Source organism: Panthera uncia (assembly GCF_023721935.1).
Source record: "Panthera uncia isolate 11264 chromosome C1 unlocalized genomic scaffold, Puncia_PCG_1.0 HiC_scaffold_3, whole genome shotgun sequence".
Classification (NCBI taxonomy): Eukaryota; Metazoa; Chordata; class Mammalia; order Carnivora; family Felidae; genus Panthera; species Panthera uncia.
Genome location: NW_026057584.1, coordinates 98,456,050 through 98,600,228, shown reverse-complemented (window position 1 = coordinate 98,600,228; position 144,179 = coordinate 98,456,050). Strand labels below are relative to the sequence as shown.

General features: G+C 36.7%; 1 long non-coding RNA gene across 2 annotated transcripts; it reads left to right on the top strand.

The window, feature by feature from the left end:
• The first annotated feature begins 54,979 nt into the window (after positions 1 to 54,979).
• On the top strand, positions 54,980 to 114,723 carry LOC125911675 (uncharacterized). Of its 2 annotated transcripts, none has more exons than XR_007454408.1 (3): positions 54,980 to 55,106; positions 91,030 to 91,128; positions 114,461 to 114,723. It is a non-coding gene; the product is annotated as an uncharacterized LOC125911675 (long non-coding RNA). The 2 variants fall into 2 exon arrangements; XR_007454409.1 differs by lacking the exon at positions 114,461 to 114,723 and adding an exon at positions 94,573 to 95,544.
• The last annotated feature ends 29,456 nt before the right edge of the window (positions 114,724 to 144,179 follow it).

Genomic DNA, 144,179 nt, shown 5'->3' with positions numbered 1-144,179 from the left:
CCAACTTTGGCTCAGGTCATGATCTCGCGGTCTGTGAGTTCGAGCCCCGCGTCGGGCTCTGTGCTGACAGCTCAGAGCCTGGAGCCTGTTTCAGATTCTGTGTCTCCCTCTCTCTGACCCTCCCCCATTCATGCTCTGTCTCTCTCTGCCTCAAAAATAAACAAACGTTAAAAAATTTTTTTTTTGAATAATTGATCCAAAAAATGAATTACTGAATCATTCCTGAATATATAAATGTACACATACACATTTAGTATAATTTTTTCACTTAAGAAAATATGTTAACACAAATTATTCCATTATATTATGAGAAAATTGGTAGAGACAATACTGAATATACAGTTATAGATACTAGGTTTGAAGTTTCACTTCCCCTTCATCAAGCCTTGAAAATGCCTACAAACTTCACTATTTCCAGGTTGTATTCTAAGGATATTCACTTAATTTTATGTTAGAGAGAAAATGTCCAACTTAAATTGTCTTCATTTGAGTCATGTTTAAAATAGATCCAATATTTCTGAATTCTGTTATATGTTTCTAAATATTCACTTAATCCTCAACAATACTCTAACACTGTTATTATCAAGTCTAGAATAATTTTGAAGGTTACATAAACTCTCTTAGAGCACCTACCGCACTAAAATAGGAATGACATATTTTTTCTGAATAGAATTAAGATAAAATTCAAGTGAAACCATTTATTTGAATTTCCTCTTTTCCATAGACAAATGTAAGAACTAAGGCACAGGTAAATTATTTAACTTGCCAGATTTCGCACAGCTACTTATCTGACTTCCAGTTTAATGTCATCCTTTTTTTATTAATTTTTTTAAGTTTATATATTTATTTTGAGAGAGAGAGAGAGAGAGAGACAGAGAGAGAGACGGGGGTGGGGGGGGGGAGAGAATATGAATCTGATGTTGCAGAGACCGATGCAGGGCTTGAACTCACAGACCAAGAGATAATGAGCTGAGCCAAAGTCCAATGCTTAACCAACTGGGCCACTCAAGCACCCAGTTTAATGTCCTTCTTATTCAGCTACAAAATTATATGAATGAACTATAATGCGTAATACGGCAAAAGTGAAAACGAGTGTCCCTTTATTTTTCCTTTATGTGTTTTCATTGTAACACCATCTGTCTGAGAAATGCTTAGGTGGCATTTCCAATATCTGTTCCCAAAATGCCTCCTTCCTTTTGCCTTCATTTTCTTAATTGTTCATCTATACCTCTCTGACCTAAATTTCAAGAACAATAAGCCTGAAAAAGTTATTCCCATTTTCTCTATATCACTCCAACATCAAATTAAATAGAAAGTCGGTTGGAAAAAATATACCATGAAACCTACACACATTCCTTACACAGGATACCAGTTTCAACTCTTCTCTTCTGGCATCCAGGGTAATTTATTTCAAGACAACTGTCCTGATGTCTTGGTCTCCATTCTTTGTCTCTCTCTCTCTCTCTATTTCTCTTTCCATCTCTCTCTTTTTAAATTGAAAATACTCTGAGACCTTTTATTAACTGAGCTAAAATAAGTCCCCTTAGAGACCTGTTTTGCAGCTTTATAAAAGTTTGCACTTTCCCCTGAAGTGTCACAAATGTTATCAGTGGTAGCTGTGAAAAGCATATAGTGCTGTTATGTCCTGTAAAAATTATGTTCCCCAAACAATTTCCTTGCTGCAAACAAATCTCAGCAAGCGCTGTGGTTGTTGAACATGGAAATTGGAAAGCAGCTTCCCAAACCGTAACACCCATTTCTGTTCTTCCCTGTGCCAGGGAAACTCACTGCAGAGAATTAAATAAAAGAGGGAGAAGTGGGGGAAAAGAACCACCATGCATCTCCCAGTTTCTGGTTTCTGGTGACCTAATCCATCCAAGTCACATAAACAGCTGGTGGGATCTATCATGAATAACAATGATATATGTATTCTTTTCATGAAATGTACGACGGACTAGGTGTTCCTTTGGTGTCCAAGATCAGGTATTATTCCTGTTATACCAAATACCTACTTAACTCTATGGCAGATAGTGGGCTAAACCAAATGGATATTTTAATATCAAAAAGATGATATGAGTTAATTTTACAGATTTTGTTTAAGGTAATTTTAAGGATGCTATTTCTTTTTCAGTTTATTTTTTTATTTATTTTCAGAGCGAGACATAGAGAACAAGTGGGGCAGGGGCAGAGAAAGAGGGAGGCAGAGTCCCAAGCAGACTCTCTGGTGCCCATGCAAAGCCTGATGCAGGGCTGGAACTCATGAACCGTGACATCATGCCACGAGGCAAAGTCAAGAGTCGGGCACTTAACTGACTGAGCCACCCAGGTGCTCCTAAGTGTGCTCACTTCTTATTGTTACGTTCTTATCGTTCTTATTGTTATGTTTTGTTATATGCTCATTTCTTATATTATGTTCTTATTGTTATGTTGTAGTGAAAGCAGCAACAACATCTATTTCAACATCTTAGACAAACAATAGACCATATTATAAAGTTGTATGGACATTGAACCAGACCTAGAGGTGTAGAGATCCAGAGATTATTAGAAACTGAAACCAAAAGAGCTATAGCTTCGTGTCCTTTCCCTGGGTTCGGCAGCTTGTCATTTCCACTCTTCTCCTGATGTCTCTTTTACATTCTTTCCCTAGACATCTTTGGTCTTTCTTCTTGAGACACATGGTAGAAGATACCAAAAGTTCAAATATACCTCAGCTCAAACTATGAACTCAGACTCTGTAGGATCTCTAAATCCCAACTACTAATAATTGAGACAAATTACCTTGCAAAAACCAAACGGTCCGATCAACCTGTCGCTGGGAAATCAAGGCATGGGAGCCCCAGCATGGCTGCCAGGGCTTATTCCAAAGGAGTGTGATATTGATCCAACACGTGTACCATGAAGATATGCCCCTGACATCATGCAAATGTTATGAGTTTAAAGTAAAAATTAATGAAACGACTTGCATTGACACATCTCTAAGAGCTGCCACTTCCTGTGCATCTCACTTTTCTTTAAGGGCCGCTTATGTACTAGAAATGTTGATTCCACCACTCCCTGAGCTTCTTGATACTTGAGCCGTTCAAGTTGAAAGTGAGACACCTTTCCTAGTAAGCAAGATTCATTCACGTTTCCTAGGCCATCTCTGCCAAAGGCCCAGGGAAACACATACATCAGCCTTGTTACTTTGCCCCATTAAGCACTTTAAAGCCTGTTGGTCTTTGGCTTTTAATCTCAAGTAATTATCACTTGGGAGTGCTGGGTACCTTAGGACACCAGTATTAATTAGTCATTTAGAGGGCAATTCCCTGCAGCTAATGAAAAATGAGAAGGGAGCCAACTGAGGAATAGAAATATTTAAGGCAGTGCCTTTATTTTCACATATCACAGTTGTGAAAGACCAAGTGACAGATTTTTGGTCTTCTTTGAAATACCTAGCATTTGATTTACTCAAATTGAAATTGAACAGCCAATCAACTCAATAATGAGTGGATGTGTTAATATCAAAGCCTAGAAAATGAGCAAGGATTGAAAAATTCCATTTATATCTACACTATTCTTAACAATATTCTTAAAACTGGTAAGTGGTCAATCTGATAGCTGACATCAAGAAATATCATCATTGGAGACAATGTGGCCAACAAGTTGTATTGGGTATAGGAATAAGCAGGTAAATAAAAATCCAATTTTTCTGAGCTGTCAGGCTAGCCGAGTTCTGTTGCAGTAACGATAAACTCCCTATAGCTCAAAGCCTTAACACGGAAGATTTTTATTTCTTGTTCAGTGGCAGTCATTCAAGTGGTTCTTCTCCAAAGGGTAATGCATTGGCCCAGTGAGCTTGTATTTTATCATGAACTCATCTGAATTGCACAGCTCTAAGATTACGATGGAAGGGGAAGAGTTTTGCATGTATAATTTGTAAGGCCAGGAGTAGGAGTGGTTTACAGTTACCTCCTTCTGCCTATAACTGATCAGAACCCAGTCATATGCCCTATGACCTAAGTGCAGGGAAGGAGTCTCGCACACCCAGGAAGAGGGAAACAGTGTCATCTTGGCCTCACCAATCAATTGAAGAGACACAAATAATATTTTTCAGGAAGCTAGGCAGGGTATTAATTTTTAACATTTACACACGGGTTCTTAAGCTGGTAGATTTTGGAATTTAATATCCACTTTTGAAAAAGAAAAGAAGCATATATTAGAAAGATAGCTGGAATGTCAGCTCCACGAGATCAAGATTCATATCTCTCTTATTCATCACAGAAACCCTAGTATTTAAAATACTGTCTGGTACATGATGCCTAACAAATATTTCATAAGTGGATGAAGATATAAGATAGACACCAGGTTCCTCTTATATGGTATTTTGTTATTTGATTCTTATAGTTGACTTTCAGTATTTTGGAGGAATGCGATTTTATAAAGCTAATTTTTTAACTTTTTTTCATTCACTGCAAAAAAATAAATACAATTTTGCTCATTGAATACCTACTTTACTAAGAAAGAAATAATTAATACACACACCCTCACACACTGAGTGTTTTATATATGCTATTACACTGTTCTGGGTAGTGAACAATACAGACAGAGAATTTTCTGTCATGGGGAGTATACTGTAATGTCAACACAGATAAATAAAATAAATTGTAAATATGCTAGTAAATGTATTTTTTTAAATTTTTTTAAATGTTTATTTATTTTTGACCGAGAGAGACAGAGCATGAGTGGGGAGGGGCAGAGAGAGAGGGAGACACAGAATCTGAAGCAGGCTCCAGGCTCTGAGCTGTCAGCACAGGGCCTGACACAGGGCTCAAACTCACAGACTGTGAGATCATGACCTGAGCTGAAGTCGGACGCCCAACCGACTGAGCCACCCAGGCTCCCCAAATGTATTTTGTTTTAAATGTGTTAGCGGATGTATTGTATGGTCATCCTACAAAATCTGGAGGAATCTCTCCTCAAAGTGTGGTTGAGATGTTGAGACTGGTGTTGTCACACATATATGAAAAAAGGGTATGAAAAGGTCTGTCACATGACTGAGGTCTCTGTGGGGAGGTGAGCACAGCAGGACTCTCAAGCAGGTCTGCAATGGCTAGAGAGAGTAAGGAAAGGATCCTAGTCCGGGCTTTTACTAGGGTTAGTGGACCAGGCTAGGTGAGAGTTTCCATTATGCGGGCAGGGACTTGCAGGGTTTGAATTTCCTGCCACTGTCAACAAAGAGGACCTAGGCTTTTAGATCAGCTTGGCTAGATGGGGGGGTTGGGGGGGAGGTAGAAGGGAAAAATGGAGGTGGTGAGGTTTTCAAGCTGTCAGCAGTCAAGCCTCCAAAGATGAGGTCAGACTTCTCATTACATTTGTGCTATATTGTGGCATGTACTAAGGAGAAAAATGTAGGAAGGCAGGGTACTCAGTCGTTTTGACAAGGCTGCCATTTAGATAGACTAGAGAAGTTCTCACTAGTTTCTTGTAAGTGCCAGTTCCTAGCTTCCTGCCCACCACAGCCCTGCGTTCTCCACATGAAGCCATCAGAAATTACTGAAGTGGTTTTTCAGGGACCAATTAAATGTTGTTGTGGACTGTAAAGTAATTGGGAATGATTGTAGAGCTCTTTCACTGCAACTATGGAATTCACTTTTTCAAGACACCGGATTTCTTAAGAAGTGCAATTTTTTTAAGCTTATTTATTTATTTTGAAAAAAAAAAAAAAGAGTCAACATGGGTGTGGGAGGAGCAGAGGGAGAGAGAGAATCCCAAGGAGGCTCTGTGCTGTCAGCGCAGAGCCCGATGTGGGGTTTGATCTCATGAACTGTGAGATCATGACCGAGCCTAAATCAATATTTTCAGATGCTTAGCCGACTGAGCCACCCAGGTGCCCCAAGAAATCCTATTTTTGAGAACCTTCTAGAGTTTTCTAAAAGAAACAGTCTTGATGGCTTTCCCTAAGTTGACCTACAGTTGTTTCTGACTAGGCACTGAAGTTACCCATATCCCCAGAATACTGACTTGCTCCAAGGTTAATTCCTATCTCCTTCTGCATATCTTCTCAAAGAAATACACCTTTTCATAGTTCTGTGAGTACCCAACACAAGCATATAGAGCAGAGCTCAGCTATCAGTCTGCAGGGATGGGCTGCATATGTAAACTGAGGACCAACAATCTTCCTAGGTATTATGATTCTACTAAATTAGTTCGTAATCATTAATCAGCAAACTAATAAAAAAAAGAAACACATAGTTCACATTGTATGTCAACTGTATTCATTTTCCATTATTGCTGCAATAAATTGTCACACATTTTAAAGCTAAAAAACCCATAAATTTATTATATTATAGTTCTGGAGGTCAGATGTTCCAAGTGGGCTGGCAAGATTGTACTGCCTTTTGAAAACTTTAGGAGAGCATCCATATCCTTACTCCCTTGCCATTACAGGGACGAAGACTTTGATTCCTCACTAGTTGTCAGCTAAGGAATACTCTCAGTTTCTAGAGCCTGCCCACATTCCTTGGTTGATGGCCCCTTTCCTCCACCATGAAGCCAGCAAAGGTGAATTGAATCCCTCTTGACCTTGGGTCTCTCCTGCCTTTCCTTCATTGTCACATCTCTCTGACCACAGCAGGGAAAGGGTCTCTGTTTTTAAGAGCTTTTGTGGTCATACTGGGCCCATTTGGAAAAGATTATCCATGATAATCTTCCCATCTCAAGTCTATAAATTAATCACATCTTAAGAGTCCCCTTTGCTTTGGGAGGCATGGGTGGCTCAGTCAGTTAAGCCTCTGACTCTTGATTTTAGCTCAGGTCATGATCTCACAGGTTTGAGAGTTTAAGCCCCACATCAGGCTCTGCACTGATAGTGCTTGGGATTCTCTCTCTCTCCCTTTTTCTTTGACCCTCCCCTGCTCACTCTCTATCCCTCTCTCTCTCTAAATAAACAAACATTGGAAAAAAAAAAAAACTAAGGGGCGCCTGGGTGGCTTGGTCGGTTAAGCGTCCGACTTCGGCTCAGGTCATGATCTCACGGTCCGTGAGTTCGAGCCCCACGTCGGGCTGTGTGCTGACAGCTCAGAGCCTGGAGCCTGTTTCAGATTCTGTGTCTCCCTCTCTCTCTGCTCCTCCCCTGTTCATGCTCTGTCTCTCTCTGTCTCAAAAATAAATAAACGTTAAAAAAAATTAAAAAAAAAAACTAAACAAAAAAAATGTCACCTTTGCTATGCAAGGTATTCACAGATTTGGGGGATTAGTGTGTGTGACGATTTTGTGGAGCATCATCCTGTCCTACCACCTCAGCCCAAGTCCAGCCCAACTGTACAGATGCTGTAAAGCCTTCCTCCACAATAACTTATCAGGCACTTTGCCATTTATTATTATTGTTATTTGGAACATTCATAATTAACTTTTGAAACAAAAATGATGATTTCCAGAAGCTATACTAGGAAAGAAACTGAGATGGAATCTGTGGTGATATATTTGATAACATACCAGATTTCTGGATGGAAACTGATTAAATAATCATGATTTACCAAATGTGCTATATTTAGATAATTCAAAATCGTATCTGTAAGTAAAGTTTTTTTTTTTTTTGCATATGCAGAAGTTGAGCTTAAGAAGTGAGTGAGCCCTTTCCATCATGACATCTTTGACTTTAAAACTGTTTTTCACAGGTGAGGCGCTTATAAGGATAGTAGTCTTCACTTACATTTATATTATTATTTATGCTTCAAAACCTGGACACATATATTCTCTCCCTCTATAAAAAGGAGATGTATGTTAGGCAAGAACAATTATCTTCTTAAAGCATGTCAAAGATTCTAAATAATTCTCTGAGAATGCAGAATGACTTAATGACTGAGTGAACCTCACAGCAGTAAGAGCTAAACTTACACAGTGCTTCACCGCACACCAGGCCCTGCGTTAATGGTTTTAACTATATAAGCTGATTTTAATTCAAAGCAGGTGTCATTTTATTTATCCACTCTATCTGTGAAAGACCTGAGGCAGACAGATATTAAATAACTTTCCTCAGACAGTGCTGCTAGGAGGAAGCACAGCTAGAATTTGAACTCTGGCAGTATGATCTCTTCACTGGTTTGCTGTATGCCTATTCCTAGTCAGATTTTTATTCCAGAGAGCTTCTGGCAACACCCTTGCATGATTTCTTTTATCCTCCTGTAGACACGTAACAAGGAAAATGTATGTATCACTCAACCAATAGCCTTCAGCTTCTCTCCAGATTGCTGTTGTATGGGGGCAGGGGGAACTTGTGAGACTCTATCTTATCACACTGGTTACATCTCTTACCTTTCTCCTAGCACTTAACATCTTCATTTGAGTTTCTCAGAATGGAGATGTGAAGTACCTGTAAGAACAATATACATGGGACTCTGTAACCACTGTGGATTGACTGACAACAAATCTTTAAGGGCCATATGGTGGTAAAATCCTTCCAAGTATACACAAACTGTAAAAACAGATTTAGGAGTATATTCCTCCATCAATATGCCAGCCTTGACATGAATAACTGCCATTAGCATTGAAAAGAATTTCCAGGTTAAATCTCCCAGGAGAAAAGATCCAAACCCTGTCATCTATCTCACAGACATACTAAATTATTTCTTATGGAGCATGTGGAATTGCCCAAATCAAACACCCAAATGGAGGCAGTAGAGTTTTAGTGGTGATGTTTCTTAAGGGGGGCGGAAGCTCGTCATAACCATTTAACAAATTAATGGTCCAATATAACCAGAATCTATTCCTTCCCTATAAACTAGGATAGTGTCAATTATTCCCTCAGTTGCATGCAAAGTAGCTGGAGGACATCCGAGTACAAAATCCGGATCATCGTGGTGATGTTTTAAGACTTATCAGATGCCACAAGTGGGAAGCCTCTTATTTTGTAGAGTATGTGGTTTTATTGTTCATAACTTTCCCAAATAAAGAATGGTAAACCTGGCATTAGTCCTTGTCTCTGCTATTTCTCTTGTAGTCTGCTTGACATGAATAAGATCCCGTTACAGCCAGACAGGCTGCTGACACATTTGCAGTACAGATGCAGTCCCCATGAAAATAGGGTGGCTTTCAGAATTCTTTTCATGAATTTGATGTTTTCCATGAAAGGGCAGTTGCTAAAAATATGGAAGCTTTGTAAAAAATAAATCCATAAAATTGACAGAATGCAATTCAAGCAGGATTGGTGAATATGAGAGAAAATTATTTGTCTCTGAGATCCCTGTTACCTTCTAATCTGATTATATAGTTTTAATTTTTTCTTATTTCCTTTTTTTTTCTATTCATTGTGATGTTGGTAATTATATCCTCCCAACTGTGTGACTTGGGCTTGCCCCATGATCTCTGCATTTGACAGAGGTCTTGCATCTGCGTACAAGAATGATATTTCATGATTCATGTATTCACTGTGATTAGGAACCAGGCTCCCCTCCCATTCACATCTCCAGCATGAATTCAATTTCTAAATATTTTTATAAAGCTAAAAGTACAACTCGTATTTCACTGACTTTGTTAATTAGAAATATATCAAGATTTCACCCAAAGAATCAATTTGTAGAGGCTTCAGTGATGGGCAGTTACTGTTGGCTTCATGGTATAAGGGTCAGCACCTCCTCATTCTGCTTACTGGACATTAGGGTAACAAGACAACTGCCTCAGTGCTAAGTGTCATTTTCCCAGCTAAGGCAAGAAGACGGGGAGATGGTAGGCTAATAGTCAAGAAAGCAAAGTGTTGGGGATCCAAGGTGTCTCAGTCAGTTAAGCGTCCAACTCTTGATTTCAGCTCAAGTCATGATCTCACGGTTCATGAGTTTGGGCCCCGCATCAGGCTTTGCGCTGACAGTGCAGAGCCTGCTTGGGATGATCTCTCTCTTTCTCTCTATGCCCTTCCTCTTTCTCTCTCTCTCAAAAATAAATAAATAAATAAACATAAAAGAAAGAAAGCAAAGTGTTACCCACTTGAATCTTACAGATGACTTAAACTTTTCTTATAGGCCCAAACCAGGTGTCCTGACTACGCAGAGCTGTAAGATAGAGTAAGAGACACAATTTTAGATTTCAGACCTCTCTAGGTAAAGGCGACAGGGGAAAAATATGCTGGAAATGGCTTTTGGGAAGCCAATCATGGTAGCTTTGTTTCTTTCAATGCTTAAGAACCCATTTAATTATGATGAGAATTTTGATGAAATAACTTCAAATTTCACTATCCATACTTTCCTTAGAGCCTTTGAGCAGATCTCATTTCCTTCTTCCAACTTCCTGAATTATTAATCTTAATTTTGTTAGCATGACTTTGTATAAAGATATACTACTTTTGTGACTGACCTCTCCACTCTGACACAGCTTGACACACATCTACACGTGGAGGATAGATTAGATTAGAGAGATTCTAGATCTCTTTCCCTTTGCAATCAGCTTTTTAAAAATGTCTTTGGAACTTTGTTCAATTCTCTATAGCACCTGAAATTGTCAATGAGCTGGGAAATACCAGTTTAAGAATTCACGTGTATCTCTTTATTATAAATTAATTATTTCTTCAACCAAGATATCTCCAGGTTTGTTTTACTTCCTTATCCACTAAATAAGGGAATTCAGTATTCTCAGCTGTCTTACCTGATTTATCACGAACAGGGTATTTTCTCCACTTATCTGATTAACTTCTAATTTTATTGTGGTATAGTGAGTTCCATAGCTTGGTGGTCATAACAATGCTTCTTTCTTCCCCTTCTACCCCCCTGCCCCACAAAGGGAAAAAGCTGTCCGTGTCCTGACGCTTGGAACCTAAATATGTTGTCTTACATGGCAAAAGGGACTTTGCAGATGTGATTAAGGACTTTGGGATGAGGAAATGATTGCGGATTATCTCCGTGAGCTCAACCTAATGATGTGCACTCTTAAAAGCAGATAAAGTTTCTCAGCTGTAGTTGGAGATATGAGGACTAAGAGGATTCACGAGATTGCAATATTGCTGGCCGTGAAGACGGTGGCAGAAGGGGGCCATGAGTCAAGGAGTGTCAGTTGCATCTAGAAGCTGGAAAAGACAAGGAAATAGCTTGTACCCTAGAGGCGCCAGAAGAGAATGCTGCCCTGCTGACACTTCGATTTTTACCTTGGTGGAACCCATATTGGACATCTGACTAATTTTGTTGTTTTAAAACTTTAAGTTTGTGAAAATATGTTATAGCAGCAATAGAAAACTTATTTGTACCTGAAAAAGGAGTCTTGCTATAATGCATACCTACATATATGCAGAAATGGCTTGGGAATGGGGCATTGGGCAGAGCCTGGAAGAATTTTGGGAAGCATGATAGATTCCCTTGAACAGATTACTAACAGCAATGTGGATGTTAAAGGTTTTGGCAGTGAGGGCTCAGAGGAAGTGGGAAGCATGGTGGAACATAAGTCGTCTTAGAGAATTCCCAAATTCCTGGGAACAGACTCTTAATAGAACTACAGGCCTTTACAATCGTGCTGTTGACAGCTCAGACGGAAATGAGGGAACTATTACTGGAAAGTGAAGGAAAGAAATCCTTGTTAGAGAGTGGCAATGAGCCTAGTGCAATTGTGTCCTGCAGTTCGGTGGAAAGCAGAACTTGTAAATGATGAGGCTGGACATTAGCTGAGGTGGTTTCCAAGTAAAATGTTAGAGATGTGGTTTGATTTCCTCTCACTGATTATAGTGAGCTAAAAGAGGAGAGACGTAAATTAGGGAAGAACTGTTAAAGAAAGAGGAACTAGGATTTGATGATTTTGGAAATGGCAAGAGCTGCTAAAATGAAGACATATCCCATCAGAAAAGCACATTCTCAAGAAAATACTGCAGTGTGGTTACACAACCGTTTGCTAACATCTCAGAAAGATGAGAAGACCAGACTATTCCATCACACAGACTCTGGGGAGAGGTTATGGCTGTGCCTCTCAGATCTGACCAGTCATATCACAGAGCATCTCAGAAACATAAAGGCATGTTCCTTCAGCCATCTCAGTAAAAACCAAACACAGAGAAAGGATTTTCTAGGAAAGATCTGGAGATAAGCTTCTTGTTAATGGAGTGAATCCCCATGAGCACACACAGGAAACCCACATGGTTCGTGAAAATTTTATATAGCAGGACCTCTGCCAGCTTGGACTGAAAGGGGCAGAAAGAGTACAAAATAAAAGACCCCCAAAAATTCTTGGCAGGAAACAGACTGATAAAACTATGCACTGCAAACACACATATGCTATATTCCCTGAGAAAGGAAGGATGATGCTGAGGGCAGAGCTGCTGTGAGGCCAGAGGGTAGAGTCATGAGCCAGACAGGATTACTTCCACACACTGAAAGCAAAAGGAGTTCATCTGGCTGGATTTCCAAATCACTTGATACAGGAGATTTCTTTTTCCCTTTCATATTCTTCATTCTGATGCCAAATTGTCTATGACTGTTTTCCTACATGCCTGTTTCACTATTATATTTTGGAAGCCAATGACTTGTTTCCTAAGTTTTGCATGTCCACAGATGGAGAGAAATTGTGTCCTAGAATGAATTGTGTCCCACAATGAAGAAATTGTGTCCCAGTATCTCATCTACACTTAATTTAGATGATATTTGGGACTTCTGATCTGATATAAATGACAATTTGGATTTAGAGTTGAAGACTTTTGGAGACCTTGGGATAGGGTGAAAGTCTTTTGTGTGTGAGACAGATGTAAACTTTAGAGGTCAGGAGGCAGACTGTAGTTGGTCAGAATAACCTCTCCCCCAAAGATGTTCATGCCCTAATCACTGGAACCAGTTTCCTTACGTGGTAAGGAGTATTCAACCTGTGCAGGACATAATCCCAAATTACTCAGTATACAAAGAACCATGACAATTTTAACTTTCATCAGAAAAGATAATAAACACCATTGCCAACACCAAGATGACTCAGGGATTGGAATTATCTAATAAAGTCTTTAAGACAGTTATTGTAAAAATGCTCTATGAATCATGCATATCCTTGAAAAAGAAGTGTTAAAATAGAAAGTCTCAGAAAAAAGAATATAAAAAGAAATAAATGAAACTGTAGAAATTGTAATTATGTAATATGAACAAGAGGGGGAAAAATACAGGGCACCTGAGTGACTCGGTTGAGCATCTGACTCTTGATTTCAGCTCAGGTCATGATCCCAGGGTTGTGGGACTGAGCCCTGTCAGGCTTCATGCTGAGCATACAGTCTGCTTAAGATTTTCTTTTCCTCTCTCTGTCCCTCCCTCTTTCACTCTATTTCTCTCTCTCTCTCTGTCTCTTGAGAGGAAAAACATATTAAAAACAAAAAATTAAAAAAAAACACAAATGAATACACTGAGGAATGTGTAGGAATGCAGTAAGATTTCCCACAAAAATGTTTAACATTTGTGCTATCAGAATTCCAGAAAGAAGACAAAGAGAGTAGGGCTGAAGAACACATTTGAAGAAATGATGACTGAAAACTTCCCACATTTTTCACAAGACATAAACCTACAAATTCAAGAACCTAACCCAGAAAGACACATTTGAAAAAACCAGTGAGAACAAAAGACAAAGTATCTCAAAAGCAGCCTGAGAAAATGATGCATGCCTGTAGAGAAACAAGTAGGCAAATAACTATGGAATTTTCATGACTAATCACTGGGTTCAGAAGGAAATGGCAAAATATGTTTTAAAGTGCTAAAAGAAACTTGGAGTCCATGTCTAATAATCATATTCTTTAGGAATAAAGGTAAAATAAAGACACTTAATTAAAGGGAGATTAACAGAATTGGTTGATTACTGAGGGAAAAACAAAAGAAACTTAGAACATTGGGAATAAAGAAAGAGAAAACCAATTTGTAAATATCTGGGTAAATACCACTCTATTCTTTTCTTAATGTTATTTAAAATGCGTTTGGCAGGGGGCACCTGGGTGGCTCAGTCGGTTAAGCACCTAAGCATCAGAATTCGGCTCAGGTCATAATCTCACAGTTTGTGAGTTCGAGCCCCTGTTGGGCTCTGTGCTGACAGCTCGAAGCCTGGAGCCTGCTTTGGATTCTGTGTCTCCCTCTCTCTCTGCCCCTCCCCTGCTCATGCTCTGTCTCTCTCTGTCTCAAAAAAACAAAAACAAAAAACAAAAAACAACAACAACAACAAAAAACATTTAAAAAAATTTTAAAAAATAAAAAATAAAAAATAAAATACGTTTGGCAGTTTAAAATACATTTGGGAGTATAACCTTGTCAGATGAGGTTTTCACCAGGTTTAGGTATAACATATAAGACAACTACTATTAGCATAAGGGGGGGGTGAAGCAAGGAGACCTCTGTGATGGCAGTAACTCTACATTCCAAAAGACATCACAAATCACTGATTCTGAATAGACAGGAAAAAGTTATGTATGGATAAATATTTTACCTAGTTACAAACATAAATAATCACATTTAATGTAAACAGTCTAGGGGAGCCTCGGTGGCTCAGTCGGTTAAGTGCCAGATCTTGGTCTCTGCTCAGGTCATGATCTCACAGTTCATGAGTTTGAGCCCCACATGGGGCCTCTGTGTTGACAGCGTGGAGCCTGCTTGGGATTCTCTTTCTCTACCTCTCTCTCTCTGCCCCTCCCCCACTCATGCTCGCTCTCTCTTTCTCTCTCTCTCTTAACATAAATAATAAATACAACTTAAAAATGTATATAGTTTAAACTTACTAATTAAAAGAGATTTTCAGATTGCATACAAAAACGTGATCCAACTATATGACGTATACAAGAAATTCACTTCAAAAATGTTATATGTAAGACAAAAATAAGAGTATAGAAAAAGATATGTGAGACAAAGATGAAACAAAAGAAGTTGGAGTGGCTATATTAAAACCAAACACAACAAATTACCAGGGAAAATAGATGTTACCTATTGATTAAAGTGATGGTTCACCAAGAAAACTTAAAAACTCAAGATTTGTATGTACCTTAGAGCAGAGCTTCAAACTGCATGAACCAACAACTAACAGAACTGATAGGAGATAGAAAAATCAACGATCATGGTGGATATTGTTCAGTGTTCCTTTCTCAGTGATACTTAGAACTAGTAGACAGACAATCAGCAGGAACATAGGAGAACTAAAGAATGCCACAAACCAACTAGATCTAATTGATATTCATAGGCACTTCACCCAAACACACTTGGAAGTGCTGACCACGATTGATTACACCCTGTGCCATAAATCAAACCTTAACAAATCAGAAGATTTGAAATCATATCAAGTATGTTTTCATACTATATGGAATTAAACTAGCAACTTATAAGAAAAGGATACGAGGACAATTTTTCAATACTGGGGAACTGAACAATACACATCTAAGTAATCTATGGGTCGAAGAGGAAGTCTTGGTACAATTTAGACAATGTTTTGAACTGGATGAAATTGAAAAATTTGGGGATTCAGCTAAAACAGTGCTTAGAGGGAAATTTATAGCTTTTGATGCTTATATTAGCAGAGAAGGAGATTTTACAGGATTCATCTAAGCTTCCATCTAAAGAAACCAGAAAGGGAAAAGGAATACAAACCCAGATTAAGCAAGGAAAGGAAATAAGGATAAGAGCAGAAATCAACACAATTGAGAGCAGAAAAACACTAGAGAAAAGTCCCAACAAAAACCATGATCTTTGAAAAGCTGAAAGAGTTGGTAACACCCTAGAAAACTAATAAAATAAGAAGAAACTGCCAATATTAGGAATGACAGGAAGGGTCATCAAGGCCAACCTCACAGGAATTGACAGGATGTTAAGAGGATACCATAAACAACCCTACACACCCACACTTAAATGTTACAACTCAGAAGAAGCATCACAGCCCTGGTGCAGATTCTTGTCAAATAAGTCAGTGGTTTTCTTTCTGGGCATTTTGACTCTAGAGAAACCTGAGTGCTACCACTTTCTAGTATATAATGGGCATAGCCCAAATCTCTCCTTTCTAAATCTGATCACGTAACCCCTCTGTTCCATATTCTTGAATTCTTTTCAGTCATTTATTAGAAAAAAAAATCTTAACATAAAAACATCTATCATGATTATTATCCCTTCTAAATGGTCAGCATCTTTCTGTTTTGACTCCTTCCTTGTTTGGACAAGCTACAGTTATTTGCTTGTACATTAATACACAATTATTTCTCACGTATGCCTACAATGCCCTTCAAGATTTGAACTGCAAACTGGAAATCCAATTCACTTTATCTCTGAAGACTTACCTTATTCCTCCAAGTTAATGTATGTGTTCTTTCCCATGTGCACCTATTGCATTTTGTTTATGCTTTCATTACTGCATATATCTTATGTTTTTGCCATTATTTGCAGGTCTGCCTTCCACTAGGATATTAAAATTTAAAAGGGGGAGTTGTGTCTCTTGAGATCTGTACCTTCACTGCCTCCCACACTGCAGCCATTCACATGCTTCAGGCGAACAGGCATATAAATGAGGAGATAGTCAAAACCTAACATACTTTTGGAAGAGCCCAAGAGCTGGTGGTCAGTTTTCAAAATGGAAAATTAGTAAGAGTTAAATATATGGATCTCTCACTCCTTAACTTTGCCAAAGTGATTGCTTGAATTTCATTTCAGAAAAAAACATTATTTGTGTAAGGTTGATCTGCTGCATTTGACCCCTAAGCTATCAACCTGACACAGAATATCATCTCCTACCACAGGTGTAATAAAATGTAGCTTCACTTGTAAAAGTATTTTGACATTATCTCCCACACATGCAATTAAGTCTTCTCCCTTCCCATTTGCTATGCCTGAGTGCACACAACATATGCTCACATGGCATTATTTTTATGGAACAGTAGATACAAAATATCATTATAACATTATTAAGCATGAAATGTCATTAAAGACAATCAGATGAAGGTAACAAAGGATTAATACCATGCAATATTGCATTTTCATTATTTCAGAGGTTGCAGCTCTCCCAGTGAGGCTGCTGTGATTCATAATTTGCTTCCAACAACCTGTTTTAACAGTAACTTGCTCCACTGGTAACATCTTCCAAAAGAGACCCTCCCTGTTGACATTTGGCAGGTCTCTAGTCCTGCATCTTGTGCCATTTTTGTTCTATATCCTTATGCTCAGTGATGAACACGTTAGGTACTGGCAGCCACCTCCTTACGCTGTAAATGGGTTTATGTCACAATTGGTTTTAAAGAGGAGACATAACTTTTTGAATTAGGGGCTTTGGTCTGTTCCATTAGGTAATGCAATGTGACAAAGTGACTCATCTGGATGACAGACTATCCATTTTGAAGAAGGGAAAATCAGAAGTGACATTACATTCTGGTATTCATTTTTTCCTTTGCTTACTCACCTAGAAATTAAACTAGTTAAATTAGCTCAAATGATGGGAATGTGTCTTCTCTGTAAATGCATCTCTTTTGAAATAGAAAAAACAATAGGTGTCTTGGGCAGACTTTCATTTCTCCAAAGGGCAGTGGAGTCATTCCCTTTGTGTGATTTTCCTACAGAGAACCAGCTCTTCTCTGCAGGAACGTGCCTCTCTCTGTTAAAAGGTCGGCCTGCCTTGAATCAGGTCATTCTGGGAGACCCCAGACATGCCTTCACTGACCTATCTCCATGCAGAGGGAACCACGTTAGTCAGCCTGCTGTCCCCAGGGCTTTCAGCAGAGTGACAGCTCGTGGAGAGAGGTCACAGAGAGTAAAGGTGGCTGCTTGCTCACAGGCTGAGGAGATTGCTGCTCAAGTTGAGGCACACTGCAAGGAAAGTATCCGTGGGTTTCAGAATTGCAAATGTATCAGGCTTACAAAGGAATAGGTGGAGTCCAGGGTCGGGAGTAAAGAATGTCTTCAGGGAATGGAAAAGGCACCCAGAGGTCATCTTATCCAGGTAGGTCCACACTGCTGTCACTGTCAACATGCAAGGGCCTGACATTCCTGATGAGGGCAGATAGTGAGGAAGCAAGGTACCACTTCCGTGAGTCAATCACCCAGGCTTCTCTGGTCAGCCACATCTGTGGCCATCTGGACGCTGTTCAAGAGCTTCAGTTCATTATTCCGCTTTTTCAGTAGCCTTCCAAGTCGGGCCAGAATTTACACAAGACTACAAATTGCTTATTGGCTAATGTTTCTACATTTGACTCACATATGAAAACGTGGCTTTTTAATCATTACTTATCATGTTTCATCTGTGCTCTGCTGACAGGTTCCATTCTTATTCCTGTCCAGCCAGGCATGGAGTTGAGAAAACAAAGGTTCTCTATGATTATCTTTCGGCCTTATTTAGATTCTTCTTTCTCCAGACTGCCACAGCACAGCTCTTCTCCTCACAGATGCCCAGAGCCCTTCCAGAGGGACACTGGGTCCAGTTTTCCTACAGAGCTACACACACAGGCTTTAACCAGTGGCTCAATCCAGCACACATGATTTTCCCCACACCTTTCCCTGAGGAAGACAGAAGCCCATTCCTTTCCTGTTTGCGTCTCTTACAAAGTCAGCATCAATGGAAGTGGTATCAAGTCACTTGGCTGTATTTTTCAAGTTAAAGGGAGTGTTTCTGAGAACTTTCCTGAAGGGGGAACCTACATAAGTTCCTTGAATTTAATTGCAGCAAAAGCCAAAACTAAAGCAATAGTGTGAAACAACATTGTCTTATAAAATTAGAAAAAAAAGAGAGAAATATGTAATACGGGTGAAGACATTACAAAATGGGTACTTACTCCTAGGGAAAATATTAACTTTTATTTAAAAAAACTAATTTGGAAAAGCCTGTTAAAAGCGAAAACCTATATGCCCTTGACCTGCATTAAAAAAGAAAACAACTAAATAATAGAAAATCAAACATAGGTCTTTAAAAGTATATGTGAACAAAAATGAACTATTGGGACCCCATCAAGATCAAAAGCTTCTGCACAGTGAAGAAAACATGAGAAAAACAAAAAGGCAACAAACAGAATGGGAGAAGATATTTGCAAATGACATATCACATAAAGGGTTAGTATCCAAAATCCATAAAGAACTTATCAAACTCAACACCCAAAAAATAAATAATCCAGTGAAGAAATGGGCAAAAAACATGAATAGACACTTTTCCAAAGAAGACATCTAGATGGATAACAGACACATTAAAAAAATGCTCAACATCACTCATCATCAAGGAAATATAAATTAAAACCACAATGAGATACCACCTCACACCAGTCAGAATGACTAACATTAACAACTCAGGCAACAACAGATGTTGGCGAGGATGCAGAGAAAGGGGATCTCTTTTGCATTGCCGGTGGGAATGCAAACTGGCACAGCCACTCTGGAAAATGGTGTGGAGGTTCCTCAAAAAATTAAAAATAGAAGTACCTTATGACCCAGCAATTGCACTACTAGGTATATATCCAAGGAATAAAGGTGTGCTGTTTTGAAGGGGCACATGCACCCCAATGTTTATAGCAGTGCTGTCAACAATAGCCGAAGTATGGAAACAGCCCAAATGTCCATCGACAGATGAATGGATAAAGAAGATGTGGCATATATATACAATGGAGTATTACTTGGCAATCAAAAAGAATGAAATCTTGCCATTTGCGACAATGTGAATGGAACTAGAAGGTATTATGATAAGAGAAATAAGTCAGTCAGAGTAAGACAAATATCATATGATTTCACTCATATGGAGAACTTAAAATCCAAAACACATGAATACAAGGGAAGGCAAGCAAAAATAATATAAAAACAGGGAGGGGGACAAAACATAAGAGACAAATACAGAGAACAAATTGAGTATTGCTGGAGGGATGGGCTAAATGGGTAAGGGGCATTAAGGAGGACACTTGGGATGAACCCTGGGTGTTACACATAGGAGATAAATCACTGGAATCTACTCATGAAAACACTATTGCACTGTATGCTAACTAACTTGGATGTACATTAAAAATAAACACATACATAAATAAATAAATGTGAACAAATTTTCACTGTAGCCTGATTTATATTGGCAAAGCACTGGAGTAAACCTGAATATCTATTTATAGTAAAAGAGTAAAATAAGTTGTATTAAATCCAAATCCTAAAATATTAAAAAGTACGTGATAAAGCATCATTGGAAAATCTGATAACCTGGAGGGATTTCCATAGGTGATGCTAATTTAGAAAAGCAAGTCACAATACAATGTGTATAAAACTTTCCCAATTAAAACAAAACAAAACAAAACAAAACAAAACAAAACAAAACAAAATACCCTTCTCTGTGTGTATACATATTATATATCAGGCTGTATGCTTTTCATTTTAGGAGATAGACAAGTGATGGATGGAATAAGTCATACTTTCTGCATTATTTCACTGGTTTTACTGATCATGTGCAACTTAAAATTTAAACATGTATTTAACTTCTTTAAAAAATGGAGGAGTTTGGGCAAGATAGTCAAGATTCTTAATACCTCACATTGTATCCTCATGATAGTAGCTGATTTCCTAAGGTTCCATCTCATACGGACAGATATTTGCTATTATCCTTTGACTAGAGAAGAGAAACTTAGATAAGTGTTATTTTACTGAACAAATTTATTCAAGTTACTGGGACTTACAAACTAAAAACAAAAGAAACTCATGATGAAGGGTGTCTTGCAGTGAAAAGAGCATGAATTTGGGGTGGAAGCTGGGACCCTGGTTCATTGTAAGTGATGAAGGTTAAGGAGAAGGGTACATAAAGAGAACGTATGAGATGAATATGGGTTAACAATGAACACACGGCTTCATTTACCATCTGGCATCATCATGACTCTTAGACCAAAAGTAATTGTTATTCTTATGTGCCATTATCTTGTATATTATTTTGCTACCAGGTAATATACGTAAGAACATTAAGTAATTTAACAAATGCAACTAATATTTACTGAGTGCCTACTACATGCCAGTCACCACTATAAGTGCTGGGATGCATTAGTGAACAAATCTGACAAAATTATATCCCTGCAAATTTCACATTAGCTTCAATTCAAATAGTCTCATCCTGCCAGATTATATAATCTACATCCTACATTTAGTAAGAAAAGTCAATTTCCAGAGCTAAAAAGGAACTCCGAGCGTATCAAAATTATTATTTTTTTCAATTTATAAATAAAAGACATAGAGTTCTGGGTCTCAATCTTTATTGTACACATAACAGTGCTAGGGACTGTTATGAAAATGCCAATGGCTGAATCCCACCATAAGAAATCTGGAGTAAGACCACACACCCACATTTTATAGAGCCTCTCTGACAACTCTGTGACAAGGTATTTCAGTGTCACAATTTCATAAACGGTAGACTAGAAAGTAGCTGGAATGGTGATAGGTCATCGCTAGACTCCCTTACCCTTACCCTTCTGTACAGGGTGGCAGACGGGGAAGGTATATTTAAAATTATTCCTATGTCCACACATAGCTTACTTGCCCAAAGATGAGTACCTGCTCAACGGGGATCAGTCTAGTTGCCATCCTTCTGATTAATTTATTGATCTTCATGGAGGCATCTGACACATTCCAATAAAGAAGCTGACCTGGGCACAGAGTATTTTGTCCAAATTCTAGCCCCTTGTTTCAGCTCTTCCACGAACCCAGCTTTTTGTTTGTTTGTTTTAGGCCCCAAAGACATACAGTATTATTTTATTAAACTCACTTTTATGCCAAGTTACTTCAGTTGATTTTCTGTCTCTTGATCCAAGAGTCCTGATTAATAACCAAACAAAAGCCTCGGGCCTTGCCTAACAACTCCCAATAATACATAGCAAACATAGCAGTGACTCCAAATTCAGCATCCTTTCCCCTTTAGAGCCCTCACCCACATGTCTTAATTTGATGCCAAATAACCACCAACTCTGTGGGTCTTTGTATCTGTTCTCCACTAATCCATCCTCTTTAGTCAATATGGTTCATTAGTTATAAAGAACCAAAGTAAATTCTATCGCAGTTCCTGTGAGGATAGCCATCTAGTTCCCACTTAAAATCAGCACAAATTTGTTAGCAACACAGAAGATGAGGTTGTTCTCTAATTATGCTGGGGGTGAAGGTAAGGACTGCCAGGGTCACTGGTGTGAATAGCTGGAAGAGTGTTAGTATTTCAGTTTGGACTCTCAAATCCAAATGATGATTAAATCTTGGAGAAGAGATTTGCTATCGCTCCTCAGGGAATGCCTTTATATTGGGAGTGAGTGGTTATTCTGCTTGTTGCAAGAGGTTTAAATTTCTTTGTGTGGCTTTCTTTCTCTACGGGAGAGAAGAGGCAAGATAAATGTCCATCTCACTAAAGAAAAGTAATCTGTATGGTGCCACATGTCTGCTTTGAGTGTCTTCAAAGCTGACCTGCTAGCTTGTCTAATTTACCATCCCTGGGGAGAAAGTTTATAGGAAGAAACAAAACTAGCCTATTCTTAGATTCTCCAAGAGCAGGTCCCTTACAGTAGTTTAGCAGGAGGTTTGTTGGGGTATTTTTTAAGCATTTATTTTTTTGGGGAAAAGAATAGCAATAGAATACAGATACAAAATACAAAACTTCAATTGATGGTCAATTATCCCAGGCAAGTTTGCACCCTTTTCTAAGAATGAGAAAAAATAACATGAAAGTGTGACACCTTGGGATATTTTTTATGGCAAAGCTATTTAATGGAAAAGCCACCATGGGGTGTTTTTAAAGTATCAAACAACTTAGGTTCAGAGAAACACACCTCAGTATCATAATGTCTGACAGAAAGAACACCTAGTTAGGAATCAGGAATCCTGGAATTGATCCTGGTGTGTGTGTGTGTGTGTGTGTGTGTGTGTGTGTGTTTATACTTTTGAAATAGGGACAAGAATAATATCTACTAGCTAAACTGAAGATCAAATAGATGATACACAAAATGTGCCCTGTAAATTACAGAAGGGCTGAATATGAGATTATCTTTCTACTGGGATATCATTTACATCGAGTAAAATTTACTCCTTCAGTGTGCATTCTTTTAGTGTTGCCACAATCATTCTTTAATGTAGCTAACACCACAATCAAGATCTACAATGATTCCATCATCCCCATAGTTTTGCCTTGAGTCTGTCTTCTTTCACTTCGCAGAACATCACTGAGATCACCCACACTGTTGGATGAGTCATTGATTCCCTTTTATTGCAGGATAGCATTCCCTTGTATGGATTTATGACAGTCTGTCCATTTACCAGGTGACGAACATTGGGATCTTTTTCTTTTTGGTGATTATGAATAAATCTGCTATAAACAGAAGCATACAAGTGAATATAATTTTTAACTTCTCTTAAGTGATTCTGAGTCATATATGTGTATATTTTACTTTCTGTGCACTCTTTTCCAAAGTAACTATATAATGTTTGATTTCAATCACCAAAGTACAAGAGTCCTAGTTGCTCTATGTGCTCACTAGCACTTAGTGTTGTTGGGTTTGTTTGCTGTTTTGCTTTGTTTTTGGCCATGATAATAGGTGTGTGGTGATGGCTCATTGTGATTTTAATTTATATTTCCCTAATAACAAAGGAAGTGAAGCATATGCTCAGGGCTTATTGGCCATCTACACGTATTTTTTGGGTGAATCTCTGGCCCATATATCATGAACTATCTTTTTTTGTATTGTTTCATTTTAATGTTCACAGTATTTCAATAGCGGGACGTACCATTCTTGTATAACAAATGACAAAACTGATTCTCAGTGTGGTTTAAAACATGTACTAAGATGCACAGATAGCAGGTGTCTGGATCTGGAGTGGAAGAAGAGGTGCATCTGATTACAAAACTCATAGTCAGATTCTAGTTCCACAGAAGCCAGTGAGCTCTTCTAATATTTAAAAGTCTATCAATTTCCAGTTGGCCTTAGGGACATTATGTGTATTGAGAATTATCAGTGGAAATATTTTAAAATATAAAGTCAATTTGCTACTTTTTTCAATTACCCTTCAGAACTAACCCAGTTTTCTGCACTAATCCTATTTATTAACAATGTGCAAAACAAGTTCACTGTTTTCAATTAGGAAACAAATCTGCTGCAGAAACTGCATGTGATTCACAGTGGAATTTTAGATAAATATAATCTTAGGTTACCTACCTCTTTGGCTTATTCATGGCTCTACCCTCTTCAGCTAGTCTGGTGAATCAAAATTACAATTTGTTTCCTGATTATTATTCTATAAGAATAAAATAAGATTTTCTTATGACAAATATTGATGTTTGTACAGACATTCAGTCTATAGGGAAGAGGGCCTGAGCCTCAATCATCTTGTGCAGAAAATGAAGGTTATAAAAACTGCTATACCACTGCTGTGATTAACGGTGGTGTATCTAATGTGTTTAGTACACTTAGTAAATGGTATTCACTTTATAATAATATTACCAACTATGTGCCAGAGATTTTGTTAAATGAACCAAATAATTCCAGCTACTTTATGAAATATTGTTATCTCAATTTTACATGTGAAAAACTGACATTTTGAGATATTAAATAATTATACAAAATTGCCTATATGGTAAATAAAGAAGATGGGATTCATATACACCAGGGCTATTTGATTCTAAAGTCATACTCTTGACCCTGTACTCAACTTATTGTTTTAATGTAAAATATTTGGAATACTCTTAATAACCTAATGTTTAACATTCCACTAATACCAATAAAATGTGTTTTTTAATGTTCAATGTTTATAGATATTACATAAAGCTATTATCATTGGAATCAGAAATAAACAGCTATTAGCTATAACTGTAAATAGGAAACTAAAAAAAAATGGTGTTTCAGTCAGAATTTGATCAGGGAAGTAGAACCATTATGACTACCATAGAATAAGGACCTATGATAAGAACTAGGCATATCACAATTGAGAACACGTTTGGGAAGTAAATGCCACAAGGGGAGTTGGAGGACCAGAGAAAGGTCCCTAGCCAGCTCTGCTAAACATTGGAGAAAGTGGAAAAGTCAGGGCTTTCAGGGAAGTCTGGTAAGGTAGGCATAGCCAGCTGCTAGGGTGTGACCGTGGTTGGGTACTGATGGGGAGGTCTGCCAAAGGCCATTGCCCCTACTTCTGGTGTTGTGCTTGGGATGACTGCTGGTCAACGGAGCCAGAAGTCAGGAAGAAGAGTTGGGCAGGAAGTGGTGCGAGCCAGGGCAAGGTGGAACTCTCCAGCACCTCTGCCGTCTCTCATTCAACTTAACCTGATGAGAGTAATGCCTGCCACTTCATTTCTACCTTCCAAAACTCAAGCAAATGTCTCTTTGGTCATCTCTAATCCAAAAGCGGGTACTGAAGAAATTAGAACCATCTTAGTAAAGTCATCATTTGAAAAAAATAAAGCACCAATTGCCTACATTTATATTGCTTTTGAACTGTGTAAAATACACTGACTCCCCAAATTCTTATAAAGAAAGTCAAGTTTGTTTTAAGATTTTTCTCCCATCTTTAAAGGTTACTCCTCTAGCCACTATGCATGTCGTTGGTGTCTAGAAGGAGCATTTACTGGCCCTGCTATTGGGAGTGCTTATTCCCAGAATGCACCACTACTTATCAAAAACACAGCATGCTGGATATCAAAGGGGAGACAACTAGGTAGGGAAAGGGATGGAGAACTTCCTGGAGTGAATAGTAACATTGGCAGTTAGGACTGGTAAAGAAAGGTTGAGAGTGAGGCTCAGTTCACAGACCAAATACAAAGCAGGACATTCCCTTCCAACGTCAAGGTCAGCTAAGACAAAACTATAAACACAGTGGAGACTGTGTACATAAGTTAGATAGGGACAAAGGTAATAAGACATAAGTAGGTTTTAAATATACAGAGCAGAGAAGGTGTTAATATCGGACATATAGAGTTCTCTCTGGAAATTTCATCTGACAACATACCAAGAGAGAAGAAAAAAATGTGGTTGGTATGAATAAACAAATACTAGTTCAGGGACCACTGGGCACAGGGCAGGATTCTTAATCATGCTCTGTTGTGCTGAGGAAAATGAGAAGTGTCAAGCACCCAAAAGACCTAAGCAGAAGGGATTTAGGAAGGCATTTTGGCAATTCCATTGGGCTATTCTGAACGTGTATCTTCCCTGTGGTTTTGTGTACAACCATAATACCTGTGTCCATTGAACCCATCCTGTGTATATGGTATTTTTCTTAAATTAGTGCTAGCCCTTCCTCCAAAATGGAGGAAAATATTCCCCATTTTATAGTCAGGGAAACTGAAGCTTGAGAATCTTGCAAAATGCCACAAAGCTTATAGAAAGTAGATCTTAAAAAAAAAACAGGTGTTTTTTGTTTGTTTTTTACCTTCAAAGCTAAGGTTCTTTCCACTACACCATTTTCTCCCTAAATGGAATGTGTTAGACACCTCCAATGTTGTGCATAGAGCATCAAAAATGCTGTTTCCAAATGTTTTCATATTATGCACAGCAGATCACTTTCTAACCTTGGGCAAGGGAAGTGTGGAGAAAGACTGGAGTTTGCTGAAGGCTTCATCTGAAAGCCAGATAAGGAGTATGGAAGAGACAAGCCCTGAAAATTGTATTCATTTACTCATTCTGCAGAGATATTTCATTAAAAATATATTTTTAGTGTTTATTTATTTGAGAGAGAGACAGAGAGAGACCAAGTGAAGGAGGGGCAGAGAGAGAGGGAGACACAGAATCCAAAGCAGGCTCCAGGCTCTGAGCTGTTAGCACAGAGCCCAACACAAGGCTTGAACTCAAGAATCGTGAGACCAGGACCTGAGCCAAAGTTGGACACTTAACCAACTGAGCCACCCAGGTGCTCCTATGTCCATATTCTTAAAGGTAAATTAAAAAACAAAAACAAAAACGTGATTTTATTACATCTATCTATCTATCTATCTGTATATATTTTACATCTATAAATGAAGCAAGTGTTTATATGACATATACTACTGTATATGTGAGAAAATGTGCTAGTATTTAAGATGGGCATAAGAAAAAGTATAGCATATATATACACACACACACACACACACACACACATACATATATATGGAAATTGGTTCATATCACCTTGTAATAGACAAGAGGACTCTTGTGATACAGGCTTATATATATATATATATATATATATATATATATAGGCTCTTGTCTGTTACAAGGTGATATGAACCAATTTCCACTGTTCTTTCACACTAAACACAACTATAAACTAGAAAAAATTTGTGAGGCAACCAAGAACTTTTGAAGAGGGAAAGTGAAAGGCAGACTGGTTAGTGACCTGGGACTGGGGTAAGAACATCAGCAGCAGGTGACTTACAACCCACCACTGAGCAGCAAAAGTAATCAGAGCCCACTGTTTCCTAACTACCAACATTGCCATGGAAGGTGGCCCATGTAGAATAATTCCTCCTCCTGATCAACTAGAGTCCTGTTATCTGACAATATTATTATTTAGACCTTTTGTGTTTTTGTTTTATTTTAATATTTTATTTTTTAAGTAATCTCTACACTCAACATGGGGCTCAAACTCACAACCCTGAGATCAAGGGTCATACCTCTACTGATTGAGCCAGCTAGGTGACCCTAAACTTGCAATGTGAATCAAATTCTAGGTAACTGTTCCACTTCTGGGAATTTATTAACTAAAAATTATCATAGATACATAAGAATTTTGTAGGGGTGCCTGGGTGGCTCGGTCGGTTAAGCGTCTGACTTAGGCTCAGGTCATGATCTCACAGTCCGTGAGTTCAAGCCCCGCGTCGGGCTCTGTGCTGACAGCTCAGAGCCTGGAGCTTGTTTCAGATTCTGTGTCTCCCTCTCTCTCTGCCTCTCCCCTGTTCACGCTCTGTCTCTGTCTCAAGAATAAATAAACATTAAAAAATTTTGTATACGAATTTGTTCATCACAGTGTTATTTGAAACTGTGAAAATCTAAGTTTCTATCTTCAATAACAAGGAGAAAAGTTAAATAAACGATGATACGTATGTAAGTAAAATGGAAGTAAAATATAATAAATATAGATCATGATTTTAAAATATATATTCTTTCATGAAAAATGTGCCCAGTATAATATCAAGTGGAAATGGGACTTTTTAAAAAAAAAGTACCACTTTAGTATGGTCCTAATTTTGGTTTTCAAAAAGTGACTGGGTAGAAATATATAAAATCGTTGAAAATAGCAACATTTCCATGACATTTATTTCTGGGCAGTAGGGTACTGGCTAATTTGAATGCCTTTCTTTAATTTTACCATATTTTTCAAAGGTTATATAATAACAAAGACAACTATGTTTTGTAAGAAAACATTATGCTTTAAATATGGAAACTAAATATGCTGACATCTTGATCCTGAACTTCTAGCCTCCAAAAGTGTAAGAAGGTTCATATCTGTTGTTTAAGCCACAGGATATGTAGGACTTTGTTATGGTAGCCCTTGGTGGGTGGGTGAAGAGTTAAAGGTAATAAAAAGGTACAAATTTCCAGTTATAAAATAAAAAAAAAGTCACAGGGTTATAAAGTGCAGAATAGGCAATACAGTCAACAGTACCCTCATAACGTTGCTGGTGACAGATGGTGAGTACACGTGGAGAGCACTGAGTAATGTATAGAATGGTTGAATCAATATGCTGCTCACCTGAAACTATTATAATACTTTGTGTTAAATTATACTTCAATAGAAGGATAAAAGAATAAAGATCCTCTAAACTTGTAATTCCAAACTGATCCTTAACAAGATGCATTAAATATACAACAAAGAAGAAGAGGAAGAGGGAGAATGAAATTAAAATCATTCCTGCTACCATCTTAAAGAAAAAAAAAATACTTTAAAATAGCAAAATGGTTCAAAAACACAAAGCATTAGAAAGAAAGAATAAAGAAAAACAGAATGAAAAAGGAAAAGAAAAAAGAAAGAATAAATTATAAGGTATCCAACAGAGAACAGATTTAAATTAAAATAGGAAAGATTTAAGAAAGCTGGCAACGAGTCAAAAGAACAAAAATGGAATAAAGACAAATAAATTTAAATGTCAGAAGGAAAGTGGATGAAAGGGGAGATGAGCAAGAAAGCATGACAAGAAAAGATCTCTCACGGATGTAATTGGAATCCCTGGAAAGTGAAATAATGGAAGAGAGCTTCTATTTAACCCTATGTCCAAAGAAACAGAGCTCACATATCAATTATAATATAAAATAACATAGCAAAATAGGATCTAAAATAGAATAGCAATAGTTGTGTAAAGGCTTAACTCTCCTACAAAAGCAAACAAAAAACAACAACAAAAAAAGCAGTTCAGCTCAAAAAGCAAGATTGAATTATATGCTGTATAGAAGAAAAACATCTAAAACGAAGCTAATTTAAAAAGTTAAAATGGGGGTGCCTGGGCGGCTCAGTCAGTTAAGTGTCAGACTCTTGATTTCAGGTCAGGTCATGATCTTAGGGCCGTGAGATCGAGCCTTGCCTGCGGCTCTGCACTAGGTGTGGAACCTGCTTAAAATTCTCTCTCTGTCCTTCTACCCTCATGCTCTCTCTCCTTCTCTCTCTGGGGAAAGAAGAAAGAAAGAAAGAAAGAAAGAAAGAAAGAAAGAAAGAAAGAAAGGAAGGAGGAAGGAAGGAGGAAGGAAGGAGGAAGGAGGGAGGAAGGAAGGAAGGAAGAAAGAAAAGCTAAAATTAACAGATGGGTAAAGATATGTGAGGCAAATAAAAAGAATTAAAAGCACAGAGGGTGGTAAGCTGATATGAGACAAAGTGGAATTTAAGCCAAAAAACAATAAATATAGCAAATAAGAATATTTTGTAATCTAAGGAGACTTAATTCACAATAATTGAGTTATAAATGTATATAAATACATATGAGTCAAACAGAAAAATTCATGTTTATAAAGCAAAAACTAGAGGGGATGTAATGAGACACAGAAAGAAATTTATAATAGGAAACTGTAACATACCATTCTGAGTACAAAAGAAATCAAGACAGTAAAAAAAATAGATAAGGTTATATATAGAGGCTCTAAAAACCATGATTAGCTAATTAGGTTCAATGGATACATATTGTAATAGAAAATACATCTCTTCTCAAGCATGGGAGTATTCACAAAAATGGAACATTTGCTAGGTCTCACACACATGCCCACACACTACACACACAAAAATGCTTCGGTACATTTCATAAGAAATGAATATTTCAAAACACACTCTGATCACAATGTAAGAAAAATAAAAAAAACTGAATAACATTTTCAAAAGACCTAGTATAAATGGAAGTTAACAAAAACCAAAACAAATATAAAGCATAATTTAAATGACTCGAGGGAAAAGGGAAATATGAACTGAGATTACAGATGTGAAAAAGTTAAAATAATAACATACCATATACACAACCACATTTAAAATAGTCATAGGAAGAAACATCATACCTTCAGACATATTTCTCAATAAAAGCAAAAGACTAAAAATAAAAGAATTAAATTCTCGACTCAAAAATCTACGAAAAAAAAGAGCAAAAGAGTAAACCAAATAAAAGCATTGGAAATGTTAAAGATAAAAATAAGATATGGAAGAAGAAAATAGGAAACTATTCAGTTTCAGTTAATATATTCAGTTAATATATTTTAAAAACACAAAAATAAATCAACACATTAGAATATTTAATCAAAAAGAAGATAGCAAAAACATCTAATACAAAGAATGACCAGCATGAAATTTACATGAAAGTAGAAAAAAATTCAAAATGGAATAATTTGAAGATCTCTGTAAAAGTAAATTTAAAAACCTAGATGACTTGAGTATTTACTGGGACAATGTAGTTTGCCACAATTAGTCCAATGAAGAAAATACACTTTTGAAATCCATGAAATAGAAAAAAAAATAATGAAGAAATTATCCCATTAAAAGGTGCTAGACTGAGATGCTTTCACATGGGGACTCTCCCAAAACTTGAGATTTTTTTTTTTTTAGAGGGAGAGAGAGAGCATGTGAGCAGGAGAGAGGAGAAGAGGGAGAGAAAATCCTAAGCAGGCTCCACACTCAGTGTGGAGCCCAACCCGATGCTCAATCCTATGACCCTGAGATCATGACCTGAGCTGAAATCAAGAGTTGGATGCTCAACCAACTGAGCCACCTGGGAGACCCTCTCCCAAACCTTCGAAAGGAATACATATTCCAAGTCTGTGCAAAATTTTTAGTCTTAAAAATTAATAAAACTTTTATATTCTTTTATAAACCAAATATCCCATTGAGAGTTAAATGGATAATGACAGCACAAAATTCAAAATGCAGAACAAGACCTTTCATAAATATTAATGAAAAAACTAAATAAAATATTAGCAAAAATCCAAATCTGTATTAATAAAATAATATGTAATGAACAGATGGAAGTTATTTCAGAAAGTCACAGTTAGTTCGCTATTAGGAAACCCATTAATGTAATACACATATTAAAAAATAATAAGATAATTACACATACATGGACAACTGATATTTTAAAAGCTGAAATGTGATTCAATACAGAAAGGATTTTTTTTTTCAAAAATTGATGCTGGGACAACTGGATACACATATACAAAATGAGAACTTGGAGCCATACTTCACATAATATACAAAAATAATCTCAAAAGAGCTCACAGACCTAAATGTAAAACTTAAAACCATAAAATCTCAAGTAGAAGACATTTCTTTTTTACATTTAGAATTTATTTATTTCCAGTTTTTTTGAGATATAATTGACTTTAAAACATTGTGTAATTTTAAAGTATACAACATGATGATCATATCTAACACAGTATCTTCCTGGTCTATGTTAGGGTTAACAAAACAAAACAAAACAAAACAAAACAACTGTTCTAAAGATACTAATAGGTATGAAGAAAAATTGTGCCTTGTAAAATGAAGTTTAATCATTAAACACATTAAACAGATATATTTATTTTCCAAGCTAATGTTTAGTTGTAACTCTAAGAAAGATTTTGTGTGTGACATTTCACAAGCTTGTTTGACAGCTTACTTTGTTTTGGAATATCAGTTAAATATATCCCTCACTTGTTTCTCAGATCAAAGTTTGTGGAAAATGTCCTTATGACAGTAGCTGACAAAGTTGACAGCCGCTCAGAATCATCTACGGATTTTATTGAAAAGTCCCTAGATTTCAGTCCCAAAACTTTTCATCCAATGAGTCTGGAGAAAAGATTTTCAGAAAGCTGTATGTTTAACTTGTGTCCCAAGTAAAGTAAAAATTATAAAGTAAATTTCCTTATAGAGCTGTATGTTATAAAATGTTATGCCAATATGCGTATGTCACTGCTTACTCTTGGACCAATACTAGACATTCTTCTAAATCATGCCATAAGAACCAGGCTACAATTCTATTTAGAACTGGAAAAATCCTGCTGCTTATCTACTGTTTATTTGGATGTCCTACGGATTCATTGCATTCAACACGTGTAATCTGTTCCTGTGGCCCGTCCCCCAGGGAAAGAAGCCTTCTCTTTCTGTATTCTTCAGGGCAATGAAATGGCATGAATATTCATGCTGCTGCCCAATCAGAGAGATCTAGAAAACCGGCTATCCACTTACCTAGACAGCTACTCAGTCACCAATTCATGTGAATTCCACCCCTCTGATAATTAACCTTCTACAATTGCCATCAGATTCAGAGCATTTTTATTTATTTGTAAACAAATGTAATAGTTTCATACCTTACAACCCTTTCCAATGCTCACTTCCGTTTCCTCAACTTCTACCCAGACATATCACTAAGGAGCAAATCTGATGATGTCATTCACCTGTTTATAATTTTTATATTGTTAGGATTTCCTTATCAAACTTAATGTACAATATGGTCAGTATTTTTATAAGTCCCTTCCTATTTTTAGGAGCACTAGTTTTCCTTCATGAGTTTCTTCTAATGGGTTTCAATTACAAAGATGGCGTCCATCATTTTCTACCACAAAATAAAGAAGGGGCAGGAGAAGTTTCTATATAAAATTAGAGTGCCTTCTTCTTTTTTTTTTTAAGACTCATCAAATTACATCACAATTACTTTTTACAATACAATAAAATAAAATAGCCACTCACCAGACAACTGGTGAAAGAAGTGTTCTTGCCACTTTTCATATTTCACCTCATGCCATTCATAAATAAACACACTAAGATTAATAAACATTAGAGCACTCATTTTTCTATAACAATTGATGCTGCATTATTGTACTTTAATTTTCCTGGAGGTGTAAATAGGGGGAAACACATTATAAGATTCTAAATATCTATTGTGCAATCTATCTTGGATTAAAAGAAATATTTTAAATGATACGTTTTAAAAAGTAAAAGTAAAGATAAAAATAAAATTTAAATCATTTTAAAGTATGTCCTGAAAGCACAAAATTGGGCATAAAATATTCTAAAGCATGTCTGCTAAGACAGTGCAGTCACAAATTAATTATTTCAGTAATAAATACAGTTTTATGGAGATAGAGCATATAATATTGTGTAAACTGAAGGTGTATGATGCACTGGTTTATACATTTAAATATTGCAGTATGACTGCTACAGTAGCATTGGCTAATCCCTTTATCATGTCACGTATTTGTCATTTACTTTTTGTGTTGAGAACAGTTAAGATTTAGTCTCTTAGCAACTTTGAATTTTATAATATGGTATTGTTGGCTACAATCACCATGTTGTGTATGAGATCTCCAGAACTTATTTATCTACTGGTTGTGAGTTTATACTCTTAAACAACATCTCCCCAATCCTCCCGATCCCCACAACCAGTCCCTAGTAACCACTATTCCACTCTCTGTTTTTACAAGTTCAGCTTTTTTAGATTCCACATATAAGTGATATTACATAGTATTTGTCTTTCTCTGTCTGACTTATCTCACTTAATACAAGGCCTTCAAGTTCCATCCATATTGCCAAAAATAGCAGGATTTCTTTCTCATGGTTGAATAATATTTCACTAAATATATGTACTACCTCTTTATCTATTCATCCATTATGAACACCTGGGTTGTTTCCATATCTCGGTTATTGTGAATAATGCTGCAATAAACATAGGAGTGTAGATATCCTCAAGACACAGATTTCAATTCCTTTCAGATACATATGCAGGAGTGGTATTATTGGATCATATGATGGCTTAATTGCTAATTTGTTGAGAAACTGACATACTATTTTCCATAATGGCTGTAGCACTTTACATTACAACCAACAGTGTATAAGGGTTCCCTTTTCTCCACATCCTCACCAACATTTTAAAATCTTGTCTTTTTGATAAAAGCCATCCTAACAGGTGTGAGGTGATATACCTCAATGAGTTTTGATTTGCATCTCTCTGACTTTTAGTGATGTTGAGCACCATTGGACATTTGTATGTCTTCATTGGAAAAATATCTATTCAAATCCTTTGCCCTTTTTAATTGGATTGTTTACATTTTGCTATTGAGTTGTGTGAGCCCTTTCTATATTTTAGATATTGGTCCCCTGCAATGTCTGCAAATATTTTCTCCTATTGTATAGGTTGACTTTCAACTTGTTTCCCTTGTTGTGCAGAACTCTTTAGTTTAGTGTAGTCCCATTTGTTTGCTTTAGTTTTTGTTACCTGTGATTTTTATGACTTATTCAATAAATTACCAACTAGGCCAACATCAAGGATCTTCTTCTCTGTGTTTTCTTCTAAGGGTTTTATGGTTTTAGGTTTTACATTTAAATCTTTGATCAATTTCGATTTATAAAATTGCCAAAAATAATCCCATATGCTAGGGGGACAATGGAGGAAAAATATGTGTATTTTAGAGAATATACCATCATCATCTGTTATCCACTAAAAATAAATAACATCTACGAAACAATTAGAGTGTGATTTTTAAATGTTTTTCTAATAAATGTACAGAATTTAATATGAGATATGGTTGAGGGCTAATATGGAGTCCAGATAAATTATATGTAGAAATAAACAAGGAAATACCTGAATACCAATTCAGCTAAAGGTCCAAAATGTAGAACATTTTAAGAATAATACTATAGATGGGTACATCAATCAGAACCTCAAACTGTAGCTATTGCATTTGAAGGGATAGAAATCTCATGTGTGACAATCGGTCAGAAGATATTTCCAAGGCCCATTGTATAACAAGCCTTTCAAAATGCTCTCCTGTTGGATGTTCCTCAGGAGCATCCCAAACTCTACCCAGGTGTTCTGTATAACTATATATGGTGGCATTTAGTTTTGCTCTTTCTCCCTCTTACACTTTCATACAGATTTAATTCATTATATGTTTATGTTGATTACAGAAATAGAAACTTTCAGGATATCAGTCTTAACAAGGAAGGGAGGGATTAAGCTCCAATCTTAGGTGTACAGCAGAGAAGGCCAGCTGACTACCAAAACTCTTTATGCATAGTATAGTCTCTATCCTAGAGCTCATTCTGGGAAGCTGCTGTCAAACTACAGGATGCATTTCTCAGTCACCTTGCACGTGAATATTTCTGGCCAGGGGAAGACAAGCGAATGATGTATATATATCCAGTGTGGCTCCCTTATCTCATATCTTTCTATAATGACTACAGTAGGTTGAATTGTGGCTGCCAAAAGACACATCTGCCCAGAATCTCAGAATGTGAGCTTTTTTTGGAATAAGCATCTTCGTACTTGTAAGTAAGGTAAGGATCTCCAGATGTGATCACCCCGAATTAGGATTAGCCTTAATTCCAATAAGTCAAGGATAAATTGTAATTGAAAAGAAGGGGAAACAGACACAGGGGAACACAGAAGGAAAGGCCATGAGAAGACAGTGAAGGTAGAAGCAGAGATTGGAATGATGTAGTCATGTGTCAAAAGGCAAGGATTGCCAGCTGCGATCAAAAGCTAAGAGAGAAGCAAAGAAAGACTTCTCTGGAACACTGCATTGATTTTGAACTTTTGAGCTCCAGAACTGGGAAAGAATACATTTCTGCTATTTTAAGTTACCAAGTTCATGGTAATTTTTCACAACAACCCTAGAAAACCCTAAAACAATGACTTGAGGTTTTGGGGTACATTTGGTGGTAAGATATGGATCTGGCGTCCCTTAGTAGAGAACAAGTGCCCAGTCCAGCCAGTAGTTGGACTCACAAGAAACATGAATCATATTAAGCTACTGAAATTTGGAGCTTCTTTTCTCCATCTTTATTTTTTCCCCAGACAGTGGTTGGTATATTAGTTGTCTTGTGCCAGTGTCATAGCCTATGCCTTTTGTATGGAATGTTGAGGGTTAATTTGTGAGTTAAGTTTTTGGCCACACTGTGGGCCAAAGTTCTGAAGGGTTAAACAGCCTTAGAAGAATCACTTTGCAAATGTATTCCAAAGTGACATTTTGTTTAGAGGATGATTAATTTGGAAATGAGAGGGCTTATTTTGTAGTTGGCTAGGAATTTCAAATACTAGCAGATGATATGTATAAGGGTTCCCTTGGCTTTAGTTTGGGTGATTTTAATTGTCAGTAACAATAACAAAAACCTGAAATTGGCTTTAACAATAAAGGAAGTGTTATTGATTGAGCTGTGCCCCTCTCCCACCCCCCAAGGCTCACCAAGTGAAGAAGAAGAGATCAGGATGATGTCTTTACAAATTAAGGATCATGTAGGACTGTCAGCAAGCCACCAGAATCTGGGTTAGAGGCATGGAACAGATTCTTCCTCACAGCCTCAGAAGGGACCCAGCCTGTTAACACCTTAATTCAGATTTCTTAGCATCTAGACTGTACAACTATCAATTTCTGTCATTTAAACCACCCATTTCGTTTCAGTAGCCATAGCAAATTAACACTGGAAGTTTACTGATTCACATAACAATGACAACAACAACAACAACAACAACAGTCCAGAGCCGAGTAGAATTCAGCTATCATTTTATCAGATCTCTGCCTTATTTCTCAGACGTTCTGTCTTTTATGGGTCATATTGGTGCTCTGGTGGGCTTCCCTCATCATAGTAAATGGTTGAAGGAGCTCCAGGCATGACATCAACCTCCATGCTACCCAGAGAAAGGGAGAGCATCTTTCTCCTATCGTTGTAAATGAAAGACATGAACCTAGTTTTGACTGGCTTAGGTCACTCCTAGTAACTGTGGTGGCTAAACAATTAAAAGTATTGAGTTGACTACATAAATCAGGGTGCACACTTAAGTTTAAAGGTAAAATCAACTTCTCTCAATGCGAATGAGCTCTGGGGGGAGAGGGGTACACCTGAACAAAAAGAAGAAACCAGGGAAAATTGGGAAGGAGGGAACGGAAGCCAAGTAAGTAGCAAATGCATTTGGCTTTTGACCAGAGAAACATATTTTAACATTGTTTTTGCCTTACAGATATTTTAAGTTTTTACAGTCTAACGTACTGGCTTCATCCTTTATAATTTCTGATTTAATGTTTCTTCACAAAGAAAATTTACATTTCTTGAAATTGTTATTTTTATGTACATGATTTATAATTGGTTTTTGATGCAATTGAGAAGAGACAGATTGTTATGGTTTATTGCATGATATTTATTCATGGCTATGACTAGTAAAGAAAAGAACAGTGACATGTAAAAATGCAGATGTACATAAGAAGTAGATGAGAGTCTTGGTGATTTTTTTAACTTCTAAAAATAGATATTTAGTTTTTAATATGAATATTATTCATTTTTTATAATAATGGAAGGCAAATTTAATTGAAACAGCATTTAAATTCAGGTATATATTACTAACCACATTGCTACTTATTTAAAAAACAATGACATTTAAAATTCTTTTAAATGACTACTTGAATTAACAAGATGACACTCAATATCTTCCAAGAGGCACCCTATATTTTCTTATGTTGCTCAAAAAGTCATCTGTATTATTCTTATGGGAGTAGAAAGTAAAAGTGATTATTTTAAGATCTCGGTGACTGAATTTACTTTTGGAAATGAGAACATTTCAAAGGTCAGCCTTAGAGACTGTTATTCTGCCTGCTTTTTATTCCATTGACCCAGGCTGATCTTGGTGACTTAAAAATAGCTTCCGATTAGGAAGGAAGTCACCTAGTCTCAAGCACTCATAGTTCCCACTTTCACAAAATGTATATTTTGCAAGGAATACTGCATGCAAGAAGCATCTGGTAAGCAGGTTTAGAAAATAATGTCAGGGCACGATCTATAGTGAAATGTAATGAGAAAATATCATATTACTGTGATGTGATCAAACATTGAAATGAAAACTCCAACAGTATTTATCTAGAATGATTACATTTTAAAGAGCATCTGAACTTGAATGCTATTTGCAGATTGATAAACTATTCAATTAACCAATATCCCATTTACTAGAGTAGCAAGTCAGGCAATCAGATGAGACTGGGTCAGAAATATGCAATCGTTTCCTATTTATGGGTTTTAAATGTATTTCAGAGATTAAACCAGAGTCTTTCCATTACTTGAAATAAAAAAAAAACACTTTTCATTCTTCTATTTATTATTTACTTTTAAAAAATGTAGTCTGTATTTCTTTGATTTTTTCCATTCCCAGTTGCAAGCAGCAGATTTTTGTGTGTGTGTGTGTGAATCTGAATTTATTTATTTGACACTCTGATTTAATTAATGGGAAGTAATATCTCAAAATACCCCAAACCTGAAGAATGCCCATGTAAGGGCTGCTACATTTATATTTCACATTTGATTCTTCATTGCTTCAGATTAGACACTTGTTAAAAAAAACAAAAACAAAACACACAATCATTGCCATTAATTCCACAATGATTAACCTGTGTGTAATAAGTTAATATTTTTTGCAAAAATTTTTAGTTTTGCTTGTGTACTTTGCATGGTCAAGGTATCTTTTCTTTAGTAGTCTTGTATCTTATGTTAAAAAAATATTGAGTTTCTATAATGTGCCATTGATTGTGCTAAATACCAAGAATGCAAAATGAGTAAGTCCTATATTCTTGTCCTCAAGGCAAATTGAGAGCAATGGGAAAGATGGAAGGAAAAGAGTAATTTTCAAAAGGATGATTCACATTGCAATGATAAAGATGAGTCTAGGGCACCATACAAAGGAGACGTATCTATTCTTGAAGGAGGTGATTTATGAAATGTGTTGTAGGGGGCAAGTCAGAGTGGACAAAATCAAGAAAGGGGACGGTGTGGGGAAGCTGAGGACATATGCAGAAGGAAGAAACAAAATGAGGAAAGTCATATGGAATTAACTCTAAAATTAATTTACAAAAGCTCATTTTATTGAGGGTTTTCTTTGAGGCAAGTGCTAAGTTCTTCGTACGCATCATTTTGCAATAGTCCTGAGAAGCAGGTACTATTTTTCACTCTGTGTTATGTGTGAGGAATAAAAACAGCTCAGTATTTGGTAGACTGTTAAGTGTAAGGCATACAATGATAAGAACATGAATCTAGAGCTATAAAGGGAACAGTTTAAAGAGGAACTAATCTTTTGAGTTAAGGAATTTAAGTTTTGTTTCCTGGATGATAACATATTTATGCTATGTTATCACAGAGAATTGGCATATTTCCTGAACACGTGAGATAGGTTACTCTGGCCACTCTGTGGAGAGTGGATTAAAAAGACACATAATGAAGGGAGAGACCATGCTTGGAAGGTAAACTGCAAGGCAAGGGATATTAGGACCAGGAACCCAGATGAGTGGGAGCTGGGCAGAGAGAAGCCATCATTAATTCTGTTGCTGGTTTGAGAGTAAACTGCTTCCTTCACAGCTACAACATTTTTATTTAGGTGAAATATTTACCATAAGAAATTCTCTTAAAAAGCACACAAAAAAAATCCATGACTGGCCATTTTGTGTGGAGGCCAGGAGATAACCATTTTTAAAAGTGACATTTCCCTCTTCAACTGCCTGAGAAATCAAATAACGAAATGCAAACGGAGTACAAGGCATCTGACACTAGCGACACCGAGAAAATATGAGAGATTTTAGATTTATAATGTCAGCGGCCACTATGCCTCGCTATTTAAAGGTATTCCCTCCACTATTAGATCTGGGTGTCTCGGTTCATGAAAATACTGAAAATAGGAAACCTAAAATCTCAGTGGCAAATACATCATTTCTAATTGTGCTATTTCAATACCTGGGTTCCTGTCACAGAAGCTGTTGTGAATCTGTCATCAGTGCAAATCTGAAGGCATGTGTGACAGCAAAATGGACAGAAGGACAAATCTTTGGGTAGCAGAAAGAGCTGGAGGGCATGAGCATGAACTATAGGCTAAGGAAACAAAAGGACAAAAGCACAAAAGGGATCTAGCAAAAGCTCTTGACATGGAATCAGTAAAAGTGTGGGTACAGCTACCAACACCGCCAAGTCTTAATGAACCAGTAAAACTGGTCACAACTCAGTTTCTTCATTGATATAATGAGGTTTGGCTTGATGATTTCTCAAGTTTTTGCGTGATTCTGGCTATAATAGAGGGGCTCCTGTTTTTGGTGGTTACCTAGGAAGGTTTGTTGAAAGACAGAAATCAGGAGACAGCAAGGTAAAGATTCTTTAAAATCCACGTGGGAGTACTACCTGTCCTCTTCTCAGGCATCCTTGAAAGAATCCTTGTGTTCTAGCAATAGGAGAATATTTTAAGTGACTACTGTATCAATCACCTTCCAAAGACCAAAACTATTTTTTAGTAGAGAACACGTTTTAGAAAATCATAGGAAAATTTGAGAACTGGTGTTAAGGAATTTAAAATTAATCAAAACAATTTTTTAATGTTTATTTATTTTTGAGAGAGAGACAGAGAGAGAGAGAGAGAGAGAGAGCAGAGAGGGGGAGACACAGAACTTGAAGCAGGCTCCAGGCTCTGCTCTGTCAGCACAAAGGCCAACACAGGGCTCGAACCCACAAAATGTGAGTTCACGGCCTGAGCCAAAGTTGGACACTTAACTGACTGAGTCACACGGGCACCCAGGAATTTAAAATTAATTTAATGAAAAGTATAAAGAAATTTTATATACGAAATTTCCCAACTTCAAATTATTTTTCTTAGGCATTTAGACACTGCCTTTAAGCTTAATGAAATCAATCTCCATACATAATTTAAACTAAAATTCAAACTGAGTATTAAGATTCTTTTGAACATTTAACTACCTTCAATAAGAGACAGCAAATATAAATATGTGGATTACAAAACTACTAGATGGATACTTAAAGCTATTTTAAAACTTCAGCACCATATCATCATCATTTCTATTCTTGTTTTATACCTCCCAATGCTTATAGTAGTTCTTAATTGATACCCTACTGGGATTAAACTATTTACAGAGCCAGTAGATGTACAATGCAAAAGTGATTATAATTTCTGCATTATCAACCGAATGGTGCTTGTGTTGGGTCATTAGACCTGGCTGATTCTCCAAAGGCAACTTCACTGGTCTCTAGTCATTAGTTCAAGTTTTGTTTTCAAGCATAAACTTCCTTTGTTACTTCAATAATTTATAGCATCCATTCTTTCCATGTAAGCCTTTTTTAGCCTAGTTTTTCTGTCCTTAGATAGTATTAAAAACATATGGATGTCTATACACCATGTTCATAACAGTATAGTACACAATAGCTGGAATGTGAAAGTAACCCAAGTATTCACTGGTGGATGGACGGACAAGCAAATTGTGGTATATACATACAATGGAATATTATTCAGCCTTTAAAAATAAGGAGATTCTGATTCATCTGCTATAACACAGGTGAAACTTGAGGACAGTACACTAAATGAAACAAGCCAATCTCAAAAGAGACACATACAGTATGTCCTATATAGGAAACATAAATGTCTCATTTATATGAGGTACTTAGAGTGGTCAAAATTATAGAGACAGAAAGTAGAATGGTGGTGGCCAGATGCTGGGAGAAGACAGGGGGATGGGGAGTTGTTGTTTGATGTATATAGCTTAAGTTGCACAAGATCAAAAGAGTGGTGATGGTAGTACATTATCATGAATATATTTTGATGTACACTGAAATGGTTACAATGATAAATTTTTATGTTATGTGTATTTTACTGTAATAAAAGATACTGGGAAGAAAACAAACAAACAAGACAAGCAAACATAAGATCTACTATCTGGCAAAAGATATTTGAAAATGACGTATCAGACAAAGGGCTAGTGTCCAAAATCTATAAAGAACTCATCAAACTCCACTCCCGAAAAACAAATAACCCAGTGAAGAAATGGGCAGAAAACATGAATAGACACTTCTCTAAAGAAGACATCCAGATGGCCAACAGGCACATGAAAAGATGGTCAACATCGCTCCTCATCAGGGAAATACAAATCAAAACCACACTCAGATATCACCTCACACCAGTCAGAGTGGCCAAAATGAACAAATCAGGAGACTATAGATGCTGGCGAGGATGTGGAGAAATGGGAACCCTCTTGCACTGTTGGTGGGAATGCAAACTGGTGCAGCCGCTCTGGAAAACAGTGTGGAGGTTCCTCAAAAAATTAAAAATAGATCTACCCTATGACCCAGCAATAGCACTGCTAGGAATTTACCCAAGGGATACAGGAGTGCTGATGCATAGGGGCACTTGTACCCCAATGTTTATAGAAGCACTTTCAACAATAGCCAAATTATGGAAAGAGCCTAAATGTCCATCAACTGATGAATGGATAATGAAATTGTGGTTTATATACACAATGGAATACTACGTGGCAATGAGAAAGAATGAAATAGCAACGTGGATGGAACTGGGGAGTGCTATCATAAGTGAAATAAGTCATGCAGAGAAAGACAGATACCATATGTTTTCACTCATATGTGGATCCTGAGAAACTTAACAGAAGACCATGGGGGAGGGGAAGGAAAAAAAAAAGTTAGAGAGGAAGGGAGCCAAACCATAAGAGACTCTTAAAAACTGACAAAAAACTGAGGTTGATGGGGGGTGGGAGGGAGGGGAGGGTGGGTGATGGGTATTGAGGAGGGCACCTGTTGGGATGAGCACTGGGTGTTGTATGGAAACCAATTTGACAATAAATTTCATATTTAAAAAAAAAAGATCTTCTATCTGTATCTAATTCTACTGAATAAGTCCTTCAAACACTTTCTTTCATACTAGATGAAGGATCAAGTCTACATGGTCGGGTCTGTATAAAACATTTAGCTATTATACCAAACTTAAAACATTGTAGAAGCCTGTTTGTGCTTATATATTTCATGTGGCACTGGAAGTAATTGTTTCATCCTATTTTTTGTGTAGCCATTAATTTCCCCATGATTATTTACATAATTAACAGCCCCGTCTCCATATTTGTCATCCTCTATTACTCTGAGAGAAGCAAGCACACCTTTACAGTTTATAAGCAAACTTATACTTAATAGAAGAAACAGTTTATGCATATAATTAATTCTTCCTATTTTTGTATTGCAATCAATATAGTACACTTTATGCTAATTTCTTACATTTAAATTTCACTATGAAATTACAGCTTTTCAAGAACAGAATTTGTTTCCATTAATTATGAGGGCTTTTTCTATAATTAAAAATTGAAAATTGTCACAGTCAGCCATTATAAGCCCCTTTAATATGGTTCCTTTGTTCTTTTAATAATACCTACCTCCAAGCAGGCACCCCTGAAAGAATCCTTCCTTGCAGTAATAATAGTATATTTGAAGTCCAAATTGGATTTTTTCTACCCCAAAACATGGAATCAGTCATATTCAAGGAGCTTACCAATTTTTTAGTGAATAATACATTGGAAAACAAAATCATAAGAACAGGTAAGTACTGGTGTTAAGGAAAATTGTTGGCTTTGTTATTGGACTTCTTTCACTGAACACATGGGAAATGGTATTTATTTTTGTTAATTTATTTTCATTGGTATTTCTAATTTAACATATTACAATGCTAACTTGTTGTCAGATGAAGTTTTATTATTACTAATATTTTTTATGAAACTGAAAAGCAAGAGTGAGTGTTGCAGATAGAATTAGTAAACTGATTTTGGGTTTCTTTTTGTAGATTTGTATTGCCTACTGGGTAAATATATTCCAAAGCCAAGAGCCATTAGTCATTACCAGAAGAAATATAAACATTTGTTTCTTGAATCATACCTCTGTGAAGGAGACAAGTGGTGTTGGGGGGGTGTGGTAACAGGATAATGTAACTGGATTACAGTGACATGAACCCAAGAGTAATGACAGAATTGAATAAGGGATAGGACTCTGGCTCCAAAGGTGATACATGTTAGATAGATAGATAGATAGATAGATAGATAGATAGATAGATAATAGATAGATGACACATTACTTGCTCTTACTTAGCGTAATAGGATGTGATTAACATTCAGATCACTAGACTGAATAAAACATATTGTCCTCTCCAATATAGGTGGGCTTCATCCAAAGACTGAAAGCTTGCCTAGAATAAAAGAGATGACTAAGAACAAATTTTCTCTCTCTGTCTTTGGGATGAACATTGGTTTTCTGTCTTCAAACTCAGACGTGGACAGAAATTACACCATCATTTCTTTTGGGTCATCATTTCTTTTCTTTTCAGCTTTCTAGTCACAGATCTTAAGACTTCTCAGCTTCCATAATCATATCATCCAACCTCTTATAATAAATTTATATGTATATAATAGAATAATATATAGCAACATGATATAAAATATATATAATAATTGTGCATAATAAAATAATACAAATAATGTGAATAGCAATATATATCTCAAAGGATACTGTTTGTCTGGATAACCCTAACAGAGACTGCAATGCTTATTACGTAAAACTGAAAAGTCAGGAAATAAAAATTGAGTCATTTAGTACTATGAAATAAAAACAAGAAGAAAAAGCTAAGATAGTTGTAAGTGATTGTGCCAGAGGAGGGAGAATTAAGATAGGAAATGAATGAGGCAGGGGACTATGGTTTTCAATATAAATCTTCATAAATCATTTGGTATTTTAAACTACTAACAAGTATTTCTATGAAAATGAAACAAATAAAAATACTACTGACCCCAGCATAAAGGATATTAGGGAAATTGAGGTAGAACACTTTATGACTCTAGGTAAAGGAAGGAAAGCTTTGGATATTTCTTAGAACTCACAATAAGAGATGGGTCCTCTTTGAAACCAGAGAAGACCATACAGAAAAATTTTTTAAAAAGCTAAAATGAGAAACTCTGACAACAAGCTGTGACAAATATAATAACAGACTACCTTCATTGAGTATAGAACATGTAAGAGGCACTTACAAACTATGTTGCATGAATTAACTAATTTAATATTAACAATTTTATGTGGTAGGTGTTATCATTATCCTAAATTTACAGAGGGAATAAAATGCACACAAAAACTAAGAAGCTTCTCTGAGTTCACCCAGCAAAAAGTGATTAAAGGCATTTATATTTGAATCAAAAGACAATTCATTCCATTTTCAGTCCCTATGTTCCACTGCCACTTAAGGAATTGATGTATATGATACAGAACAAAATGAAGGAATCCGGAGTAGGAAGAAGAGTATAAATAATGATGTGGAAGGAAGAAAGTATAACTGACAGAGTAGACACAGAGAAGTCTTGAGACAACGTGGTTCCCTACCTAGCAATGATGCTGCTTCACTGTGTACCTTAGAGAGGCCACCTCTGACTCAGGCTCTCCATCTAAAATTGAAAAATTTTTCTAGATTAGCTCTAATGATTTCTTTTTAAAAAATTAATTTAAATTCCAGTTAGTTAACATACAGTGAAATAGCAGTTTCAGATGTACAATTTAGTGATTAAACTCTTACAGAACCTGGTGCTCATTACAAGTGCCTTCCTTAATCTTCATCACTTATTTAACTCATCCCCCTACCCACTTCCCCTCTGGTAGGTTACAAACTAGGTTACAAACTAGGTAACCATTAGTTTTTTCTCTATAATTAAGGACCCTCTAATTAAAACAAAACAAACAACAACAACAAATAAAACATAGAGACACAATTTTACTGGATAGATCACTTAAGCTATAGAAGTACTATCTCAAACTCACTATCCTTTTATTTCCATGGAGCAGAGAAGTTTCAAAACTACAGATTTCTCTGGCATCCTTTATGGAATATTTCTCATTTTCATCTTCAGTGGGAAAACTTAAGGCTACCTTCTCCATTCATTTTTCTCATTGTTCCACTCATGGCCTTATCCCATGTTTATTTTTCTCGTTAATCAAGTTTCTTATCACTCAATGTCATAAACTGTGTACAATAAAAAACAATGTGATATCTCTCATAACCATAGCATTAAATTAATATTTCTCATCCCTGCATGCTCATTAGAACTGCAGAGTTAAAGACAAAACAAAACAAACAACAACAAAACACGTGTCTGATCCTCATGAAAAAGAGTCTGAATTAATTGGCAACTAACATGGTTTTAAAGGTCAGAGACTCTAATATGAAGCCAGCTTTTGGAAACACTGCAGTAGATAAATTTAGCATATGCAGACAAGCCATGAACTAAAGACTTACAAGTAAACCTTGGCAAACAGATCATTATTTATCATTCCATATGCTTTCTCTATGAAAATCACTAGGTGGTTAAGCACTTTTGTATAGAAAATGATTCTGATGAACTTAAATTAAAAAGGGGCAACATTACTCAAAGGATGTAGTATGGCTCAAATAAAGTATAACTAAGCAATACAAAAGACAGGACTCAAAGCATCTTCTGGGACCAAGGTAGCAGAACTGATGTGCTTTTCAGGTCCCCCTCTTTGGGATAAACCAGCTTCAATAATTTTGTTATTCTTACACCTGCTCAAGATTCAAATACCCAAAGGAAGCGTGGATCATATTCTCCATTAAAAGAAGAGGCTAGAGTCAATACAGCACAATGAGCAAAGGGTAGTTCTCCAAAGGGAAATCAGGATTTCATTACCACTGATGAGGAGATAGATGATGGACAGTCAAAACCAGTAGATATCCAATCAGATTACATTTCCTTATATACAACCCCTTACTACCATGAGCAATACTGCTTTTAAAACCAGCCACTACATCTGCACTGACAGTGCAGAGCCTCCTTGGGGTTCTCTCTCACCCTCTCTCTCTGCTCCTCCCCTGATAGTGCATGTGCTTGTTCTCTCTCTCTCTCTCTCTCTCTCAAAATAAATAAATAAACCTAAAAAAAAAAAAACAGCCAATATATGAAAGTTTAAACTTACATGTCATTAGACAATGATTATACCCATTAACAAAAGCTTTCTTGCATTAAAGCATTCCCTTCATGAAAAATCTCAGTTCCATTAAAGTATGATTCTATTAATAAATATGACTCACAACACGTTTCAGTTGTCCATCAGTTTTGTAGAAAAGGATATATAACTCTAGTGCTTGGGACCTTCAGCACCCTTTGTTTTCTTAGTGTTTATTTATTTTTGAGAGTTACAGAGCATGAGCAGGGGAGGGACAGAGAGAGGGAGACAGAATCTGAAGCGGTCTTCAGGCTCTGAGCTGTCAGCACTCACAAACCATGAGATCATGACCTGAACCTAAGGAGGACGCCTAACCGACTGAGCCACCCAGGTGCCCCACGCACCTTTTTTATCTTCAATAGTATTTTTTAAATTTGTTGAATACAATTGAGTGGACACTTAAGTTGCCAATGAGCAATGAGACTGGTTATCCAGAAGAGTTGATAGGGCATGAAAGAAACTTATGCTAGCTAAGAGAGGTCTAGAGCTCTCGTCTCCTCAGTGCTTACTACTGGTAATAGAGGTCCTTTTGGAAATGCATTATTTCAAAATTGTATACCTTGTCTCCCCTATGTTTCCTTCAAAGCAGTTTCTTAGCACTGCTGCGAACACTTTGTATATTTTTAACTTTCCATTTCTAACACATTTAAGAATATTTTAAAATACGTTGGATGCAAAAGTTGTATGGACATGTCCTTCACATAGCAGCTTCCACAGTCTTCTATATATAAATGCTATGGTTTCTTGTTAAATTATTATAGAATTTAAGTATGTTTGCATGCAGTATTTCATAAAAGATGTATTAGAAGGTTTAGGGTGATATTTATTAAGAGAGAAACAGATTATAGTCATCTTCCAGAAAGACAAAAAGCTTGAATTAATCTTCCAAGAAAACATAGATCTCAGATCAAATGAGAAGTATTTTAGTAAATCAGGCTAAAATGGCTTTTTCTAACAGCACAGTGTCCATGTGGGAGATAAATGTATTATTTACTCAAAAGAAGAGTTACTACAAAAATGGCTTTTCCCAAAAGATTTACTTCTTTGATCTGGCTAGATCAAATGAAGAAAAAAAGGAGTGCAAAGGTGTAGAGCTATAGCCAAGAGAATTCTCAAAGGGCTTTCTCAAATACCTAATTTGACCATCATCATGAATATTAAAAGTAAGTAGAGGAATAGTGATATTTGATAAACAAGAAATGACAGCTAGAGAGGACCTCCTCTTTCATACGGGTTAGTTTGTATTAATCTATCCACTGATCAGAGGTGCTCGATAAGATATAAAAGCATATCCTGAGAGCTTACAAGACTGTGAAGCACGCTTAGAACAAATCCAAGAAAAAAATGTAAATTCAGAGAAATAAAACTGAGAAGCTGTTTCTCTGGGGGATTTTTTTTTAATTGAGTAAAGGAAGTTAAATGCCTGAGAAATACGCTAGAGATATTGACAGCCTTGTAGGGCTTGGATGACAAATGTACATTGTATTCTTGAAAGGTACCCTCTAGAATTAAGGATTAATTAGAAGTAATTCAGTCCTCAGTGACTGCATAGCAATTTTAAATCATTTGGAACCTTTGAATTGGATTGTTTTAGGTTACTAGTATCTCCAGGTATCTTGCAGGAGAAAGAGTAAATTCTCTTTTCTACAAAGAATTGCTACAAATAATTTTTTAACTACATCCTTAATACACAGTGCAAAAAAATAAAATAAAATGAAAATAACAGGACACAGAGAGGAAATAAAATGTGAAAGAAACCCAGCAGAAACAAATTAAAATGAAGGAATAAAAAGGGATTCCAGAAAATAGTTACTATGAAAACATGATCAACAAATTATGACATTTACATATAAGGAACACTACACTCAAAAATTAGGGTATACTTTTTCTTCATACCAAGCACACATAGAACATTTACAATAAATGACTAGAGAGAGGTTTTGTTGAGAGTCCCCCACACCATCACCAGGTTTAATAATTAACTATGAGGACTCACAGGACTCAGGACTCAATTGTCATGACTATGATTTATTACAGCAAAAGAATACTTATGGGCTAAACTATGTCCTCCCACCACCAAATTCATATATTGAGGTCCTACACCCCTATACCTCACTCTATGACTGTACATGGAGATAGGGTCTTGAAAGGTGATTAAGTTACAAGGAGCCCATTAGAATGAATCTTAATCACTATTATCTTTACAGGAAGAGGAAGTCTGTACACACAGAAAGAGACAAAAAGCAGGTGCATAGAGGGACAACCACATAAACGGCAGCCGGTGGGAAGCTATCTGCAATCCGAGGAGAGAGGCCTCAGGAGAAACCAACTGTGTCAATATATTGATCTTGGACTTTTAGAATCCAAAACTGTGAGAAAATAGATTTTTGTGGCTTAAGCCACCCTGTATGTGGTATTTTGTTATGGCAGCTCTGAAAAAACAAACTCAGATATAAGAAAGTTAGTAAAGGGAAAAGGCATATACAATAAAGTACCAAGGAAACCAGGCACAAGCTTCCAAGGGCCCTTTCCCTGCGGAGTCACACAGGCCACATGATTTCTCCAGCACCAAGTGAGGACCACATGTATAAAATGTCACTGGTCCCATTAGAGACTCAGTGGCCAAGGGTTTTACTGGGAGTTTGTCAGCTAGGCACTCTCTGGCTATCCCATATCAAAGTTCCAGACTCCCAGAAGGAAAGCAGGTATTCACCATAAACCATATTGTTTGTGCAAACAATGTAGGTACAGTGAACCACTCTCATCGGCCAGGAATCCCCCTGAATCTAAGTGAACAGACCCCAGCCCAGGGCTAATTTTGCAAGTAGGCTCTTCCAAGGATAGTTTCAGTTCTGCTATTTTCAACTCTTCTGCACAATCTACTGCTTGCCCTCTGCCCAAGGCATAGTCACAGAAAAATTATGATCAAGAAGCTGACCAAATTGCAGTGTTATCTTGGTTATAACTTTTAGGGGGTCATGGATTTATTTATTCAGTTACAACAAATCCCATTTACCATGAAAGTCTATCTTAAAAAGCCAGTGGCTTCCTCCTAAAGTTTGTGCATTACCTTTTGTACCCAGCCCATGGCATCAATTTGGGCACAGAAGAACCCTGGCCAGTAAATTGGAGTTGACCTGAATGCCTTCCAGAGCTGAGGCAACGTTAAGATAGTCAAGATATGCATGAAGATGTTCAGTCCACTTAGTTCAGTTCAGTCCTTGGTTTCAAAAGGACAGCCTGGATCTGTCAGTTCCAAATAGTTTTGCTTGTCCCTGACACTAGTTCGTCCTCTTCACAAATGTGGACGGCAACTGGAGGTGCTCTGTGTGGAAAGCACGAGGGCCAACCCCTGCTGTCTCCTAGACATGTGTGATCATGGGCTCAGCAATGAGATTGATTCAAAAGGCTCGGAGCAGCTTGGAAAATCAACACTGGGGATGTTTCTCTCTTCTCTGTGGGAGGAAGGCTAAGCTTCTGGAACAGTTTTGAAAAAAAAAAAAAGATTATTAATCCCTTCTCCATTCCAGCCCAGGTATCAGGGTTTTGCCTTTTCTGTGTTGTTTTATCTAAGTGTATCTCATCCAACATTTGCGCCTTTCCAATCTTTACTTTATCTCCTACTCTCACCCGTACGATTCATCTAGAAACGTTGTATGCAAGAAGGTCCAAGCACTTTTCTCAGAAAAAAACAGAACAAAACAACACTTTATATAACTTAATCAGAACGGCACATCACATTTAGAAATTAAGTCAAAGTCCTGAATTTTCAAACATTTTAAAAATGAGTTTACACAACCTCCCATCCCTTTTACTCTGATCATTTACTGGGTGAACCGCCTACCAAAAACTCAAAGCTTTCTGAAGATAGCTGTATTTAATAATAAAATTGCTTTACTGGGCACCTGGGTAGCTCAGTCAGTTAAGCGTCTGACTCTTGGTTTCAGATCAGGTTATGATCGCATGGTTCGTGGGTTTGAGCCCTGCATCAGGCTCTGCACTGATGGCATGGAGCCTGCTTGGGGTTCTCTCTCTCTCCTTTTCTCTGCCCTTCCCTGCTCTCTCTCCCTCTCTCTCTCAAAATTAATAACTAAACATTTTAAAAAAATAATAAAATTTCCTTACTGAGGTGTGTGCATGAGGAGAAAGATGCGGGAATTGGACTCAAGCTACCAGTTCATTGCTGCAAACCACAACTAATCAGAAAAGCCAAACACAACTAATCAACAGCAATGAGATATCCTCCAGTGGGTCAGGAGTCTCATCTGTCAGGAGTGGGTGGAGGGTTCATAAGCCCCATGATGTGTCCTCCTTCCAACTTGCATTTTTTGCCAGAGATCACAGTTTGGGAATGCAATCAGTCTCAGAAATATGAAGTTGACCAGGAGCTTAATTTCAGATAGTTCTATCAGAGAATAAGCCCTTTTCTGTGGACATTTGTATGTGACACAGATGGTCCAGTCAGCATCAAGGATATTTTCATAGTTTATGGCCCCACACAGGGGGATCCTCAATCTGTAGCAGTCTTGGAATCTGAGTTCTGCTCATTAAGCCTATGGTGGCTTTCAGTTCAGTATAATCCATGCTGAGACCAAAACAGCCCATAACAGGAAATACTAGGTTTCAGCTTGGAGTAAGGTTCAGGCAATTAGTATCTGAATTCATATATTTTTTTAAAAAGCCACTGGCTTTTCTTCAGCAGCAGCAAAGGCAAGATTGTATAGAGGCAGACAGCTGTGTTCCAAGTCTAGGCGACAAGCAAGGATTTCCTGAGCCTCTTTTGTCTTGTCAGTGTTAGAGTCCAAATTGATCTACTAAAAACTATGCACATTAAGCTCGAAAATTATCTGCCTCTAAGGGTCAGATATCTGATTTCAGAGGAGCTCATTAGCAACTAAAAACTGTTTTCACAACATCAAAAGTGTATCTCTATTTGGAGATTGACTCTCTGTTCATGTATCTCCCTTTATTCAGAGACTCTAAAAATGGGCAAAATTCAGAGCCAAAAACATCAGTTTATAGACATGTTTTGTTTTAAACTCTTAAAGAATTTAACTTGCAACAAAACCACCACTGACAAAAATCAAGGAATCAGTGTCCCACTAGCACCTTACTTTGTAGCATCCCCAGATTGTGATCATCTCTTTAGAATTTATGAAATTACAAGTATTTACTGCAATTTTTATTATATATGCAGATACAATAACTGCAAAATACAAAGGCAGTTAAAATCTCCTTTTTATGCTGCTGCAAATTTATTAAAACTTCTCTCAGTAAATTCCACATTTACAGGTTTAAGATTATAATTGTCAGGAGAAATCCAGCTGGAATGCAAGACAGGGGCAGGGGCCCTGCTGCACTGCAAGCAGTTAGGCTGAAGAAATGACAAGAGTGTTCCTTATATCCCCGCTTTGGCTCACCTAAAGCTTTGCTCCCGCTCTAGGAACTGTGTGAACCTTTTTTATCCCACTTGAAGGAGAGAAAATACACATTTTAACACATCTGGCTCATCCAATGCTCATGTTCATGAATGTTTCTCCTTGTCAAGGGAGAAGAGCTAAAACAATGAAAGACACTATCCAGGCTACACTGTTTCTCCTTCCCATTTTAGCTAGGATGGCCAGGAACAGCTAGAGAATACAGCAAGCCAATCTCTTAAAGTGGATCCATCATCTTCACGTGCACATGCAACTTTAACCTTTCGCAACAGACAAAAGTTCAGCTGCTGCTTTATACCATGGATGACCTCAGACACCCAGAAAGTGAGGGCTCATCTTTCTCTGCTTTTCAAACATTCCTTTTGCAAGCAATGTTTTCACCATGTTTCACTGTGTCAGGGTCAGACTAGCACATCCCAATTCCGACACCAACTCTGTCAGGGGAGGACACACGAGAATCAGCGCTTATACACACACACACACACACACACACACACACACACACATATATATAAATAAAATTGTTCAACTATATAGATAATATAATATATATAGATATGTATTATCATCTGTGCATGTGTGTATGTATATATATTTATATAAATATATCTATAAATATAAATATAAATATAAACACACCATTGGTCAAAGTAAAACATCAGTACAGCCCCATCAGGGTGGCTAAAACAGAAAACACTAAAACTACCAATATTTGGTGAGAATGTGGAGCAAATAGATACCTTAATCACTGTTCTTGTGAGTGAAAGTTGGTACAACAAAACTATAAATAATCTATGCCATGAATGGAATTCATGAAATTGTAGGTAAATGGAGAGCTGAGATGTCAGAGATGGCACAAAGGGAGGCTTTGTTCTATCAATGTTCTCCTTATGAGAACATGCAGATTAAATAGATAATTGCTTTCTGGCATTTTTTTGAGCAGTATATTTTAGTTTTTGTATATTTTTATGAAAGTGTGTGCTATTTCACATTACAACGGGTTTAAGAGAAAAACGGAAATGTTGCTCAGTAAATAAATTATTTAAGAACATCCACATATTTCTATTCTAGAAGCCAACCTTGTTGAGTGTCTCGATCAGGATCTTTGTAACACACTGTACAACAAAGCTTATAGTATGTTGGTTCTTCATAACGTGGCCACATGCCCCTGTGATGTCACTGAAGCTAACAGTACTGAATTCACATAAAATTAATATTCAGACATTGTCCATAATCTAAATTTACTACATATTTTAAGGCATTATTCCTAATCCGAGAACCCATAATCTAACAATATTTTCAATTTTCAAGATATCCAAGTTAGATTTCATATTCTTTCATTTATTTAGTCATGTCTTCACAAAATATTTTCAAGCACATGGACATTTTGAGGACTTCCATATTATGTTGGAAGGGATTTGGAACTCCTTGCAAAATATAACAATGCCATGTATACATACTTATACACACGTATGTATCTATATCTATATATACTTACATATACTTATTAACTACATATTTACATATATATATATATTATATATATATATATATATATATATATATATATATGACAAACTGAAAATAACAATGCGGTCAACATCTCTCTAGATATGAAATAAAATGTAAATAAATACACAGCCTTGAGTGGGGGTTAAAGTGATTTAAAAAACAAAACAAAACTGGAATCCTGGATGAGAAACTGGCAGAGAAGTCTTGGTATTCATTTCCTATGTAATTTTATTTCATTTATTTATTTTTTAACTGTTTATTTATTTATTTATTTATTTATTTTTGAGAGAGAGAGATCAAGCATGAGTGGTGGAGGGGCAGAGAGAGAGTGAGAACAGAGGATCCAAAGCAGGCTCTGTGAGGAGAGCAGAGAGCCCAATGTGGGGCTTGAACTCACAAACAGTGAAATCACGACCTCAGCCGAAGTAGGACACTTAACTGACTGAGCCACCCAGGTGCCCCAACCTTCTATGTAATTTTAGAGGAGACAGTCACATGCACTGGGGCCCTGAGCACAGACTGAATTTCTCAGCCCACGTATAAAGACTAAAAACAATGACATACTGCTATTAGGGCTGTAAGTATAATGAAAAATGAAGCTCACAATGATAGAAGAAACAGAGAGAACCATGTATCCTGATACAGACAAGTTATTCACTAACTTGGGAATTTATTTTCCTTTAAGAAAATAGTCCTTAAATGTCAATATGAAACCTTATTGTCAAGAGGATCCTCACTACACTAATTGAAGGCATCCAGAAAACCACTAGGTACAGTGAGGTGCATTTGGGACAATGAGAAAGAATTATCTGGAGAAAGACAAAGTACACATTGTAGGCAGTGGCAAAAATAATGAACAGAACAGAAAAAAGAACAAAACACTTAGAATTTTAAGAGGCCGATATTCCATTTGCCTGAGATGTACTGAGCAGAAGGTAAAGTGACTGAAAAAGAAGTTAGAGGCGTAGGTAGGGCCACTAAGTCATGTATACTTTTGACTGTCATTTCAAAGCATTTGAGTTTTATATAAACCACAATGGGAAATCATTGGAAGACTGTAAGTAGTATAGCATCTTAATATGATTTGTTTTAAACTTATTATTCTGACTTCTCTAAGGACAAAAGATCTGATGGGAGAAGCATGAAAGAGAAATGTCAATAATGAGGCTATTTCAGCAGTTAAGGCAAAAAATAATGATGACTTGAAATTGGCTAGTCCTCTAAAAATGGAAAGTAGACAGATTTGAGACAGATTTTGAGAGGGAAAAATGGCACTGATTGATATTATGTATAAAAAGAGAAAAAATGAAAAGGATGACCGGACAATTTTGTTTGGAGAAACTGTAAGGAGAGCTTTAAGTTGGAAATCATTAGCATATACATGTTATATATTACTGCTGGAATAGATGAGATTACCTATAAAGAATATTTAGTAATGAATGGATAAATATAGTTAATATTTATTGACTATTAGCTGGATTCCAGGAAGGTGCTAAGCACTTTACATGACTTATCTTGTTTAATCTTTCCAAGAACTCTGAGAAATAGGTAATGTTATTATACCCCATTTAAAGAACAAAAATCATGATTTTGAAGGGCTATGCAATTATTCCATGGCTACACAGTTAGTAAATGGTGGAGGCTATTTTTAAATCCACACAGTCTGAATCTAGAACCTGTAAACTTAATGGCTATTATTACTGTCTTGGGAAAAAGAAGCACACCTTGAATCAAGCCTAAAAGAGGTAAGTTTAAAAAGCAAGCAGTAGGGGAGCAGTCTACAAAAGAGACTGGAGAAAAAGAAAGTGTCCTTTTATTAGTAACATAAAGGGAACTAAGAAGGGAGTATGCTCCAAGATGAAAGATCTGGTCACTTTTGAATATTTCTGAGACAAAACCACAGATAACAACTGAATTTTACATTCACTAAAGTTATCGTTAATCTTAAGTACAGTTTTACTAGAGTGTTGAGTGCATGACTTAAGCTGGAGGTCTATGTGGCATCAAAGGGAAAACATAGAATATGATACCCTGAGAATGACTGAGGAGAGAGTGGAGAGATGAGAAAATGAGAGAAGAAAGAGAGAAATCCATGATGTAGGAATGGGAAGAGAAGAAATTAAAAGAAAAGCCTGGATAGGTAAAGAGAAAAAAAGTGTTGTCCTCTCATGACAGAAGTCATCCCATGTGACCAATCTACCTCCAGGTGGTTGGTTGATTGTGCTGAGAAATAGTGTCAGGGGCTTGTCACTGGTCTTGGCTTTTGGCAAGTTAAGTACTCAGCAATGAAAGGTACCAGATTATTTACTGAGTCACTTAGTCACATGAAACTCCCTATGAGGACATAGATGTGGTTGAGATAAAGAAACCAAAGGGAAAGGAGTAGGTAGAGGTCATGGGCATCTGGGCCATTGGGTCATGTAACTTACTTATGACTTTAGAATTTGTTTGAACCATTTTATATACTGCTTTCACTTGATGATTATGTACTGCTGTGATCAACCAAATATAGTTTAGTCTATTACAGAACATCTAGATAATGATGGTAATTTGATGGCCAGTGGTTGAGCATTCAGCCTCTATCAGGGACCACAAAAAACCAGAAACTAAGTGAAGCAGTTAAATGTCAACAATAGGAGAGCTTTATTCTAAAATTTAAAAAGACTGTGCTACATTCACCTGTAAGTGTCTATCAGGGTTTTATACAGCATTTTGTATCTGCCACACATACTACACCACCATTGGATCTGTTTAGCCACATAGGCTAAGCATTAGAGCAGTCTACAAAGCATTCTGGACCTGTTCCAGAACCTGTCCTTTTCTGAGCCTGATATAGTTCATTTGGGCTGCTATAACAAAAATACCAGAGACTGATGGCTTGTAAACAATGGAAACTAATTTCTCACAGTTCAGGAGGCCACAAGTCCAAGATCACGGTGCCAGCATGCCCAGGTTCTGGCGAAGGCCCTCTTTTGGGTTGTAGACTGCTGACTTCTTATTGTGACCTCACATGGTAAAAGGGGCTAAGAAGCTCTATGGGGTCTTTCATAACGACACCAATCCCATTCATGAGGGTTCCACCGTCACGCCCTAACCATCTATCAAAAGGGCTCATTTTTAATACTATCACATTGGACATTAGGATTTCAACATATGAATTTTGAGAAGATACAAATATTCAGAAACCCACTCAAAGCTGGAAGTCTTTGGGGGCGTGGTAAATAGTATACCCCCTCTGAAGAGTTCCACCAGACAACATGTTTCTTAGTTGTGGAATTGTCAGATGAAGAAACTTATCCTTCACCTTGGAAGGGATAACTCACCATGCCCCAGATCACAGAAGAGGCAGATCTTTGAATTCTTATAGGATTTATTCCCCGCCCTCTTCCATGTATGTGCTGGACCAAAATGTCTAGTAGTGAACCTCTTGTTCACTAATTCCACTCAGCATCATGTCCCCACTGTAATAGATCAGGGTGATATACTGTGTAATGAGTTGGCGATGAAGGCAGGAAAGTTGATTTTGACATGATTGGGATGATTGGGATGCATTGTAGACCTCCCAGTAGACAGCAAACTGCTTTTGATGGTCTTTATTTTTTTTAAGTGTTTATTGATTTATTTTGAGAGAGACAGAACACAAGCCAGGAAAGGAGGGGCAGAGAGTGAGGTAGAATTCCAAGGAGGCTCCAATGCTGTCAGCACAGAGCCAGATGCAAGGCTCAAACTCCCAAACGGTGAGATCATGACCTTAGTCGAAACCACTAGTCAGCTGCTTAACTGACTGAGTCACCAGGGCACCCCTTGATGGTCTTTATTAATCAGTAGAGAGAAAACAGCATTTGCCAGACCCATAGCTACCTACTGGAGAGTAGGGAATGTGGAAAGTTGCTTCCAAATGTAGTGCAATAAAACTAAACTTTTATTATACTAATGAATTCAAACAGAACAGAAATGGCTTTTTTTTCACTGTGTGTTGCACTAGCTTTTGGCAATTTTGAATAAATGGGGTTGACTCACTATTTGGGGAGGGTTTCTCAGCCACGTCTGGTTCCTGGGCTAGGATGACTGGATGGCTGGGTTTAGCTTTGACTGAGTACCTGCCTGTATGAAGTCTGGGTTTCCTCATAGCACAATCAGAATTTTATTCAGATTCAGAACGATCAGAATTTTAACATGGTGACTCAGAATTCTAAAAGCAATGTTTTTTTGTGTGTGTGTGAGGAAGGCAAAAGCTACATGAGTTCATTTGATTGAGACTTTGGGTGTCACAGTCCCACTTCTTTCGTATTCCATTTGCTAAAAACAAGCCATACATTGTACTATTTACCTGTTGAGGTTTAAAAAGTGAACCCAGAATTTAGTAGCTTAAAAAAAAAGATTTGTTATCTCAGTTTCTGTGCATCAAGAATTTGGGTGACTCTGCCTCAAGGTAGTTCACATATCTGTAATCAAAGTATCAGCCAGAGCTGCTGTCTCATCCAAAGTCTTGACTAAGGGAGGATTTACTTCCAAGATCACTTACATGGTTGAGAGCAGGATTCAGTTCCTTACTGCTGTTGACCGGAGGGTTGCACTTCCTCCTTGGCTGTTGGCCAGAAATCTCCCTCCATTGGTTGCCATATGTCCCCTCCATTGGGCAACACACACACCAGCTGTGTATTCATTAGAATAAGAGAGAGAGAAAGCAAGACAGGCCAGCAGGAGAAAAGACAGTTTTCTTGAGAGCCAATCTCAGAAGGGACATTCCAACATTTTTGCCATATTTTATTCATTAGAAGAAAGTCATTAACGGGTACCTGGGTGGTTCAGTTAGTTAAGCATCTGACTTTGGCTCAGGTCATGATCTCATGAGTCATGAGTTCGAGCCCCACATCAGGCTGTCTGCCATGACTGCAGAGCCTGCTTTGGATCCTCTGTCCCCCCTCTCTCTGTCCCTCCCCTGTCCTCTCTCTCTCTCTCTCTCAAAAAAAAAAAAAAACATTAACGAATTTTAAATAAATTAAAAAAAAGAAAGTCATTAAGCCAGCCTAATATGAAGGGAAGGGGATTCTACAGGGTGTGAATACCATAGCAGGTGTGTGTGGGGGTGCTTATTGGGATATATCTTAGAGGATGCCTTCTACAATCTACCCTCTGACCCCCAATAATTTATATCCCTTCCATATTAAGTACACATTTATGTGTTCTCAAGTTCCCGAAAAATTGTATCACATTATGTCACCAGCTTAAAGTCCAGAATCTCACTATCTGACCTGTATGGAGATATGATGAAGCTCCTCAGATACAGTGCCATAAGTTCAAGACGTCAAGTACAATTCTTTTCATTCTGTTGCTTTATAAAATTAGAGACAAATTTTGTCACACAAGCACTCATACAGTAGTGGGACAGGCATAGGATAATCCATAGACATTCCAGTTCAAAAACTGAAGATATAAGAAGCAAAAAGTAGTCACTGATAAAAATTTTGAAATTCAGCCAAGGCAAATGTTGGCAACTATCTGATTAGGTCTCAAGGCCTGAGAGTAATTCTCCATGGCTCTCTTCTCTGTCTGCGCTTTCTGTTGTGCCTTTTGATTCATACCTCATTTTTCATTAAAGGTAGTACATGTTTGTGGCTAAATAGAATTCTCAGACTGTTTTTTTTGGCCTGTAGGATTTTAAAGGTCCAAACAAGCCTTGTCATTTTGTCCCATTTCTGTCCCATGCCACCACGATGTTAGTGTTTTGCTGATATACTTTACTCAAAAACTTCCTGTGGATACCATTCGAGTTTACGAGACAGAAGTAAAAAAACACAAATTGCATTGTCATAAAACTTTCTCTAATTTTGCCTCCTATAGAGGCAGCTGAGGGACAAGTCCCTTAAACTTCTTTATTGGTCAGCTAGGGGTACCATAACAAAATACCACATAAGAGGTTGCTTAAACAACACAGATTTATTTTCCCATAGTTCTGGAGGCTGGAAGTCCAAGATAAAGGTGTCAGTAAGTCTGGTTTCTCTTGAAGCCTCTCTCTTTGGCTTGCAGACAGCCATCTTGCCTGTGTCCTCACATGGTCTTTTGTCTATGTACATGTGTAACCATGTGTCCTATTCTCCTCTTCTTGTAAGGACACCAGTTATATCGGATCAGGACCCACCCTATGGCCTCATTTAAACTTGGTCACCTCTTTAAAGGCCCTATCTCCTCAAATAGCCACATTCTGATATACTGGGGGTTAGAACTTCAAGACAGGAGTTTTGAAGGGGACACTATACAGCCCATAACAGCTTCCTATAGACAGATTAGTTTTGTTTGAGAGGACTTATGAGGTGTACCCATTCTTACACTTTTTCAAGGGCTTTTGTGATTAAATTTTACTCTGAAGTATCACCCCTGATACATTTGTAGTTTAGGCAGTTTTTCCTTCATCATTAGGTAATATTTTTTTTTCTGGCTGTGACCTGGGTTTGAACTTTGCTTAAAAGTTATTTCTTAATTTTAGCATCTTTTGTCATCTAGAAAGATGGAGAATTTTCTAAACCGTCAAGTCCTGGGTCCTCTTTATTTAACTATCCTTCCCTCAATTTATGTCTCTCCTGTCTCATTTTACCATAAGCAGTGACAAAAAGCTAGGCAGCATCTTCAACATTTTTCTACGAAGTATCCATTTTTCTTTGTGTCCTCTACAATGACTTCAGATGAGAATGTTGCTAACCTTTCAGCCATAAAGTTATAAGGATCATCCTTCCTCCAGTTTCTAATAATCGGCTCAGCACTTCCTTTTCATCTTTAACTGGCTGTATACTCTAAGTCTGATGTCAATTTATTCACTGCAATATAGACCTTTTCTAACATGCTCCTCAAAATCCTTGTAGCCAGCATCACCGAACCAGTTCTAAAGCCATTCTCTCCATTTAAAAAATCATTGTGGGGCTGGAGTGGTAGAGAAGTGAGGTCAGGGCTGGAAGAGCAGCTGGAAATTTGCAGGTTATATTCTGAAAGCAAGAGGGCCACATAAAGGGCTAGATCCCCAGATTTGGATATAACATCTGCCTCTGTCCATGGATGATTCCTGACTGTACATGCATGGGGAAGATTCCTGGTAGCCTAGTGAAAAAGCAGACAGAAAACAGCAAGACTAACCTTTAGAGAAAATACTGCAGTGGGTGAGATGTGTGTTCATTTTTCACCATGTAATTCCTGAGTCTATGAACAACTCAGGCAATAGAAAACTCAACTGATATCAGCTTAAAGACCAGACCTTGGAACTGCCAGAACAGATGGAAATTTAGAAGGGAGGACTTGGAAATAAGGAAGCCACAAAGAAGATGAGTTTCTAAGAGTGAATATCAACTGCCCAAATCCTTGACTAACCACTAAACTATGCAAATTTAGGGGAGATCCACAGTGGGGCAAGCAAGAGGGTGGGATGGGGGAGAGCAGGAAGCAGTAGCTAGAAGTTCAAGGAAATGAGCAAGGTTGTTAGCTGCTGAAAAATGCAGGAAACAATGAGTTTGCTATTTGAGTGCAGGTAAGTTAATTAACTGCCAGAAGAAATTCCTCAGAAGGCGACAATTTAAATCAAATAACTATTCTGTATTATATATTATCCACAAATTATATCATTTTCAACAAAAAATTGTAATACTTATCAAAAAAAATTAAAAGAAAAATTTGCAGTTTGGAGGCTGGCAGGGTAGAGATGGAATGATACAAAAGGTGATGAGGAAGTTTGTAGAAGGTGATTGAATTGTTGACTATCATGATTATGGTAGTAGCTAGGTGGGTGTAAAATTTGTCAAAACTCATCAAAATGTATGCATAATATGAGTGCAGAAGCTATACTTAAAGGACACTGATAAAGGCAAGCCAAAAAACAAATAAACAAAAAATAAGTATTAAGAGCAGAAAGTTTTCCCCAAGTTCTACAGATAAGCAAACAAGATCCATTGAAGAAGTAGAAGAGGGAAGTGGTGGTTGGACTTCGTTATAATTCATTAACATATACACCTTAACACTTCATCTGTTTTAATTTGTAATGCTCTGAGTATCTGACACTTGGAAACAAAAGCTGATGTTTTCTTATCCTCTCACTTTCTCCATCCTCTGTATGGAAACATTTCCATTTCCTTCCATTCAACTCTGATTTCTTGATGACTTTTTTTTTTTAATAATTGCTTTTGTATTCTTTAGAACAATGCATGGGCATAGTAACGGCTTGATAAATGTACTTGTGTTGTTTTGCTTGCTTGCATATTGAAAGAATTATTAATGAATAACTAAAGACAACAACTGCTTTCCTTCTGCTTGGGATATGCTCCCCTCAGTAACACCACAGTGGCTCTTTCCATCATTTAGGTATTTTTCTTTTCTTTTCTTTTCTGTTTTACTTACTTACTTATTTATTACTTTTTAGAGAGATAGAGAATGCACATGGGAAAGAAGGACGGGGGGGGAGACTGAGAGAGAGAGAGAGAGAGAGAGAGAGAGAGAGAAAGAGAGAGAGAGAGAGAGAGAGAGAGAGAGAGAGAGAATTGTAAGCACGCTCCACACTCAGCACAGAGCTTGATACGGGGCTCAATCCCACAACCCTGGGATCATGACCTGAGCTGAAATCAAGTCTGGCACTCAACAGCTTGAGCCACCCAGGCGCTCCCCATCGTTTAGGTCTTAACACAAATGTAACTTCATCAGAGAGGACTTTTTCTACTCAGTCTTCTTAAGACAGCTCTCCAGTCACTCTTTACAATACCTCTATATTCTGCGTTCTTAATGCTTAGTAGTTTTTACTCTGAATTTTTCTTTTTCTGTCTGGATTTGTTTATAGGTTGTTTCTTCCATTAAAATGTATGCTCTCTGAGGGAAGGGCCTCTTATTTATTCACAACAGCATATCCAATACCTAGAATAGTATGTGACATATAATAGGTCTCTACATAATCTGTTTGAGGTGCAGAAGTTGGCCCAGCTTTCCTAAAAGCATACTTTTCTCTTTACCATTCTCTTATTGCCATGCATGTTTTCCTTTATACGGTTGAAGAGACTTGGCTTTCTGTCACTCCACAAAATGATGAAATGTAGCTGGGATCAGAGCCTCTCATGGAACCAATGACACGTTACGTAATTGTTCACCGAGGGGTCTCTACCGTTAACTGCGTGAACCTTGCTGTTTGTACATTGTTTAAGCAAATGGACTGAGTGTAACGCCTGACTTTTTGTTGTTTTTCTTTTTCCTTTTGCAGCACATGGTCCTTAAGGGAAGCTAATCTAATTATTCAAGGCAAAATAATTCTTTAAAAAAAGTTTTTTTTTACATTTATTTATTTTTGAGAGGCAGAGAGACAGAGCACAAGTGGGGAGGGGCAGAGAGAGAGAAGGAGACAGAATCCAAAGCAGGTTCCAGGCTCTGAGCTGTCAGCACAGAGCCTGATGTGGGGTTCGAACTCACAAACTGTGAGATTATGACCTGAGCCAAAGTTGGACGCTCAACCAACTGAGCCACCCAGGCGCCCCAAGGCAAAATAATTCTTTACAATAAATGAAAACCAGAGTTCCCCCTCCTCCAGTCATTGTTCCAAAATATCAGCTTAGCGTTTTAAGCAAATATCTTTAATTGCTGCTGATCAATAAAATATGATTTCTCTGAATATTTTCTGAGCATCTTGGCATCTTTTTTTTTAAGCTTATGTATTTATTTTGAGTGGGAGAGAGAGAAAGCTTATGCACATGTGTGAGTTGGGGAGGGGCAGAAAGACAGGGAGAGAGAATCCCAAGCAGGCCCTGCACACTGTCAGCATGGAGTCCAATGTGGGACTTGAACCCACAAACTGTGAGATCACGACCTGAGCTGAAACCAAGAGTCAGATGCTTAACCAACTGAGACACCCAGGTGCCCCCTTGGTATCATTAAATCAGGATTATTTCTCTGCTTGATCTCAACAGGTCAGAAGTACTTTTTTTCCTATAGAACACAGGTTTTATACGAAATCCCATCTGCTATGGCCTGCTTATTTGTATTCCCCTAAAATCCATATGTTGAAGATCTAATTCCCAGCGTGATGGTACTTTGAGGCTGGGCCTTTGTGAAGTGACTGGGTCATGAGGATGAAGCCTTCATGAATGGGGTTAGTGCCCTTATCAAAGAGGCCAGAAAGCTGCCTTGCCCCCTCACCATGTGAGGTTACAGCAAAAAGAGGCCTCACCAGAAAGCTAATCTTCCAGCACTTTGATCTTGGATGTCCCAGTATCCAGAACTGTGAGAAATAAATGTTTGTTGTTTATGAGCCAGGCAGTCAATGGTATTTCTATATAGCAGCCAGGAAGGTCTACAACACTCTCTCTACCATAGACATTCTTAATTATTTTGAACTTACAACTATTCTTCCTTAGTCTGTCAGCTCTTACTCTACTCTGTACATTTTCATATTTGGTTTTATCCTGTTCTGTGTTAGTCTGTAACCTTTGTCTCCACAAATTTCAAAATAAAAGAGAGAATACTAATGCATTTCTCTTGAATCCTACACAGCAACTAGCACAATTAGTCATGGATACATCGCTAATGGATACATGTGTTTTTTAATGCAAAATTGCTATAACATTAATTCGTTCCAGGGGTACAATATGACGATTAGATACGTATATATTGTGAAATTATCATCACGGTAAGTCTAGTTAATACCCATCACCATACATAGTTATAAATACTCTTTTTCTTGTGACTGTGAACTTTTAAGATCTACCATCTGCAACTTTCATATGCAACACTGTATTATTAACTATAGTCACCATGCTGTACATTACAGCCCATGACTTATTTTATAACTGAAGTTTTGTATCCTTTGACCCTCTTCATCTATGTCAACCCTGCAACCCTCACCTATCTTGAAACTTCCATCTTAAGCAAACACCAGTCTGTTCTCTGTATCTATGAGCTTTTTGTTTGTTTGTTCCTTTGTTTTGTTTTGTGTATATTCCACATATAAATGAGATCATACAATATGTCTTTCTCTGTCTGGCTTATTTTTACTTAGCATAATGTCCTCAAGGTCTATTCATGTTGTTACAAATGGTAAGATTTCATTCCTTTTTACGGCTAATAGTATTATTCCATTGTATATGTATACCATACTGTCTTTATCCATTCATCCATTAATAGACATTTAGGTTGTTTTCATATCTTTCCTATTGTAAATTATGCTGCATGAAATAAGGGGGTGCATATATCTTTTCAATATATATATTTTTAAATTTTTAATGTTTATTTTTGAGAGAGAGAGAGACAGACAGAGTGCGCTCTAGTGGGTAAGCGGCAGAGAGAGATGGAGACACAGAATCCGAAGCAGGCTCCAGGCTCTGTGCTGTCAACACAGAGCCCAACAGGGGCTCAAACTCACGAACTGTGAGATCATGAACTGAGCCAGTCAGACACTTAGCCAACTGAGCCACACAGGCGCCCCTGCATATATGTTTTCAAATTAGTACTTTTGTTTTCTTCAGATAAAAACACAGTAGTGGAATTGCTGGATCAATGTAGTTTTCATTTTTTGAGGAACCTCCATACTGTTTTCCATGGTGGCTGCACCAATTTACATTCCCACCAACTGTGCACAAGGGTTCCCTTTTCTGCGCATCCTCACCAAACACTTGTTATTTCTTGTCTTATTGATAGTAGCCCCTCTAGTGGGTGTGAGGTAATATCTCATTGTGGTTTTGATTTGCATTTTCCTGATAATTAGTGATGTTGACCATCTTTGTACGTGCCTGTTGGCCACCTGTATGTCTTCTTTGGAAAAATATCTATTCAGATATTCTTCCCATTTCTAAATCAGATTTTTGTCCTATAGATTTGTATGAGTTCTTTATTTATTTTAGTAGGATTCCCTTATCAGATATATGTTTTGTAAATATTTTCTACTGTTCAGTAGGTTGCCTTTTCATTTCTTTGTTTTCTTTGCTGTGCAGAAGCTTGTTTATTTTTACTTTTGAAGTCAGACCCAAAAAATTATAGATAAAGCCAATGTCAAGGAAGTTACTGCCTATGTTTTCTTCTGTGAGTTTTATAATTTCAGGTATTATATTCAAGTCTTTAATCCATTTTGAATTAATTTTTGTGTATAGTTTAAGATAGTGGTCCAGTTTTCATTCATTTGCATGTGGCTGTCCAGTTTTCCCAACATGATTCATTGAAAAGACTCTTTCCCCATTGTGTATTCTTGTCTCCTTTGTCATAAATTATTTGATCATATATTTGGGGATGTAGTTCTGAGCTCTCTATTCTGTTCTACTGACCTATGTGTTTTTATGCCAATACCATACTGTTTTGATTACTATGGCTTTGTATTATAGTTTGAAATTAGGCAATGTGATTCCTCTAGCTCTTTCTCCTTATTCAAGAGTACCTTGGCTATTTGGGGTCTTTTGTGATTCCACACAAATTTTAGAATTGTTTGTTCTGCAGTGTGGAGGTTCCTCAAAAAATTAAGAAAATAGAGCTACCCTATGACCCAGCAATAGCACTGCTAGGAATTTACCCAAGGGATACAGGAGTGCTGATGCATAGGGGCACGTGTACCCCAATGTTTATAGCAGCACTTTCAACAACAGCCAAATTATGGAAAGAGCCTAAATGTCCATCAGCTAATGAATGGATTAAGAAGATGTGGTTTATATATTCAATGAAATACTACCGGGCAATGAGAAACAATGAAATCATGCCATTCGCAGCAACATGGATGGAACTGGAAGATATTATGTGGAGGGAAATAAGTCAGTCAAGAAGGACAGATATCATATGTTTCACTCATAAGTGGATCTTGAGAAACTTAACAGAAGACCATGGGGGGAAGGAAAGGGGAAAAAATAGTTACAAACAGAGAGGCAAACCACAAGAGACTCTTATATACAGAGAACAAACTGAGGAAGTTGGGGAGGTGGGAGAGAAGGGAAAATGGGAGATGGGCATTGAGGAGGGCACTTGTTGGGATGAGCACTGGGTGTTGGTATGTAAGCCAATTTGACAATATTATATTCATAAAAAAAAGAATTGTTTGCTCTGTTTCTGTGAAAAATGCCATTGGAATTTTGATAGGGATTGCACTGTATCTGTAGATTTCCTTGGGTGGTATAGGCATTCTGGCAATAGTAATTATTCATTCATCGAGCACAGAATATCTTTTCATTTATTTGTGTCTTTTTCATTTTCTTTCATTAATGTCATGATTTTCACTGTACAGGCTTTCACCTTCTTGGTTAAATTTATTCTTAGGTACTTTCATTTTTGATAAACTTGTAAATAGGATTGTTTTATTTTCTCTTTCTGAGAGTTTATTATAGTTCTGATATAGTTTTGATAGTTCTGATCATTCTGTTTCTGATAGTTTTGGATGTATGCTTATTGATTGATTGATTATGACTTTTTTAGAGCTTTCATTCTGTCACTGTGATGGAGGAAAAAGTTCACAAAATGTTTTCAGTCAGGGAACGTGAACATTTTAGTTGTTAATATGTATTTGGTTGTTTCCTAAAATGTCAGTGCAGGTTTGAAAATCTCTGCTGAGTATATGTGTGTCACAACATATTATATTCATGCCTTGTGATTAGAGAAGGTCAAAGTCTATGGTAACAGCATGCTAATAACTCCAGGACCTCACTTCACTCAGACTGGATGTTCTCCTCCTCAGCAGCAAGCCATCTCACACACCTGAGTAGTGAGAATGATCTGGATGCAAAAATTGCTCAATGCTTGGCTTTGTAGGGTTGATTCAATTGATTACCATATGTGGGTGATTAATTCATGAGTTTTTAAATATATGCTCACTTTCTCCCAGGCTCTGTGCCAAATATTTGGATAGGAGTTTTTCTCATGAAACGTGATTTTTTCATGGTGTCCCTTGTGCTGGGAATATACTCCCTTAAATGTTTCTGTAACTTATCCTTACCTTCTACACTCAACACTCAGCCCAAGAGTCCCTTTTCACTATAACCTTTCTGATCCTTTGGTCTGAATTATATGTTTTCTATTTTCTCCTCTTCTCTGTCCCGTTCTTCCTGTGATTATGCTAATATATATTTGCCACATTAACTTGTCTATTTTCCTTCATAAAAGTGAAAACTAAATTAAGTATTAACTGAGAAAGAAGGATAATTGGTAAATTGCATTTTTGCTCTGAACCAATTGGAAGGTGAAAGAAATAGGTAAGCTTCTATGTATTGCTTTTTGGCTCAATTCCACCCACTTGCTATGTAGCCATCATGAATAAAGGGGGAAAAATAAATTAAATGGGTTTTTTTCAGGCAATATTTTTAAAGTGGATTTTTTTTCAGGCAACATTTTAAAAGCTGTTATTTGTTGCTTGGTGCAAATATTACCTTCATGTTGGTGTTTCAACTACTGCTTATTGTGATTCTTGCCACTTTTTGGGGTTTGATATGTACACAAACATCACAGATCTACTGAGATATTTTGGGAATTAGATTCTTCTCATTTTTTTCTAGCCTCAACATGTTGGGGCTAGAAATATTCAAGAATGCATAAGTCTCATATTAATTGAGAATGAGATGAGCATCTAGGAGGCTATTTAATAGATGAGGAAATGTAGGCTGACAAGCTGGGGACCTAATCCAGGGAAGCTCTATGCCCACATCTCATTGCTTAACTGAGAGCTGTCTACCCTCCCCACATTCACTAGAGGTGTTCTAACAGGGTAAACAAACAAGAGAGAAGACCTATTCCTGCAGGAACAGTGATTGTGTTAATAGGAACCATCATGTCTAATTACCTCATTACAGTGTCCTAGCCTCTTTTCAAACACTGGCTTCAGTAGCGGGCGATGGTGAAGTTCAGAAATCAGTGATTGAAGTTGACTCCACCACCTGATATAAAAACATTTCCTTCACTGAAATGCATCTTCCTCTGCCTTGTAATACTGGAGTTGATTCATGGCAATACACTTCTGTTCTTATTCATTACTGCTGAAGAATGCAATCACTTTTCCTTTTAACTTTGCCATTTTTGCCAAAAGTGGGAATAAAATACAAACATGAGACTGGGGATAAAACCTTAGGGACAGATATGCGTCTTTACATTCTTTAAGACAGATCCAGTCAACTGGTGTATATTCATATTTGGGGATGTTATGGAAAATAAATATTGGAACCACTATTTTGAAATAGGAAGGCACTCCTCCATGGTCTCCTTTGGACTTCGACCTTCTTTTCGGTTTATAAATGTGTTTATTGTCTTTTACATTGACTTTGCAAGTAGTAAGTGACAGTGTCCTGTGCCAAGTGCCACCAGGGGAATTATTAGCTGCTCAGTGAAGCTTTGCAGCTTAGTTTTTGTGTCATCCTGAGAATGTTCAATTGCAACTTAAAAATAAAAGTGATATAACCTTTTTGGAGAACAGTGTGTCAAAAATCGGCAAAATACTTTCATGAAAAATTGCTGCACTCAATATGTGCTTATTGCTGCAATCACAATCAAAATTTTCACTGAAAATCCATTGTAGGCAATAAATACACCTGGTGGTGTCATGAATGAGCACTCACAGCTTTACACGAAGCACTGATTTTTTTCTCACACTAAGTCACCAAGGAGATTTAAAGGGCAATGATTGTATATGTGTATTTTGTGGTGTGTGTGTGTGTATGTGTGTGTGTGTGTGTGTGTGTGTGTGTGTGTGTGTGTGTTGGAGGATTATTTTGGGAAGTTTTATGCACTTCCACAAGCTAGCATTTCCTCATATGGGAAAACTACATAGAACTGACTGGTAAAAGCTCTGGGAGGCTCTGCTAGTGTGAAATGCCTTTCTTTGTCTTCCTACTTTCTCCATTTAAATTCCATTTCACTAGGTTTCAGTGGCTACTGAGTAATTGCAGTAAAATTTGGTGATGTAAGAATCTCTCTGAATGTGGGTCATATATCTTATTCATCTTTCAGTCACATCTAGCTCAGTAGATCATCAATAACTCAACTATGAGTAAGCTAGACCAGTAAGATTATTGTAAAGAGGCAAGTATGGCCTAGAGGTAGCAATAGTTCCTTTGCATTGTTCACCGTCGAATATTTGATATAACTCAGTCAACCAAGCACTGACGAGAAGAAAAAAAAATTCTTTTTTTAATAGAACACTTATATTCACGTATGAATCCTCTGAAGCCTGAGAGTAAAGAAAACACTGTACAGAAATTCAGTCAAACTCCTTCCCTCTCCTCTAGCTGCCATTCAGCAAGGGGGACTGTTGGATGGTTATGTTTCTGCAGGATGTGGTAGTTTACTCATCATATCATTATAAATAAAAATATCATGAACACTTTAGATGTGCATACTCAACAAATCTGTTGATAAAGTTACTTGTATTTTTTTTATTTAAAAAAATTTTTTTTTAACATTTATTCATTTTTGAAAGGCAGAGACAGAGTGCGAATGGGGGAGAGGCAGAGAGAGAGGGAGACACAGAAACAGAAGTAGGCTCCAGGCTCCAAGCTATCAGCACAGAGCCCGACGTGGGGCTCGAACTCACAGACCGCGAGATAATGACCTGAGCTGAAGTTGGCCATTTAACCGACTGAGCCACCCAGGCGCCCCAAGTTACTTGTATTTTTAACCAACTGATAGGCTTAGCAATGTTTCATTATTTTCTTCATTAGTAATTAGACTATAGTGGCGCCTGGGTGGTTCAGTCAGTTAAGCGTCAGATTTTGGCTCAGGTCATGATCTCAAGGTTAGTGGGTTCAAGCCCCGCATTGGGCTCTTGGCTGTCAACACAGAGCCTGCTTCAGATCCTGTGTCTCCCTCGCTCTCTGCCCCTCCCCCACTTACTCTTTCTCTCTCGCTCTCTCTCAAAAATAAACATTAAAAAAAATCATTAGACTATGAACACAAGTGTGCCCCCAAAGGTTTTCTGTCTTCACCAAAATTTATTCTAATTTTCACTGTCTAACTTCTCTGATGGTGTGTATAGCTATATAATTCTATCTTTTAATAACTGAGATAATGTGTTCAAATTGATCTTCATTAAGGGGCACTTCGACTATGTAACTGGTGCCTTTAAAAATTAGGATCCTCAGCTTTCTTTGAGGATTCTTTAACATTCTGTTTGGCCAAATGTAGTCTTTCTCTCCAATCCATATGAGAAGTTTGCACATCTCATCTTAATTTTTATTCTAAGAACCTGAAAACTTACAACAGATATCAACTGAATCCCGGTAGCGCAAGCGTGTCACAAACAGTTCCATGAGCCAGGGCTTGAGTGTAGCACGTGTAAAATACAGCCCTTGCAATGTGCCTCCCTCTCATTCCCATTCCTATAAGTACATTCATTTTGCCAGTTGTCTGCCTCACCCCACTAGTTGATAAAGCCTGAAAATTAAAGATTGCACGTGCTTCCTCCATTTCCGTCACTCCTTGGAGCCCATCAATAAGGCCCACAATTTTATCTTCAAAATATTTGCAAATAAGTCCATCTTCCGTATCTCACTTTCTAATATGCTCTTGTCCCAGCCACTATCTGCATGTATTCCTACTATAGAAATCACTTCCTTATCTGGTCTCTCTGCTGCGATTATTACATTACTTCTTCCTCGTTTTGTAGACAGCCGCTGAAATGATCTACTTTTAAATAGAAATCATTATCGTATTGAAACCACACTTGAAACCCTTTAATAGTTTTCTACTTCATTTAAAAGACACATATTTTAATTTTGCCTGGGAGGCATTTACACCATGATGCTTGATCCTCAGAAAATTCTCAAATATTTGTTCAATGAATGAAAACATTTTGTTGACTAACTTTATGAAAGAAAACAAAAAAAAGTTAAATTATTTGACAGAAGAAACTAAATCCATGCCAAGTAAAACACAGCCTGGTGTTAATTTAAACTCAACGCATATTGCAAATTTAAAAAACAAACCTAAGGACTTACAGTTAAATCATTTGGATTGAATATATGAATTAATTTTTCCCCTTAAATGATATTGAACGAAAAGAAAAGCTATAAACAAGAAAGGAAAAAAATAACAGTTGTAAAAAAATACAGGAAAAGGATATGACAATAATGATTTGGAAGCCAAAAAAGCAAATGGATGAGTAATAACGGACTTGGATGTCCCAGAACACTGATATGGAAGCCTGCAAGGGGTGAAACTACAAGAAGCAAGTTATTTTTGTCACAAATTCTCAGAAATTACAGCCTTTAGTGTGTAAAGGCAGGGTTCAGAGTGAAGCTAAAATAAGAAGGGCTAATTAAAAGTTCATGTAAAAAGCAGTTCGATAATGTCAGATTCTTTCCCTTGGACCTGGGAACGGCCCAGGTACCAAGGCGGGAAAAGACTGATGTTTAACTCCTGGACAGGAGAACCTGAAAAGTTTCAGATGTTTAACTCCTGGACAGGAGAACCTGAAAAGTTTCAGGGACACAAAGCAAAGCTGAGGAAATCCTGACTTGTTCTACTAGCAAATGAATGTGAATAAATAGAAACCTGCACACTTAATAGCAAGACTTCCAAATCCCTACTTCCACTCTGCTTCCTGAAAGCTGGCACTCAGTGTATAGCTTTCCTGTTCCCAATCTGCCAATCCCAGAACACTACTGTAAAATTATTTTCTGGTAAAACAAAATAGCCCGAGGGAAGGAACAATTATTATTACTATTATTATTATTATTATTATTATTATTATTTTCTTTATTTCCTTATCTTTCTTTTAGTTTAATTTTTTAACATTTATTTATTTTTGAGAGACAGAGAGAGACAGAGCATGAGCAGGGGAGGGGGAGACACAGAGAGAGGGAGACACAGAATCTGAAGCAGCCTCCAGGCTCTGATCTGTCAGCACAGAGCCCGAAGAGGGGTTCTAAGTCACAAACTGCAAGACCATGACCTGAGCTGAAGTTGGACGTTCGACTGACTGAGCCACCCAGGCGCCCCTCCTTATCTTTCTTATACAAGATCTAGCATACTAGATACGCTCTTTTGCACTGTGTCCTTTTCACTCCCTGTTACTTCATAGAGGTCTTCATTCAGTCTCATAAATTCATAGTATTCTATTATGTGTATTGTGCATTTCTTCAATCATTGTCTTATGTATGGGCATTTAGTTTTTTTCTCCCCAATAACTTAAGTGACACTACAGTGAAAGTCTTTGTAGAAATGTAGTTTTTGTTGTTGTTGTTGTCGTTGTCTTTTCATTGGTGCTGTCTCAGTGAATCCCCAGGAGTGGGGTTGAGGGATCAAAAGGTAGAAGCCTATGTTGTGCGAATTTATACGTCCATGCAGTATTTTTGAAGAAACTTTTTATTTTAGAATAGCTTTAGTTTTCAGAAAAATTGTGACGTTAGTGCAGAGATTCCCATGTAGCCAGCATGGTTTCCTCTATCATTCTTATGCTGGTATGACACTTTTGTTACAATGCATGAACAAATATTGATGTGTTGCTACTAACTAAAGCCTGTACTTCATTCAGATTTCTTCATTTTCACTTAATGTCTTTTCTTTCCGTTTCAAGATTCCATCCAGGATACCACCTGTGCTTAGTCAACATGTGTCCTTAACTCCTCCTGCCCATGACTGCTTCTCAGATTTTGTCTGTTTTTGATAAGTTGGGCAGGTTTGATGAGTACTTGTCAAAAGTTCTGTAGAATGTCCCTCGGCTGGGCCTTGTCTAATGTGCTTCTCCAAAGTAGAGCAGGCATATGGTTTTTGGAGGAAGACCACAAAAATGAAGTGCCATTTTCATCACAATGTACCAAGTGTATATACTACCAACAGGAGTTACTGGTATAGTGAACTTTGGTCACCTCCCTGAGACAGTAACTGTCGGCTCTCTCCAGTGTAAAGATACTCTTTTCATCTTTCCATACTTTAGCCCCTTGGAAGGAAGTCACTGTGTGCACGCAGCCCACATTTAAGGAGTGAGGAGGTATGTTCCACCTCCTTGAAAGTAGAGTCAAGGTAAATTATTTCAAATTGTTCTGCATGGGAGATTTGCCTATTTTTCCCATTTATTTTATTGAGTCATTTATTTCTATCAATATGGATTCATGGATTTTTTTGTACTTTGGCTTACAATCCAATAGTACTTTAATTATTTTGTCACTCAAGTGGTTGGAATTTTGGCCACTGGGAGCTCTTTCACTTGGCTCCTGTGTCCCTCTCACATATATCCGTCACTGTGCAGTACATGTGCGTATTTTAAATACTTCACTTTTCAGCACTACAAGATGCTCCTGGTTCATCCTCTTTATATCCTGCTGGAAGCCGAGCTATCCCAGCCTGAGTGGCAAAGCCCGGGCTGTGGACGGACTGGTGACTGCAAGGTGGCCCACCGACGGTGAAGCTTCTTGTACTCCCGCTTTTAGGTAATTTGGCCTTAAAACTACCTGGGGTATTGTCTGTTGGGGAATTGCCCTTGACAGGCCCTCTGGGTAAAGAACCATTAGGAAAGAAAATAAGGTTCTGCAAGAAATTGTGCGGCCTTACGTTTAGCCCTTGCCATTCCCTGTGGAGACTCCTCTACTTATAGGAAGGATAGCCTCGTACCTTTGCCAGCAAAGAGGGCCTGTAAAGAAGAGACCTATGGATTTGAAAGCCCCACTCCGGCAACTAAGGAGTGTATCTCTGGGCACAGGTGACTTCAACCCCTAGGCCCACCCGGCCCCCCAGAGGCATTCCAGATGATGACTGAACCTAGTCAGTTAAGGTACAGAATGGTTCATTGGTTCCTAGGTGCACTGTCTCTCTGAGAATGTATGAGGCATGGGTTTCTAAGGCCTTTTCAGCCCCTTTCTGGCACCTCGGACCGAGGCAAACACATTGTTCTTCTGGCCTCATGTGGTTAGGAGGTCATGTCCCTGTAACTGTTCCACTTGAGGTGTTGAGAAATGGAGGGCCTTTCACGAGAACAGCAAAGCAAATGCTCTGTAGATTATAGATAAACGCAGATGCATAATGGAATAATGTAAGAAATTAATCTATAATCAAAGGGTATGCGGGAAAGTTAGGGGAAAATCACCATGTTATTTCTTAAAGGTTGTTTATACATAGGAACATTTTCAAAATTAGGTAATGTTAGAAAAACATAGATGACGTATGCTACAAGGAAATCACTAGCATATATAATGCCATGTTTACTGCAATAAATTGGCCAGTTCAACACACTGCTGTTGTCTGTGTCCATTTTTATTTTAGTTTTAGTTTTTTATTTTCCAGTTTTTTATTTTAGTTTTATTTTCACCGACGCCGTTCTTCCTTCGGGAACCCCTGGACCTGCTGGAGCTGGACTCTGGCAATATCCTGCTTCAGACATAGACTCAGCCATTTCTTTTAGGACTCAGTTCCCTTTTTCCAGATAACAGTATTAAAAACAAAATCTGGGCTCTAGGTATACTTGTTTCTAATGGAATACTTCCATCAATTTCTTCTCAGCCCTCTCAGCTGATAGAACAAGGATATATATGTGTGTGTACTAATATATATATATATATATATATCCATCTATGTTCATATTAAGCTAAACATGAGTTCATATTAATTTCTCTAAATCTAACCCATTACCACTGGATCATTCTAGCCTACTCAGCAGCGAGAAAGCTGGCTCCCCCCATCCACCATTAATTTATTTAGTGTTACATTCATTCATACACACACACACACACACACACACACACACACACACTTCTGGTTTTAGAACTGTTAACCCATATTCCTGTTCAAACAAGTATATCAGCTACTGTACAGAACTTATGTTCGTTCATTTTGCCTTTATTCTTAGAGATTCTGCTCATTTCCAAAGACACTTAGGTCTGCACTTCAACCCCTAGGTCCTTCAGTGAGTTGTTTCACACACAAATAATCCAATGAGATTCTTTTGTCTCATTCTGCATTCTATCCTGTGATAAATTAAGTCTCCAAATAATTTTTTTTTAATTTGAACATATTAAAGTTCACTCCTTGTGTAAATTCTATAGGTTTTGAACAAATGCACAATGTCAAGTATCCACCAACACAGTATCATAAAAAAAGTTAGTTTCATTGTCCTAAAAATCTCATGTGCTTCTCCTATTCAAGCCCTCCCCACTCTGACTCCTGGCAGCCACCAATATATCTTCTCAATAGGCTGGTCTTTTCTAGGATGACATTTAATGGAATCATTAAATTTATACACTGTTTTTTTCACTTAGGAATAAGAGTCATCCAACCATTTTCACTTTTGTTACTCATTATTTTTACTTCTTTTTACAATTTTTTTTAACATTTATTCATTTTTGAGACACAGAGTGTGAGTGGGGATGGGGTGGGGGGAGAGGGCAGAGAGAGAGAGGGAGACACAGAATCTGAAGCAGACTCCAGGCTCAGAGTTGTCAGCAACAGAGCCTGACACAGGGCTCAAACTCATGAACCACAAGATCTTGACTCGAGCTGAAGTCAGACACTAACCAACTGAGCCACCCAGGTGCCCCTCATTATTTTTACTTCTAAATAATATTCCATTATATGGATGTTCTGCAGTTTTTTCATCCATACACCCATTGAAAGACACCTTGGTTTCTGCTACTTTTTGTTAATTGTGAAGAAATCTGCTTTAAGTATTCATGTATATGCTTTTGTGTATGTAAGTCTGAAGGAGCAGGATTGCTGGATAATGTGGCAAGATTTTGTCAAGCTGTGTTAAACTGTCAAACTACCTTCAAAAGTGATTGCATCATTTTATGCTTACACCAGCAATGAAAAAGTTCCTGTGCTTCTTATCCTCTCCAGCAAGTGGTATTGTCAGTTAGTTTTGCATTTTAGCCATTCTATAGGAATGGCTACAAAACAGAAAGCAGATCAATGTGGAGGAAACAGAAATAGAACAAAAGAGCATTTTAAAATTTGAATTAATATTCTTTAGAGAAAATGAGAGATGTTGAGACCATGAAATAGAAACAGAATCCATAAAAAGGACATTCATAAAACAAGGAAGTGTTTTGAAATTTAAAACGTGATAGCAAAGGTATAAAATTTACACAGAAAAGTTAGAAATGAGTGTACTTATGAAAAAATGAGGGGGGAGGGAGTCAAGATACAACCAAGAAATAAAAGATAAGGAAATTAAGTAGTCAATTCAAGATGCCCACAATCTTGGGCAGAATGAACAAAGAATGAACAAAGTAAGGGGAAGGAAACATTTTTCTCAGAAATTATAAACTAAAAAGCCTAGATTTGAAAAACATCAGTTTTCCAGAAAAAAAAAAAAACATAGGGCAACTCTAATAAATTAAAGAGACTCATAGTGTTGTGAAATTTCAGAGCACCAGGGATAAAGAGGAACTGTAAATATTAAATTCTTATAGAGAGAAAAATGGGACTATAAAAATATAAGAATCAGTGGGGCACCTGGGTGGCTCAATTGGTTAAGTGTTCGACTCTTAGATTTTGGCTCAGGTCATGATTTCAAGGTTTGCCAGTTTGAGTCCCCTGTCAGGCTCTGCACTGACAAAATGGAGCCTGCTTGGGATTCTGTCTCCTGCTCTCTCTGCCTCTTCCCTGCTCATGCCCATGCATGCTCTCTGTCTCTCTCCCTTTCAAAAATAAATAAATACATGGTTAAAAATATATTTGGGAATCAAAACATATGGTACTGGTCTCCCTAAGGGCAGTACCAGAGTATACACCACAGTTTTGAGGGAAATACTATTTTAAAGCTAGAATACGATGCCCAATTAAACTATGCTTATTCTGTACCACTGAACCACGTTATCACTTCAGATTTGTTACTTATCTCCGGTGTAGTACTGTCAATTTCTCTTTCCACAGTTACAGGATCGATCCAAATTTATTCTTTTTGTTACTATAGACTGTGCCTTTTGTGCATGGAGTTCGTCATTTCTATTTGTGTTTTCATGTCCTTTGATTTCTATTTCTATCTGTGTCCAAAATTCTGTTGCACAAATTTACTCATTTCTATGCTTCTGGTGCCTGGAACAGTGCCCCACTTAACACATACTTAATGGATTAATAAATATCTTACTGAATACAGAGCTACAGCTCTCCTGTGTGTTTCTCTTCCAGTGGGATCAGATGTTTGAATCTCCTTTTTCTGAAACCAGGCTATAAATTTCTAAGAAGGGAAGGAAAAATATCTTCTAGCCTCAGCATTCCATCACTGCTCTTCTTAAAGATGTTGCCTTTATGTTTACTTCATGATGATTACTACCCATACCCACACTACCAAGGGCCTGTTTGAAACACAGGGCTGAGCTTTGTTCTCTAACTGCTCATGCCTGTCACAGGTAGCTTACTCATTTCTCCCAATTTCTTGTTACTCCCTGTTTTGTGCTTGGATCACAGACTCCAGACACCTCAAATCAATAAACAAAACACTTATTCTCAGAAATATTGTGAATATTGGGGCGCCTGTGTGGCTCAGTCAGTTAAGCATCCAACTTCGGCCCAGGTCAGAATCTCGCAGTCTGTGGGTTTGAGCCCCGTGTTGGGCTCTGTGCTGACAGCTCAGAGCCTGGAGCTTGCTTCGGATTCCGTGTCTCCTCTCTCTCTGCTCCCCCCCCCCCCCCCCCCCCTCTCGTGCTCTCTCTCTCTGTCTCTCTCTCTCAAAAATAATAAGCATTTATAAGTAAAGAAATATCCTGAATATTGCTGTCTTATTTGTTCAGAATACGTCTGCGCATGCACCAATGTGTCGCATTCTCATGGAAAATCTGGCTAAGGAAGGGGTTCCTTGGGGACAAGCATGGAAGGGAGGGAATTTTTGCTGGAAGTCATCACAGAGCAATAGTATCCCTTTATGTTTGCATACAAAATGAGATAAAATTTGGGCCCCAGTGTATCATTTCCCAACTGAAAGTAAAAGTTATGAAGAGGTGAGAAATTGTGAGGTGGATGGTACGGTACAGACAGATTTCCTTCACAGTCCTTTGCTTGGAATATGTACATTGTTTCCTTGGTGGTGGTAATACCTAAGGAGATGGCCACGTCACCCTCTTTCCAACCTTATTTTAGTACCTGGATACACAGAGCACACTCTGTGTCTGGGCATTTCTCTGGGCTTTGTAGCCATTTTCTCTCCTCCAGTTGGGGGTGGCCCCTTCACACAAAGCTCTGGCCTTAAATTCTTCTTTCATTTCAGTTTCTCTCTTGGACCTTAGCCCTTCTAAGTACTAGGAAAGTGAGAGATTGTTACCTCTTACTTTTGATTTCTTTTTTTCTAGTAGGGAGAAAAAAAGGAATAGCAATGATATTTTTGTCAAGGCTTTCGGTGAAAAGTTTTTTTAAAGCAAAAATATTCTTCTTTAAAGACATTAGAAAATATGGAAAATTGTCACCATTTAGGAAAAAAAAAACTACCAGTAATTTCTGTAAGATATAAACTTTAGTGCTTAAAGACATAAACTAAAGATGGCACCAACAATTTATTCCACCTCCAGGGGAAGCAAAACAGTATTTTCTGTTAGAATAGAAATACTTCTGGCATAATGCCAGCAACATCTCCAAATCTAAAGCGGGTAAAGAAGACATGGGAAGTCCATGGATCTATTATGGACTGAACTGTGTTGTCTCAAACTTTATGTTTTGAAGCCCTAACCCCCAATGGTACTGTATTTGCCAATGAACCCTTTAAAGAGGTAACTATGTTTAAATGATAGAAATTTAGGAGCTCCAATGTGATAGGATGGGTGTCCTCATATGAGGAGGAAAGGACACCAGGGATCTGTGCACACAGAGAAAAGGCCATGTGACGACACAGCAAGAAGGTAGCTACCTGCAAGTCAAGGAGACAGGCTTTAGAAGAAACTAAATGTTCTGACACTTTCATCTTGGGCTTCTAGCCTTCAGAAATTATGAGAAATATAAGTTTCTTATTAAAGATTATTACATAATGAGAGAGAAAGAAAAGAGGGATGAGAGAGGAAGGAAGAATTTAAGAAATAAAAGAGAGAGAGAGGAAGGAAGGAAGGAAGGAAGGAAGGAAGGAAGGAAGGAAAGAAGGAAGGAAAGAAAGAAAGGAAAGAAAGAAAGAAAGAAAGAAAGAAAGAAAGAAAGAAAGAAAATGGAAGGAAGAACTCACACCCCCTCATTAAAATATAAATAAAATAAACTGTCACAGACTCTTAACAACCACAGCAAGGATCCTGTGATTTATCTATTTACATGTTCCAGTTACCTTTGTTTTATTCCTTTACTTTCACTATCCCTACTCTTCATTTCATTAAGATCTTTAAGACAGTTATTACAGTTACTATTTGCAAATTTGTGGTTTTGCATCGTCCCATTCCTATGGGACTTCTTATCCCAGTACATCCCTGGATCTATTCTGGCCAAAGTCACCCAACTTCCAACACACCAATCCAATGTCCCTTGTCTTTTCTTAGCCTGCTCTCCCCATCAATACACTTGACTTTGTAGCAACCTCTTTTTTTATAAATTCTATGAATTTTAGACATTTTATAAAATATGTATCTCTTATCTATGCCTTAGAATCTCTTGAGGAGGCAATATCCAAACTTTATGAGTTACCATGCTCCTCTTATCCACTTATTCACTTGATCAATGCTATTGAGCACCTATTCTATGAAAGTCCTAGGCATTGAGATATGTTTGTGATGACAAGTAAACAGACTCCAACTCTATGGAGTTACATTCTAGCAGAGTGTATCTCAACATAAGCTCATTTTCTTTTCTCCAATTCACAACAGAACTAAATCTAATGGTAACAGCCTAATTTAAATAAGAAAATCTCCAATAAAGTCATATGCGACAAATTTCATAACTATGATTCCTAGGAAATAGTGCAGAATAACAATGAAAATGTTTTATATATTGTTATCTGAAAGTATCCTCAAAGTGAAGATTACGCAAAAGGGTTAAAATTTATACTTCTATATTAAGCATTTAAAATGGTTTGTGTGTAGATTTATGACAGTTTCTTTTATTCTCTTCTTTCAAATTCACAGCCCAGTAAAATGGCAATTCAAAAAATGTGTAATTTTAAGATATGCCAATCATTCTAAAATAAGATTCTAGTTCAGGAAAAAGGGCTTTTTCCGATGAAGTCTAGGTCAACATTCTGCCAGAATTTCTAGTTGAAAAATTAAAATGTCAGTCAATCATCATATGTTTCCAAATATCTGGATACTTGACACTATATAGACAAACATTATGTGTGAGGAGCTGACTTTTATACTTATATATATTTTTTAACCAGGATATATATCGAAGTAATGACATCACAGAAATAGCTCAGATTAGTTCCATCAAATTAAAAAATAGTTGGGGGGGGATGCCTGGATAGCTCAATTGGTTAAGGTCCAACTCTTGATTTCAGCTCAGGTAATGATCTCATACTTAGTGAGATTGAGCCCCATGTTGGGCTCCGTGCAGACAGCATGGAGGTTTTGCTTAGAATTCTCTCTCTCCCTCTCTCTCTCATTCTCCCCTCCCATGCTCATTCTCTCAAAAGAAAGAAAGGAGAAAAAGAAAGAAAGAAAGAAAGAAAGAAAGAAAGAAAGAAAGAAAGAAAAGAAAGAAAGAAAGAAAGAAAGAAAGAAAGAAAGAAAGAAAGAAAGTTAGTTTTGGAGTGAGAGGTTTTTGGTTATGTAGTATGTTCTGATGAAGTTCCATGGATCCTGTACAATCATCCTTTTAACGCTTCATCATTTTCCCTTCAACCTCGATGTTAAAAAAAAAAAAAAGATGAACTCATCATACTTATCAATGAACCTTTATGTCACCTTAGACTAAAATAATTTTACTCTCCTCAGAACTGATTGTACCACAAGGAGCTGATTGCCTTTAAAATGATCTTATATGCAAATCAATTTCAACTGAATTTAGAAAAAAATCCAAGGAATTCACCTTCAAATCTAAAAATAATGTATTATATATAGTTAATTGTGATAGTTATATATATGTATATATATATAGTTATATGTGATATATATAATCTTGTATATAATATATAATTTTTTCATACGTATATGAGAACTTTGGGGGCGGGGATAAGAGAAATATAGGCAGGTAAGCATTAGGTATATTGCAAGTGGCTATTGTTCTTGACATATTTGATTTGGAGGATTTTACTGAAATAATGCACCTTTTAATGGCTTTGTGTGATATTAGGTGTGATCTTTACTAAATTCTTACAAGGCTCAAATTAAAGATACAAAAGTGCTTCTGGATAGAACTTAAAAGAGTTCTGCCACAAATGAGCTCTCTCTCTCTCTCTCTCTCTCTCTCTCTCTCTTAGAGTACTTGCATTTTTTCACTTCATGTCACATTTATTTATACAGTATTGTCATCCAATGTAGTATTTGGGTCTCTAAGAGATATTTACACTCCCACCCCCTTTAAATGAAGACATCTGAGGCAAGAGATGCATTGGCCACAAAGCAGCTAGAAGCCCCAGTGTGCGGCATCTCTGTTAGGCTCCAAAACATACCGAAGTAGAGGTCATCCCCTAGGTCACTAAAAATGTCATCATTTATTCCCTGGAGAAATTGAAAGTTGGCCAAAGACACCTTACAAGTTTGAAAATGCCTGTCTGTGATCTGTATCCTTTCTGTCCTACTCCTCACTGTTGCCATGCTGATTAATTTGGGCTTTGAAAAGTTCAACACATACCCATTAACACTTTGATGAAAAGGTTTTTCCTTTCTTCTCCTTCTTCTATTCTCTTGACATTATAGTAATAAATTACTATGTCTTAGAAGAGCTCTTGAATTTAATCTTCTATGAAAAAGTTTTAATTAATTTTCTTTACCTTGTAATTTCTTCTGTTTATATGCCCTTGGAACAGCTTAATAAATATTTCTGTGTTATTCCTTGATTTAAAGTGATATTCGAGTAATATTTAGGGGATTCTATTTATCCTTTACTTTTTCACATTGAGCCCTTAATATAAAGATAAAGTGGACCTCTTAGCTGACAATTTAAGTGATTAATTTTATTTTTAGAAATTTCCTTGCCACCATATCCATAACCATTTTTATTAATTTATTTTCCTAATATATCTATGTTATCTTGCATACCAAATACAATTAGTTGGAAAAAATAATACAGGATAGTGTTTATTTTTATATAAAGCTTCCCAAATCAGTGACTCAACCAAGTCAAAATAGTATTTAAAAATAATTAGGGGGGGTGGGGTGCTTGGGTGGCTCAATTGGTTAAGCATCTGACTCTTGATCTCAGCTCACTGATAAAAACAGAGGGTCGGATATGATAATTTTGAAGACTTCCTTCACATTTGTAATGACCTGTTATTCTAAATCATAATCAAGTGTAGCTAAATAGATGCCCATATTTTATTCTACATTTTGGCTAGGTATTCTTTAAAAGTATTCACAATGACAAAGTTCACCTTTTAAAATTTACCTATATTGAAATTCACTTTTGTGATCTTGGTGACAAGACCTAACTATATAACCTAGAATTACAAGGAAGGAAACAACAAATTCTCCAATTAGGTCATATTCAGAATATGTGATTGTGTCTCATCTTTGTAGGGTATCAGTTTGAAACCAATGCCTCACTGTACATTGATTAGGTTATTCCAACATTGTATCAGGCCATCATCAACTTCCTGGTGTGCTGTACATGATAGAAGATCTTTACTCTAGAGTGGGTCCATTGATTATGCAGGATCCAGTGTTCATGGATCAAATATTCGGTGAGCTCTTGAATACTGAGTAGTCCTGGTTTAGATCTTGTGAGGAGGTAATGCAAACTCATACCAAAAACATATTTTTATTTCACTCAAAATGAATTGCTATATCTTCTATGGTGGAAGGGTGTTTAATGCAGTCAACTTGATGCCAAAGGCTGGTTGGTCTATTTGAGGAATGATGCCATGTGATGGTGCCATCAGGGTTAACTTCCATTTCTTACAGTAACAGAATTAGTTAATTCAATTTGGGGAATAGGGATGCCTTGCTTTGGAGTTTGTGCCTAATCTCCATCTCAACCAACACAGTTACTTGTTAATCACACAGTTTTCCCAACACAGGTATGAGTGTCAGAGGCTGTCTGCTCTGTAATAGCAGAGTTATTTTGTTATTTGCTTTTCTAAAACTTTGTCTGTGGTACATCTCTGTGGTGAGCATTAACATGTGATACACAAGAGTCTTCAGACCTTGTGCCCATTCTGATAGGTCAATCTATGTGCCTCTTCTGTAGACGTTCTTCTCCCAATCTTCCAATAGATCTCCTTCCAGTGAGATCATCACTGGAGCAACCAGCCCATGAATCCATATAAATTTTAACCTAAAGGCCTATCTCCTTCTGGAAAATGTAGATGACCAGATGAACCACTAGGGATTCTGCACTTTGTACTATAGTACAAGTGCCATCCATTTTCAGCTTACATGAATTACTGACTTCTTCATCCATATGCTATCTTGGATTTTTTCCTTCTTTGTCCATGAATCCAAAGGGATCTTCCACACAGTTGCTTATGTGATCTGAAGGAGAGGATCCGGTGCAAAACTGGTAGATATCATGGGGACCTAGGCCACTTCCTGTGTAGGCTTTTTGAGTCCAATGGTCTAGTTCAGTAATCGATATATTACTTACATCTAATAAAACTGATTGCTGCTGGGCCTGCCTAGAGTATGATGTGGTGGGTCTGACAAAAACCAGCTCCTGGCAGCTCTGTTTACACAGTAAGTTTGTGCCCCATCATGCAGCAATCTGTTTCCACCAGTGCCAATCAGCATACCAAGAGCAGTTTTCTAAAAAGGGTATGATTCTCTGTTTCAAATGGAATAGACTTTCTCTAGACAATGAGGTCTACATTGTGATTCTCCTTTGGTACTTGCCATACACTCTACATGGTTTCTTTTCCAAACACAGATATCTCTAATATCAGGGGGTCCACTGCCCAAATGGTAAGACCTTTTGGACTCAACCCAGACTTGCTTCAAAGCCCTTACTTCCTCTGGGCCCTACACAAAGCTAGAGCTTTATATGGCACTAAATATTCCCAGGTGTGGAATATGCTGTCTCTGGGACCAAGAAAGACCTAAATGATGCTATGCTTTTGTGTTAGTAATTAAGAGGTAGAAGATGGAATCACTCGTTTTCAGCTTTGAGGGGAAAACCATGTACTATGAACTCTATGTCAGATTCCTGACTTCCTCTTTGACTTCCTTTTTTTTTTTTTTTTCACAACAATAAGCAATTGTGCCCAACTTTATTTTAGCCTCTATCCTTTCGTGAGCCTATCATGCCCATTGCTGTACTGTAGCCTAGATTCATGTAAATACATCCCTTACTATCAGCTATGGACTTCAGAGGGGCTTCGCAGTGATGCTGGGGTCTCTCCTACCAATACATTATTTATTGTTTTCGTAAATGGACTGCTTACAAGGAGCATAGTCATATTCTGGGTATCCCACCCTTGCATAATATACCCACTCTAGCATAACTAATTCTCTGAGCCTTCTGATCCCTTCTTGTAGTATCTGTCACAGTGTTTGGGGTAGTTCTATTTCACTTACTATGTTCCACTGGTTTCCACTTGTTAGTGCTATCTCCAAGGGTCCTTTGCAGAGTGTAAAATCTCATACACTGGAAAAGGGATCCACATGAACAAACTCAGTCATATCCAATTTTGTGTTTTACTTCCTTGATCTAGAAGTCTCAAAATTCATTCTCATAAATATACTCCCAATTTTGCCTGTACATATTGGCTAGTTCTATAGGTTACTCAGTATACAGTGATACAGTGCTTTTTCTCCTTTCAAGGCCAAGCATTTATATTACTCCATTATGTTGCTTCTATGTAGTGGCAAAAAGGTAATCGGGACAGACTGAGAAAGATCTCTAATCACCTTCAAGTCTGGGGATAGCACAGTGGTTCATCACTGATGGCCTTGGGAACTCAAGACTTTTAAGTGCATCACCCAGATGTCCCTACATTTACACTCTAGGGTTCTCTTTCTTCCCAACTAGAGTCTTGATTTTGGGGTAGCAGACCTACTGGGGCTAAAATCAACCTTCTCTAGAGTTTCACGGCTATTTTGTTTATGACCTGGGACTGGTTCTGAGGTTTTCCTGCCTTCTCATTGCAGGAGGTGATAGTCTCCTTACATACTGCCAAGAAACATTTCTGGTTTTTCCATGTAACATTTAATGTTGATTTATTACCCTCAGCCCCTTATTAATTTTATCTACAGCATTAATTGTTCTCATCAACATCCATCCACTAACATTGCCTTATAATTACTATTTTTCTCTATTAACCATAAATGTCTAAAGCGTCAAACCCCAGTGAATTTCCTGTTACTGGTATACACCTAGGACTGGAGAAGACTTGTGAAGGCTACATGACATGCTTTTATATTTGAGAATTAGGGGGATTGGTGCCACTATGCTGGTCTCAATTCTGCTGAACTATTGACACTATGTGTGTTTGGATACAGAAACTTGGAACTAAGTTTTCTGTTCTTACCTAAAATGCCCTCAGTCTTCAATTATCCTCAGTAGCCTGACAGTAATATGACTATGTGAATGCATATTCCCTTACATCACTACTAAGTTCACTTCAGTGAAAACCTAAACCTTCTGAAACTCTTTGGATATAAAAACTTTAAAACACAGATACCTATGCTGAGACTCGTTACACATTTAGCTTAATGGTTCCCACTGTCACTTAAATAAGATTTTAAATGGAAGGTGGGCACAAGAAACAAGAGACTAAATACATGAGTTTATTTGCCTGTATTATCCTAGAAAGTACTTTAAGACATTTTCCAATGATTAAACTAAAGATAAATTGTAATGTGGGGGATATTTGTCATTAGCTGTTTCCTATCTTGCTTTAAGAATCTTCCCTACTGGGGCACCTGGGTGGCTCAGTTGGTTGAGCGTCCGACTTCAGCTCAGGTCATGATCTCACAGTCTGTGAGTTCGACCCCCGCATTGGACTTTGTGCTGACAGCTCAGAGCCTGCTTCAGATTCTGTGTCTCCCTCTCTCTCTGCCCCTCCCCTGCTCATGCTCTCTGTCTCAAAAATAAATAAAAACATTAAGAAAAAAAAAAGAATCTTCCCTACTCCCTGGGTTATTAGACATTCTTGGGTCCTTTATTTTGGTGCATGGAATAATGCCATTAATTTATTCTCTGTGTTAAACAAAACTCAATGGTAACTTTTTGGATGATTTCTTTTTATTAATTTTTTTAAACCAAAAACTTAACAAATTAAAAATAAGCCAATAAAAATAACCAAAAACAAAGAAAAACCCATATTTTTATTGGTCAGCTACTGTTGCATAATAAAGCACCCCCCAAAACAGTGACATACAATAATATAGAGTTATTATCATGCTGACAGGTGTCAGGTCAACTGGGACATATCTGCCTCAGAATGCATGTCTGTGAACCAAGGAAAATGGCTTGGCCTCACATGTCTTTCTTCTAAGACTAGCAGACTTCCAGGGAAGAACGTAGGAAACAGGAAACAAGATACATAGAGTACAACTTAACTGATAATTTGGGATATACACTGGATACACAGTTACCTTATCATTTAAGGCATTTGGGAAAGTCAAAATAGTAAAAGCTAATTTTTATGAATTTATTCAGAAAATTTATTTTTATTAATTTTTAATATTTATTATATATTATATTTATTTATATATAATAAATAATAATAAGTAATATGTATAAATATATAATAAATATATATTTATTTATAAATATTTATATTTATTATATTTATTATATAATATTTAACAATATTTATTTAGTACTTATATGTCACATGCCTGGCATGGTGCTAAATCCCAGTGATTCAAACTTGAGTAAAGCAGACATGTTCTTTTTCATTGGGGAGCTTACATTATGATCAGTTTAAGATGAGCTACAAACCTAGATTCTCAATAGGCTTAACTTTTTACATGTGGTTAAATTTAAATTTGGGTAAATTTACATAAGTAAAACTGTAGTTCTTATGAAAAAGAGAGTTAAAGATTTTTCACACTTTAATTATAAGATTATGTAATCCACAATTAATTTGATATGTCACTAACTTGTGTAATTTTGAGCCATTCACTTCCTTTACCCTGGCCAGTTTCCTTGTATGTAATATAAAATAAATGTGATGGGAAATCTTGAATCCCCTATCTGAAAATATTCTCTCATTCCTCAGGGGTTCCATTCAAAGATTAACCTCTTACATTTCCATCCTTATCCTTTTCTCTATTTCTTTCATCAGCATCAGGATAAAAGAAAGGCAGAAAGTAATACGATTTCCTATTTGCCTTGGTCGGTGATTTTAAACCTCAGTATTTACACCAACTCACTTGTCTGTTCAGGTTTACCAGTGTTGAAAGTCTAGAGTGCTCTACAAATCTCTTTGGTAGGATTCTATCTGCTTGGCAGAGGTGGATTGGAGATAGCTACAGATTCTGTCATGTCCCCCACATTGGGAGATGGAGTTCATTTCCCTTTTCTTTAATCTAGACTTGCCTGGTGACTGCTTACCCAGCAGAACACAGCAGAAGCAATATTCTGCAACTCTGGGAAACTCTTTTGAAAGGATTGGCAAAATCTGCTCCATCCTTATTGGAAAACTGTGTCTTGTGATACAACACCTCTGGTCCCAGCTGCCATACAATGAGAGGCACAAGCCACATGCAGCCCCAGATAAGATCATGGCCAACAGCCCCAGCTAAACACTGAGTAGACAGTCAGCTAGCCTGAACTGCCAGTTATGTGAATGAGTCACCTTGGCTGCTTAGCTAATCAAGTGCCTGGATGCCTCCAGCCTCGCCTGGCACCTAATTCTAACTACATAAGGAACGCTAAGTAAGTACATCCTAGCCAACCCTATGATACCCCAGAAATGCAAAAGATAATAGTAATTAATTTAGGCAACTAAATATTTGCAGTGTTTTAGCATGCAACAATACTTCGAACAGGAATCTTCAGAGCTACTTATTTTCATGGGTGCCTTCTCCAGGCCCCACATTTAATTTACCGTTCATAATTTTGTATTGTTTTCCATAAGAAAGTCCCATCCAGTTGTACAAGCTTTCTGTATCCTTTCTTCTGACCTACTGGACACCTTGGTATCTTCCAAAGTGCTGTATTCTGGAGTTGTACAAATGTGCATTCAAATGCAGCTATTTTACTTTAGCCTGTCACCTCCTCTAAATTACTTTGAGTTCAAGTTAGCCATCTTTAGGGAAAATGTGTCCCTATATCAGTAAGGAGCTGCTTATAAAAGAGATGTCAGGTATTTCATCTAGTGCACGGCCTTACTTGTAATTTGCAGTATGTACTGGGTAAACATTTACTTCTCTTTTCTCAGCTCTGTCTTCAGCGTTATCTCCACTGATGACCGTCTTGTAGAGTGGCACTGACAACTGCAATTGACCTCTGGCCTCATCTCTGCCCCACAGTGGGTCCTGGTCATTGGAAACTTAAAATCTCCACTTGATGATAGTGCCTAGAGCTCATTAGGCTTAAGTCTTCCAAGCACTAGAATCTGATTGCTGTGGAGAAAACCAAATCTCTTGTGGTTGTTTTTAGAAGATACTGCTTCAAACAATAGTGTGTTTAATTAACACAATTTATATCAAGTCACACAGAGACTTTTACATGTTCTCACACTGTAGCATATTTACCCAAAATAGACAACCTAATTACTTAAGACAATTGGCTGTATTCGCAGAACTGGAGTGTTATAAGAAAAAGTGAACTGCAATTATAAAACAGAGAAGGATGGGAAAATGCCAACTTCGTATTATTTTTGTTTTTAAAATGTTAATTAAGATATAGAGTCTACAACTCTTGTTATGTGGAGTACAAGTGAATGAGTAAATCTCTTCAAGATGGATCAAAGGGGAAATATATCTTTTATGGCTTACTTATCTAGAATTCATAAATCCTGAGGAACTGTTGCTGAGTATCTGGTACCTGGTGACAAAGAGGGACAGCACTCATTCTGTCTCACACCCATGGTGAAGTTGGGTGCTCAGTAAAGGAAGACATTTTGCTGGGAAGTGGTTTAATCAAATTAAGAAGGATAGGATAAATTGAATCATTACCAACAACATCTTAGATTTCAATAAGGGGAAGGTATTTATTTTAACTTCACTCTCTGGTGGCCTTTTGTGATTTCTACTTTTCTAAAGCAAGTTCCTTACGAAGAAAAACAAAGGGATAGAGGGGAAGGTAAGAATAGACTTTGCAAATATCGAGGAAACCATAACTTCTCACAGAGTTCATCTATTTAAATTATATTTACTATTTTTTAATTTTTATTAGTTTTTTAATTTTTATTTTTTTATTATGTTTATTTATTTTTGAGAGGCAGAGAGGGACAGAGCATGAGCAGGGGAGGGGCAGAGAAAGAGGGAGATACAGAATCCAAAACAGGCTCCAGGCTCTGAGCTGTCAGCACAGAGCCCAATGCAGAGCTCAAACTCACGAACCTTGAGATCATGACCTGAGCCGAAGCTGGATGCTCAACTGACTGAGCCACTCAGGCACCCCTAATTTTTATTAATTTTAACTAAATAGTGACCAACAGGGCTGGTCACAGCAATATAAGAAACAAAAAAGTATCTTTTATTCTTATTGAATAGTTACTATGTTCAGTGCATTGTGCTTGGTATTTCGGCTCAGGTCATGATCTCATGGTTCATGAGATTGAGCCCCACATCTGGCTCTGCACTGTTGTCACAGAATCTGCTTGGGATTCTCTCTCTCTCTCTCTCTCTCTCTCTCTCTCTCTCTCTCTTTCTCTCTTCCCTTCCCCTGCTATTGCTAAAAAAAAAAAAAATCAATAAATAAACTTTAAAAACGCCCAGTGCTCATCCCACCAAATGCCCTCCTTAATGCCCATCACCCATTTAGCCCATCTCCCAACCCACTTCCCCTACGGCAATCTTTAGTTTGTTCTCTGTATTTAGGAGTCTCTTATAATATGCCTCCCTCTGTGTAAGTATTCTTAATATCTTGGTATCTACAGCTAAAGTAATTTTCTTGCTTCTTTGCAGGTATGTTTCCTCATGTTTTCAAGTGAATTTTGAGAAAGACTATTGAAGCAAACATAGTTCCCTTGGTCATCATTCCCACATTTGGCAGATAATGATTAGGTACTACTATATATTGGTATTATTAATTACCATGATTTGCATTTATTGATATATTTATTATTTATTGTCTTTTAAACATACAGTGTTTACATTTGAAATATTTGTTAATATTAGATATTTTGACATTCATAACAATTATTTTATTCATTTATAGGTCTTCATTATATCTTAGAGGATACTAAGACTCAATTTAAATTATTAAGTGTATTTTGCCTCACTCAGAGAATAATAGGGTCTGGATCCAGATTTCTTGGTTTTTATTGCAGTCAATATTCCACTGATCAATACCCTACTTGTTCAGTTACCTAGGCAGGCAGAGGATTCAGGTAAGGGAAGTTATGAGATTGCTAAAAAACATGATACTCGCCACAGCTCTAGCTACAAGTATACCTATACCCTCTTTGTTTTACTTACTTACTTACTTACTTAATTTATTTAAGTAGTCTTCATGCCCAGTGAAGAGCATGTTCAGGGCTTAAACCACAACTCTGAGATCAAGACCCAAGCTGAGATCAAGAGTTGGATGCTCTGACTGAGCCATCCAGGTGCCCCCAAGTTTAGTGTCTTTGACTAATTATTATCATTGATGTTATAGAATTGCATAATCTTGCATTTACTCTTTAGATAAAAGTAATGCCTTATTAATAATATAGGGACAAAAATACCAAAAGTTTATAAACCTATTTTTTCTTTTATAATCAGCTTCAGTAGCATCACAGAAACGTATTTGAAGAAAGTTCTATTTTCCAGTGTTTTTAGAGATATCTCAGGGGATAGGAAGATTATCAGGATTACCAGTAGGGCCGTGATAATTTTTAAATGATAGTTTTCCCTTTAATTCAAGAGATGGTTGAGATACAAAATTCAATTATATTAGTCAGATGCAAATCGCTATCATAAAAATGCTATTCTATCTCTTTGGAGATAATTAACACTTTATCTTAGACTTCCTTTTGCCGCAGTGATGTTGCCTAATTTATTGTAAATGTTTAAACTTTACAGCATGTCTAATTGCCATTAATTTCCAAAAATAATCAAGAATATAGGCTTTGGAGTATGCTAATTGTTTTTAATAGAAAAGGAATTTAGTTTTATTTTTAATTAAATTAATTTAAATAACTGGAATTAATAATGGGTCCCAGGTTATGGGGGCAACATTTACAAGCTAAATCCTCATGAACAGTATGGGTTTGTCCCCATAAAAATAGCATTTAAAGAGTCAGTGGTCTCATAAAGTGTGAGTAAAAATTAAAATGCAAAATCTAACAGAAAACAGGATCATAAAATAAAAACGGAGATTACTACGTAAACCCACTGTACAAAAGTTATATGAAATATTTATAGAGGAAAGTAAGAAGTTCAAATGGATAACATTAGAAAGGATAAATGCCCGAACAGAAATCATCTGACAGGAAAATGAACATGTATGTGAAAAGAATCCAACCAGTGGAACAGAACTGGGGTCCTGAAGCAGACCTACACAGGAGAGGGAACTTGATACATGACAGAGGTGGTGTTGCAATTACTCTAGAAATGATAGTCTCTATGACAAATGATCCTGGAATAATTGGATATTCACATAGGAAAAAAAAAGCTATACTGAGTCTTCCCCCTTCACACTATCTCACAGTATCATACAAATCAATTTTGTGTGCATGAAAACCTCAAATATGAAAAGCAATACTTTAAAATATTTTAGATATAATCATTATCTTTTGATATAGCCTTTTTAAAACCGATGCAAAAGAACATATGCTATAGAAGAACTGACTGATATAGTTAATTTTATTAAAACTGAAAAAATGCATTATCAAAATAACAATAACAAGAAAACTATTTATCTAAAACCACCATGGAGAGATGAAAAGACAAGTCATAGCCCAAAGGAAAGATCTGCAGTATATACAGTAACAATGACTAAAATATAAATAATTTTTTAAAAAGATTTCTATAAAAACAGTTTTAAAATTTACATTAGAAAATATCAGAAATATGAATAGACAATTGAGATGAGGAGAAACAAGTATGGTTAGTAAAAACAAAAAAGATGCAGGAGTCCACTAATAAATAGTGAAAGTTAAAATCTTCACTAGGTCTTGTTTTAGATTATTCGTATTGACAAAAGAATCTTTAATATAAGTTCCAGCAGAGAGGGTAGTACATAGGTGCTCATAGACACTGTGATGAGAAGATTCATTTAGTAGAACAAATGTGGACAATTTTACAGACTGTATTGAGACACACACAACATAAAAGTGTATATTAATTCATGGTCCTAGTAACCACAAAATTTGGGACTAATGTGGGACAAAATTGAATCCAGAGGAAGGGGAATATGTGAGATAGGAGAGAAATGCCCAGGGCTAGTTTCAACTCTATTGCTAATGCTGTGTTCTAAGCTACGTGGTAGATCCAAGTATTTTTTTTATATATGTTTATTTTTCATTTTTTTGTATACTGTAAATATTGTGTGCTATTTTTTTTTGAGAGGGAAAATGGATGTGGAAAATGAAATGTTTTCTGGGGAAAACATTTTACATGTTAAGAAAATAAGGGCTGCCTGGGTGGCTCAGTCGGTTAAGTGTCCGACTTCGGCTCAGGTCATGATCTCGCAGTTTGTGAGTTTGAGCCCCGAATTGAGCTCTGTGCTAACAGCTCAGAGCCTGGAGCCTGCTTTGGATTCTGTGTCTCCTCCTCTCTCTGCCCCTCCCATGCTCATGCTCTGTCTCTCAATAATAAATTTAAAAAAAAAAGAAAAGAAAAAAAGAGTTTTTTCAGACAGGTCATCAGGAAGTGGAAGGGAAACAATGATTTCCTTACCTAATTCAGAATACATAAAATTATAATGGTATGATACTAAATTAAAAACTTGATAACAGATGTTTATGATTCTACCCTCTTTTATGTCACAATTTTTCTGTCACTCAACCCACTGACATTCCAAAACTGTAAAAAAGAAAGTGGCAAACACACACAATCACATAAAGAATAGCTGAACAACAATCGGATACTCTAGAAAGAAATAAAAGAAAGCCAAATTAGAAAGAGAACACTAATCAATTAGGTTTAAACATACTTCCTTTCAATTACTTTGAATAGGTTTTTTTTAACATCAATTTTTTTCTTAAATGTTTATTTAAAAGAGAGCGAGAGTGGGGGAGAGAGAGAGAGGGAGTAGGAGAAGGTCAGAGAGAGAGAGTGAGAGAGAGAATCCCAAGCAGGCTCTGCACTGACAGCATAGATCGACATAGGGCTTGATCTCACCAACTGCGAGATCAGCCAGATTCTTAACTGACTTAGCCACTCACTCAGGAGCACCTAACGTCAATTAAATATTTAAGATCAAATGCAAAATGGTCTACTAGTTATTGGCAAGTCATTTCTCATTCTAACAAGATTTTCTTTTTTTTGCTTAAGATAGCTAAAGTCAGTTTCTCTTTCCAGATAGTAACAATAATAGAGACACCAAACCCATGGATCCTGTATTCAAATCTGTTCTCAAGTCTTCCATGATAGCAAATCATCTGATCAAAGCATTGAGCTTGGCTCTGTCACTCATTACGGGCATGTGATTGAACATCCTGGGTTCCAGGTGTAACTTCTTTGGAAAATGAGTTAGCTGAAGAAGGTTCAAATCACTGTTCTACCACCCACCAGCTGTGTGATGCCAAGCAAATCACTTCTCTTCTCGGGATCCATTTCTCTACCTATAAATCAGAATTACTCATTTCACACTCTCAGAATTATAGGTGAGAATTACATGAGTTAATGTATGTCAATATGTACATTACTTGACAAGTGACAAATGACCAGTTCTTCAAATTGTACTGATCTCTATCTGCACACTATGCCAACCTTGTCTTAGAAGATATTTCCATCTTAGAAAGGAAGGATTACCCACTAGTCATGGATTCATCACTTTTGTATGCTAAAATGTTCTAGAATTGAGTTTTTAAAGCTTTATCTTGTCTAACAATGGACAAGCTTTTATAATACATTGTGGAAAGAATACAAGAGGAGCTAATTAAAGATGCTATCAGCTTTTTATCTTTTTTAAAAATTTGTTTCTTTACTATTTCCTCCACAACTGGTAGTAGTTCAAGACCAAATAAAACAGGACTTCAGCAATACTTCAAGAAACCAGTAACCAAACCAACTTTAATTTGAGCATTTTCAGATTTCTATCACTAGCAATAAAGAAACTTCAACAATTCTCATTAGATATGACTATTTGTTATGTTTCAGAGTGGAACTAAGTGTCCCACACTGCTGTTTCAATATGTCAAGCTAAATGGTTTCAAAATCTCCTATGATTCAGCTTTTGTTCAACCAAGCACAGTGGGCTGAGAGCTATGCTAGATGTGATTCTTCAGAAGGAAATGGACCCCTTTTCAGTTCATGCTGTACTAGGGCTATTCTCCCATTTACACAGTTGCTTCTGGCATAATAAAAAATTAATAAATACTTTCTTACTTGTGCTTCCCTTTATCATTCATTGTGTCCTTGGTGGAAATGTACGCTTGGTAGAAATGTCCCACCTTCCTCTTCAGCCCTATGAAACCTATTCATTTGTTAAGATTCTTCTCCAGTTTAAACCCTCCCCAGGCTTTCTCTAAAACAAGTGGGATTATTTCTGTCTTTTTTTTTCTCCTGCCATATTTATTACATACATCTATTTTAGATTTTAGTAGTTACCATGCTTGACATGTACTAAAATTACTTTTGAACATCTATCTGCTTTTTAGATTATAATTTGAAGTAATGCTGGACAAAATATCTTTTAAAAATAACACAATTTTAAAAACTTGCAAATATCAGCAGAATAGGTAAAGACTTGATTGAGACTGGTAATGAACTGGAAATTATGAGTGTACATACTTGATAGATTTCAAATGTATAAATTTGACTTCAATCTTCACAGTAATGGGAGCCAGGTGGAAAAGGCCATCAGAATAGGCTCTGTATAAATATGATGAAACCAAACCAAATTTTTGAGATTCAAAAAATGTCCTGATAAAAATAATTTCTCATCTGGCCCTCAGGAAGAAGATATTAGGCAACATAATGGTCATCCTCAAAAGCATCATTTTAGGACCACAGCCATGTGATTTGTTGTATTATTTCTGGTCACTAACCCCCAACACAGTTGATGACATCTCACCAAAATACAAAACAGTGAAAGAAGTTCTCCTGGATACCTATCTAACATTGTTTACATATTGCACTCATGATAGTTTGGGTTAAGCAAGAGATCAATGTTACAGATATGGAGAGAAAAAGATGAATTGATACTCTTTAGAAAATCCTTCATAAATTTTGTTTCTTTCAGCTGAGCTTTTGTACACTATTCAAGACAATGTGAGACTACACTGCCTTCAAATGTAGAGCTATGTTTAGCAATTGATCAAACTGAGGATACATTTGACATTCTCTTGTGAAATTAGGGAGTCAAAATAAAGCAGAGCTGTAAAACTAAGAAGTGAAATAGAAGACAAGGACCCAACAGGGAAGAAATCTCTCCTTCATTATTTGATTTATTACCACACACATGTATAAGTTTGGTTTTAAAATTAAAATATTAAGATATTTATCAGAATACTATTTTAAGGACGTGATTTTAGATTTTCTCTAATGAACAGAAAAGTGAATTTCTGAGTAATAAGCCTTAAAACATGGCTACTTGTATCTGATTGTATTTAATTCCAAGATCAATTGCCCATTAAGACCATTTTCAGTTCATAATTATTAAGTAGTATCATCTCCTTGTAGGAGGATACATTTCTTTCCAGTTTCTATATTGACAGGTCATACATTGTGTTCCTACAAATATGGTATTAACAAAATAATTAATAAATAGGTTAAAATTGAATAGAAGGAGCTACAACATGTAAAAGAGCTTTGAATCTGTCACTCCCATCCTTACAAGAAAACTGCTGATTGAAAACAATCAATGACTTTTCTTTGATTAGTCAAAAAACTGAGATCTCAAGGTAAATTGTCACTGGGAAATCTGGAAGCAGGCGAATCCAGAGTTACAGTCAAGATATGCTTACTTGGAGCCATGAACTAGAGGGATGCATACCTTAATCTGAGTGAATTGCTAGAGGACTATGGACCAACATGAGGCTAAAAGCCTCCTGGGGGCTGCAGCCATAGTCAACCCTAACAATTTCGTGGATTTTACCCCTAAGAACTCTACTAGGTTCTGATGATAAAGAGTCGAGAAAGATTCCCTCATGGCTCTGGAACAGAGAGAGGAAAGATAACCACTGCAAAATACATCCAAAGTGTTCTCCATAAAAATAGCCTTTTGTTAGCATTCCTTTTTTTCTTTTTCAAATTTCTATTTAACTTTGAGTTAGTTAACATATATTGTAATATTGGTTTCAGGTGTATAATTTAGTAATTCATCACTTACATATAACAACCAGTGCTCATCACAAGTGCCCTCCTTAACACCCATCACCCATTTAGCCCATCTCCCACCCACCTCCATCTATCAACCCTTAGTTTCTTCTCTATGGTTAAATGTTCTTATGGTTTGTCTCCCTCTTTTTCTCTCCCCACAGTATGTTCATCTGTTTTATTTCTTAAATTCCACATAAAAGTGAAATCACATGGTATTTGTCTTTCTCTGATTTATTTCCCTTGGCTCCATCCACATCATCGCAAATAGCAAAATTTCATTCTTTTTTGATGGCTGAGTCATATTCTACACACACACATATGCGCGTGCACACACACACACACGCACACACACAACACATCTTCTTTATGCATTCATCAGCCTGATGGACATCTGGTTTGGCTATTGTTGATAATGCTGCTATTAACATCAAGGTGCATATACCCCTTTGTATTTTTGTATCCTTTGGGTAAATACCTAGTAGTACAAATGCTGGATCATAGGGTAGTTCTGTTTTTAACTTTTTGGGGAACTTTCATACTGTTCTCCAAAGTGGCTGCACAAGTTTGCATTCCCACCAATGGTGTAAGAGGGTTACCATTTCTCCTCATTCTTGCCAACATCTATTGTTTCCTGTACTGTTAATTTTAGCCATTTTGACATGCGTGAGGTGGTATCTCACTGTGGTTTTGATATGTATTTCCCTGATGATGAGTGATGCTGAACATCTTTTTCATATGTCTATTAGCCATTTGTATGTTTCTTTGGAAAACGTCTATTCATGTTTTTTTGCCCATTTCTTAACCGGATTATTTATGTTTTGGGTGCTGAGTTTGATAAGTTCCTCATAGATTTTGGATAGTAACCCCTTATCAGATATGTCATTTGCAAATATCTTCTCCCATTCTGTAGGCTGCCTTTTATTTTTGTTGATTGGTTCCTTCACTGTGTAGAAGTTTTTTATATTGATGAGGTCCAAATACTTCATTTTTGCTTTTGCTTTCTTTGCCTCCAGAGACATATGTAATAAGAAGTTACTAGGGCTGAGGTCAAAGAGGTTGCTGCATGTATTCTCCTCTAGGATTTTGATGGCTTCCTGCCTCATATTTAGAACTTTCATCCATTTTGAATTTAAGGGAGTAGTCCAGTTTCATTCTTCTGCATGTTGCTGTCCAGTTTTCCCAACACCATTTGTTGAAAAGGCTGTCTTTTTTCCATTGGATATTCTTTCCTCCTTTGTCAAAGATTAGTTGACCATATAGTTGTGGGGACATTTCTGGGTTTTATACTCTGTTCCATTGATCTATGTGTCTGTTCTTGTGGGAGTACAATACTGTCTTGATGACTATAGCTTTGTAATATAGCTTGAAGTCCAGAATCATGATGCCTCCAGCTTTGCTTTTCTTTTTCAGGATTTCTTTGGCTACTCAGGGTCTTTTGTGGTTCCATAAAAATTTTAGAATTGTTCGCTCTCGCTCTGTGAAAAATGCTGGTGGTATTTTGATAGGGATTTCAGTAAATGTATCAATTGCTTTGGGTAGTATAAATATTTTAACAATTTTTGTTTCTTCCAATCCATGAGAATGGAATGCTTTTCCATTTATTTTTGTGTTCCTCTTCAATTTCTTTCATAACTTTTCTATAGTTTTCAAAGAACAGACTTTTCATCTCTTTTGTAAGGTTTATTCCTAGGTATCTTACAGTTTTTGGTGCAATTGTAAATGGAATTGATTCTTTGATATATTTTTCTGTTGATTCACTATTTGTGTATAGAAATGCAACAGATTTCTATACATTGATCTTATATTCTGCGAGTCTGCAGAATTCATGTATTCTAGAAATTTTTTTGGCAGAGTCTTTTGGGTTTTCTACAGAGAGTATCGTATCATCTGTAAATAGTGAAAATTAGACTTGTTTGTTGCTGAGCTGGATGCCTTTTATTTCTTTTTGTTGTCTGACTGCTGAGACTAAGACTTTCAGGACTATGTTAAACAGTAATGGTGAGAGTGGACATCCCTGTTTTGTTCCTGACCACAGGGGAATAGCTCTCAGTCTTTCCCCATTGAGGATGATACTAGCTGTGGGTCTTTTGTATATGGCCTTTATGATGTTGTGGTATATTCCATCTATTCTTACTTTGTTGATGGTTTTTATTAAGAATGGATGCTGTATTTTGTCAAATGCTTTTTCTGCATCTATTGAGAGGATCATATGATTCTTATCCTTTCTTTTATTAATGTAGTGTATCATGTTGATTGATTTGTGAATATTAAATCACCCCTACAGCCCGGAAATAAATCCCACTTGATCATGGTGAATAATTCTTTTAATGTACTGTGGACTGACTTTCTAGCATCTTGTTGAGATATTTTGCATCCATCTTCACCAGGGATGTTGGCCCGTAATTCTCCTTTTTAGTGGGGGTCTGTGTCTTGGGAATAGAGGTAATGCTGGCCTTGTGGAATGAATTTGGCAGTTCTCCTTCCATTTCTTTTTTTTTTTTTTTTTTGGAACAGTTTGAGAAGAATATGTATTAACTTTTCCTTAAATGTCTGGTAGAATTCCCCTGGGAAGCCATCTGGCCTTGTACTTGTGTTTTTGGGATATTTTTGATAACTGTTTCAATTTTGTTTGTTTTTATATCATTTATTTCTGCTCTAATCTTTATTATTTCCCATCTTCTGCTGTCTTTTGACTTTATTTACTGTTCCTTTTCTAGCTCCTTTACATGCAAAGTTAGGTTGTGTATTTAAGACTTGCTTCTTGCTTCTTGAGGTAGCCTGTATTGAAATATACTTCCCTCTTAGGACCAATTTTGCTGCATCCCAAAGATTTTGGACTGTCAGGTTTTCATTTTCATTTGCTTCCACATTTTTTTCTTCTTCAATTTACTAATTAACCTATCCATTTTTCAGTAGGATGTTCTTAACCTCCATGTATTTGTGATCTTTCCAATTTTTTTCTTGTTGTTGACTTCAAGTTTCATAGTGTTGTGGTCAGAAAATATGCATTTTCTGATTTCAATCTTTTTGTACTTGTTGAGGGTTGATTTGTGACCCAGTTTGTGGTTTATTCTGGAGAATGCTCCATGTGCACTTGAAAAGAATGTATGTTCTATTGCTTTAGGATGAAATGTTCTGAATACATCTGTTAAGTCCATCCAGTCCAGTGTGTCATTCAAAGCCATTGTTTCCTTGTTGATTTTCTGCTTAAATGATATGCCCATTGATGTAAGTGGGGTATTAATATCCCCTACTATTATTGTATTATTATCAATAAGTTTCTTGGCGTTTGTTATTAATTGGTTTATATATTTGGGTGCTCCCTCCATCATAGCATTCAATTCATATATTGGAAAAGAAAAACACTCTAAAATTAATAAAAAACACTCTATGCTTTTACCTTAAGGAACTAGAAGGAAAAAAAAAACATAATTTAATCCTGAAGCTAGAAGACTAAAAGAAATAATTAAAATTAGAGCCCAATGAATGAGATTGAAAAGCATGAAATAGAAAAAAATCAATAAAATCAAAGGCTGATTCTTTGAAAACATCAATAAAATTAATAAAAATCTAGCCAGAGTAACCAAGATAAAAAAGGGAAGACACAAATTGCCAGTTTCAGAAATGAAAGACAGAGAATCACTACTGAGTCCATGGGTATTATCATGATAATAAGAGAATAAGATGAACAGTTTCAGGCCCTCAAATCTGAATTTGATAACTGAGATGAATAAGACTTATTCCTTGAAAGACACAAACTACCAAAACCCAAACAATGTCAAATATCAAAGGACACAGAAGTCCCCCTTTCTAATTCTGAAGGAAGATTATATATGTTTATGTGTATGTGTGTGTGTGTGTGTGTGTGTGTGTGTGTGTGTATTTATATATCTATCTATATCCATATCTATCTATATCTACCTACCTATATCAATATATTTCCAATGCCTATCACAGTGTTTAATGATTGGGATGAAGTAAACTACGTTGAAAAAAATAATAACCAATTTTAGCTGTTCCACTTAAAGCCCAAAGACTTTAGCCTTATATTTCAGAAGACTTCTCAGACTGATCATCTAAAGAAAGGGCTATATTCTCTCCTATTTTTCAGTCTCAAAAGTAGGAGCAGATTATCCTACATTTTTATATATACCATCTCATTCATGACAACTAATTCTTTCCCACAAGGAAATTCCCAGAACGAAAGAATGATTAAAGTTGGGGTAATTATGATAATATAATACATTACTTTTTCACGTGTTTTAAGGGAGTGATATCTAGAGCCAAGAAACACAGTAAGATGAGACGATTAGTGGAGGGGGACTAGTAAATTGATGTAGGAATTATGAATATTATAATCTACTCACTATATCATTTCAACCCCAGTAAATCCATTAGCAAACAAAAAAGGGAAGGAGAAATAATTACAAGCAATTTTAGGTGCACTATACACCATTCAATAGGTTACAGTCTACTTACTTCAGTGAAATGCCTAGATGTCTTCTGTATATTTTTTGGACCTTTATTTATTTTATGAAAAAAATATTTTAGTGGTAAAAAATAAGTATAAGAATAAAACTTTAATTATGGGATGCTATACTTGTTATATTAGCTAAGGTATAAAACAGTTTTCAAGTAAACTCTCACACAATGGTCCATAACATGGTCCCATGTCATTTTGCTATAAGCACATGGTGAGTGAAATGAAAATACTTTTACTTCACGTTATGATGTATAAGTGCAAATGCCATTTGTAATGGGCATATTGAACATGTTAATTTATTAGAGAATGGTTTTAACAGGCAGGTACAGCCCTAATTAAAAATATAATTTACCCTATTAGTTCCTACGTTTTTTACCCTATTATAGTTCTTGTAATTCCTGTATGATATATTCCACTCACCAATAGGCAAGGGTGAATTAAGAGTCTTTAAAATCTATAAACACAAATATTCTGATAAATTTTGTTGATTTTATAATTGCCCTCAGGTTTTGGAATAACATTTCATCTTTTATTTTCCATTGCTATTCCTGCTGATGAAGATAAAGTGAATTTGTGGAAACCTATATTGGCTAGCTGCCTTTGTCCACTTTAGTCTTAGAATATGAGCTAGATACTTGATGTGAAAATGATATTTAAGAAGATACATATTGATATAGTAGTAAAAATATAAAATTGAAATACTTTATGCTATATATCTTAATTACAGTTTGAGATAGGTAACATAATATATGGTGGAGTAGGGATGGGAAAAATAGTTTGCGATCACCATGAAATCTGAATGGCTGTATACAGTTATTATCCCCAGAGACCTCTGCAAGTGAGAAACATGCTGAAAATGTAACATAAACTAAATTAAGATATAGGGAACACAGTGTCTTCTTGAAGATGATGTATATAAATACAGTTTACAGTTTGAGAGTTCTTAGAGAGACCATCTGTGCAGATTTATATAGTATTTCTTTACAATATATGCGTCTGTACTTTAGCCTAGAGCTCCTTTATAATTAATGTTTTTTTTCATTTAAAATTTCATTAAAAAAGAAACTCAAGGAGCTCCTGTCTTCACTACTTTTCTCTATTTCAAAGAAGCTTTTCCCGAGTCATAATTTATGAGGTATTATAATAATGCTTTTTAGCCCAACAGAATTCTTAAAATTACAGCAAAAATAATTTGCGTCCTTTGGCCAGTCAGAGAGGAATCACAGAACTGGAGACCATGGAAGGGAGTACTTAAACATCTAATGTCTGTTACCAGCGTTGTGGCTGCGTGGTCTCTGAGTTTCTGACAGTGTAGAACAATCACATCATGCACGAGATATTCTTTGTGTGAGACTGATCATTTGAAATAATTTAGGTAAACACTGGAAGGGCTGTACTGCAATAAAAATGATTAGCCAAGACCTACACATCAAGGGAAATTAGTCTGAGAATAGATATTACTGGAAGTACTAATTCTTAAGCAACACTGAGAGAAGAAAGCTCCTATAGCAAAATCCAAACTATGGAAGAGAGCTGACGTGGTCCCAGATGAGTGCTACCTGTCACCTGCTACTTTTTGAAAGAAGCAAAAGCAAATCCAGTCTGCAGGAATGCTTTTCAAATTTCCCATTTAGGCATCAGAACTCCAACAGTTCTAACAGTTACAAAGAGATAATGCTAAAACAAAAACTAAAACAACAGCAAAAAAAAAAAATGAAGGCACAATTAAAGATCAGGAATACACACAAAAAAACAAGCCACCATGACTAGGTGTTAACATTAATAATAATAATAAAATAATAATAATAACAATAATAAAACTTAGATTACCAAAGACTTAAGGTATAATAATTGTTGGATAAGGAATGTAAAATAGCATTTATGAAATGTTTAAAAACATAAGGGGTAAAGTCACAAAAACAGACAATTTAAAAAGATATTTTAATATATGAATCAGAAAGATAAGAGCAAATAGGGACACCTCGGTGGCTCAGTTGGTTAAGCATTGGCCTAAGGCTCAGGTCATGATCTCATGGTTCATGGTTTCAAGCCTGTGTCGGGCTCCACACTGACAGCTTGGAGCCTAGGGCCTGCTTCAGGTTCTGGGTCTCCTAGTCTCTCTCTGCCCTTCCCTTGCTTGTGCGTGCTCGCTCGCTCTCTCTCTCTCTCTCAAAAATAAACAAACATTTTTAAAAAAGTAAATGGAACTACTAAACAGTAAGCCTATAAATTTACACAAATTTATTTTAAAAAAGAAGTACGAGATTAAACACTGCTCAAGAGAAAAATAATATACAGGAAGATAAAGAAAAATAAATTGCCTAAAATAAAGTAGCAAGGCAAAGGCGATGGAAAACAGAAAGGAGACAGAAAGAGATAAAAAGAATAGAATTAGAAAGTCTATAATTGGGAGTCCCAGAAGAAGTGAATGGAAACAATGTGGTATAGTCAGTATAGAAACAGCATTTTTGAATTTTCAAGAACTAGAGAAAGCAAAATCTCTCTCTGCTTTTTCTCCTGCACAAAATGTCAAGAGTTCTTCCAAGTCATTATGACATCTGAAACTCCAAGATAGATTTAAAAATGCATCCTAATAGGGTTGTATGCCCCTTGCTGAAAAACCACTGTTCTAGACTTTTAAGATGAGGACATAAGCATTTGACATAATGTAATCAGAAGCCCACAATTCAAAAGTGGATATGTGAGTACTCAAAGTAATAGAAACTGAATATTTGATTGTGAAACTTAATTTTAAATCTTAAAAGTAATGGTAGTCAAGAGATACAGAGCTAATGCACTCCACAAGAATCATGTGGTTCTTTCTACATTTAAGCATCAGGGTTTACAGACAGATGTTTACCAAAAGAATCTAATAATTGCTGAACAAAGAAATTGGCATAGGTCATCTTAAACACACACAAATATATGTAATTATATATAATTGTGCCTATATAATAGGTAAAGTATTAATCCCAAATTTCAAATATTTAGGATGAAGAGTCATTGGAATTACCATGGAGAAGGACTGTTAGCAAATAATCATTTTCAAAATAATAAAAATAATATACCAATGAATTCTGGCTTCTTACTCAACATCAGCAAATATAGGTTCTTACTTTCTAATTAGAAAAATAAATATTTAAACATATCTGTATGAATGCTTGCAATGAAATGATTGTGTCTGACATGATAAAGTTCAATAGTTAGTGACTAAACATTTTGGAAACATTTTAGCTTTGTTATGATACATAGATAAAAAACATTTTACACATTAAATGTAAAAATCAGTCTTATGTCTTCCTTTATTTAGCTCTTTTTTAAGTTCCAAAATCATTAGCCAAATTGATAACTTTCATTTTTCATTGAAATGTCATCTAAATATATTTTAGCTAATTTCCTAGTTTACATCCTCTCTTCCTGGATAGAAATTACTCCTTATCAAAGACAATCACACCCAGGCGCAAAATAAACTCCTCAAACACACAAATGAACAAACAAAAAACAACAAAAATTTCTAATGATATCAATGGTAAGACTGTTGGAATAACTGGCTTCTTTAAAAGGACATACTTCAATTGGATATATGAACAGAATAAATAAGTATAGTTGTATTTTTAACATCTAAAAATAGCATCTTCTTTTGATTTAAGGTGATGCAACTTTTGCTTTAGATAACTTGCCTCCTTATTAATTACTCGAATATAGATCTACCCTCCCTTCTTAAAACACTTGGGATAGGATATGGTTCAAATTTCAAAGTTTCTCAGAATTAGAAAGATGCATAATATACAAGTAACACTGACAGTAGGGGCAAGGGTATATTTGACCTTTCCTCAACAGAACATGTGAATGACCATGCTAGAAAGTGACATACATAACGATTTTAGGTTGCCTTCCTCTGTTTAGGTCAGGCTTCCCTGCCAAGCAGGTTATAAAACAGACAAACAAAAACAAAACAAACAAAATGAAAAAAAATTTTTTCTCAGACATTGAAATTCAGAATTACAGATAAGAGAATGTGTATATATTCCTTGTATAAGCTTTCTTCCATTTTATAATACCTACATAAAAGTTCAAGAGAATACTAAGTATCATCCTTAAGAGTTTCTAATTCACTATACTTGCTATCCATTGTTATACACCTTCACCTTTGATTATAGCTAGTGACACAGGAACACTATTGTAATTTCACTTTTGTCTCTTTGATACCAACACTAAATGTTAAGCTGTTTGACATCTTCTACCATGTTTTACATTCCAGATCCATAAGCTTCTTTCTAAAAATAATGGTTACTTCAAAGGAGTAAAACTGAATTTGTATTTTATAATTAATTGTGAATCTCATACTTGAACAATGTTTCAGTTGATTTGGCAAAGATAAAGTCATTGCATGACAATAATTGAAAATGCATTTTAACTGTTTTTTAAAACTTTATAAAAAATTTTTAAGGTGTTATTTTTTAAAGGGAGAAATTGCACACATTTCTATAATGGCTATTCTGTGTAATTTATTTTTCTTTTTGTTGTAACCTATTTTTAGCTTTTCACACTTAAAATAAAATCTTCACTTAGGAATGATTAGTTCAACCATTAGATTTAAATTGGCTGTTGGGATTGTGCTTGGCCATTTGATAGACATATAGTAATCTTGCAAAATCAAATATCTCTGTCAGAGCTCTAAGTTCTCCTTGCATACAAATGTTTAATAATTGCAACATAAATGGGTAAATTCAGGTTCTTTTTATCATCCTTTGTGGGTCTGGCAGTCTCTTTGACATCCTACCAAAATGGATTCTATCTGAATGACATTCTTTTGAATGTCCATATTTAAAATTATTGCTCATTAGGGGTTCCTGGTTGGTTGTCAGTAGAGCATGCAACTCTTGATCTTGAGGTTGCAAGTTCAAGCCCCATATTGGGTTAGAGAATAATATATATATATTATATTATATTTATATAATATATTTATTATATATTTATATATATATAAAACAAAAAGTTATTGCTCATCATATGGTTCTGTTTAGCTCACAATGGTATTTCAATGATATAAATTGCTATACTCATTATTGTTAATATGAATAAGTCATATGCTATCTCGACAGTTTTTAAAATATAAATAAAATAACTGAGTAACAAAAATGTTTCCTTAGAGACTATAAGCTCTGTGTTTTCTCCCAAGATAATGATTCTGACTTGTGTTATAACCCTGCTCTTCCTGGAAAATAGTGTTGCTGTCAATGTATGACTGTGAGTGAAAATTAAATCCTATTTGGACAAGTGAGGCTTTGAGTTTACTGAGCACTATTTCTTGTGCTGAATGTTATTTGTAATCAATCTTTCCAATTCTTTCAAATTATTTGAATGATGCTGGAAAACTCAGGCCAAAACAGACAAGACAGACCTCCAGAGGTTTAGGAGCTCAGAGGGGAGGACAAAAACAAGAGATTCATGTGCTTCTAGGATGGGGAAGGAAGGTTTATGTTCAGGAGTACAAATAGAGGACCCAAGGAAGCAAATAGAGGAGGAGGCTCCTGCTTTTGAAGAAATGAATCCTTATGTATATCTTGTATTAAAGTAAGAAGAACTAAGAAAGTGAAAACAAAAAGAACAAAATTATATTAAGTGTCTCTGAATGATTTATAAGCTGGCTGAACAAACAGGTTATGTATACATGAAACAGAGAATAAAATTAATTGTATATAATCAACTTTGTGTTGTTAATATCAAAACATGAGGTCAGACAAAAAGTACTATGGAAATATTGATACAGATATTGATATGAAAGGATCTGAGAGAACATCTTTGAAGTGAAAAATATGAAAATCATAAAATAAAAATCAAAATTGGGTAAGGGGGAGTGGTACAACAGAAGATAAGCTAAAAAGGACCCTGCTAAATAGAGTCAGTTGATGAGCTGGAAGATTATACAAGGAATCCCATGTGTGTGTGTGTGTGTGTGTGTGTGTGTGTGTGTTTGTAAGAGAAAGAAATAAAAAGAATAAAATTAAATTTAATACACACAGAGGATACATTTCCATCATCCAGAAGTACCTATTATGTACAAATGGGACAGCAGACAATAGGGAGAGTAGGTAGGAAGATATACAAAGAAATACTTTAAAAAATTCTCTTGAATTAGGGATGCCTGGGTGGCGCAGTTGGTTGTGTGTCAGACTCTTGATTTCTACTCAGATCATGATCCCAGAGTCATGGGATCAAGTCCAGCATCGAGATCTGCACTGAGCATGGAAGCTGCTGCAGATATACTCTCTCCTTCTTCCTCTCTACCCCGCTCTGATGTTCATTCTCTCTCTCTCTCTCTCTCTCTCTCTCTCTCTCTCTCTCTAAGGAAAATAAAATCTCTAGAATGGAAGAGGAAACATAAGTCCTTACATTTTCATTGCCAAGCCGAGATAAGAAAAGTACATTGAAAATAATCCATGCCTTTCATATACAAATGAAATTTTAGAATTTAAAAGTTTTTTCACTGGAAGTTCCATGGGATGGCATGGGATTAGAAACCACTATTAAATTGATTACCAACAGAGAGTCAACTGAATCTTCATTAATAACTTTTGATATAAGATTCTGAAGGAATGTCTTTATATTTCTGAAGTAAAAAGATTTAACTATAACTTTGTATTAAATCAAACTAACATTGAACTATGGGAGCTAAAAAAATAAATAAATAAAGCATGCCCAAATATAAAACATTTCTTACCCATCACCCATCTGGACAATTTACTAGAGGACGTTTTGAAAAAAAGGAACAATGACTCTAAATAAAATATTTTACAAGAAATAGTGAAAAACAATAAAAACAGTGTAATTTATACTGTTTTATACTTAAAACAGTATATTTTATACAGTGTAATTTATACTTAAACTAAGTAATTTATACTTAGGCTTAAATAAGAGTCATTTTAAAAAAATGACAACTTTAAAGTAAATTTAATTTATTGATGATCTCAATGTAGAATAGGTTTTCAGCCTACTGGTGTAAGAGATGGCAGGAGGTAGGAGGAAGAAAAAAATAAAATAAATGCTAGGATTCTTGATTTATATGATAAAAATACAAAGAAAATGATTAACATAAAGCATTACATAGAAATAGCAAATGTTAAATACAGATGTTAAATTCCAAGTGCAAACACTTCAAAGTATTGAGATGTTAAACTTTTAAAACACTAAAGAAAAAAATGGAACTAAGAAAACTGCACGAGTTAATCAAAATATAAGAATACCATTTTTTTTTAAAGCAGAGAAAGTAGAAAACATAAAATATATTGTTAGGAAATAGCTTCAACATCTCAGTAATCACAATGAAATAATATCTAAAAATTAATGATTTAAGTGCTTAGTCTCAGATGGGGCTTTAAAAATGTGATCTTGTTTCCTATTTAAAGGAGTTAAACCTAAAAAATGACTCATAAATATTGGTAGTAAAGAAGGAAAAAAGTGTATAAGAGATTCATGTAAACACACACACACACACACACACACAGACACACACACACACAAGCAGGTATGTTAGTATCATTGGTAGAGCAGAGGGAACATCAGTTAAATACATTTAAGAGGACAAGGACAAAGAGGGGCATTTATACTTAATAAGATCTATAATCCTTCAAAAGATCCATTCATTCATTCAATCTCTCATATTGAGAACTTATGTTGTATCAGGCATATTTTGGCTTCTAGAAAGAAAGGAGGTAACAGATCCAATTCCACAGAATTGTGAAATAAGGAATGGAGTTTCTTTAAACTGAGATGGCAAAGACTATAAGAAGAAAGGATGTAGCAGTGACATGTTAGAGTCTGAAAGCTCAGCTTGGGGCATGTTTCTTTTGAGTTGCCTGGTAGAAGACCAGGTACTGATGTCAAGTAGAAAGTGGATTTTATAAGTCTTTGGGTCAGGATGAAATCCACTTTAGAGATACACATATTAACGTCTTTACAGTAGAAACTGCACTTAACAAAATGTGATTGAATGATATTTGTAAGTGTGTATATATAAAAAAAAAAACAAAATGAAACAAACAAACAAACAACAAAAAAAAATCACAAGAAATCCAAGGACAAGACAGTGCTGGTTAACTGAGCCCAGGAAATGGGAAAACTGAATATGAATGGTCAGAATATACAAGGAAATCCAGGAGAGTCTGGAATACAAGTTAAAAATGTGTTCTAGGGTGGAGAGGAAAGTGCTACAGATAGATTAAGCAAGATGAAGAATAAAAGGTGACTGGTGTATTTAGTAAATAAGAATTCACTCTTGTTCTTGAAGAAGCAATTTGAGTACAGTGACAGGAGCAATAGGTCTGAGTAGAATGGGCTCAAAGAACAATATGAAGAGAAGAATTAGAATCAATGAGTTTAGATGAGTATTCCAAGGAGTTTTGTTGTAAAGGGGGAAAAAGATGCTTTGTATATAAAGAGGAGAAACATGATATGGATATTTGGTTACTTTTGTTGCTTTAAGATTGGACAAAAGCAGCAGTTTTGAATACAAAGATCACACGCATGCCTAAAAATGAAAGAAAGGCAAAACTTGATGGAGTGATACACTTCAGGAACCTAGTGGGAGTAGGATCCACTGCACAACCGAAGGTGTTGCCTTTGGGTGGAAGTGTGGACCATCTATGTGTTGTGAACCAGAAAGTTTTAGATCACCACAAATATGATTACGTGGGTTGAAATAATGCATTCTGTGGAAGGTCCCTTTTAACTGCTACAATGTCTTCAGTAGAACAGGATGCGAGATCTTCAGCTAAGGTGTAGTTGCTGGAGATCTGACAAGAGTGGGTAAAATCTCAGATGATCATCTAGAAGGATGGCAAGAGTGAACAGAGAATGGACAAATATAACACAGCTGCTGAGCAGCAGCAGAGGTACACAAAAGCCAGTAAATATTTGGGGCACCTGGGTGACTCAGTCGGTTAAGCATCTGACTCTTGGTTTCAGTTCAGGTCATGATCTCCTGGTTTGTGGGTTAGAGCCCCACAGATGGCTCTGCACTGACAGCATAGAGCCTGCTTGGGATTCTCTCTCCTTCTCTCTCTGCCCCTCCCCTGCCCATGCATGCACATGTACACACATGCGCTTTCTCTCTGTGTTTTTTCTCTCTCTCTCTCTCTCCCAAAATAAATAAATAAAACTTAAAATAAGGAAATGCTTTAAAGTGATTTGGGTGATTGAATCAATTGTTTCTGCTGAAGAAATGAAATCTATTTTTTCTTAAATTTATTTATTTTGAGATCAAGAGAGAGCAGGAGTGTGGGAGGGACAGAGAGAGGGAGGGAGGGAGAGAGAATCCCAAGCAGGCTCTGCACTCTCAGTGCAGAGCCTGATGTGGGGCTCTCACCCACAAACCAGGAGATCATGACCTGAGTTGAGGTCAGACACTTAACAGACTGAGCCACCCAGGTGCCCCCGAAGAAACTAAATCTTAGAGTTTAAAGTAATAACAATTTGCTCCATGTGTTTCTAACAGTACTCCAGCTGTCACTCCCTGGTTCTCACTGTAATGGCAGAAAATTTGCATTAATTCAAGAAAAAGCATAAAAGGCTAATAAACATATTGTAAGTTTACTCTCAATAGTAATGCAGTGAAACACAAATTCACATAGGGAAAGGATAATGTTCTTTGTAACATATAAACCTCAGTGACAGTAATGAGGTAGAAAAATATATACTTTCATTTACCTTTGGAGAAAGAATACATTGATGTTCCCTTTCTGGAGGGAGTTTCAAAAATATATATCAGTATTTAAATCCCCCAATAAATCTTTTTCTTATGTCTATATATATCCTCTTGTTTCTATTTTTCTATTAAATTTTAGAATAAACATATATTTAGGCATCAAATTTATTTAATTAAAATTTAAAAATTTTAAGTGAATAAAATAAGTTCTAAAAGTCTATCGAGAAATTGATCAAGGGAGGAGTAGGAGCAAGATATTTATTTGATATACATTAATTTATCTTCTATAATACACAGCATATAGAATCACATCTGACTCTTGATTTCAGTTCAGGTCATGATCCTAGGGTCATGGGACTGAATCCTATGTTGGGCTCCATACTCAGCATGGAGTCTGCTTGAGATTCTGTCTCCCTCTCCCTCTCCCTCTCCCTCTCCCTCTCCCTCTCCCTCTCCCCCTGCCCCTCTCCCCCTGTCCCTCTCTCCTGCTTGTACTCTCTCTCTCTCTAGCATAAAAACAAAAACAAAAACAAAAAAGAAACAAAAAACAAAACAAAACAAAAACATTAAGAAATGACACTTTCTGGTGGTAAGCAGAAATAACTTTCTCTGTCTTATCAATGGAAGATAAAAATTGAGCTATAGAAGCACCAACAATTTTCACCAATATTTCTCCAAATATTTACACTTAAGTTATTAACAGGACATAAAATAGAACACATTTTCCCCAAGTTCTTGCCTAGCAAACTTTATACCACCTGACAATTAGGGTGTTTTTCTATATGGAAAAGTTATGCATAGATTCCATATTCATGGCTTTATTACTTTAAAATATTATCCTAACCTCTAGATAAGGAAAAAAAAAACGAAAAACAAACAAACAAAAACCCAAACTGGTTTTGTTTCTATAGGAAATTCTGCAATAAATGATAAATTCTACAATAATCCAAGCTTAGAGTTTCCAAGATACGTGACAAGTTTCCCTAGGATAGCATGGTGAACTCAGAGGGATGCTAAAGGATGCTAAAATGTTAAATTTGCATGGAAAGCATAGTGATACTAGTCATTTGACAGCACCCACTAAACTACTAATTTTAAATAATGAAGGGTTTATATTAGATAGTGTTGCATACACTTCAATTATGTCATAGTTTTCAAAGCCAAGTTTTGTTGGTGACTGTGATAATAAGCAAGTACTGCATGAGAAATTAACCAGAAACAGGAAATGGGGGTGACTTTAGCTAATCTGATTCTGAGGCTTGAGAGGTTGTGCAGTGATAAACAGGCACATATATGCCTTTAGTTAGCTAATAGTATTTATTTAATTGTGGTTAATGTCTTCTATTTTATTTGTATTATTTTTTTCAAAAGCCTGCTAATTTCTTAGGGCATAAATACTTATTAAGTTGTTTGGCCTAAGTGCTCTTAGTATTTCTTTTGGCCTAGGGACCCTATGAAAAATTACTGAGATACTAAAGTTACCTTGAACGGAGGAAGTTTGGAAACCTCTAAAGTATTAAAATTATACCTGAGAGAGCCAAATTACTAAGGTTCCAGACACAAAATTTCTAAGTACAGGTCTTACATTACTCTCCTAACTCTAAATTTATCCTTCATCTATTCCAGATTACCAAGTAACATTTCACTCTTTTACTATATTTTGTTATTGGGGGGGGGGTAATTTACAGTCTCCTCTTTCATGAATGTGTACTAGAGGGAATGTTCCAGGACTTATCATTGAATGTAAATAGGGAGAACTAATGCTTTGTTCCCTTCATTTATGAAGATTATCATCATCTTAATCACTTGTGACTCATATGGCAGGGAAAATATGCTAACATGCATCATCTAGCAGAAAGCAGGTGTTAAGCATTGTACTGTATCCAAGCATGGATACAGAACAGAGACAGGAAGAGCATGGGGAAACCACATCGTATTGTAACACAGAGTTCTAGCCTAGGAATGAGAGCATGATTTCTACCACCATCTAGCTATGTTAGCATGGACAACCCATTCAGTCTTCAGGGTTTCAGTTTTGTTTCCACATGGAAAATGTTTCACATATTTATCAATCTAACAGTAATTTATCGGTATACAGAATATTTTGAGAAAGGTAAGAATGAAGATGAACAATATATAGTCTCTGTTGCTACAGAATCTATTAGGTCAAATTAGCACATACAGTTACTTTTTATTTTAGAGACACTTAAGATTGCAGAAAAAAATCTAAACTCTTTGGCTTTGTAAGTCTATCATGGCCTTTTGTTAATAGGCCATTATTAATTTTTGTGATTTTCGTCTTCTACCACAAACTATGCCAAATTTTTATCAATTGATATTAATGTTTTATGTGGTTTCACTTTTCCATGCCTTGACTTTAATTATTGATTTCTTAATATATTCATGAATGAAGAAAACCACACATAAAATCCAATAATACCTAGTGGAATGTATCGGAATGTACATGAGAGAATCAAAGTATGCTTTGGAAATGCAGAAAAATAAGAGAGTAATTTCTATTAGAAATAATTCTTAGAGGAAAAAAAACAGTATCTCAAAGAAACCACAAAGCATGGGGAAAAGGTAGCACAGGAGATATTATGTGAAGGGACTGCAAGGAGAGGAACAACTACAAGCACAAATCCCTGCAAATGGAAGAACTCAAGCATGTTCCTGCTTGCAAGAGTTTGGTATTGGAATCTATCTCCCAGATTTGTCTTTCTTCTCCAATCTAGTTATCATCTCTTCACTTCTTCAAAACTCTGAACATTTCCTGGACACGAACAAGGTAGTCTTTAGCATACAGAGATTCCTCTCTTCTGAGAATTCCCCACCATGGCCAGCGTTTTCCTCCTGAAGACTGTTCCCGTCATCATCACCTTGCTGTAGATGAATACTGCCACTATTACCAAATGGGGTTGGTAGTAATGATAACATGCTGGATACCTTCCATTTCCTAGACCATTCTTTGTCTTTCTCCAGTTTGCTGTCTGACAATAAAAAGTAGCTAATGGGAAACTACAGCAAATGAGAGTTTTTATTTACCTAGCTTTCTTACTGGGTTGTATCATTTGGGCTTCACCCTCCATGGAAAATCATGGCTCCTATTAAAAAGCTTCACTATAAAACTTTCTAGGATCTTCTTCCTTTCATCCCTTCAAGTAGATGGGTGGCAATCCTTCTGCTCTTATCAGTTTTAAATTTTTATACTTTGTTTTATGATAGAAAATGTACTGTTGAATTACTGATAGAAAATGAGGAGTCTTTCAATCTTAGCTCTGATAGGTAAAGACTTTAGAAGTTGTTACTACCATTTTTCTAAGAAAACAGCAGACAAATTTGAAACGTAAGGAGCTTTCCTGGATCAATCAGAGAACTGAATTTGCAGAGCAAACTTCCACTCTGAAATCTAGAGAGAGATAGGTGAATCCAGTCATACCCAAGATCTGCTTAACTGGAACAGGAGCTGCTAGAGAGAAAAACTTGTAAAAAACTTTGTAATTTTGAATGACTGCTGGAGGTCGAGAGTGGTCTAGTGGGAGTGAGAAACTCCAGAGGTGCTATCTTATGGGCCCCTATACTTTGTTGGTCCTCATCCATGGATCCTACCGGGTTTTTATGATGCACATGGTAGAAAGATACCTTCTTGGCTCTGGCTGAGGGAGAGCCAGAACTTTTAAAATGCTCAGAGCATTCTCCATAACAAAGCCCTTATGAGAGTCTTCTCCTAGGTGAGAAAGAATCACCCCCACCTCCCTGTACCCATCCCTGCCAGTCCCTGTAGCTTTCCTTTCTAATTAAGGGAGTGGAGGAAGCTATACCACTGGTGGAGGTCACAGTCCTGATACAGAGCTGAAAAACTAAGAGTTCATTAAGAGTAGAGAACACTCAGCCTGACATGTGCGTGCATGCATGCATACACATTACCTCCAAACCAACATGACTCTAGTATAACACTACTTTATAGCCAAAAGAGCTGCAAGACAGACTATCTGAGGAGGCATTCTTAGAAATCCCAAAGTCAATGGCAGACATAAAAACCAAGATATCAGAAGAATTTGAAACTTCTGGCACCTATAACTATGTAAAATATTAAACGCAGCCCAATATTCACTCAGATTAATGTAGCCTCACCCTAAAGCCTGTTTATCTCAGTTCCTACTGCTCCATACAAGATGTCTGACTTACAACAAAAAATTACAAAGCATGCCAAATAATAATAATTTAAAAAAGGGAAAAAAAACTACTATGAAATGAAAGATAAAGTCAACATCAGAACTACACTCAGATATGATTCTGATTTTTAAATTATGAGACAGAAAATTTTAAATAACTATGACTAACCCATTGATAACTCTAAAGGAAAAAAAGTAGACAACTTTCAAAAATATAAGCATACATTTAGAAATTATAAAGAATCAAAATGTTAAGGAAAAATGTGAAACATAACTGAAGAATGCCTTTGAGGGCTCACCAGTATATTGGCTCCACTGGAAACAAGTATGAGATATCTTAAAGATAGTTCAATAGACAGAAACTTCCCAAGAACTGTGAGAGAATTTCAAAAGGTGCAATATACACATAATTAAAATATGAGGAGGGAAGAAGAAAGAATCAAGCAGTGGCAATACTTGAAGGAATAATGAATGGCCAAGAGCTTTCCAAAATTAATTACAGACACTAACCACAGGACTAGTATTCTCAGAAAACAAGAAACAGTATAAATACAAAACAAAACAAAACAAAACAAAACAAAACAAAACAAAACAAAAACCTGGACTTCTATATTTAGCAAAATTATCCTTCAAAAGTGAAGGAAACACAGTCATTATCTGATGTGAGCGCATGTGTGCATCCCACATACACACACCCACACACCGGAAGGATTAATCAACACCAGAACTTCCTTGCAAGAAATGTTAAAAAGTAATGCTTTAGGCAGGAAAAAAAAAAAGATATAGAACAGGAACTGAGATCTGCATTAAAAAAAAAAAAAGAGGGTTCCTGGGTGACTCAGTGGGTTAAGCGTCCTACTTCAGCTCAGGTCATGATCTCACAGTCAGTGAGTTCGAGTCCCACATCAGGCTCTGTGCTGACACAGCTCAGAGCCTGGAGCCTGCTTCAGATTCTATTTCTCCCTTTCTCTCTGCTCCTCCCCCACTCACACTGTCTCTCTCTGTCTCTCAAAGATGAATAATTGTTAATTTTTTTTTAAAAAAGAAAGAAAAGTGTCAGAGAAAAAATAAAGGCCAAATAAAATATTTTAGTTTTCTTATTCTTAATGGACTTAAAAGATAACTGTATAAAGTAGTAACAGTATTGATGTATTGCTGGGTGATTACAGCATGTGAATAAGTAGAACGAATAACAGCAAAGGTCATAAGGAAGGAGGATTTGGGACAATGTGCTATGAAGTACCCACACCACAAGTGAAGCAGCATGGTGTTATTTGAAGGTGGATTTAGATGAGTTAAAAATGTGTGTTGGAAACTCTAGGGCAACCAGTAAAACAAGTTTCAAAAATATATAGTTGATATGCTAGGAAAGGAAATAAAGTGACGCCATATAAAATGATCAATTATAACTAGACAAAGCATAAAAAGATGGGAGTGTAAGGAGAAGGAGAAACAAAGAACTGATGCAATAAACAGGTATGAACATGGTAGATACTAATCTAATTATATAGTTAACTACAAGGCCCACACAAGGAGAAATAGATAATCTAAATAGTCCTATATTTTTGAATCAATAACTAATAACATTTCAAAACAAAATCACCAAGCCAGATGATTCCACTGGTATATTATGCAAAGTACTTAGGACAGAAGTGACATCAATGTTCTGCAATATACCAGTACACAGAAGCAAGGGGAGTACTTTCTAACTCATTCCATGTGGCCAGCATTACCTTGTTGTCAGAACCATACAAGAACATTACAAGGTTATAAAATTATAGGCCAATATCTGTCATGAACAGAGCTGCAAACATCCTCAACAAAATATTAGCAAATTGACAGCCTAAGAATAATTCAAAGCATGCAAGCCTGGTTCAACATTTGAAAATCAATTAATCAATTAATTAATCAATTAAGGCTAAAGAAAAAAGTGATCATATCAATTGAGGAAGGAAATACATCTGAAAAAATCCAACTTCCATTCATGATAAAAAAAAAAAAACACTCACAAAACTACAAGTAAAGGGGCAACTTTCTCAACTTGATAATGAACATCTACAGAAATCCTACAGGCAACATCATTTTTAATGGGTAAAAACTGAATGGTTTCCCCTGAGATTTGAGGAAGAGTGTTGTCTCTCAGCACCCCTATTCAACACTGTACTGGAAATCCTAGATAATTCAATAAAACTAGAAAAGGAATTATAAGTTATTCGCATTAGGAAAGAAAATATAAAGCTGTCGTTATTCACAGGTAACATGTTTGCCTATGTCGAAAATCCCAATGAATCAAAAAACAAAACAAAACTCTTTAAACCAAAAGTGATTATAGTCAGATCATACAATACAAGGTTAATACAGAAAAGATGAGCACAGGTGTTGTATAGAAGTGTTAAATCACTAAATTGTACATCTGAAACTAATATTACACTGTATGTTAACTAACTGGAATTTAAATAAAAACTTTTTTTAAAAAGTCAATTGCTTCCCTATATACCAGCAATGAACAACTGAAATTTGAAAAAAAAAATCTTTAAAAAATAATAAAGTGTAATGAAATGCTTAGACATAAGTCTAACAAAATGTGTATATAATCTATATTTGGACAATTAAAAAAATAGATGAAGATCTTAAGAAATGAAGAAAATATACAAAAAATTTTTTATTCCCCTCAAACTGACATACAGGTTTAGCACAATTCCTATCAAAACCTTAGTAAGATTTTTTTTAAGTTTATTTATTTATTTTGAGAGAGAGAGAGAGAGAGAGAGAGAGAATGCATGTGCATGAGTCGAGGGGGGCACGCAGAGGGCAGAAAGAGAGGAGAGAGAGAATCCCAAGGAGGCTCCACTCTGTCAGCCCGGAGCCCCACGTGGGGCTTGATCCCATGAACCATGAGATTGTGACCTGAGCTGAAATCAAGAGTTGGGTACTCAACCAACTGAGCACCCCCAGATCTCAGGAAGATTTTTCTAGTTATAAACATAATTATTCTAAGATTTATATGGAAAGGCAAAGGAACTAAAACAACTAAAACAATGTGTAAAAAGAATAAAGCAGGAGAAATTAGTCCAACCTATTTCAAGACTTATGAAGAAAAAGCTAAAGTAATCAAGAGTGCACAGAATCAGTGGAGAGATAGACACATAGATTGTTGGAATGGAGATCTTCACATTTTCTGCTCATTCAGAAACATGTATAACCACATAATCCCCTTCCCCCACCAGGCTTCCTTGTCAGAATTTTCTATTTGTGTTCAAGTATCTGACCATCGAGTGAGATCATTTCTCACAGCCCTCGATGTCATATAGAACCATCTGGAAACCAGGCCTAAGTTTTTTCATCTTCAGTCAACTGATTGTAGATATTAGCCACATCTAAACACACCTTCACAGACAGACCTGCAATGGTGTTTGATTAAATACCTGGGTATTAACAGCCCAACCACGTGGACACATAACACTAACCATCACACCATGTGAGAAAATACTTAAAGGCATATGAGGGATTCTATAAAAAACTATCGATGAGAGGAGAGGTTTGAAAAAGAAAGGGAGGTTAATGAAGCTGGAAACAATTTGACCCTTTTTTTACTTTAAGACTTAATTTCTGGCTAGGGCTAAAGCTTCCTCTTCTTCTTCAGATCTGAAGCAACTCAGACCTCTGCCATTGATAGTGCCTTTCCATTGCTGTAGGTTTATTCCACATCCACACCATGGACTACAATAATACAACTTGTATTATCATCTCATTTTCGGCAGAGGGGTAATTACAGCAAAGTCACACAGGTGGTTGGTGGCAGCGGTGGGATGCAAACCCAGTCTGGCTCTGGTGTCTGGTTTCTTAACCATAAGCAATCTTGCCTCTCAGAACAAAAGAACACATATGAGTTTTCAATACTCAGGCTGCCAGCCTCTACTTTTAAGTGCTTTGTTTTATCCGCCTCCCCTTTTCTAGCTCTACTAGCTCAGTTTCCATTTTCTTGGCAAGTCTACGCCGTTGGTGTTCACAGCAGAGAGGTGTGTTGCGGTCTCCGACCTCCGTGAAGGATAACTGTATCATCAGTGGGCAGGATCTTTCATGAATGAGAGAGAGAAAACAGAATTACGAAATGCAAAACAAGTTTAATTCCTGTTCTAAATCCTAACATTTGATATACCAACTGACTACTTAGCAATCGGTTTCCGACCTCAGCTTCATTTTCAAGCTTATGAGTACTTTCATTTGTTCACCCTCTCCTCCTGGGTTTCCACCCCACAGCCTTCTGAGGAAGGTTGCTTCACAACTTTCTTTGTCCTGTGTTCAGCCTCTAGTTTGAAAAACAAGCAAACCAACAGACAACACAACAATAACAAAAAAAAACCCTTGAACCTGTGCTCCACCATTAACACTCCTGACCCACTGTTGCCCAGTCTCTAGTCCTCGCTTGTCAACTGTGGGTGTACAAACCCGACAGAGAAGCGGGTTCAGTATGAGTAACGGAGGGCTCTAAATAGAGTCCTTTTCCTTGCAGGCCGTGCAGAGTAATTAAATGTTTCTCCGCAAAGAGGTGCTATGGCTTCTTTCTGTTCTTTAATGGATGCGTTTATCCAACATATACCAAAATGAAAGACCTGGCATTGGAATCCTTAACTAACTTTTAATTATTATTTCCATTACATTTTATTTTAGGTCATTTGGGTACAAGCAGTTCTCCTAGGTAACCCGATCCATTGCTGATGAAAGCGAAGCAGGAGTGTGCTCTACAGTGGTTACTAGAGAGGAAAAGAATTCTAGGTAAATGCACTATGCATTACAAGTGAGGCGATGGAGCTGTTGAGAAATTAAAATTACTCAAAAACATCTTTACAAGGAAAATCTCTAGAGAGTTTCTTTCCTCTTATTGCCTTTGTGTTCGACCCTTTGAAAACGTTTTTTTTTTTTTTTTAATTTTCACATTGGCATGGCTTCCTGGCAGGAAACATAATGGCAGGGGGAAGGAGGATAGAGAAGAGGTACCTTGGTTAAAAATGGAAACTTCTAAATGATTTTTAAAAAAACGACTAGCCTGATATTCAAAGACAGAACTTTAAAGCTGTGTTTATTGCTTCAGCTCTGAAGTGAGAAGTTATTTTTTCATTCTGAATTGACTTAAGGCCAATGAGATTGAATTCTTTAATTTCCCGTTTCAGCATTAAATGTGAAATTGTGCATACATGTACTCTAATTAAAATCAGTAACATTTGTTTTACAGAACAACTTTCCAGAGAATAACTTTATGGGCTACTGTGATTAGCCTTTACTTCAAATGTAAAATTAAATTGTATAGTTTTTCTTCATTGTTTTTCTGCTGGAGGAAAACATAATGGCATTTGCCATTTTTATGCAGCGACTGTTAACATTTCAATAAGCACACTCGCTAAAAATGTGAAATAATATACATTTTTCTAAGCTATATTTAACAATTTGTTGCAGGAGTATTAACACACCACTCCGTTCCAAACTACTGTACGTGATTGCAAAGGGAGCTGGAGAGAAGGTCCCACAGAACATCCTTTGCTGAGGGCTCAGCTTCTTTTTAGTTCCATGAAATTCAAACAGCCACTTTATGTCTTTACCAAGCTCCACCTTAGGTAAAACGAGGGAATAAAGCTTATAACTCTTAAGTGTGTTACAGGAGCAAAATGACAATGTTTACGTGATGTGCTTTACACAGGATCCAAAATATAATAATGATCAATATTTTTACTTTCTGCCTACCCAGGATAAAGATTTCTCAACTTTGCTTAGCTTTCATCATTAATGGACTAGGAATACAGTTTTTGTTACTATGGTTTTTAGCGCGTTGTAATAAAATCTATGTCCTCATTAAGGACGACACTAAAGTATGCCACTGATTTTTCAGTTCTCCCTGAGGCTCAGATAGGTTTTCATTTCATTAAAGCCCTGCCCCTGCCCCTGACCCACCCCAGATCACCCTATTATGCCTCCTCTCCAGGAAGTTATAACAGGACCCGGCTGTCTCTCACAGATGAATTCCAGCACTGCTTCATCTATCTTCAAAACCTAAATGTTTCCACTTTATATGACAAGATTTAAAAATGGGCAAGTGTTTTCCATGTGGAAGAGCACTGAGGTACCGTTTTGAGACAGAAGCATCTGTGGCTATGCCTAATTTTCGCATCGGCCTGTGTTGGGAACAGAATAAATACTTGTGGGATTGAGTTAACCAGACTAGAAGCAGTAAGGCCTCGTCTTTGCACTTGGCTACCACCACTGTGTCACAGGCACACAGAAGAACTGTAAGCCTATCTCTGCCCACAGAGAGCTTGCAGTGGAGACATGGGTGGATGTCTCACAAGCACGAAACAGACAACCAAGTTCCACTTGGCTTCACAGGCTTTACACAAGTAATGCTCTGTTTGGAGAAAAACAGGAACTCTGCCAACTGAGACCAAAAGTATTCTCAAAAGGCAGGATGGCTAGAATACTAAGGCTTAGAAAGGGAAAAAAGGCAATGCCTATCTGAGGTGTAGCACCTATGCGAATACTTTTGGTCAATGGTTTCAATCTATTCGGGATAATTTACTCACAACTGATTTGTCACTTCCAAGTTCTCCTTTTTCTTTCTTTCTTTTTTTTCTGTCATTAATTAGTTCTCAAAGTAAAAGGGTACAATACCACCAAATATGCCTAGACTGCTTCATCTTAAACTTTCCTTACACTCCCACAGTAAAGAGAATCTGCAGACTGTATGCATCTCTTTAGAGGCATTCCAAATGCACTAAATGTGTTCCTTGCATCCTACAATTTCCCTGCTTCCCCCCCCCCCCCGGCTGTGTTTTCAACTAAGCCATCACATTTTGGCATATACTTTCCCAAATCTTGACATATTATATTGTTTCATGTCTTGACACAAAATCTCTGAGATGCATTACAAGGAGAGAAAGTCTGCAATTTACAAGGCTCAACTAATTACCGGTGTGTATAAATTCCCAGGCTCAATTTGAACTGTATCTCCTTGCAAAATGAAATGGCAGAGGCTGCTAGACAACCATCTATATTAAGATATAATTCTGACTTGGTATATGACTTTTTAAAAATAATTTTAACTAGTAATAAATAAAGAATTGTACAAACAAAAGTGTAACTCCCAATAGAATTGAAATCTGGTCTGGTGGCTCATGTTGAAATTTATTTTTATGGAAGTGGCAGAATGAAATAGAGTGAATGACAACCAGTCAGCAGATCTGGATAAGGAATTTCTGTATGAAAAAGTCTTCACAGTGGAACTCGAAGAGGCTGTAACATTCAGTTCCACCCAATCTTTGCTTTAAAGAGATGAAAACAGTGAGTCACAGAAAGACTAAGGCATCTGCCACACACCTAGAAAGTGGCTGATAGTGATTATGGTACATTTATCTTTATATTTATCCATTTTTACAAGTAGACAAATTATCACTAGTCTAACTGTAAATTAGTCTAATTGTCAAAATAGCAAAATTGAAATTTACTTTGTCTCCATAATTTAAGTAATTCCAAAGCTTGGCCACGTGGAACTTGATTCAGATTGAAAATAGACTGATTATATATATGATTATATATAATACATAGTGAATATGTATATAGAATAAAATTTTCAAATATTAAGGCAACTAAACTAAAATAAAAAGTATATTACTCTTTAGATAAGAAATCCTTTACATTTAAGAATCTAAGAGACTCAGCTTACATTTCAATGTTAATGTATTCACTCATTCATCTATTCAAAAAAATTGCTGGAGTTGCATATGGATCAGGCAGAGTAAGAATTCTCCACATAAGGGTCTCCAGTGCCTTTATTCAGAGGATCTACAGAAATGTGAACTTCCAATGTAGACCACTGAGAGACATGCATTAATAATTTAATATTTGTTCAATACAAGTTTTCCAAGCACTGACTATGTGCCAGACACCGTCAGGGGTAGCAACGGGCTTACATTCTAGTGGGGGTAGCAACGGACGTTAAACGTGTAAACAAATAAATCAGTTGTCACAAATTGGGAATGAAGTATAAAAGCGATGAACTAGGAGTCAGGATAGAATACACTGAATGACTGTGAGCACAGAAGGCAGAACCTGAGGGCTACTTGTATAGGGCAAGGGGAAGTCTGTCTATGGAAATAAGATTTAAAGTAAAACTTAAAGGATGAGAATTCAGCAATGGGGGAGAATAAGAGGACGGTATTCCATGCAGAGTGAATGGCAAATACAAAGGGCCTGAGTTAAGGAAACAATGGTGTGCTTTAGGAACTAAAAGAAGATACAAATGGCTAAATGTTACTTAATTTGAAGAGAATGGCTCCATATGACAATGACAGCTCAAGAGGAATCAGATTTTCCAAGAGGAGAAATTTGGAAGTTGGTTGGAGTAAAATGTATATTACATGACAGGCTTCATTGGTTCGCAAGCTCCTTGGGGGCATTGCGGGTGCAATCTGAAACCAGTCCCCATACATGGAGGGCAAGGAGAGACTGAAGAAAGAGGCAGATCGCTCTACATTGGTAGATGGCGGCTTAAGAAGCACTGGAACTTACTTACAGGACTTGTCTTGTGCAACTGCAAGACAAGTAGATCTCCACACTTGCCCACTAAACCGTAAAAATTCATATAGAGGCCTTATTCAGTCCAGACGGTCTTAGCACCACATCACCATCTCCAGGCTGTGTCCTTGGAGCAGCCTCGGGGAGTGGGAAAAGCAAGTAGAGGCCACATTCCAAGGACAAGTGAGGAGCCTCTGATTGCCAGGGTCCAACTCACAAGTCAACTGGCAGTCACGGCCTCTAGATGACCTCTCCTATTATTTTAAAATGTTATTGAGATATAATTGACACATTATAAACTCCATGCATTTAAAGTGCACAGTTCAATGGTTTTCAGTACAATTATGGAGTTCTTCAACCAGCACTATAACTGAATTCATTGTGGAAAAATGTATGTAACATGAAATCCACCATTTTAAACTATTTTAAAGTGTATAATTCAGTAGTTTATGTGCATTCCCTATGTTGTGCAGCAACTATCCCACTACCTAGTTTCAGAATTTTTCATCACTCGGAATGGAAACCTCATACACATTAAGCAGTCACTCTCTGTTCCTCATCCTCCAGGCCCCTGGAACCTATTAACCTACTTTCCTTCTCAATAGATTTAACTATTCTGGATATCTTATATAAATGGAATCATACAGTGCATGGTCTTTTGTGTCTGGCTTCTTTCACTTAGCATGATGCACACAAATGTTCATAACCACCTCTATTTATAATATCCAAAATATGTAAACCTAAATGCCCATCAACAGATGAATGGATGAACAAAATCTGGTATATCTTATACAATGGAATATTATTGAGTCATAAAAAGGAATTGTGTTCTAAAGAATGAATCTTGAAAACATTATAATTATAGAATATTTTATATGAAGAGTTTTTAAACAGAGATATAAAAGAATCCCGTTTACTTTAGAGAACATCTCATTGGCGACCCAATGAATGAATGTTCCCCCAGAGGGAACAAGAGAAGTAGGGGAAAATAAGGACCTATGATAGATAGGGAGCTATTGCAGTAGACCAAGTGAGAAATAGTGTTTGTTTAGGCGAGGAAGTTGGCAATGAAAAGAGAGGGAAGCCAACACATTAGAAAGATGTTTAGAAATAGAATTATAAGGCCTTGTGCTTCATTGGATTTACAGAGAGAAATCAATGCAGGCACACAGGTGTAGAATGCAGCTATGTCATTTACTATAATGCGCAAGACCATGGAAGAAGGAGATTTCAGGGAGAAAATCAGTAGTTGTGATGTGATAATGTTCAACACCGTGTGTTAGAGAGGATGTGGACCTATGAGGACTCTCCTGTAATGAAGAGTAAACTTTATATATCGACTTCAGAAAACTGTTTAGCAGAATCTTCAAAGCACAAATATGCATGTAAAATACACTCCAGTAATTCTTCTCCTAAGTAAATGCTTAGCAGAAACAGTATGTATATCCACTGAAAATAATATATATGGATTTTATTGCAGTGTTATTCATGGTATTCCAAAACTGGAAGCTACTGAAATGCCTATTGACAGACAAATGGATAAATTAATTATGGGCACAGATTATCGTTCCTGACTGACATAGACACTGAGGCCCTGTGCAGGTTAAAAGCTTCTCTTACATTACACAGCAAGTGAAGATAAAGTTGACTTGAGACCTGTCACTACGCCAAAATATTTCATTTTACTCACTATATCTCACTGAATGTTCTCTCCCCTTTCTATGCTTCCTGCTGACTTACAGGCAGAAAACTGTAGCCAGAGGATTAGTCAGAGTCCTGTAGCTAAAACCTGATATGAATTGGGGCACAGGTTTTAGGATTCCTGGAAAATTATCATATTAGGAAGATCTAAATGATGTCAATTCATCACCGTGACTCCCCCCCTCCCCCACCACCATGGCACCTACACTATAAAATAGCAATGAAATTGTCATTATCAAATGAAAGAATATTTCACACAGCGTAATCTTCCTGATATATTAGAGTGGCTGTCAACTGTTAAACCAGGCTGAACATTGTGCAAAGAATTTAAAACACTATATCTTACTATTTACCCCTGTCAGCCAAGCTGTTGAAATAGCACACAAATATTTAGGAAAACTGAAACCATTTTGCCTTCTCAAGGACTTTCACATTCTTCTACAATAAACCAGAGTTCTAAAGAGTTCATCAAGAGTTCTGGAAGGAGCTATATTAAAAAACAGAAAGTGGTGCAGTTCGTACATTCCATCAGGTCCTCTCAGACTCCTCAGTCAGATGACCCCAGGTCTATGCTGTTCACACTGCATGGGGACTAAATTGATAGTCAATGGTTCAACAGTGTTGGCTCCAACCACAAATGAAATTTGCCGGCATCTGCCTCTTTTCCCTTCCTCTGGTCTTCCCCAGGAATCTGCCAGGTTTTCTGCCAACAGATTTCCTCTACTCAAGTCTGCCCAGCCTCCCGCTGCTGTGCCTGCCTTCTCACCAGATTGGTTTTCTTTAATTGTATTATTTTTATGAACCAGAGCGGAGCTTGTTTTTCTCATCAGATGTTGTATTTAGTAGGTATATAAAGGAGACCATCTCACCGTGGGCCATTCCCATCTGGAGCATCTCCCTCATCTTGCCAGAAGCAGGCTTCCCCTTCCTCTCTCTTGGCCAGGCTTCTGATATGTCTGCATATTTCACACCTAACTCTTCCCAAACAGTTTCAGATGGTGAAGGAAATGGGAATGTCCCTCTTTCCTTTATCCTGTTGCGTGTTTTTATTTACCATTTCATCTTGGGTATGGTATAGTGTGTTACTTTGTTAGGGCTGCCGTAACAAATCACCATAAACTGAGAGGCTTAAAGCAACACAGATGTATTCTCTCACAATTCTAGAGGTCAGAAGTCTGAAATCAAGGTGTCAGCAGGCCTGTATTCTGACCCACGGCTCTGGACAGAACCCAATCCATGCCCTTCTGCTGGTAGCTGCTGGCAATCCTTACCCTTCCTTAGCTTGTAGCTATGTTATTTCAATCTCTGCTTTTTTTTAAACAATTTTAAAATTTTTTTAACGTTTTATTTATTTTTGAGACAGAGAGAGACAGAGCATGAATGGGGGAGGGGCAGAGAGAGTGGGAGACACAGAATCCGAAGCAGGCTCCAGGCTCTGAGCCATCAGCCCAGAGCCCAACGCGGGGCTCGAACTCACGGACCGCGAGATCGTGACCTGAGCTGAAGTCGGACGCCCAACCGACTGAGCCACCCAGGCTCCCCTTAAACAATTTTTTAATGTTTATTTTATTTTTGAGAGAGAGAGAAAGAGCGCACACACAAGTGGGGGAGGGGCAGAAAGAGAGGGAAACAGAATCTGAAGCAGGCTCTAGGCTCTGAGCTGTCAGCACGGAGCCCGATGGGGCTCGAACTCACGAACCATGAGATCATGACCTGAACCTAAGTCAGACGCTTAACCAACTGAGCCACCCAGGCACCCCAAGTAGGTTTACTGTTTAAATTTTTTTTTTTCAAAATTTAAAGTTACTCGGAAACATACAGGTTAGTAAAAATGAGATCTAATCTATTTACGTTGTTCTAGAGTTCTTTTCTACCTGATATAGGAAAGAGATCTACTATTAATGTGATGACAAAAACAGAAAATGCATACACATAAAGGTTTGAGGGAAGTTCTGACCTCAACTACATTGTTATCCTTGATCTGCGGTCATCTTGTTGACTGGTAAGTACTTACACAGTTCATTTAACTTTTTTTTTCCATAGGAAGTTTAGTGACTCCTAGAAATATTTATTTCTTTCCCTCTCTGTGGAAAACCTGACATGATCAGAACACTAGGGTTTATAATTTCAGCCACTTTCATAATGATTCTTTAACTTATCAGAAACATTGACTTTAATTTCCTTCTGAAAGCAGGTGACTGCTGAGCACAGCCCCATAAAGCTAATTAATTATGGTAATTGTGTCATATGATGCTTGAAAATGGGTGCTTCCAGAATTGCTGAGAGAAATGTGTCTTCATCTAAGTTCGGCAGGCTACGTGTGCACTTTCAATTTGTATTCTTCCATATCCTACCAGATAAATAATTTTCCTCCTAGAGAGAGAAACTGATAGAGGATATGGCACGCTCTGAGCTCCATGATAGTCCAACCGCAGCCTGACATACAAAAAGATTAATGGTCCACAATTTTCTGTGCATTGAAATATCTGTCACAAGAATAAATGTATACTCCCCCCTTCCATTTTATGCTCTCATTATAGTCCTTGTCAAAGGAAATTATTATCTATTATTACTTTTTTTTTGGAAAAATATTCTGTTTTGGTGCAAAATGTGCCATTAGAGTGATAAAGAAAAATATAATCATATATTTTTAGATATAATTCCCTGAAAAAGTGTTCTCATGACAGAATATAAAAGAGCACAACAATAACACAAAAATACTCCTATTACCTCGGTAAATGTTAGAGCATATTGGCTTTAAAAAAAAGTCAGCCCCGTCACAATTACTTTGTGTTTTTAGTTTTTCTTTAGATTCCTGCTTTTTGTTTAGATTCTTTATATCTAGGCAGACAGCAGGTCTGTCGCACGTCATACCTATTTGAATGGTATCAAGGAGGGCTCAGATTGAAGACACTCTGCATTTAGATGACTCCAGGAAGCACTTTCAGGAGCCTTGCTTCTTTTGTGGCAACTTGTAGCATGAAGAGCTTTCCCATTTACCTCCTTTGTTCCTGTGGTGTCTAACAGAGTAAGCTACAGATAGCAGGTGTTCAGGCATTTGCTAGCATTGAATCTGAGAACAGAATAAATCTATTTAAGTAAAAGAGAATTCGAGTTGGACCTCACTTGAGATTTCTGTTACACTCTTATGGTAAAATTTTGGCCATTTTGGCCTTGTGTAACAATCCTAGCTGATGCTATTCTCATAGGAAAACAAATCTTATGTCCCCAAATCAATGGGATCCACATGTATCTCAGTTTCTGGTAATATAAGGACAATATAGAAACAATTTTTTTATTTTTATTTATTTTTGAGATAGAGAGAGAGAGACAGAGCATGAGCAGGGAGAGGTAGAGAGAGGAGAAGACGCAGAATCTGGAGCAGTCTCCAGGCTCTGAGGTGTCAACAGAGAACTCAACGGGGGCTCAAACCCATGAACCATGAGATCACAACCTGAGCCGAAGTCAGATGCTTAACCGACTGAGCCACCCAGGTGCCCCCATATAAACAATGTTTAAATCTTTTCTAAATACATTAACTATACATCCTTGTTCTTACTATAATCATTTAAAGTATTTAAAATTTTTTAAATGTTATAAATGCTATTTAAATATTATTGACATGGTTTTAATTCACTTCAAGTATCCTGAGAGATCCATCTCCTTTACTAATATAACTAGCCAATCCAGCTAGTTAAAGTATTAAATGCTTATGCTAAACTTCATTCCAATTTCCAACTACCTTTTAAGCCATCAGTGGGAGAAGTTATGCTTTTCCTCTTTTAGCTTCTTTTCAGCATCTTTCTGCACTGGATACCTTACCCACTAGTTGGCTGCCCCCGTGGACAGCATCTGTTGTCCTATTCCATGCTTGCACAGGACTTGGTGGCTCTCCACATGCTTTCATAAAAAAATTCTCTTCATCAGAGTACACTCTAATAATCACTGCAGACTCACTAAAGATGATATAAAGTATACACACACCACCGAAAACTCAGGAGTCCTTCGTATTTCCCTCAAAACCCCTGTTCAGTCCTTCCGTCAGCCAGGAGCTTCCTTCCCACCCCCCACACCCTTGAGCATTGCTCAGCTTTTTAGCTTGCCCTGCCTTTTCTTTATTGAGGTTGATGGCTTTTTCCTCCTGGTTTAAAATTCTTGCAGTTTTTTGTCCTTCGACAGTTATCAAAGTCATTTTCTCTGCCAAAAAGGCCCTTTCACACCAGTTGCTTGGAAGATAATATTTTCTCTATGTCTTACAAATAAATAGCGGGTACTTTTCCTGTTTGACACTTATGTGTTTATTATTTCTTAAAATTTTATTTCCAGTATAATATACAGTGTTATATTAGTCTCAGGTGTACAATATAGTGATTCAACAATTCTATACATTACTCAGTGCTTATCATAAATGTACTCTTAACCCTCTTCACCTACTTCACCCCATTCCCCCACACACCTCCCCTCAGGTAAACATCTGTTTGCTCTCTGTAGGTAAGAATCTATTTCTTGGTTTGTCTTATTTCTTTACTCATTTGTTTTGCTTCTTCAATTCCACACATGAGTGAAATCATATGGTGTTTGTCTTTCTCTGACTTATTTTACTTAGCATTATATACTCTAGGTCCATCGAGGCTGTTGCAAATGGCAAGATTTTATGCTTTTTTATGGCTGAGTAATGTTCTGCTGTATATATGCCACATCTTCTTTACCCATTCATCTATCAATGGACACTTAGGCTGCTTCCATAATTTGGCTATTGTAAGTAATGCTGCAATAAACATAGGGTGTATATATCTTTTTGAATTTGTGTTTTGGATTTTTTGGTAACTACCCGGTTGTGGATTACTGGATCATATGGTAGTTCTTTTGTTAATTTTTTGAGGAACCCCAATACTATTTTCCACAGTGACTGCACCAGTTTGCATTCCCACCAGTAGTGGGCAAGGGTTTCTTTTCTCTACACCCTTGCTCCCAAGTTGTTTCTCAGGTTTGTTTGTTTGTTTTTAATTTTTTTTTAAATTTTAGCCATTCTGACAGGTGTGGCATATCTTATTGTGGTTTTGATTTGCATTTCCCCGATGATTAGTGATGTTGAGCATTTTTTCATGTGTCTGTTCACCATCTGTATGCCTTCTTTGGAGATGTGTCTGTTCATGTGTCCTGTCCATTTTTTTTTCATGGCTAAAACCCATTTATTCCTAATCTGAACAAGCCTGGCATCTGTAACTAGACATGTAGCTTCCATTTGCCTTCTTTCCTGTGAGTAGCTTTGCTCTATGATTCTACTGAAGTACAGTCCAACAGCACTTCATGCAAATTTGAACCATGTGAATTTGAGATTTTTTTTAAATTGGAGTATTTACTTTTTTGTTGTTGAGTTGTATAATTTCTTTATACATTTTGGATACCAACCCCTTATCAGATATGCTATTTGCAAATATCTTCTCATTCAGTAGGTTGTCTTTTAGTTTTGCTGATTGTTTCCTCTGCCTCACAAAGGCTTTTTATTTTGATGCAGTCCCAATAGTTTATTTTTGCTTTTGTTTCCGTTGCCGCAGGGGACCTACCTAGAAAAATGTTGCTGTGGCCAATGTCAAAGAAATTATTGCCTGTACTCTTTTGTAGGATTTTTATGGCTTCAGGCCTCACATTTGGATCTTTAATCTATTTTGAGTTTATTTCTGTGTCTGGTGTTAGAAAGTGGCCCGATTTCATTCTTTTGCATATAGCTGTTCAGTTTTTCAACACCATTTGTTGAAGAGACTGTCTTTTTCCTATTGCATATTCTTGTCTCCTTTGTCAAAGATTAGTTGACCATATGAGTGTGGTTGTATTTCTGGGCTCTCTACTCTAAGTAGTGAATATTTTGATAAAGGGGGAGAACCACCATGTTTTCTAAGAATCAGAGCTTCATTAAAGTTCTAGTTTTATCACTTATTTGTGTCATATTTGGTAAACTATTTATCTTTCCTAAATCTTAGTTTTCTCATTTTAAAAATTGATAGTATCATAACACACCTTGTTATGTTTACTGTAGGATTTAATAATATTTGGAAAGCACTTGGGTGCTTATTTCACTCAAGACCATGAGTGAGAATTTTTTAAAAGGTCCTCGTCCTCCATAAGAACAGTATTTCAGGAAGAAATATGGGGAATACATACCAGTCAACCATTGGATGACCATGATGTCTATAATCCCTAACACTGCAAACTTGAAAGTTACACATGAGCAAAACCTAAGATCCTCTCAAAGAATTTTGTCAGTGAACATGGAAAAAGAGACTTTGGGATATTGAGAGAAAAGAGAAGACCGCGATATCCTTAACCGAGGGAGGTATATCTTGCAGACAAAAGTAGAAAACAATGACTGTTTAAAAGATATCGATACCATGCATTTGAAAGAAAACATATTACTATGAGAGATTTAGGATCTGCGAAGAAGCCCCAGGTTTATTTGTCTAGCAGAGTAAAACATGAAGATATATAGTGGGGTTGCTGTGTTTGTTCTGGGCAGTAAAATGTAAGTACCTCTTTGTCACTTGAGATGTTAACTTTTCAAGAAGTCAAACTTCTATTTATTGTGGAGGATGATTTGTTTTTCCTCTCATTGGCACAAAGCTCCCAATAAATAGAATAAATGTGCCTTCTGCACTGAATTTTAATTTGTATAATAAATGGACGCTTTGTCCAAGTAGTTAATTGATGTGATGCCTTGTTTTTACTATGTATAAAATCCTTTATACTCTGTTCCCACAAATATCTTTATTAATAAAAGAAAAAAACAAGTAAAGGTTACTTTCAATTCCAGCAATATACAGTCACACCTGTCAAATAAAAATGGGAAGACAAGAAACTTCTCATTAAAATGAAATTATTGACATCAGATAGACATCTTTGCACATGCTATTCCCACTCTTACATGGCACGGTAGGAGAGGAGAGAGACTCAAGAAAGTGCCTCATGACTTCAGGGAATAGAATTAAGATCATAGCAATGAGATATTGGTTAAAGAAAACTATGTTAAACAAGTATTTAATTAGCCTTAGATGTTGTCAGCTTTCTGTCTGTGATGGGATTGAATGTGCAAGCCTTGTTTTCTTTAGGGAAAAAAAGAAACGCTGTCACTGATAATGCCACCCACATTTATCATTATAAACTGCTTACATTTGACTGTGTGATGATGTATGTAGGGATGTAAGCTTGAGCATAGAAGGGGCTTTATTTCTTACTATACTTCAAAATTTTCATTTTGAATGTTGGTCACCATATAGCAATCAAATCTGGACTCATTCAATTAGTAATGGGAAAGATGAAAAGGTCCAGGAGTTGGCATTTGTAATCAGACTTAGCTCAAAATGGAATATTTATCTTTCTTTTTAACCTTTTGTTTAAAACTACAATTTTAGTTTTCATCGATTGAACACCAAGCCTATGTTACATATTTAAATGTAGATATACATATGTTATACATGGTATTTTATTAAATTTTTTTAAACCAGTAATTCATATTTTAGTGTCATTTTAAAGATACTGAAATTGAGTCTCAAAAAGGTTAAAAAATGTGCCCAAGGTTGTCTAATGAGGAAGCAACATAAAAATCTGATTCACTTCAGCTATAACTCAATTATACTATTGAAGGAGGGTGGTCCACAAAAAGGGAATTTGCCACATATTTGGGAATTACTGCTTAAAACATCACTTTTTGTATATCTTACCTAGTTGAGTCCTACTTATGTCAATAACTCATGTATTCACATACTTATATAAAGACCACATGATTATATGAATTTTTGAACACTGTGTCTTATTTTTTATAGTCCCTTTGACAGTCTATGAGTTACCACTTTTTGCAATTCTCGTTGTTTTCCCTCTTCATTCTAATTTTATTTTTTTAAGCTTCTCAGTGTAGAATCTAGAATGCTAAGGTAGACAGAGAATCCAGGAACAGATTTCAGGGTCTGTGTATGACCCAATGCAAATGTCAACAGAAACAGTGTCAGTCATGCTTCAGGTACAATTGTAAATAGGATTGTTTTCTTAATTTCTCTTTCTGCTGTTTCGTTATTAGTGTATAGAGATTCAACAGGTTTCTGTATGTTAATTTTGTATCCTGCAACTTTACTGAATTCATTTACCAAAGAGTTTTTTTGGTGGAGTCTTTACAAATTTTTTTTTAATGTTTTGAGAGAGAGAGGGGGAGAGAGACAGAACACAAGGGGGGAGGAGCAGAGACAGAGAGGGAGACACAGAATCCGAAGCAGGCTCCAGGCTCTGAGCTGTCAGTACAGAGCCCTACACCGGGCTCAAACCCATGAAACGTCAGATCATGACCTGAGCTAAAGTAGGACGCTTAACCAACTGAGCCACCCAGGCACTCCTAGAATTTTCTATATATAATATCATGTCATCTGCAAATAGTGACAGTTTTACTTCTTCTTTACTTATTTGGATGACTTTCATGTCCTTCTCTTGTCTGATTGCTAGGCTAGGACTTCCAGTACTATGGTGAATAAAACTAGTGAGAGTGGACATCCCTGACTTGTTCCTGACCTTATGAGAAAAGTTACCAGTTTTTCATTATTAAGAATGATGTTAGCTATGGGTTTTTCATAAGTGGCTTTTATTATGTTGAGGTATGTTTGCTCTAAATCTACTTTGTTGAAGGTTTCATCATGAATGGATGTTGTACAATATCAAATGCTTTTTCTACATCTACTGAAATGATCATAAGGTTTATATCCTTTCTCTTTTTGATGTGGTCTATCACAGTGACTGGCTTGCAAATACTGAACCATTGTGGTATCCCTGGAATAAATCCCCCTTTATCATGGTGAATGATTTTTTTAATGTATTATTGATTCAGTGTACTAATATTTTGTTGAGAATTTTGCATCTATGTTAATCAGGGATATTGACCTATAATTTTTTTTTCATAGTGTCTTTATCTAGTTTTGGTATCAGGGCAATGCTTGTCTCATAGAACGAATTTCGAAGCTCTCCTTTCTCTTCTTCTTCTTTCTTTCTTTCCTTCTTTTTTTTTGCGGGGGGGGGGAATAGTTTAAGAAGAATAGGCATTATAACTCTTTAAATGTTTGTTAGAATTTACTTGTAAAGTCATGTGGTCTTAGACTTTTGTTTTGTATTACAGAGATCTTCGAAAGAGAAGAGTGACAATAGAAGGCAGAAATTTATATGAACAAATAATAGCTGACAAATTCCCAAATCTGGGGAAGGAAACAGACATCAAGATCCAGGAGGCATAAAAGCAGGCCACGGAGATACAGCACAGAAGTAGCAGTAGGGAAAATGTAAGCGGCATACAGAAGGGAGATTTCTTTACTAATCATGAGTGTGCTGAAGGGGCAGAGATCCCTGAGAGACTTCTCCAGAAACAAAGGAGTTGGTGGGCATCATTTCCCACCCCCATCCACCAGCATAAATGCCCAGCCACCTGAAGGAACCAGCGAGGCCCAGACACCTGCTACTTGCTAACACCACACACCCTACACCCCCACCCCACACTTTAGCAGATCTGCCCCTCTAGCTAGGCTGGACTTAGTCCTAGCAAATTTAGGTCCCCTCCCCAAGAGGACAAGTGCAAACCTTACTAACAGAACCACCCCACCACTATGCATTTTGCAGATCCTTGCTCTTGGCAGACCTGACCACCCCCAACGTGCTCTTGACTGGGACCCATCCAAAGAGGTGCCACAAGCCTGGCAGTGCGCAAGCAGCCCAGACAGGGGCCAGCACTACTCCGAAGGGACTCCAGTCCCAGGGACAGGGATGGAAAATCACACACACCACTCCAATTGTGGCCCCAGCAGTGGACAGGGGACAGACAGCTGCTCTGCTACAGGCCTCACCTACCAACAAAAGCTTCTCAGGAGACAAATCCTGCAGTCAGGTGCTACTGCATCTCTGGCAAATGCCTGGTCTTACACAACTCAAGACCAAGCAGCCCAAGACTGGCCCACCAACACAAAAGGGACCAAGCACTGCCCACAACAGAGAGAAAGAGGCATTGCAGAGGACTGGACTAACAGAAAATGTGGCTCAGCCACAACAGCAGGGCACATGCAACTCACATAGGAATCACCCCCGAAGTGCCGGTTCTGGTGAACAGGGGACACTGCACTGCAGGGCGCTACAGGACCTCGTCTTCATAAGGCACTACTTTCAAGAGCAGGAGATGTAGTTGACTTTCCTAACACAGAGAAACAGATGCAAAGATCTAGACAAAATGAGAAGAATATGTCCCAAATGAAAGACCAGAACAAGAACAAAATCACAGCAAGTGACCTAAGTGAGACAAGCAATATGCCCGATAGAGACACAGCCTGATAGAAACAAGCAATATGCCTGATAGAGAATTTAAAGTAATTTAGTTTAAATTTAGTTTAGTTAAATTAAAGTAATTTAAAGTAATGCAGTAAAAAAATACTGCATTAGGGAAAAGAGTGGAGGACATCAATGAAGACACTTAAGGAGAAAACACGGAAAAAAAAATACAATCAGATATGAAGATCTCAATAAGTGATCTTAAAAATGCACCAGGGTGTACCTGGATGGCTCAGTTGGTTAAGTGCGAGACTTTGACTCAGGTCATGATCACGTGACTTGTGGGTTCGAGCCCCTCATCAGGCCCTGTGTTGACAGTGTGGATACTGCTTGGGATTCTCTCTCTCTCTCCCTCTCTCCCTTCCCCACCAAATTGTGTGTGTTCTCTCTCTCTCTCTCAAGATAAGTAAATAAACATAAAAAAAATACACCAGATGGAATAAATAACAGACTAGAGGAAGGAAAAGAATGGATCAGTGACCTAGAAGACATAGCAATTGAAAGCGACCTAGAAGACAGAGCAATTGAAAGCAATCAGGCTGAGCAGGTGAAAGTAAAAACAAAAATTATGTGAAATGAGAACAGACAAAGCATCAAGTGTGACAATATTTACACTGTAGGGATTCCAGGAGAATAGAGAGAAAAGGGTACAGAAAATTTATCTGAAGAAATAATAGGTGAAAACATCCCAAATCTAGGGAAGGAAACAGATATCCAGATCCAGGAGACACAGAGAGCCCCCAACAAAATCAACCCAAGGAGGTCCATACCAAGACACATAATAAAATGGCAAAAAGTAGTAATAAAGAGATAATTTTAAAAGCAGCAAAAGAAAAAAAAAGCTGTTATCTACAAGGGTAACCCATAAGACTATCAACTGATTTTTAAGAAGAAACTCTGCAGGCCAGAAGAGAGTGGCATGATGTATTCAAAGCACTGAAAGGAATAAATCTGCAGCCATGAATACTGTATTCAATAAGGCTATCATTCAGAATAGAAGGATAGATAAAGAGTTTCCCAGGTAACAGAAGTTAAAAGAATTCATCACCACTCAACCAGCCTTACAAGAAATGTTAAAGGGAATTGTTTGAGTGGAAAGAAAAAGCTATAATTAGGAGTAAGAACATTATGAAAGGAAATAATTTTATAGGCGAACACAAACACAATAGGAGTTGTAGAGTATTCACTTATAAATCAGTTCAGAGGTTAAAGTACAAAAGCTATAAAATCAATTGTATCTGTAAAAATCAGTTAAGGGACTCACAAAACAAAAATGTCTAGGGTAAGACTGCATACCTGTAAAACTTGGGTGGAGGAAGTAAAATTTTAGTGCTTTTTAGAATGGGTTCAAATTTAAGTAGCCATCAAATTAACATAGAGTGTTATATGCAAAAAAAATGTTATTATTTGAGCTTACTGGTAACCGCTAATAAAAAACCCATAATAGATATACAAAAAATAGAGAAAGGAATACAAGTGTATCACTAAAGAAAGCTGTTGAAGAGAGCAAGAAAAGAAAGGAACAGAGAAGAATTACAAAAACAACTATAAAACAAGTAACAAAATGACAATTAGTACATACCTATCAATAATTACTTTGAATGCAAAGGTGACTAAATGGATAAAAAAGCAAGACTCATCTATATACTGCTTACAAGAGACTCACATCAGATGTAAAGATACATGCAGATTAAAAGTGAAGAAGTAGAAAAACATTTATCATGCAAATGGAAGTGAAAGAAAGACGGGGTAGCAATACTTACATAGGACAAATAGACTTTAAAACAAAGACTGTAACAAGGGACAAAGAAGGGCACTACATAACGCTAAAGGGAACAGTTCAACAAGAGGGTAAAACAATTGTAAATATTTAAGCACCCAACGTAGGAACACATAAATACATAAAGCAATTATTAAGAGACATAAAGGAAGAAATTGAGAGTAATTCAATAATAGTAGGAAACTTTAACATCCAACTTACATCAGTAGATCATTCAGGCAGAAAATCAACAAGGAAACCGTGCCTTTGAATGACATATTGGACCGGATGAACCTAACAGATCTGTTCAGAATATTCCATCCAAAAACAGCAGAATATGTATTCTTTTCAAGTGTGCAGAAAACATCCTCCAGAATAGATCACATGATAGGTCACAAAACACATCTCAATAAATTCCAAGAGATTAAAATCATATCACACATCTTTTCTGACACAACAATGTAAAAGTAGAAATCAATCACAAAAATCTTGAAAGACTACAAATATATGGAGACTTAACAACATGTTATTAAACAATGAATGGGTCAGCCAAGAAATCAAAGAGAAAATCAAAAAATACATGGAGACAAATGAAAATGAAAACATAATAGTCCAAAAATATTTGGGGTGCAGCAAAAACTATTCTATAGGGGAAGATTATACTAAACAAGGCTACCTAAAGAAGCAAAAAGAAAAAGAAAAACAAAACCAAAACTCAAATAAACATCCTAACCTTACACCTAAAAGAGCTAGTCAAAGAACAAATGCCAAAGATGGTAGATGGAAGGAAATAATAAAGATTAGATGGATATAAGTGGAATAGAGAATTAAAAAAAAAAATAGACCAATGAAACCAGGAGCTGATTTTGTGAAAAGCTCAACAAAATTGATAAACCTTTACCCAGACCATTTAGAAACAGAAGAGAGAGGACTCAAATAAATGAAATCAGAAATGAAGGTGGAGCGGGTGCCTGGGTGGTGCAGTTGATTAAGCCTCTGACTTTTGATTTCGGCTCAGGTTAAGATCTCATGGTTTGTGAATTTGAGCCCTGTGTTGGGCTCTATGCTGAACTCGGATTCTGCTTGGGATTTTCTCTCCTTCTCTATCTCTGAAACTCCCCCTGCTCCCTCTTTCAAAGTAAAATTTTTTTTTTTGAGAGACAGAGCATGGGTATGCATGAACAGGGGAGGGAGGGAGGGGGGAGGGAGGGAGGGAGGGGGAGAGAGAGAGAGAGAGAGAGAGAGAGAGAGAGAGAGAGAAATTCTAAGCAGGCCCCCCCCCGTCAGCACATAGCCCAACGCTAGGCTCGATCTCATGAACAGATCTGTGAGATCATGACCTGAGCCAATTTCAACAGTAGGATGCTTAACCGACTGAGCCACTCAGGTACCCCATAAATAAATAAATTAAAAAAAAGAAATTAAGGAAGAGAAATAACTGACACCACAAAAATACAAAGGATTCAAAGATAATATTATGAAAATCCATATGCCAACAAATTGGACAACTTAGAAGAGATAGACAAATTCCTAGAAACATATAACCTTCCAAAACTGAATTGCAAAGAAATAGAAAAGTTTAATATGCCAGTTATTAGCAATGAAATTCAATCAGCAATAAAGAACAAAAACAAAAACAAAAAAAACTCCTAATACTTCTTTAAAAAAAAACCCATCTCTACTGAGGTATAATATACAGTGAACTGCACGCACTTAATGTATACAATGTGATGGGTTTGGACATATGCAAACATCCATGATACCATCACCACAATCAAAGTAATAGACATATCCAATCTCTCCCAATATTTCCTTGTGTCTCCTTGTGTCTCTTTGTTTTTGATTTTTGTTTGAGTATGTACATGTGGTAAGAACACAGCATTCTACTCTGCCATGTTATTCATCTTTTCCCTTGGTTTCTAGTCCCTCCTCACCCTCTGAACTCAACAAAACATTATTTATTTTTATTTTAAGTTTATTTATTTTGAGAGAGAGAGAGAGAGATGGGGAGGGGCAGAGAGAGAGGGAGAGACACAATCCCAACCAGGCTCCACACTGTCAATACAGAGCCCAGTGAGGGGCTTGATCCCACGAACCATGGGATCATGACCTGAGCAGAAATCAAGAGTTAGATGCTTAACTGGCTGAGCCACCCAGGCACCCCAAAACATTATTTCTAAAAGCCTTGGGGTATATACTTATCACAATTCTGGCTTACTATTTGTTCTCTTGTCCTTGCTAATCGATTCTCCTTCCAGGTCAGCTGGTCCAGGACCATAATATCTGGGGAGACACACATAAGGAGACATCATCTAGGATTCACCCCTCAAATTAGAATAAAAAGTGGATATTTCAGAGCATGTTTCCCCAATACTAATTCTTTTTTTTTTTTTTAATGTTTATTTATTTTTGAGAGAGAGAGAGAGAGCATGAATGGGGGAGAAGCAGAGAGACAGAGAGGGAGGCACAGAATCGAAAGCAGGCTCCAGGCTCTGAGCTGTCAGCACAGAGCCCGACGCGGGGCTCGAACTCACCAGCTGTGAGATCATGACCTGAGCTGAAGTCGGACGCTCAACCGACTGAGCCACCCAGGCGCCCCCAATACTAATTCTTAAGACAAGGAAACAATAGAACTTCCAAGAGTTATTCAAGTATCCATAATTTTTATTGTTTTTCTTCATTTACTTTTTAACTTTGATGTCTCCTTGAAAAAAATCAGAAATAAAATCTCCATTTTTTAAATATATTTTAAAAAATCTTCCTTTTTTTCCTTTTTTTATTTTCAAACATTATGGAGAATCATTCATAGAAGTAAAATTCTTAGGCAGTTTCAATCTCTCCTAATGCCTAGAAGTGTTTAAAGACTGCTAAGTCTTTTTGTAGCTCATGGGAGTGGAAAGTGGAAGAAGACTTATAAGCTCAAAGACAATGACTAAGAGGTTTCTTTATTAGCAGATTTGTATTTATTGAGAGTGGTACAATTTGGTGTATCTCCAGAATAAAGGAATGCCTATTCCTGTTGAATTATCTCTGACTTTAGGAAAACACCACCTTTGCCAAAAAGCCCACTTCCAATGTACGAATCTATATAGTATCACTTAATTTTATAAGGCAATAGTAATTTTCTTTCCTCTCTTCCAACTCAGGCAGTTCACATTGTCTTTGAAATACTTTTGTCATTTATTCAATCATATTTTTAATAAAATGTTGACATATGTGTGTATTGTGTTATTCTGATGTTCTAATTATTATTATAATAGATAGACATATAAAATATTTCATCTTCTATTTAATAGGTTTTTTCTACTTTGAGTAATTTATCTAAGTTCATTGTGATTTGGTTTCATATTTGTAAAATTTGGACAACTTTTTAAATTAAAAATATATGTGGATGACTCAAACTTCATAATGAATACAGTAGGAACATCTTGTCTTAGAGTAAGTTATACATTAAGCACTGAACCACTAAAACAGAGTCTTCTACAGATATTTTTATCTGTTCCTCAGTATTTCTTAAATTAATATTTATTTTTCATCCAGGATGCCAAGGACAGATAACCATCCACTCATCTAGCCAGATTTTCAGTTATTTGTCAACAAATGGAAAGTCTTAGGATCTTTCACACATTTGTTCCACAAGTTTAATCAATATGAAAGATTATTTCATGCTTCATCATTTCATTTACCTGTTAACTTCAATTCATTTTAGGAATGAAATAAATATAATCACACACACACACACACGCTCCTTGGTATAGAGCTAAAAGATGTATTTGCACATGTTAAAAAGAAAAAAAACATGAGGGGGGCCTGGGTGGTTCAGTCAGTTGAGTGTCCGACTTTGGTTCAGGTCAGGATCTTGCAGTTTGTGAGTTCGAGCTCTGCATCAGGCTCTGTGCTGACAGCTCAGAGCCTGAAGCCTGTTTCAGATTCTGTGTCTCCATCTCTCTGCCCCTTCCCTGCTCATGCTCTGTCTCTCTCTGTCTCTCAAAAATGAATAAATGTTAAAAAATATTAAAAAGAAAAAAAAACATGAACAAGAGTGTATTTAGAAGTAGTATTTATAACAGACTCAAACTGGAAAAGTGCTAATGTCCATATAAACTATAGAATGGATAAATGTACTGTGGAATATTTGGATAACAGGATCTTCTACAGAAACGTTAATGAACAAACTACTGGTATCCACAACACATAATAACATGGGTGAACATCATGAAGGAAAAAAAAAGCAAAAGAATGCATAATGTATAATTCCATGTTTATAATTTGCAGAAAGGTAAGACATAAAATACTACATTAGTATACTACCATGTCAATACTTTGCAAATAATAGAAAAATTAATCCAAGATGTCAAACATCGGGATAGTGGTTCTTTTGGCAGGCAGAAGGGGTACAGGTTGGGAATGGTCACAAAGAGCTTCTGGGATGCTGGTAATTTTCCACACAAGTGTACGTTTTGGGGATGTGTAGATATTTATAATTGTGGTTGGCACACTACTGTGCTTGGATGTCATCCTTCAATAAAAATGGTAAGTCCTTTTTATCTGTTTTATTATATAAAGTTGAATTGCAACAAGCTAAAAGCACTAATGAAGTGTGTTTAAATGACAGTTCATCTCTTGTGAAAAACACAGGAGGTTCTCAGCAGAACTTACTTTTCCTTCAATGGCAATACTGCAACAACTGTACCTGAGGCTGGGATGCAGTGTGGACAGACTGTCACCCAGAATCTGACAGCATACACCCACACAGAAAGAACTCCACGCTGCTAAAGGAATTTCATGATGTAAACCAAAGAGAATTAATGTCTTCACAAATAAATAAAATACAAATGCAGTTTTACTACAGTTATTTGGTAAATAAAGAAATTGATATTTAAATACAATGTACTTGTATGAATAAAATCATGCTTGGTGTTAAATGTGAGCAGAAATATGAGACTCTAATTATCATTATTTCTTCTTGCATTCAGTGATTTACACACATTTTAAATGTCCAGAATTAATTACAAGACTTACTCATTGATTTATCCCTTTTTCAGCAATTCCCTATTTTGGAGCCTCTACTACTTGTGACATTTTGTGCTAGGCACAAAGACGTAGAAATGAAAGATGGAGATGCTGTATTTAAGGAGTTTTCAGTGTAGAACGTTATGGAGAAGTTAAGTGGTTTTTATAACGCAGTGCAATCTATCTGCTAGGATAGATAATTCTGAGTACATTATGGAAGTAAGGAAGAGTGGCCTCTAACCCAGAAGGAAGGGGTGGATCAGAACAAAGCAGAGAGGCTTTCTGACTGACAAATTGTGGTTAGAGAATGAAGCAGGGCATGCCCAAAGGCACTTTCATCACTGAGTTTATTCTATTAATTATTACTTATTTAGTACCCATCCTTCAGTAAAAGACTGGAAGGGATGAAGTTGGACTAATCTTTAATCACTGAAAGCTGCCATTTTTTGAAAGATGAAATGCCACAGATCCTTGAAAAACAGGGAGAGCAAACTTAATGTGGCCATTAAAATAGAGTCCTCCTAACAAACAAGGTCTCCATGAAGACAGGAAATTATTACTTAAATGGCTTCAAGACAATAACACTGTCTAGATATGAGATCAAGTTAACTCCAGTACAAAAGGCTTGACCTTGTATTGATCTCATCTGCCTCTAAATCTTTACTGTTAACAGAACCCATGTTCTACTTGGTGGGCTATTTAAATAATTTACTAAGAGATCAAGTAACTCCGAAGCCATAAATGAGTGTACTAGGAGAAAGACATTTACAATGTAGAGCACAGGGGCATGGAGGGAGCTATTACTGTTCCAGAGAGTACATTTTTGTGTGTATGTGTGTGTATATATATATATATATATATATATATATATATTTTTTTTTTTTTTTAGTCCATGGGAACTTT